Raw genomic sequence first — 138,155 nt, forward strand, 5'->3', positions numbered from 1 at the left:
AGGTTCACCTGGAGCAGGTTGCACAGAAGTGTATCTGGGCAGGTTTTGAGTATTTCCTTGGAAGGAGACTCCACAATCTCTCTGAGCAGTCTGTTCCATTGCTCTGTCACCATCAAAGTAAAGATATTTTTCCTCATATTCAGATAGAATTTACTGTGTTTCAGTTTGTGCCTCTTGCCCCTTGTTCCCATTGGGAACCACTGAACTGAATCTGGCCCCATCCTCTTGACACCTGCCCTGAAGATAGTTATGTGCATTGATCAGATCCCCTCTCATTTGTCTCTTCTTCAAGCTACCCAGGCTCAACTCTCTCAGCCTATCCTCATAAGAGGATAGCATCACTCTTGAATAATGTTCTGTTCCCCTTGTCATCTTTATAGCCCTTTGCTGGACCCTCTCTAGTAGTTCCTTATATTTCTGTTATTTGTTATTCTTGTCTTTCTTGACATCAACTATCTTCTTTCACATAGGTTTATCTGTTTGTTTGGGGATGCACGTGTGTGTGAGCATGTGTGGCTGAGGTTAATTAATTTTTTCTTGGTTCTACTTGGTCACTATCCATACCACACACTAGGTTTTTGATAGTGGCCACCATGTAGCTGAAAATGAGCTGGGCTTTTAAGGAGCCTGCCTGTACTAGACACTTTGTTGGCTGTTGTGGGATAATAGGGATTGTCTTGGCCTAGCAAAAGGTATTTGTATTTGTCAGATGGAAAAAAGACAGTAAAACCTTCTAAAAGTTATTGTGTTGGATTTATGTGACTATAGAGGATCATGAGGACACTTTGGTCATAAACAGTAAGAAACTTCTAATGAGACATTTTTGAAGTTAGGCAGTTCGGACTACAATTTTAATATCCTTAGTGAAGTCATCATGTTTTTAAAAGAATTTAATAAGTTTATTGTGATCTTAACACATTACTAAAATACAATTATGTAAAAATAAATGAATTTATGTTGGATTGATGAAATAAGATATTCTCGAAGAGCAGTGGAATACACAAGTATATAAGCAAGACAGTTTCACTTCTAGTATGCTCAAGAAATAATTTTTAGACTTTTTCCCAAGATGACACCTTTGCTTTCTGTGGATCAACTTGTCCTCTCAGTGTAAAGATGCTGTGTCTTTAAACCATTATTGCTGTTGTTGTTTAGGAATGGCATTTCCTAGCTTAGTGTTCCCACTGAAACACTCTAAACCACGTGCTGCTCGCTCATTCCCCTGTTCCCCTCTCCCTCCCCTGTGGTGGGATGGAGGGGAAAACTGGAAGCACAAGAAGTGAACATCACTGGTTGAGTTAAGAACAATTTACAGGAAACAGCAATGAAATTTAAAAAAAACACTCTGCAATGAACTGTAACAGTGACAATATCAAACATGAATGCTCACCATACTTCCCCAACAACATCCAACCACTCCCTCCACCACACTACCTGACCCCGAAGGGCCCCTGGGAATCATGTGAGGTGGTACAGAATAACCTCTGGGTCCTGCCCATGTCCCTCTTGGTTGCTGCAACAAGTAGCCCTGTCCCTTGCCAGAACCAGGACAAATGGGGATGAGAAACCTCTTGCAATGCCCTACTTCCAATCTACCTCTGGAGTTATTTTTAGTGAGCAGGGACAGGTGCAACTAGCAAATGTATCAAGTGTCCATTAAACTTCATACAATCTCAGGTGGATCTGGTGGTCAAAAGTCTTTAACATCTCTATGACTTCCACTGTTGTTCTAGATTTGGTTGATTGCTCCAGAGGTTGAAAAATTACCAGGGAATTTGGGGTAATAGCTGAGTGAATGGATAATGTGCCTGCATAACCCTCATTTCCTTAGGACATAATACAGCAAAATGAAACATCTGCTTGATGGGGACGTCTTCAATATTTAGCAGTATAGATGTTTTCTTCCAGTTGTTAATCTTACTGCTAGTTTGTGGAGAGAAGTTAAGTTGGCTTTTCAGGAAGTATAGCTAACCAGTCTTCATCATGCTTGGCTTTTTCTTTGGAAAACAAATAAGAGTTAAACTGAAAATATTCTATCTCAAGTTCTCTCAAGGTAGCATTTCTGATCAGAACATCCAGTTCTTTCTTCTCTCTTTCCTTTTAAAATTATGTTTTTATTTCAACCACTTTCTACCAGCAGGCAAAGCTGCTGTTACACTGTACCCAGCTGTGAAATCAATATGATTTTCATTACAAAGATAACAGAAACTCTCTTAGAAAGACTGTGAATTGCCAAAGGTCAAATAACAGTCAGTGGCACAGCTTAGAATTTAGATGCACTAATTAAAAAATCCTGTGTTATAAATATATTAATGAAATGCACCCTGAGAAATGTTTGCATTTAAGATGGCAACAAATTTAAGATATTACATTGTTTCTTTAATTACTGTAGTTCATGTAAGTCACATCAAAGTGTGATGGGTTCTTTCTGTGGTTTATGATAACTTATTAGCTCTTTTTCTTTATTAATACACAAATATTTGAGCTTGATTAGACTAGAAAGTGTAACAGGCACAGAAGACAGAACCTGTCTAGAAGGATTTCTGTTATATCGTACTCTAAAAATTACACATATGAATGGGTGCATCAGTTATTTTTGTGATATATGACTTCACTAGGAACAGGAGGAAGTACACCAGCAAACTGAAAGCAGTACTTGAGTCTTTCAGCTAAAGAAGTCAGTTCTATTAAATTATAATCAGCATTTAAAAATAAATGTTATTACTCTTCTCAAGATAATCCTTGATCTCTTCTTTTAAACTTTAATTTTTCCAGCAGTTAAGTTACATTTGCCCTATTACAAGTGAAAACATCAGGAAATAAATTATTTTACTACTTGTATTTGTTTGCTATTCCTCTCTCACATATCTCTATTTTTGTTTAAATTCGGCCTTTTCCATGTCATGTGCTAAAACATTAAACTCAGATTGCCAGTTATTGTGGATTTTAATAGAAAATTTCCTCTCCTTACAGCTGAGGGGTTTTTGCGTTACTGCGCTCCCTCTGCTGGATAGTGCCTGTTAATTCTCTGTTCCCTGAGCTATACTAGTATCCATGTTCTGTAAACAAGCAGTCACACTGCCTTAAAGAAAGAGGTATGAAAAGTGGGAATGCGTCATTTTGATCTCAGATAACATGAAAGGTGACATCTATAGGCTAGGAAAAATCCTATTGTCGGGCAGCTCTTAAAGCCTTCAGCAGACATTTGAGGAATAATTTACTGTCTCTTGAGCAAAACCAGATGGACATGAAATAAGCTCCTGTAATTTGTAACTTAGAGAGGGTGATGTTGCTTCTCATACTTTGGTGAGTACAACAGTATCCTCAGATGTCCCTGTAACGTTATTAGTGTCTCAGTCTTGGTGGTGTGGTTCTCATAACTTGCTTCGTCCTTTGTTGAGTCTGACAGAGGCACTGCTGGGCCAGCGTTTGCACAGTGGAGAAAGCAAACATGCTCTCAAGCTCAGTGCCAACCCCACAGCAAGGTGGTGACAATCCTTTCCTGTCCCCTCTGCAAAAAGGGGGAAGAGAAATACTCCGGTTTAGTTTCTAGATGTGATTTTGGTCTTTGTGGCCTTTGACTTCATGGGGTGCTTTGGGCTCATTCTCCTGCTCACCTTTCTCCCACTGCTGTCACACGTGAACCTAGCTTTGTCTGTTCTTCCTTCCTTTCTGCTTTCTGTCTTTCCTGCCTGCCTCCCTCCCTTCCTTCCTTTCTTCCTTCCTTCCCAGCGGGATGTGGTTTGGGTGGGCACCCCCAGCATAACTGATTCAATGTCCCAGTCCTCTCTCAATTGACCCTGGAACTTCCTGACACTCCACCTCACCTCCAGGGACCACCCAGCCTTCCCCATGGAGCACTGCCCAGACCATCACAACCTCTGAGCACTTCTCTCTGTGCTGGCTGACCCAACTGGTTCTATGGAATGGCGATGGAAACTGAACATCCACTTCAGTTGCAGGTGGATTTTCTTCCCATATCTTGAGCCACAGTTTTTCCAAGTAAGCTGGATAGCTATGCAGTTTCCTTCAAATTTAATGTAATGTTATAAATGTCACTGCATATGAGTAATAACAAACTGGGATTTTCTCTTTAGCTTGGCATTGCTGCCCTTATAAATTAGTCCACATCTCTCCCATATTTTAAAACAGATCAAGCTGGTAACCTATTCATGAAAATAAATAGAAAATTGCCAATTGCTAGAGGCAACAAATTATTTTCTTTAATTTACAATTTATTTAATTTACCATTATTATATAATGGTAACTTAAATTAAATATAGTTATTTACCACTAATATTTATTTAATTTAGCATTGTTATATAATGGTAACTATTTGACTCATGGTTCAACTAGGAGACTTGTTTTGGGAAAAGGCATTATGGGCAACTTCTAGTTAAGAATTTTTTTTCTGAGGTCAGTTTTAAATGTCAACATCTGGATATATAAATTAATATTCCGGGTCGTTAAATCTCCCAAACAGTCCTACAGCAAGGTAATCAACATAATTATTTTCTCTGATTCTCACTAATAAATAAAAGCAACTTCTATCTACATGTACACTTTCTTTTACAAAAGAAGGTGCTGTTTAAAACAATTTTTAAAAGAAAAAACTGGTTAGAGGAATAACTTTCCAATTCCTGAAACCTTCTGTTCTTCCTGTTTAGAAGAAAAGACAGTTGCTTGGTACATTCTTCTTTTGCTAAATAGCAAAAGCTGGTGAATAAACATTTTTCCTTAATTTAGCAAGGCCTAAATGAAATCAGCATTGCCATTTGCAGGACAGCTTGTCCTAGGGTCAATTGATGACAGTTTTGCTGGTGATGGGGCTGGACTGAGGAGGCTGGGAAGGACTTCTGCAAAAGGGACTTTTTATGGAAGCAGGGGCTTCCAGGATGAGGTTGGAAATCTTTTGCCTCGGATGTCTGTTGAGTTACAGCAACTAAAACACTTGACAGTGCTTGTCTCAGCAAGAGCATACACCATATGCTTTGGGGACATTCCCAGGCAGAATATTATCCTCCTAGTGCCACAGCAAGCTCATTAATACCCCAGTTACCCATTCACTGGGACTAATCCAGCAGCCCCTTAAGTCAGTGAGGAGATTCAAGTTGTCTTCAGGATGCTTGAATAAAACCTTAGATGGAGTTTGCATAATTTAAGTCACACCATAGGAAATATATTCCAAATATATTGCATTGGAATTTTACATAATACTAACTCTAATGCAAATATATGTGTTTTACTCCAAATATGTGACCAGTTCATGGAAAGAATTGTGGAAATTTCATAATTGATGTGGATAAAGAAAGTCCCAGTTTAAGCTGTTGTAGTTCTCAATCAATTCCAGTCATTCTTTATTGTTCTCTGGCCACACAATAAATTTAATAGAAAAAAATATTTTACAAAGTATCTTATTATATGTAAAAGAAGAATAATTGGTATTTGCCAAAAAGAGCCCCTCTTTTTTGGGAGAGGGGACCTCCTAAAAGGTCCCTGTATTTTTCCGGACTATGTTTCTTCATATGTTGGAAAACTTTCTTTTCACTCCTATGGATTTTAACAGCAATTTTGGATTTTTTTTTGTCGGGAAAAAAAGAGAATTAGATATGTGGGATGTGAGAAAGAATAAGCTATACAGCCAAAAGATAGTATTTCACATAAGTGTATTTATGGTAGTAGGAGGGAAACTTAGATCAAACAAGAAGAAAAGACTGGAGAGGATCTGCTCCAGATTCCACTGATGTGATAACAGCTGCTATTACAGTACCCAGCTTTTTGAATTAAATATTGATAGAAATAAATGAATAAAAGTCTGAGTAAACTGAAATGTGTATTCTGTCTTTGTAAAGTACACTTTTTTTTTTAGCATCTGGAGTACCAGAATCAACACCTTTTTATACAATTAGTAGTACTAAATAAGGACATCAGGTGACAGGAAATAAGAAAGTTCCTATGGCAACTAAAAATAAGCAAAGGAAAAATGCATCAAATGCTGTCAGCAGACAGCATAAAAGGTGACTGCATGTTGATAATACAAATCAAGCAGAATTAAACCCTACTTGTAAACATACACATTTTAATCACTTTTACTGGTACTTTTTTTCATTTGTTTAGTTTTGGTTTTTTGGTTTTTTTTTTTTCCAAATAGGACTGTGATACCTTGGTTACAGAGTCTATTTACCAATATCTCAGATTGGTTTGCTGGCATAGGATTTAGTTTGAAAGCCTGTGAAACACAGGGATAGAGCCCTGCATCTTTAGGAGCATGGCTGTATCCTCTCAGATTTGGACACTGATTTAACAAAGCCTTTGGGTGCTTTAAGTCTTATGCACCTCTGGCACTTTCTCTCCACGTTACTCTTTGGTTCCTGCATACAAAATGTTAGAGAAAAATTTTGGGTAGAAGCGGAATGTCTGGTAGAGCTATGCCTTGTGGAAGAAATAGAATTGTGCACATCATGTAGATAATGTTTACATTCATTTAAAGCTGGACTGAGCTTGAAAAGCTGTAGATGATAAAATCCCTGGTGGAGGGGAAACCTGAGTGTGCAGCTGCACTGCTGAGGCCACGTGCAAGCTGCTCCTTTCATCTCAGTGGGAGAACTAGTTTTAAGGACAGTTTAACTCTTGACATTCCTGAGTTATCTGTTTCTCCTTCCTATCTGATCTTCCTACCTTCACCTCTCTCATAAAAAACAAAACTAAACCCCCTCCCACACCCCTACCAGACGTGTGCATGGCAGAGAATTCTGCATTGCTTCCTCTTTGCTCTCTGAAGTTGTTGCTGCCCTTGCAGACACATCCAGTCTCCCCCTTCTGATGTGGTTTTCATAGTAGAACTCTTCTGCTGACCAGCACAGGACCCTGCCAGAGTGGCTCTGTTCACTCTGGCTTGTGGGGTTGACAAACCTACTATCAGTTTCTTGGCTAGCTCAGAAAACTTGTTTTCTGAGACAGAATATTCAGCCATGCAGGTAGCAATGTGATTGTATTTCTCCCCTATTATTTCTATCCTGTTAAGTGATAAAAATGTGGGAGAATGCCAAAGCAAGACCAAAAGTAAGATCTGGGAGAAATGTGGTCAGACTGCCTTAATGCCAGTAAGGTTCTTATATTTACTCAGGACTTCTTTAATTTCTGGGTTTTTATATGTCTGTTCTGACCCAAATTTTGAATTCAGTACTACAATTGTAAAAGGAATTCCATTGTTCCAAAGACAACTTCATTTTCAGTTTTAATATTATACAACTCAGAAAACCTTCTGGAGCAAGAAGCCCATTCCTCACCTATAGTGAGGAGCTATGTCATGTAATTTGGGTGTGTTGCTATATATATATTTATATATGCTTCCCAATCCTGTTGTTCCATGCTTATATGATAGTGTATGTCAGTTGTAACCCATCATTATGTGACTCAGGCTGCAAGTCTACACATGTAACCACAGGCATGTGGAGTATGAGTAGATACCAGGCACTGATACTATTATAGCTTACTCTGCAGTTTGGGTATGTACGGGCTGCTGTGAACAATACCCAGCCCTCTGTGGACTATACTTGCACTGCCTGCATGTCACTGCATGCACAACTCCAGAGAAATTTAGGAACAGATCATTAGGTAGTCCACAAACAAAACATCAGAAACTAGGTGATAGAGTCACTCAAAGGGAATCACTCTCTCAAAGTGGCTGACAAGAACAAGCATAAACACGTTGTGTTTTGCTCTGACATAATTAGCACAGCAAAGAAATTAGCTGTCTTCTGATTGAGTAAAGATGGATACTACATGTAAATACTCCACCAAACAAAATGCTTCTGAAATTATCTGAACCATAATGTCACTGTAAATGGAAATTGCACATTATGTTGTAACAGAAATTCAGGGGATGGCAGCTGAGTGTTGGCAATTACCTCTAGATTCATAACAAACTCATTGTTATTCATATTGTGGCTACTGGGGCAGAGCAGCCTGTGTCCGTGGGAGCTGCAGGCTTTGTGATAGGAAGCATTTGGTCTCTGAGCCACCTGTTCCTGGTAGCAGTGTCAGGCAGGTACAGCCTGAAGCAGGAGGCAAGGCACAACCTGTCCTGTCCTTCTCCTGTTTGCGAGTACACTGTGCTCTTCAACAGCTAGAGGAACTTATTGACCACTTCCCTGGTGCTGCTACAGAGCTGGGTAATTGCAGTGATTACAGTGATCAGGTTACAATGCAGTTTTTCCTACTATGCTTGTGAAATGCTGTAGCTCATCCCACCTTTTATTCATGCAAATGGTAGATTTGCTGAGTGTATGAATGGGTGCTGCAGGACTAATCCTCTTCCTCCTCTTCCCCCTGCCACAGCTAGGTTATATTCTTCACCTTGTGTGAACTAGCAGGGCAGTAAAACAGACATTATGTCTACTTTGTGCATCTACTTATGTTCAACAGCTCTCTGCTGAGTTGAAATAACAGCAATCAAAAAGAGCATTCATAATTTTTGTTCATTAGGTGTACAGATACTCTTGATTGGATGAATCTAAAGACAAATACTAAGAAAGAAATAGAAAAAACTAAACATGTGGTCTGAATGTTTGCATCAAATAAACTTTAAAGAGTAAATTGGGAACTGGAATTAAAAAGTTTAGGTTGAGTTTTATTTTGGTTTTTGTGTTTTAAAAATACATTTTTGAGGTAAAAAATGTCGATGTATCTCTTACAAAATTAGTTTAGTTGAAATAAAACATTTTATAATGCCTTTGTGGGCACTTGGAACAAAAACTTCTAATATGAAATTGGACAGCATACATACAAGAAGTCAGTCTGTGTTGGTATGGGAGATTGCTCAGAAATTCTGAAATTGGTGGGTCAAATATTCTCTTGGCATAGCCTCCAATTCTGTGGAATTAACTTTTGTCATTAAAAACAAATGTAAAATTTTGCATGAAACTGTTTTTCAGCTAATTTAGAGAAGGATCTTTCATGTACTTATTCCTAAGAAAGGCAAAACACTTTTGGCTACTACTGAGATGAAAGTCAAAGTTATTTAGTACTTCACAGGACTGAGATAAGAGTAATCAGGGGTGATTGCACATTCCTGGGACCTCAGGCAATGAAGTATGTCATGCTTAGTGACCTAATAAATATCGCTGTTCCACAGGAAATTCATTGCGTATGTTTAACCTGAGAATAATCAGAAATATTTTATTAGTAAATTAAAAACAGCAATTCATTGCATCTTCAAAACTGAGACTACTTTTCTTTTTGAATACATAGATTTTTTTCTGGCTCAACATGTTTCTGTTTCTTCAGCAAGTGTAATTTGGAAGAGGAAAAATATATGACTGATGTATTAAAATCAATCATGCTAGAAAATGCAATATTCAACAAGTTCTCCAGATATTCTGGAAAAAAAAATCTAAGTGATGACAAAATGTAGTGCAATGATTAGTACTCATTTGCCATTATTGAAGGCAGAAATATTTGTTAGTTTAATTTTACTCACGATTATAAATGGCTCTTGAGTTCACTGGAAAGTCCTGCTATATCACAGCTTTTGAGATAACCAGGTTATCTTGCACATGCAGCCTAAAGTGCATGTGGCAGGAGGGTGCGTGACATGCATAAGTCACTGTCCCAAGCACGGTGCAGTCCATATCATTTGCATGTCACAGAACATATTTATATCCATGCTAATATATGGTAAGGAAATTTTTCGAAGAAGTCTAACAGGAGTGTTTGAAATCTTCTTATTGTAAGTCACTGGATTAATTTATTAAGCATGGGCTTCAAATCCCTGTTCCAAGTTCAGGCCCTTCAAGGGTAGGCACACATGGCTGATCAGTGCCTGGTAATCTCGATTACAAAGGACACAGGACAGAGGGGAAGCTGCCAGAAACCTCCATTTTGTTTAAGTCTGTGATGCTAAGAAGGATGGAAGCCTTTGGGGCTTGTGTCCATAATCAGCTACTGATGGTTTGAGTGAGGAATGGAAACTGGCTGCCAGCTTCCCCAGTGAGAGGCATGAACTGGGGAAGCCCACAGCCCCTGTTAGCAGTCTGGTCCCTCAGATGGCACAGGGTCCGTGGGCTACCCCTGCACTGCTTAACAAAGTGAGACCACAGAAGGTGCTCCACCTTTTGACCACTGGGCATAGGCTGCCCATGCTCACCCTACACTTGGCTCTACATCTCTTCCAGCTGCCCAGTGGCATTCCCATGACCCCAGCTCACAGCTGCTGTCTGAAATGATGCTGTTGCCTTGCTGTAAAGCTGAAGTTGCACCTTGGGTTCCCAGGGCCATGGCATGGTGCAGAGAGGCTGTTCAAGGGTGGCCAGTCTTCTGGGACAGTGGTGGAGTCCATGTGTGGTGGAGGTATTGCTGAGGGATACTGGAACCATTAAATAGTATGGGTGATCTCCATCCTGGAGCCCTGGCCCTCTTATTTACCAGGTAAGGGTCTCTCAACCAATGTTTTAAGTTTGGCCTGACTTTTTTTTCAGCTGGTACCTTGAGTTCGTGGAAAAGCTGTTAAAGATGACTGCTTTGTGAAATTGCATCAAAGACAGATTTTTACTGTTTGTCATTGTGTTGTATTTCAGTACTAAATCACATCAACTCCATAAAGATATCAGGAAAAATGGAAAACATATTGCTGCCATCATCCCAAGTTTCATTGAAGTTCTTTAAATTAAAGAATTACATTAAAGCTCTGATTCTGCAAGAATTTTGATCTTATTCTTGGTCTGTGCTAGGTTTCAGGAATATATTGTTAGGTACTAAATCAGATCTTGGTCTTGTGATTTTTTGTATGTTTCTGTATTGTAAAATCATCTGGTCTAAATGGTGCTCCTAGGGAAGTGTATCAGCACTTCAAACCATTCTACTGTAGCCATTCTGCATTTTGTTACTATTTGCATGTGTTAACATTATGTATTTCTAAAAATGTTAAAAGGACACGAAGTTTAGAAAATCAAGCAGTACAACATAATTCTGTTTCTTTCTGGCAGTAATGTGTGCAATTTTGACTAGCTTCCTTTGCATTTATGCCCTGTGATCAGTCTTTAAGAAAAGAACACACTTTTTTTTTTTTTTGTTCTTGTCAATGAACCTCTTCTACTGGAACATTTTAAAGTCAGACACCTGGCTTGGAAGCATGTTTCATATAGTTAGTCCATTGATGAACTCAGTGCTTGATTTTACCCTTGTCTTCAAGGAGGATCCAATGCTGATTCATTTCACATTGTGCAAGGCTGATGTAATGGAGAATTATTTGTTTCCCTATGACCATTTCTTTCATGTTCATCATTAGTGTACTCAGCTGTTTCACAAGCAATAATGAACTTCTTGCCATACTTGTTTGCTGCAATAAAGAGTATTATTAGTCACATTTTTCAGATTATAAACTGAAGCAGACAAATATGAATAATAACTTTAACTAAAAATTTTGGACACTGAGTAAGAAAATAATAGACAACTATTCTTCAGACTTTATTAATTCACAGTACAACCATCCCCAATGTCAAGTGTGGGTGTAAGAACCCCACACTTCTGCCAGACCACCACAGTCTTCTGCTCAAGCTGATGCACAGCTAAAGGGGCTGAGGAAGGATGCTTTGAGGAATGGCTTTGTGAGGTTAGCTAGCTGTAAGGTCTAGAAAGGAGACCCATGCCTTTCCCTTACCAACTGCAGGGAGTGATTCCATTGATGCAACATCCACCTTAGTTTGGTTTATGCTTCTGGCACAGCACAGCTGGGAAAGGCAATTGTAGAGACAGCCTGGGCTTAGCCTCCTTTTTCCTGGGGTCAGAAAGAGAATAGGCTTAGCATGGACAGAACCCTTGGAAATTCTATTTGTCAAATGCTACTGAGCCATATGCAATCAGATATTTTCTCTATTATTTATAACTTGGCTATATTTGTACGTTATACCCATCCATACACGTTTAGATGCACAACAGGAAACTTACCCATCACACGAAGACTATTTAATGCCAAATTTCACTTCCTTGCCTCAAGACATCATACTACCAGAAATTATTTACAAAACTGTTGAAGTAATCACTTGTAAATAGCATGATTGGCAAATAATATCTTTTATGCTGATTTTATTATTGAAAACAACTGGACAATTTATGCTAACAGTCTTTTGGAAATCAGAAATGGAACATTTCAGGCCCAACAGTTAAATTTTGGAAGAGTTTTTAACGACTAAAATGAAGGGTTTCTAATGAGAAGAGTTTGGCAGCATTAACTGCAAAGAGCCTTCACCATTCAGTCTGCAATTGTTTCTCCCAAATTGTGAGTTGCAAATCACCTCCACCCCTAATTCTTGCCAGAGTTACAGTCCCTGGTAAGAAGGGAACCCAGAAGTTTTAATTTTTTTAGTTAGATCATGGGGATAGAGGTTGAGTAGCTCTAGTATATAGTATTTGTATGAACACCTCACTACTAAAAGCATATATTGGAAGTATTTGAGTACAACTTAAGAAGCAGAAGTTATTTGTATGTACAAGGTACACGATGCCTGTAATGAAGTTTTTCAGTTTATTAATCTTTCTGGAATGAGTAAGAATAGTGTTATCTGTAATTTGCATAGTTGATAAATTTCAGCTGTAGAATCAGTGTGTTTTCAGTTTTGGTTTGGTTTGATTTTAGTCATATGAATTTAATGTGAGAAAGATGCAGACTTAGCTTAACATGAATCCTGCCACAAACAAAAAAAAAACACTGTGTACTTGTCAGGGCAAATAAGTTATAAAGAACATATACAAAGGAGTATGTAGGATCATGATACAAATGCTTTTGGGTTTTTTTTTTTCTTTGCTCATAGAAATACCAAGTGCAACAATGCCGTTAATTTTTCAGCAAGTTTATCATTCTGGTAGCCTGGGCTTAAAAAGGAAGCAAAAGGGCCTTACCTTTGAAGTGTAGGAGCTATTTTAACAGCATGGGGCTAGAATGGGCTTATTTTTACATCTTTGGGAATTGTCAGTCATTTTGTACCTGCTTATTTCACAGTCATATTCCAGTTATAACCTGTCCATAAAAGCTGGAAAATACAGCATGAAAGACATTACTATGTATTGAGGTATTCATTAGAATATTTGGTGTGTGTATTTGGGAGGGGGTGAGGAAGAACATCAACAAGGAAGTGTTTTTCCTTACACTTGCAAGACATGAGCCAGTGAACTTTCTTGTGACTAGGAAGTTCATGCCAGCACATTGCAGAAATCAGATTTTCACTATGAGCACAGTCATCTGCAGATGCAGCCAGCTGCAGATGTCAGGGACAATAGAAAAGCCAGATTTTTGTGATTGACAGAGCAGAATTGATTGGACATACAGAAAGAGTCAACATTCTGAGTCATGTTTTACTGGTGCGGTGGTAAAATTATTGATATTTCAGCGTATTGATATTTGAGAGTTCTGACTAACAAGTTCATCCTGAGTAAAAGAACAGTCCTTTCACCTAGGAGCTTGCAGCCTGTTTGTTTCCCCTCCTCACTGCTAATTGAAGGCAATACAGGGTATACCTGATAATAAAGGCACCACGTCCTTGTCTTATTTACTGTGTGAGTCCTTCTTGGAGCAATGGCAGCTAGCAAGCTACTGAAGAAATCTGTTCCTGTTGGAGATGGATACCGTAATTTGTTGACACCACAATGATCTTTTTTCTCACATATTTTATTTTATTATTTTATTTTATTTTATTTTATTTTATTTTATTTTATTTTATTTTATTTTATTTTATTTTATTTTATTTTATTTTATTTTATTTTATTTTATTTTATTTTATTTTATTTTATTTTATTTTAATTCCCTGATGCAGCCTGCATTACAATGATTACAGGCTGCAGTCACTTAGCAGAGCATAGAAGAGCAGTGAGGGTGATACTGTCCACATGTTATCTCACTGTGGTCACAGTTGATAAAGCTCCTGTCTGACCTGTTCCAAGTTGTACTTGGATTGTTCAGATCTCCCACTCCAACCTGTTGCCCCAAACTTTGATGGTAACAAGGTTTTTATAATAGAAAAACAAGAAAGTCACTTGCGTATTAAAAAGAAACCTCTGCTTTGCTTTCCCCTTCTTCAGTTTTAAGTCTTTCAGATGTCTTTACATGACATTTCAGTAATCTTTATCTTCAATAATTCAAGCAGCTTTTTTAGCCCAAAGGAACAACTTTCAAAGGTACTATTTTTCTTAGCAAGACCACATCTGCTCTGAGCAGAAACATATTACTTGGAATTTATAATGTAATATTGTTTCTCTGAGTCATCATTATTATCACTTACACTCAGCCTCAACACTCTATATGAATGATATTGGGTAGCCTGTGTATCTGAATGCTAAAGTCTACCCCACTGCTTCTGTTGTCCTGTCCTGTGTTGCTTAAGATAATAATTGCTGGTGCTCCTGGACTAGTGCTGGACTAGTACCTATAAATACACAACATCACCTACTCAGACAGTATGGAACTGGGTACATCTTATATTTGTAGATATCATCCCTTATGATTAAAATATTTATAGTCTCGAGGTACAACCCATAAATAAAAGACTATGTTCATGCTTACCAACATATAAATCATCATTTTTTCTTTAAATTGAAAGGTGCCCGTTTAAAATAAACAAGATTTTCTTTTAAAATGCTATTTATAGTCATAGCAATGACAGTCTGTTCTAAAGCCTGATTTTGTTCTTACTATTCTCAGATGATAATGAGTTCAAAAGTGCATTTTGCCTAATAAATCTTCACATTGTATAAGTCTTTCAGAAAAGAGGGTTTATTTGGTGTGTCGTGGTTTGTTGGTTTTTTAAAACTTTGGAGCTTTTTCAGTTTCTGCTGTATTGGTTGAAGCTTTCCTGAATTAATTCCAGTGGAATTTTTAGTTGCGAGTTGCAAACACAATATTTTCTTCATTTGTGTTATTTCATCTAAAGCTGATAGACTGAGTTAAAAAAGCAGAAAAAGGAGTTTCTGTCTCTCAATTTACAAACAAACTCCCAAATGGACATGAAAAACATCAATTTAATCTGAAAATTAAAGAATATATAGACATATTTCTGACGATATTCTTGCATTTATGGCTGCTTTTCAGAAGTACCTCAGCATCTTGATGGCACTGATTTTGATGGGGAAAAAGCAGCTGCCTACTGCAGTAATTCTTAGTTCCCACAAGGAAATGAACTGCTTTATTAGTCTGCAAATACCTTTAGAAGTGAGGCCCATGATGACCAGAAGCAATATGTTATTTCACTAACTACAATTAATATTTCTTTTGCATAACAATGTAGTTTTAAATACAAAACATAGTCTAAAAGCTTCATTTTTATGAAACAGCAATAAGGGGTCACTTATTTTACCTGTAGAAGTGATTTTAACAGGCTCTTTTTGTGTATTCTTAAAATTTTAGTTCCATCTTTTATCTGAATACTGCTTATAAAAATTTTAAGACAAAATAATCATGAGGAAGTATGTCCATCTCTATTACCTGATATAAATATATATATATATCTATATATATCTGTACAACTAATCATCTACATAAATGTACATGGGACAGGTAAAAAAAATGTGATCAGGTTAAAAATACCAAGTTCAACACAACTATAACAAAAATAGAAAATGATCATGCCGACCAATGAGAATTAAACTTTGTGTCCTGCTCTGATGGTGCCCATAGTTAGAGCTGCTGTAGAATGCAGCCCAAGCAGGTTTGGAGCCCAGCTGTGCAGCCAGTGAGCCAGGACACTGCCAGTGACATCCCTTACATCCCCCTGGGCACAGGGAGCACAGCCTGTCATGGGGAGCAGCCTGAGTGGTCTGCAGTATTCACAGGCCTGTTGAATAATGAGCCAATTTGCACATTTTAGCTTCAAAAGGGACTTCCTTTTTAGTAAATCTCTCAGGGTTATTTTTGATATTTTATTCCTGACATCTTTTTGGGGGCATAGAAAGGTAAAAATCAAGAGACATTTGCTATTTATACAAGTACTCCATGCTTTTGCTCATAAGGAGCAATTTAAAATGATACATCATTATTCTATAAATCAGATATAGACAGACAACTTACTGGACTCCTTCCAATGTACACTGAGACATGCTCCAAAATATCAGAGTGTAATTACTTTCATTATGTATTCCAATTAATCTGAAAACAACTGAGTCTGTAAAGATTGCATCCTGCTAATTCTTAGTCATATAAGCCCCAATATTATTTATAGAATTGGTTGTCCTCTGTTTACTTAATTAAAATATGGACTAATCAGGCACTGCTTTTCCAGAAATAGTTCTTGACTATGATAATTTGCCATCTTCTGAAATTTTCTTTATTTAGCCAAAACACAAGTGCATATTTTACTTCATAGTAATACTTTAAATTTATGTCTGCTTTGGAACCAATTACTTAACTAAAAAAAAAACCTAAACAAAAAAGCCATTTTAGTATGTATCTGAAGGTATATTCTCTTGTGTGAACCCATGTTCTGATATTCCAAAGACGTTTTGTTGTTTGACCACAGTGCTTTTCCAATAAGCATAATCAATTTTTTTTTTGTTTTGAAGATTATTTTACAATGAACTCATCTTCACCTTTGACATTGCTTCAATCAGGATATGTGGCCATTGTAGGGATGTAACTGTTTCTGACACTGTACTGTCAATGATTTAGACATTCTTTTTTTTCCAAAGCAATGGCTTTTCTGTCTTTATTATTTGTTTCAAAACCTGCTTCCTTCTTCCTTTAAAATGGGGATTCATTTTTGCATATTTGGAGTTCTCCATAAAGGGGAAAGAAATCACATGAATCTTAAGGTGTTGTAAGATATTATAAATGTTAGCTAAGAATATACTATTAATGTATCATCTTTTAATAAAAAACCTTTAGCTCTTGTAAGGAATTGGATGGTTAAAGGAAAAAGCTCAATTGCACTTCCCTGGAAAATATGTTGTAAGTGATGGAAGAGAAGTGTATAGCAAAACCTGAGCTGATGATCAGATCAGGCCAAGAACCTTCTCCACCCTTGGGGAGTTGATAGGTGAGGTACAGACTTGATAAAAGTTGGTGCAGTGTGTGGGCTTGTGACAGCCCTGCTTTTGTAGGTGGGCTTTTCCTGGGCAAGTGGTACCTGCACAAACAAGATCACTGAAGACAAGGACGTCTTGCCTTGGTGGCCAATATGCAGCAGGCCACAGAGCTCTTCTGTGGAGGAAGGAAGGATAGAGCTTTTGCCTACTCCTAATCCCCCAGCTTCCAAACACTGAATTAATTAATTACACCTGTAATCCTCTCCTCCTCTGTCAGTTTAAGTCTTCTCTTCTGACCTTGTTCCTCCCTCTCAGCCCTTTCTTCACTGGCATCGTGCTTCATTCAGTGCTTAATTACTCCACTGCACTTTGTGCTCTCTAGTTTGAAGCTCCTGTTCTTTGTTTTGTCATATTCTGGTAATGCAAATAATCCTCTTCCTTTGAAGGTATTTGTATTCTGTGATCTTGTCTCCCCTGAGCCTTCTCTTTTGGCAGACTGTAGAAACTGAATTTCGTCTGTCTAACCTAAGTCACTAGATACTTTTTAATGATGTTTTCTCTGTATGTGTTTTCTGTACTTTCATGGCACTTCCAAGCAGTGGGGAGCAGAGTAGACCCAAAATAAGGGCCCAGAGCACTTACCTACATAAAGCATGCCATATACTGTGTTATTTTTACAAAATAACAGTGTGCAATCACTCATCCCTCCTGAACTTTTACTACAACTCGTCAAGTGACGGAAAGTGCCAAGGAAAAGGGGTATTTACCTATCAACAATTTATCAATTTAAAATCTGTGCCCAGTCTAAAATCTGTAAGTCTGTGGTTCACCATGCAAGGCAGTACTGAGACAATTACTGTTTAGAGACCTTCTGGCTGTGCCTTGTCTAAACAGCACTGGCTGAACACATTGATTCTAATGAAGTTATCTATGGCTTGCATTGACTGACTTGCATTGTCTCTCCTAAATTTTTTCTTACAGATGCAAATTTAATGGAGAGTAAGGATACATTGGAGAAGATAACAACCAGAAGTCATTAGGCTTGTTCATGTCCTGGATCCTTCTCAACAAGGGACCATGTAATAACTTACACAATGAGTTAATTGAAGAAGCTATGGAAGTACAGTGATCAGAAAATGTGCAGTGGTCTCTGATGTACAAAGGTACTGTCTGCAAGCACTAATGCCTCAGCTGGTTTTCCTCCACCATCTTGTCTGCTATTTATTTTTGCCCCTGATGGTTTAATCAGTGCCATGTGCACTGCAGGTACCTGGAGCTCACGGAGAGCTGCAACAGTGGGTTGCAAGAGGCTCATGGTAATGACTGCCATTCAGCTTCATGCAATCTGGTTTTATTGGAAATTATTTGTTACAGATAGATATCTCGAATCATCAATCATTTTAAATCCCTCTTTGTCTGAGGTATCTTACCTGCACTAGTTGTTACTCCAGAAGTTAAAACCTGTGCCAAAAAATACCTCACTTTTTTTCTGCACATCTCATTGTTTAGTATTTCCGGAAATATAAAAGTAAACTTAGGACAATTCTTTTTCTAGAATACTTCTATATCTTAGTACCTTCTCTTTTTGCTTTAATATAATAAGTGATATTGCACTACTTGGGTACATCTTGGATGATATTTAAACCACATCTAGACCTGTTTTCATTTTACTATGAAAAATTGTTTGAAGTGAGAGGCTACATATGCTTTAATACCAGGACCAAAAATGAGCAACCAATAAACTTCTATAATTAAAAAAAAGCTAAGTGATGCTGAGATTTATTAAATACCAAATATCATTTCACTGTTACCGAATACCGTAGCCCCATTCTGTTGCATTAAATGCAAAGGAGAAAATATAAAAATAATTAGCTTTATGCATTCAGAAATCTCATAGACCCCAGATAATAACTCTGGTCTTGACTTTGTAGTACACAAAGGATCTACCTTGTGCCACAAGATTTCCCAAAAACTTGCTGCTACTCATAATGCTTAATGGCTTCAGTGGAACTAGAATTTCTTCCTAAGAAAGTTACTTTCTCCTGCTGTTATTGCAAAGTCCAAACCAAAGAACTTCATTAAAATTACGTTGTGCTTTCTAGCACAAATGATAATATATTTTGTAGTCTTCTCCATTAGAGGTAAGCAGCATGGATGGATCTTCCCTAGCTCTCTCTGGGAATCCCACAAGATGCAGTTGGCATAGCATAATAAGTTGTGATTAATCATCTGACAAGGAATGCCAGCAGGCAAATAGGCTGGAAAACACCATTTGGCTGTAACACAAGTCCTCAGGGAGCAGGCAGGATAAAAATGAAGGGAGGGCAACAGGTAAATTCATATCTGCAAAACAATCCTCTTTCAAGCCTGGGTCTCCTGTCATAAAGCAGTCCACAATTGCCTCACAAGCTTTGTGCAGGCTCTGCACAGGAATGTGTTCAGTGTGAAGAAGAAACTCTAAAATATAAATACAAATAATTATTCTCAGTTGCTCTCTTCTAAAATTATGGCATTTCTAACTGAACAGAGTTGATAGTCTTTACAGGCTAGCCTAAATAAATTCAGATTTACTAGGGAAAAATATGGAGTAGCTTTTCCTCATGTACATGACTCCATGGTTTCCAAGACAATGGTATAAAATTCCAAATTCTGTTCCAAATTCCATTCTTTTAATTTCAACACAGTAATTTATTAGAACATGTTGCTTTTTTCTTTCCTATCCTCCTCCTGGAGGAGGGGACCAAAGAAGAAAGCCCATGCAACCAAAGTTTGTGGTTAAATGTGTTTTTTTGACATGACATTTATTAATGATTTTTCCACAGTCCTTCACTTTGAAGATATTTTTTCTTAAGATTTCTGATGAGAGGTTAATGCAAAAGGTGGCTGAGCAGAGTTACTCCTCAGGATCTGGAAGCTGTAGACTCCATTTCCTGCTAGTGCTGAGCCTGGGGCCAGCACACTGCTGGTCAACTGGGCACTTTCTGGGACCACCCTGCAGTCCCAGCTCAGGGTGTCCACAGGGAGAAAGCACCTCTGCTTTTTGTGCTTTTGGGGTTTTCTCTTTTTTTGCTCCAAGGTCCAAAGCCATTACATTGAAAAAAGATCAAAAAACACAATTAAAATTTTATATATTTTGAATATTAAACATTAGGTTTTGGTAAACTGAATTACCAGAAAATTTGTGGATTTTTTCTATTCATTTTGTATGCAAGAAGATAGATACTTGCATGTATCTGATGTCAGCCTTTAACAGGTTGCTTGGTGCAACAGGAAAACTTTGAAAGTGTCTCTAGTCACAAATCTCAAGAATGCAAAAGACAATGCCAACAATCTGCATCTGTGATTCAACAGTCCACTATTTGTTTGCTAAATAATGGTATGTTGTAGAAGCTAATCCAATGCATACAACTCTAAGAGTATGAAAAGAAAGAAGCAAAACAAATATGGTACAAAATGTGTGCTAGGCATTCTTCTGAGGAGTGGGGAAAATGTGAAAAGAAAATGCAATTTTGTATTCAGTGCATTCTGGTTCTTAAAAGCCATCTGAGAAAAAAAAAAATCTACTATTAGCTGCCCTATAAAGAAGAATGGGAAATAGGTGGCTAAAATATGAGAAAGGAACAATAGTCTAAAAGCTAATTGCTCTTATTTCCATATAATTCAAAAATATAAAATTGCCTGAGCAAAATGACAGAAGTGATTTATTCCTAGACTGTGAATAACCTAAGGCTTACTTGTTTCTCTGTTATAGAAAAGCTTGTGTAGGAAAGTTGAAACAGGAAGCTCATGCATTAATTTATTTCCAGGGTGATTCTTGCCATTCAAAGATGGTATGTAGATCTCAAACCTGAGCAGGGACAGGTCGTATCTGGAGATGCACCCTTCCCTTGCACAGGCTTCAGGTCCCCCACCACAGCTTAAAAGTCTATAAAAAGCACCCCCTTTTTATACTAGGAGGAACTACTGCTCTCCCCAAAAGCATCCTGGAGAGGGTCTTTGTGCCAGAATATGTATTGTACTGTCTCCCCACAGCAGGGGTGCTTGGGGTGACTGAGAAGCCAAAGGTTCATGATGCCACAGCTTCCCTCAGTGCTGGTCTATCAACCTGAATTGCTGGATCTTTGCTTTGTCTCACAAAAGCAGAGGACAGCATCTCCTGCCTTAGCAGGAACTTCAGTAGCAAGAAACACTGCTGTAACTGGAAGTAGCAATTAAACTCAATACTGGCAGTGCTACATAGCAGGACTTCCAGTTTAATAGCTCAAAACTTAGGGCAGTAAGCATCACTCACAAAAAAGCACACATCAAATGCATTTCCTTGAAAAACTAAAGCAATTAATCTAAAATTACCAGAACAGAAAAAAATTAAATCAATAGAACTGAGTTAAAGGCAGTATTTTCACCACCATCATAGTATGATAGGCTCATAGCATTATTCAGGATGAAAAGGATCTCAGAAGGTCACTAGGCCAGCCTCCTGCTCAAAGCAGGGTCACCTCTGAGTCCAGACCAGGTTGCTCAGGGATATACCCATTTGGGTCCTGGAAACCTCCAGAGATGGAGACTGTACAGCCTCTCCAGGCAGCCTCTTCCACAGTGTGCTTGGGAAAGTGAGTTCCCTTTCAACTAACCTGAATGTCTCTTATTTCAAATTATGAAGCCAGATGTCTCATCTTGCTAAGAAGAGAGAGTTCTTGCTAAGAAACCCCCCCATAGGTGCTGAGGGGCTGCTCCTGGGTCCTCCCATAGCTTTGTCTCTTCCAGGCTGACCAAGCTGGTTCTTTCACTCTGTCCTCAAAGGGAAAATTCTCCAGCTCCCACCCAGCCTAGGGGCTTCTGCTGAACTCAATCCAGTTTGCCCATGTTGTTCTTTGTTCAGAATCTAGATAATCCCTTCCCTCAAACTACTGGCTAATTCAGCCCAGGAGAGTTCTCCTTCATGTGTCAGAAGTGCACTCCAAGAGGACTCAGTGAATGATTTCCTGAGAAAACGCCAGCAGACTGAGCAGTCTGAAGTTCCCTGGGTTGGTTTTTGTGTCCTTTTGAAGATTAATGAAACACTTTATGTCAAAGGAAGAAAGTAGAGGGAATAAAATAGAAGAATGGACTATTTTAAGCTCTGGTTTACAGCTGTTCAGCTTACAGATTTTCAGCTAGATTAGAAAGAATCAGAAAGAACCCTGAAAGGTCCATGAATTGTCTTTGGAATGTGAGAACAAATTAGGTCAGATTAATTATTAGGTCAGATAATGCTAAATCTAATAGTGATCAGCGTAGGATGCCTAGGGTTTGGGTATTAGAAAGAATGTAAGTGAAGGGTTCTCTTGTGTGGAGCACCATCTGGTACTCCAGGACACCATCTCATCTTCAGCAGTCATTGAGTTTGGACTAGTGGTCTCAATTTCACCTAAACCACTCTGCTAAACAGCCCTGGTAATCCCATTGTTTACAAACTCATTAAATTCCTTTATAGCTCGTTATAACTTTGGTAGCAATAAATTACATAATTAAATTCTCTGTTATGTTGAAAGAATGCTTCCTTGTGTTTGACTTAAACATACAGTTGGGGCTGTCCCCTGGCTCTTGTGTAACAAGAAACAATGGGAAACAATTCCCCATTCACCTTCTTTCCACGGTGTGCAGCTCTCTTAGATCCCATCAAAGCTGCTCTTGAACATTTTCTTTCCTGATGGACTTCCTTTGGGATACATTTTATATGTCCATCTGTCTCTCATCCCCTTCCCATGTGTCTCTCCCACAAACACCAGTTTGAGAACTGTTTACAAAACAGTCCACAGATCTCCTGGCAGATTCTTAAGCAAAACACAGCCTCTAGCCAAAGTCTGTGTTTTGGAAACTGTTTTTCTTTAGTAAGTATAGTTTCATTTTTATTTGATTATCTCCATTTGCTAAATGTGGTTAGCTAGCATTTTACAACAGCTACGTTTCATCAGCTAAGAGAGACTCTTGTGCTGTAGGTGGAAATGGGAGTGAAACATGCCAGGAATGGCCTTCACCAAGGTCTTTCAAGTTTTTTTGTATTCAAAGGGCTCCCTACATCCCATGTAAAGGTGACTTTCCCGTGGAGGCCATCACTGCTGCTCAGGAATTCAGGTGGGAGGCTTTGGAAGAAGACTTGGAGATGGGAGAGAGAGGCAGGATGTTGGGGTGTGAGTGCTTGCACAAAGTGCCTGCTGGCATCTGCCCTCTGGGCTGTGGGCATCTTGTTCCCTCAGGCTGCCTTGTTCCCTCAGGAACTGGAATCATGCTTTTCACACCACCACCTTTGCCTCTGCTTGGGGCTGGGTGCAGCACCTTTGCTTTTCAGCACCAGGTGCCAGCTCTTCCTCTGTATCAGTGCTCCTGCAGAGCACAAGACAGTCTTAAAATATTACCCTTGGTGCAGTCAGTATTTTGGTTTTAGTGACCTTAGGATCAATAGTGTGCCAGAAAATTATTTCTTGCTGTGAAAGGAGAGTTTCAGCACACTGATGAAGCAGCATGTCCTGGACCAACTGCATCCACAACTCTGTGCACTGCTCTATGGGGCTTTAGTATCCATCATGTGGCAGAGAACCTCCTTTTCATTGTTTTTATCATATGGAGCTGCAATAGTGCATTTTATCCTTTTATTAGCAAGCCAGGTATGCCAATAATTTTAGTTCTGTGGGGAGGACTTACTTTGAGGGTAACTTTTCTGGTCATTCTGGTCAGAGCTGCATGTGTTGTCCCTAAAAAACAAATTCCTTTCCCTGTCTCTCATCCTGTCTCCATAAACACAAAACCCACCAACTACAAACATTATTCTAAGTAGAGCTGGGAAAGGACAATGTTTTTTCCTTACAGTGACCAGTAATGGTGATCAAGTATAGAGAAGGAAAGAATAACAAGGCAAAGTTACTGATTCTGTCCTGAGTGGCATTTGTTTTTAGTCTAGCCTTTGGAAATCTAGAGCTTTTTCCTCAAGTTTGTCATTTTATGTGTATCTAACTTACCTTGAGCAGAAGTGTGGGCTCCAAGACACATGTTTGTAGTTTGTGGATGGACAGAACCAGTGGAGAACTTCCTCAGATAAAGCCTCTGAATTTTCCATTTCAGGAGTCATACATCCTTTAACATTTTCTCAATATGTAGTCTTGTGAAGTAAAATTGGGACTGTTCATCCTGGAGAAGGTTGTGCAGAGACCTCATAGCAACCTGCCAGTATCTGAAGGGGAGGAGGCTGCAGGGACACTTCACCAGGAACTGTAGTGACAGGACAAGGAGTAGTGGGTACAAATTGAAAGGCAGTAGGTTTAGATTAGATGTTAGGAAGAAATTCTTTACAGTGAGGGTGGTGAGGCACTGGAACAGGTTGCCCAGAAAAGCTGTGGATGCCCCATCCCTGGAAGTGTTCAAGGGCACGTTGGATGGGGCTTTGAGCAATCTGGCCTAGTAGGAAATGCCCATACCCATGGTGGTGGAATTGGAACAAGATAATCGTTGAGATTCCTTCCAACTCAAACCATTCCAAGATTTTATGATTCTATATCAACACTCCAACACTTACGTTTTCTCTTTCACAAATAAAGCCTTTTGTTTTCCAGCAGCTCCATTGCTGTGACATGCCACACAGATGGATAGTGTCTGGATCTAGAAAACTGATAGTTTTCTATTTTCCCATCACAGTAAGAGGAGCAAGATGAAGATACTTAACGAAGTTGATGTGCGTTTTCTTCAGCAATAGTGTCAATACTTTGAAGATCTTTCATTTCATTCAGCCATTTAGTACATTGTATTAGTTTTCTTGCATACCATTATGTGGTAGATCTTTTCTTCTTGTCTCATCCAGACTTCTCTTCTAATGGCTGCAAGCCTTAATTGTGTAAAGATAAAAAGAGAATGCATTCATTTTGCCAGTGCAGATAGCATACAGAAGATAAGAGCATTTACCTGTGGCTTACTCCAGTGCAATCTCTTACATACTCTTACATACTGTGCTGAAATATGCAGAGGCAATCTGCATAAGGTTTCTGTGAGTGCTCTGAACAATATTTCTGACTAGATCCTCAGTTAATTTAAGTTGGTATGCACGTGTACACCACACTTTAAAATTATTTCAGTTATGCGCAGTGAACATGTTTATCTAAAGTTTAAACAAACTTTAAAGATGGCCAAACATCAGAAGCTCTATTAACCAAGAACCCATTTATTTCTACTTGAATGACAGAAATTTTAGAGCTGGTTAAAACTGTTATACAGCCAAATGCTTTTCATTGGGCAAACTTAAAAATCTGGTTCAGAAAGGTTTCCAGTCTCTTTGATACTCTGTAGAAAGAATTAATACAGTACAGAAATGTTCTACACGTTGTAAGAAAAAAAAAAATCAATATTAATTCCAGGGAACTCATGTGGGGGAAAAAGAAAAGGTAGAATTTGATTTAAAATAAATTTTCATGTGACCAATAAAACTACAAACTTACTAGTGAAAGACACTGACAAATATTTAAAATATGCTTTCTGTAGGCAGTGTTTCAGATTATTATACTTTATTTCAAAATGTATCAGTTTGGAGTTATAATTCCTGTGAATTTGTACTCTTTAAAGTAATTCTTCATACTATATTATGATGAACACTAATAGGAATACCGCTGGCATTTTGAAAAATATTCTCTATAGATGTTGGTGTTCCATTGTGTGTATTGTTACATCAGGTTAAATTCAGTTAAATCCTACATCATAACTTTACAAGTGATCTTATTTTCATTTATGATTAAAAATTATTGATGGTTTCTGTTTCCAAAATTTCTCAAGAGATAAATGCATAAACCTTAGTTCATATACATCTCCATCTCTAATACTAGGAGGATAATTCATTAAATAGAAATAATAATGTACACATTTCTTCTGTGTACTGTCTAATTACACTAACTTTTTACTATCCAAATTGAACATGCTAATTTTTTTCTCAGAGATATACATACCATTTATTTTCCACTTTGGTTAGTTTTATTTAGCAAGTATCTATTACAGATTTTATTTATTCACACCTCTGTTTTTCAATGAGGCTGTTTTCCTCTCTAAACTACACTTACACAATTTTTCATGTGTAGCAATAGATGGACCTGTACTGTTGGATAAATCAGAAAAGTTGAGGTATTCTCCTTCATCAATGCTCTTGGTGGGCATACTTTATTTTTAAAGGACTTGTAGAAAATGTGGATATAATTTAACAGGAAACAGTCAGTTTTGGATTCAGACTTTGTTAGACCTTGAAAAGAGTTTGAGGAAACTATAGTACTTAATCAAAGTGCTTGAAGATCCTATTTCCTAAAGTATGAGAAAAAAAGAAATCAATATTTTATTAAATAAGCTGTTAACCACAAAGGTTTACATCATCCAGCATAAGTTTCTGAACAAGAGAAAGGTAGTGGGGGAGGAAAAAAAAAGCAGACTCTGTGCTGTACATCTCCATGGAGGGCCTGGGCAAATTCTGCCTTGGTGCTGAATGTTTCAGTGTCCCTGTGCCATGGTGGAACTGGAGGAAGCAGAGCCCCACTGACAGTGACACTGCTGTCCCACTGCCACAGTCCCTCTGCCCCTGTCCTCCTGCCCAGCTCCTGCCCTCTCTCCTGCTCTGGGAGCAAGTACTAGAGAGTCCATAAAGAAAACTGAGCTTGTGCCTTTTCCAGCAGGGATTACCTCTGCATTTCTCCAGTCTCTGCAAAGGTTGTAGTTGTAACATTGAATATTGAACGTTGAATATACAGTTGAATATTTAGTTGGCACTAGTATTTTCTTTCAAGCAGGATAGAATATAGTCTGATGCATTTCTAAGTAATTGCAATATCTCAAAGTACATTTTTCTTTCCTCATGGAGCTGTTGTATACCCATTCTGAAGTACATGGAAGAAGATTTCTGCTTCTTTTTAATTCTTCTTCTGACATTTTTCATAGTCTTAATGTGTTTGGAAAGTCTCCAACACGGAAACTGCTAATTCACAAATTTTTGTTATGTGTTGTTAGATTTTTAGTTTTTTGGCAGTCCTGAAGAATCAATCTTCTATCAACAGCTTAGGCATTTTCCCAAATGCCTATATTCAGACTGTTAAAATATTCTATATTTATATATAAATATATATTTATATCACATATGCTATATATCAAATGTAATTTGGTTTTGCAGGGTTTTTCTGAGGTCATTTGCTGTGGAAAGATCACAGTTCTGATCAATCTGTTAGATCTACAAGTCTTTCAGTGTTTTCTACCCTTTGTCACAGTTTTCTGTTTCACAGTGAATTATTAGGACCCTTCCAAGCTTTGCCCCTTAAACAATGCCCTAAGCTCCCTGTCCTTGTGCTAAAGCTAACTCTGGATGCTCAGCTTTAGAAAGGGAACATGCTTCCCTGGGATTCACACTCAACAATCCAGCAAGTATGCTCTTTCTACTTTGACACCATGCTGTTAGTGGGTTAAGGAACTCTGTTTATTTGACTTACCTTCCATCACACACAGCGATTCTCCAAGATCCACATGTCCCTCAGCTCTCTGTATCCCTCACTGTGCCCAGCCTTCCTGGCAGTCCCCTGCTTCTCCAGTTGCATGTTGTATTGTTTTAGCTCCTTTTAGCTTTCTGTTTGTCCTCTCAGTCTCTAGTTTCCCCTAAAGATTGCTGTGGATCACCTTCCTTATGGTGTTCCCACCAACACTTCCCTCCTTGGAGCTGCCTGCAGTGCATTAGTTTTCCATGGCTTTCACTACCCTAGGTACCACATGATGCTGTTGTCCACATGCCTGTGGTGACAAGCCAGTTTTGTCATTGATAGAATTGCAAAAGTGAATAATCAGCATCTTCTCCACACCACTCCTCATTTCATTCCCCTTAAATGTCTTTTTGCACATAATGAGTTCTGCTGGTATAATATTTTCCCATTTGGAATGTAGTAATTTGTTCCCACTTTGGATGATCTCCACAGTGTTTCTCCTATACCTGTGCCATTTCTGCAGTAATTTTTTAAACAGCTGTACCTGAACTGTTACCAGTAAGGGTAATTTCACACTATCTACACAACACTAAAATTTCTGGTTTGACTTTTATTGCTTTCTTATGTACTGACACAGCCTATAGGCTAGCTCTCTGCAATCACTTGACAGAGCACAAGGGAGTAGAGACCAGTGATGTTCAAATATTTGTTCCCTGTGATCATGTTTAATAAACCTCCCTTCTGCCCTGTCCTACACTGTACTTATGTTATGAAGCACTCAGTCTCCCCAGATATGACACTTGACAAAACTATGTGTCTTTCTGACCACTGTTAACAGTGAACTGGGTGCTTCCCACAGACCTACCAGCAGTGACTCCTACTTCCCTTTTCTCTATGGTAATAGCCAATTTAAAATCCATTAGTTAAATGCCTAGTTAAAACTGTTTGACTCCATATTCATTATTTTACATTTATTGACATTGAATTTTTGTCTGTTATTTTACAGCCTGCATATCCAGAGCCTGTTCATCAGACTAAATGTAGAAAAACATCATCTGAGCCAGGTACCAAGTGATCCCATTATAGGCAGCAGAGAGACAGAGGCATCTCCAGGGCCATGACTCCTCCAAGTCTAATGCATATGTCCCAAACAGACTGGGGGAATCCAGCTTGTTTCTCTCCACTGAGTACAAAATGAGCCTCAGGTGGTTCTTTGTTTCTCTAACAGCTATGCTGTGGTTAGATAAAATAAATCCCACCTGTTGTGAGTTGTCTCTTTCACATTGCAGACAGCCTTTGTTTATATTGCCCTTAACTATTTTGTGTCATCTACAAACCCTGCCATGCTGCTATTCGTTTTTCTCAGATGATTTTTATGTGAATGGGGCAAGTACACAAATCCACAGATGCTTGTGGGACTGCCCTGGAAATCTCCCTTTAAAAAAAAACAAGAAAACCCCCAAGACCTTTTGTTCCTACCCTTTCTTTTTTACTGTAAGAGCTTTATTTATTTAAAACCTTTTGCAAAGGATGGTCTCAAAACCTCTTTGGAAATACAAACGTGAATTCATTAACAACACTCCATGCTCTCACTATTTCCAAAAAGTTCAGTGGATGTATGATGTAAGATTTTCTCCCTACAGAAGTTCTAGGCTTTATTATAAGTTTCCTGTGTCGATGCTCCTACTTCAGCATTATACATCTGTAGGTGTTTGGACCTTCTCTAATTTTCTTTTCCAAAACTGAGTTCACATCTAGCTTTTAAGGGGAGGGTTGAGCAGTTTTAGCAGTTATTTTACAACTCTGGGGAAATACCATAGGGTTCTACTGATTCATTACTACATATTTTATTGTTCTGTCCTAAATATTCCCCTACTACATTTGAGCTGCTCCTATTTGTTGTCATCAGGAAAGCCCATGCAGTGGGAATATCCCTGAGTTCTTCTTTGTGGTTACCAATCCCACCTAGCTTTCCTCTTTCTGGAAACTCCATTGGCCCTATTGATTCCCTGATTGCCCACAGCAAGTTTGAGAGAGATTTGACAACATCTTTTGGTTCTTTTAGCAAATTGTCTCCTAAATGTTTTTTAGACCTGACTCCTTATTATCTTACTTTTTGCTTACCAGAAGACAATCTACACCTCCTTCCTGGAGATATGTCTTTGATGTTGTTCTTATTGATTAAATATTTTTTGTTTTGTAAAAAACCCTAGTATTTTGGTCATAGTGGATTAGATTAAGTGAAGCTATGACCTATATTAAGCACATATCTGATTGTTATGGTGAAGGTGTAGTTTGCCTATTTCTGCTCACAGTTGGTAGTTTTGGTGACAAGAAAGAGAGTAATTTCCATCAGTCTGAGATGGCCCAAGGTAGGCAGCAGAGGTATTTGTGCTCTGGAACCCTTCCTTTTCATGGCATTTTAGCATGCTCTCTGCTTCATTAAAAAAAGAAGAAACACCTTCCATTTTTAAATTAATTGAGTTAATACTGTTTTCACGAGAGAGGAGATCCCTCAGAGGAAGGTCAATAACATAATTAGCAAAATATAATTAACACGGTGGTGCTGAAGAACAAGAACCAACTCAATGGCCAGATGCTTCCCATAGTACAGCTGGTAGGTTGGTTCTGTTCTTTGGCTAGGTTTGTAAAAAAGAATTTAACAAGGCAAAAAAAGCTCTTGGGTCTGAATATCTGGCACTTGAAAGTCAGCACATACTATGATTTGCAATTTGATTTTTTGCGACTTTGCATCATGAGCAAGAAAATAGGCTCATGTTCTTAATTTCAAAAGTTAATTTTATGTTGCATATTAATTTGTAATATTCAGTGCTTTCAAATTTGCCCAAATATTTGCCCATATTTGCAGATATGAGCCCGAATGAGGCCTGAAACAAGGCTATTAGTATGCAGGCCTACTAATGCAGCCCATGCTCTCAATTATTTTATCTTAATGAATACTCTGATCTCTGGGACATTTTATAGAAATAAAAACTAATTTTAAATAATAGTCATATTTGAAAGTTTGAATTTTTGTTTGTGACTGTTTGTAAAGAGAATAATCAAGAATTATCCAGTAAATTAATGGCAATGAGTTATTATTCCTGCTCTGTTGATAATCACGGGAACAGAAGAATTGCTATATTTTAGCAGATGTCTACTGTGATGGGTCTGTTACCATTTCTTGCACAGTGATCAATTCCTTATGTTTCAAAGGCATGTTATGTAGTAACTCACACAAAGGAACAGTTTTTAATCTCTGGAAACTACTGCCTGATTTAGAGCTTCAAACATGCAATGAAAGTCCCAAGCATTTTAACTTGTCTTTTCTTAAAATGACTCCTGTGAATTCCTGAAATGCCAAGACCTGGTTCCACCTGCACATTGTGGGTTTGGTTCTGTTTTTAGTTTTTAAAGAGCTAATGGTATTTCATATATTTATTTGACATCTCTAGAAAAAGTACATCTCTATTTATCTCTTTGACAGGTCCTGGAAAGGCAAGAGTTTCCCCACACAGTTTTACAAGGGCAAAGTAACCACAGCATTAACAAAGGGAATGAAATCTGTCTTACCTTCTCTTTTTTTAGTTTTTCAAACTCTAGGCTTTTTTCTATCAGAGCACAAGATGCTTCTCACTGCTGCTAACTGGCTTAAGATTAACAACTAATTTTACATACAGAAATGTAATTTTCCAATTGCTAAGCACTATTATCTTTCAGCATATTTGTTTTTATTAACAAATCTGTGTATTTTTTGTTGTTTGTAACCCTTTTTTTTCATATGATGCAATTCTCACCTGGGTATATAATTCCAGAAAGACTGTAAACTCCAATAATTCAGTCATGTAGAGTGCATCTTTAGGTGTTTGAATGCTCTAAATATGTTTTCCTGAAGTTCATTGATTAACACATGGCTCCAGATTTTATTTAGTGGCCTGTGACTGTTTCTATAAATATATGTTTAGCCTTGGCTTTATTCCTTTTGGAAACCCTTCTTAGGCATGGATGACTGACGGACCATTGTCATTGACAGTGGACAGTCATTGACTGTGGAGAAGATTAATCAGACAAATCTTCTCATTAACCTGAATCTGATTATCTTCTTTATTATTGAAAGACAGATAATTTACATTTTCACAGAGAATTAATTATTATATTATAAAATATGTCTATATATTAAGCATGTGTGCAGTTTATATGAGAGTTTATTGCACAAAAGCATTTTGTAATGCTATTCAATCAGAAAAAACTCATAGTACACATAAATGAATAGAAGACTGTTCATTTCCAGTGTACAAGTACATAAAAATGACCTTGATAGATCTTCTTATTTTCTTTTTTTTTTCTTCCCTGTTTTTGTGTTCCTATGTTGTCTTTTTTCATTCTGCCAGTACTTTTTCATTGTTTTATGTTGATGTTTCATTTTTGTTGGACTGCTTACTTGCTTAAACACATGACTTTCCATTCCCTTCCGTGGTGATCCACATATTACTTTGCCTAGCCTTTTCCCAGTCTTGCACACAGCCCTAGTAACTGTAGTCTCCAAGTAGTTTGTTCACATTTTCAAACAGATCTAAGCATCGTGAGCTTTATTTCTCAGACTAATATGTAAACCTCTATTTTTTTTTTCTCTTATTTGGCAAACATGCTATGCCAAAATGCCATGAGGAGTGGTATGTAGATAGCAGGCCAACTAATTCCTTATGTCATTCAAAAATGACATACTTATTTATATTATTTTGAATTATGAATGGCAGTTGGCTACATGTATGCCTCCATCTATATCTGGCAGAGGGATGAGTCCAGCATGTCCTCTTCCATTGCAGTCACTGGACTTTATCTTAAGATTCACATTGTAGCAGAATCTGGAAGCAGTAAGACTTCCTAGCACATCCTACATACTTACAGGGATGTCAAACTGTTAATAAATACTTAAAATCTTGTTTCTGTTGCTAGCTGACCCTGACAGAATCATATGTCTCTTAGGCATCTACATTTCTGCCAGAAAAGTCCTTAATTTTTTGAATGATATATTGGGAACATGACCAACCATCTTGTTGCTGAGAGTAACTAGGTGTTCTCATATATCCACTAAACATGGTAATTTCTTCTGTTAAATCAATGTTTTGATTTCTTCCCCAATCAATATTATATATCAAATAACTGAATAATCTTGAGAGCAGAAACTGTAATGACATAGTCTTCAATGCCTACTCCAAGTGACTAGACTGGAGTAATTTTCTGGTTTGATAGCTCAACAGACATGCAATCATTTAATTAAAACTGGAAAATTACCTGGAGAAACTGGAGAATGACGTACAGATATATGTTGCTGGCCATGAGAAGATTTAGGTTAAAACTGCCTTGGCAGAGGTGAATGGGCAAGGCTCCTACAGACCTGGGTGGGTGTCCTCATTGCTCCTAGAAGGCAAGGAAACCAAGAAGGTTGCATCAGCAGCTTCCTGGGGCTGAGGGAGAAAAGGTTTTTCCCTCCAGCTCAGTGCCAGCTAGATGAGAGAGTTCTCTAATCCTTCTGGTGGCTTTCCTAGATCCTATTCAGAGATGTGGATGTCCCCACATATACAACAGGGAGCCTAGGTATATAACCCAGGGCTGGATATTTCTCTGTGGGACAAGATATTGGATTCATCCCATGTAACAGCCAGCCTGAATTATTGCTCTGAGTTCTCCATTAGCTACAGAGGAGCTCTGCAAGATCTTTGTTTCTGGCTAAGGTTCCCAAAGTCGGCGGGATGAAGCCGGCTGAAGGTGTCAGAAGTTCAGAATTGCGACACTTAATATTGCAACTTCTAAAGGCTTTTGTGGACTGATCTGGTGGGGAAATTTTGGTTAGGTAAATGCAGTGGTATTTTACGATTGACTTTAATAGCCCTGGAAGTAATTTAAAGAATTCTGTAAAATAGCTAATGCTGCTACTCTAGAAGTAGGTATTAACTGCCTTTGGTCCAATAATATTGAGGGATCAAAGCCATTCCTCTTGCTGTAATGAAAGATGGGGTTTTAACTATTCTTTAAAAGCAGTGAATCGTTTCAATTCTTTCTCTCCTGAAAGCTCTTTCTATCAGATGTATTTTGATAGAGTTAGAATCATGTCCCTGTTTTCTTACTAAATGTTCCTATTTATATGTTAAAAAAGCTGGCAGGTTTGCAAGTACTGAAAAAAAAAACCTCAAGGGGACAGCATTTTTTAAATGGAATGGGATTCAAAGTGAGAATTCATGAATATGCCTTTGGCTGGCTATGACTGCAATTCTTACAGAGATCTGTGACACTCTTATTCAGCAGAGTCCAGCTGGGAACTGGCGTGTTGTGTCTGTGTAGCCCTTTGCTCTCTGCATCCGCAGAGAAGGAGGTCAGTCTCCAGCCCCGTGGAGGGGGAGGACATGGTGCAGTCTGGGGAGGGGCTGTGGTTATAGCTGGAGACTAGGCTCTCTGCAGGGGCTCATGAAACCTGGATCACTTGCATGAAGCTGGGCTACTGTCAGCCTTTTATTTCATTCTTGATGAACAAACTGTGGGTTGGGGAAACCTTCCTGAGCTCAGTACTAACATACACATCACTAGAAATCTGTTTTGGTATTTGCTGGTTTCTTCTATTTGAACACTGACTCTAGACATATTGCACTGTGCATCCTTAACACAGAAAGCAATTATAGTCACTGCCAAGTAAAAACATCTGCCTGAGGGAAGATCTTGCTGGTCTGGGCCATGAAGCTGTTACTGAGAGGTAGAGCATTGATGGTTATTCCAGCACTGTCCTGCTACGTGGCTCAGTTCACTTCTTCTGATCCTGCTTCCATCTTACTTCTTTTCTACATTCCCATAAACTGTTGGATGAAGAAAGGCCTTAGGAGCTGAGAAGGTCTGGAAGAACTACTGTGGGCTGCCATAGATTAGATAAAGTGCTGCAAGGGCTACAGGGTGATAGGGAAGATGCCACCAACAAAGATAACTGGTCTAAATTTTTTTGCCTGAGTGAAAGTCACTAAAGCCTAAGAACATACACAAAGATAACTCATTATTATACTTAATGGGCAGTTAGTTGTATTGCATCAGGTTTCCTTTATGTTACAGAGTAATTGGACAAAGCAGAGTCTTGCCATACCAACAGGCATCATCTAAAAGCCAGTAAATATTTCTGTACAGAGAGATGGAGGGACCACAGCTGCTTGATTCAGAAAGAGAATAAAAAAAAGTGAATGTATGAATAGAGTCAATATGGAGTGGAAGATGAACAAAATAATAAATGTTATAGAAAATCAAGGTCTCCTATTTATTTTTGAGCATAATGGCAAAACAAGGCAATTTGAAATGGAAGTGAAAAGCAGCATATCCTGAGTGGTATATTATTAATTTATGGTATTGATTGGTGCATCAAAATGAAGGATTTAGTTAAAATAAAAGCAAGGAAAAGTCTGTGTATGGATAATGAGAAGATCTAAAACCCATCAGACAGCACAGGATGACACAAGCCATGGGAACAAAAGGCAGGGCCTGAATTAATTGGCAGTAGATTTCTTGTCCCTTCATTTTGGCAGTAATCTGATCAGGAGTTTCAGACAGCCAGATCATTTCTCTGGTCATGTGTTGCAATGTTGTACAGACAAGCTTAGGCATGATTTGATAAAATGCTCAGAAAGGCTTTTCTGTATCCACATTTCCAGCTAAAATATGTTTAACGTGACTTCAATTGCATGTGCTGTGGTGTCAGCCACAGTTGCTTTTCACAGCCTAAGCAGTATTAAGGAACATGAATTTGACAAGAAACAGCTGAAGAGGAGTACACTCATTCCTAAGGTAACTCCAATGACCTTGCTAGAGCTGATCCAAAGTTCAGTTTAGCCTTGACCTGTTTTTCTGTAGTTCACAAGTTGTGTGTCTGGAGAGCTGCTTCTACTTCTGCTGTTCTACCCATCTGTTTTCAAGGTAATAATGAAAGAAATAAAAAAAGGTTCAGGGAACAGTGACAAACATAATTGGAACACAGGAAAACTCTCATTATTAGGAGAGATTAACAAGGTTGGAGTTATTTCTCTTAGAGATGAGACAAATAAATAGGAGGCAAAATAGAAGAAGTCTGGAAGGACTTATCCACATACCCCTTGTGACCCACTAAAGGGCCTTTAGAGGTCCACAACCATGGCATTGAACTAAGGTGCTGCTACTCACTTCTCTCTGCCAGCTGGATGTGCAATTGGGCTGTCTGCCCTGTGTCTTTTGGGCTATAAAGGCTAAAAATCATTCCTAAAGGGGAGGAGCAGCTGTTGTCCCTGTTTCCCACCCAAGAGAAGATAGGAGGGGTCACAGATATTCTGAGAATATTCCAAGTCATAGGAAAGGGAGATACCTTTCCACATACACCCATGGAATTAGGCAATAAACAGTGTTTGAAGATATTCTAGTTTATAACAAGACTTTGCTGGTAAAGCTGGGTGCAACTGTGCAGCCTAGGGCATGCTGGATGCTCCAGGGGATACACAAAGAGTAGGAAAAGGCAAGGCTGAGGTGTCTGAGGCTTCAGCCACACTTCAGTCAGCTGCCTGAGTCCAGTCATTATCCTGCATCATCTGCTGAGGGAATCAGCCCAGCTTGTGAACATTGCCTGTGGTCAGTGTGGACAGCAGTATTCACAGAGGGATGAAACTGGGTCAGAGCAAGCACAGTTTCTCACACATTTGCAGCAGAAACAAGTAATCAGTTACCATGGTTCAGTTGGTGTTTAGCAACTCGGGGGTGATGGTGCAAGACCAAGTCCTAAAAACATACCACCTTCTGCCTCTGTATTTCATAGGCAGCAACCATTTTAACAATCTCTGAGGGCTCACCAAACAAGTTCCCTAAGCAGCTGATGATAGTGCTGTACTTTCTCAGTAAATTCAATTTCATGTCAGTCTACTTTATTTGATGAGTATTTATTTTTTTGCTGCAGGGCTTCAGCAGCAGTGGGGATGGATATTGCCATGCCAGCGCTTTTTACCGTAGTTCACTCACAGCACACCTGGATTTGCCAGCAAGCCCCAGAAATGGTATAAATGCATCTTTTGTGCCTGGGCTGCCTACTCTGCTGGGTTTCTGCCCAGCAAACACCTACAGACTTGGCTGTCATTTGGAAAATGGGAGTGATCAAGACAGTTCCAGGGACACTGCAGAGATGACACCCAGAGATGACAGTGCTCCCAAACTTGGTCAGAGATCTGGATCTCTGGGGCTTTTCTTTCTAACTCCTCTTTCCTCCTTAGACAGCCTTTGAATTCCAGTTTATTCTTCACTTAATATGAAGGGTTTTACACTGATCACTCTTGGTAATAGTTGTTAATGAGAATTTTTTTCTTGAATCTCCTGTGTTTGGAAGTATCATTTTTATTTTCAGAGCCAATTTAAATTTGTAAGTGTTCATAAGAAGAAAAAGTTATCTGACTACCCTCTGCACTTCCTAAATGATGTTATACAGCCCACTCTGATTAGCTTTTAAAAACTATTTTTAGCTTAAATATGTAGCATAGAGCCCTAGACACAAAGCTTGATGGTGCTTATCAGTTCAAATACTCTATCAACAACCTCCTCCTGAAAAGAGCAGACTGTAGGTGTGTAAAGGACTCCCTTTTTTCCTCCTGCAGAGAGTCTTCTCTTCTGATATCAAAGGGTTGGCTGCAGCAAGACCCTCAGTAGCTTCAGCCTGACTCCAGAGATGGCTGAGGCTGCAGGTGAGCTCCCTGCAAAAACTGGGGCAACCCCAAGTTCAAAGTGAAGCAGCTGGAGCTGGATGGGATGCATTCCACAGCACTTCTTTTTTTTAAAAAAAAATTCCTTTTGCTATATTATATTATATTATATTATATTATATTATATTATATTATATTATATTATATTATATTATATTATATTATATTATATTATATTATATTATATTATATTATATTATATTATATTATATTATATTATATTATATTATATTATATTATATTATATTATATTATATTATATTATATTATATTATATATTATTTGTTTTCTCTTTTACTTCTGGTTTTTTCTGACCCAATTAATGTCTTTTCACTTGAAATGGTTTGTACAGTCATTAGGATTTGAGGAGAGATAGCAGCTGGAATGCTATAAAAGCTGGGAGGCTTTATCCTGTAGCCCTCTGTGAGTGTCCTTCTTTGTGCTCTCAGAGGCCTTTGTACATGGTAACCTTACTTAGGGGAGTTTATCTAAGGAATTTAGATTGTCATACAGATCTTGGTTCATAGGGACGGTTGGATGGATTTGGGATGCTTATGTGAAATTGAGTATATATATGTGGGTAAAAATAATAGTAGAATAAAAAATATGTAAAGTAGTAGGTTTATGTATCCTAAAGCACATAGGATGAGCTTCACATGAGTACATATGGAATGCTTACTTATGCCCCAAATACCACACTGCCTTCTTCTTTTTCTTTTTTTTTTTTTTCTTTTAACACATGTGAAAATAATTTCCGAAGTCAACTCTAAAAATAATAGTGTTGTGCAGCAACTGCAATATTTTTCCAGGTGAGCTTTGAAATTTAGTGTTTGTGTACATAGTTAAAAACATATAAGTTTTTCCATCCCAGCCTCTATCTCACATGTCTTGAGCTGATCTCTTGTATATTTGCTCTTTTCTAGAATGAAAGTCACTTGCTTTTAGGCTGGGCAAAAATTACTCAAGGACCTTAAGTAGGAACATGGTAGGAAATATGGTATAGTCATCTTTGTTTCTTGTGAGATTTTCCCAATTTGAAGGTTCCTAAGCCACTTTTCAGAATATGAATGCAAAGGCTAAGTTATCTGGCAAATTATTTTTATAATGGATTTAGAAAACTGCCCTGCATTGCTACAAGTGAGGAGGGATAGGTATTTACCATTTCTGCCATACCAGCCAATCTCTAAAAAGGAGTCTGGCCATTTCATACTTCTTATTCTGATAGAAGAAGGAAGACAAGTGTAACAATTTGTATTTTATTAACATTCAAAGTTGGTTGGGTTTTCATGTTAATATGCTTTTAATAATTTTGCATGGGAGAATGTCCTGTTTAAAGAAAGAGGGAACAGCTGTTAACTTTAAATACAGGAAAAATAATTTAATATAACTCATGTAGCATGGCAGCATATTGAAATTTTTATTGTTAACTTGTGCTGCCTCAATCATGAATTACCCTCATTTTTATTCCATTTGATATAGTTTAATACTCAGCTGAAAGACTGTTGTTAGTGACTGTTTATCTTTAAAATCTTCACTAACAGCATTATTTTGCAGCAGGGTACATTTTAGAAATAGACCCTTTATTAGATCACATAATATTGGTTTCCATTTCAGAGAGCAAAAATAAGGTGCTTAAATACCTTAATTTTTGCCTCTGTGGGTGCTTGTACAGGCCAGTCTGAGGCTGGTCACTGCTGGCTGTGGATGGTGTGGTGGGCAGGTGGTTGTGCCTGCTCCCTCTGAGCAGCCACCACCAAGGCTCTGCTGGGGAGGAGTGGGAAATGGATTTGTAGAGATTTGGAGGGTTTTTCATGCACCAGAAACAGCTGCCCCGCTGTCCTTGGCTCTCCTCACTTGGGAATGCACTGATGGATGACAGCACATTTTATTCTGGTCTAGACACATTTCTGAGCCTTACTAAAGATGCCTTTTGCTTCAGCTAAGGGGCAACTAAATTCACTTAAAAGGAAGCACCTAAAATCAGAAGTGCAATAGATAAATGAGTACAGAAAAAATAATTCAGGTGCTGCCTTGCTCTTGTTCACCCTGTCTTTTGAAATTGTAGTGAAACTCCACAGTGCACTTCCAGGTGAAGAGCAGAGCAGTCTGTGACTTGTGGGCTTTACACAAGGAGGGATTGCTCTCCTAATCCATCAGACAGGTGAACTGCATTGCATTTAGGCAGTAAAAGGTGGATATTGCAGGAAATAGCCCATTAAATTACCATTACCTAGTCCTAGAGAGATATTCCTGAAGAAACAGATCACAAAGATGTGAAAGAGCAGCCAAATCTCTCCTCAGCTCCTAGATTTTTGGGTTTGGAAAACAGACTGCAGCAGTGCCTGTCTCTGGGTGAGTCATGCATCTTAGAGCAAGGACTTTTAAAATCTACTTATCCATTAGAGAGAGACACGTGTGTTACACCTGCTGTGTAACAAGTGTGCTGTGTGCAAGTTGTAGATCAGACACTGTAGAGGACTTTGCCACAGTCGAACCCCAAAATGCCTCCTGGTAGAGGGGGTCAGACCCAGGGGCAGAGGAGAGGCAGCCTGTGCCCTGGGACAGCCTGCAGCAAGAGCATCTCCTTCAGCCACCCCTTCCCCAGACCTGGAAAGGAAGCTGTCCCCTTTCCACTCCTGTTTTTGGTTTTGTGGTGTTTCCAGTCCCAGGGTGGGGCTGGTGCATGGCTCAGTGAAGGCTTGGGGAGGGAGAGCAGAGCCAGGCTGGCAGCTCGGGGCTGCCTTCCCACCTCACACATTTTTGGTCCTGGGATCACCCTGGCCCTCAGACCTGCTCTGCCTCACCTGGGTCCCCTCAGGGACCTCTCAGCTCTTATTCTAGCAGAAGATGAATTGCTTTCTATTCTATCTGTGGGGGAAAAAAACCCCTAAAGCTTAATTTGGATTCTGTTTTGGAAACTGGCTTTACAATGAAGAAAATGGGTTTTAATATAAATCCAGCCTTACAAAGCAATGCAAACCAGTACTTCATTTCATGCAATATCTATACATCTCATTTTATTTGTAAGCTAAACTATTCACAAATGTAAGCTATAGATCAGAAAATATTGCATACATTTCTGAATGGTGTAATTAACCAAGTCATTTAGTTTTTACAAATTGCAAGAATCTTTGTGAATTGTGCTTTTTCCTAATTTAAAATCCTGAAAATTTGTTCAGCTAAATTTGGTACTTTCCTAACATCCAGATCCAAAAACACTCAAATGTCTCAACTGAAAATTCCTCTAACACTTAAGTTGACAATTGTGAATCTTAAAATCCAGCTAGCATCTATGTAGCTTTTTTTACTAATCTATTCAAAAGTGGTAGAACTGAACCACCCCTCTACACTACCCATAATAAGGCACTCCTCAGGTTTTTACCAAACCTCTCAGCAAGGATAAAACACACTTCTTGACAGATACTGACACTTCTGGACAGATACAAACCACTGAAAATCAGCCTAGAAGTGAAATGGAAACAATAATCAAATCGATTCTTTTGACAACTAAAATTTTTAGTCCTAGCCAGGATCAGCTTTTGGATTGCAAATGGTCTCAAAACATATGATAATGTCACTAAGTGGACAGAGTCACATAAAAACTGGATTTTTTTTTTTTATTTCCATCAAACTGCATGACAAAACCAGGAAAATGTTATGTGCTCTATGTTGTGGACTTAGATGTGTCTTAGCAGCAATTTTTCAGTCTTAGGACTCTATAGAATTATGTGAATTTTCACACTGTTAGATCTATAGATTAATACTGCTTTTTGTTTTTTCCTCATTGACACACTTTCTGAGGAGTTAATATCTTTCACCTTTTTGTGTGTGCTTTTTTTTGGCTTTTTTATTTTTTTTTTTATTTATTTATTTTTTTGTCTCTAAAATTGATTATTCTAAATTGAAGCTGTTAAGAAAATACATTCTTTTTCTTATGAACACACACAACTTCTTACAGAAAGACTTCTGGCTAAAGTGAGGTGTTTCTGATTCAAGCTAGGAGGAAGAGGGAGGAGGAGGAGGAGGGGAAAGAGGAGAGCAGGGGGGAACATTTATCTTCTTCCTTTCACCATGGGGGAGTGTCCCAGGCCCCTCCCTGGGATTATGAAATCTGACTGAAGTCAAACTTCCCTAGTTTCAAACTTGGCAGGAGTGTGCCCAGATGCTGGATGGTAGCTGGGATAAGAATTAACTGGGAAGGACTCACTGAGTTACTTCTAATGAAGTAATTTTGTACTGTCATTTTAGATAATTAGACATTGGCATAGAACTTCATTCTGCTTTCCCCAAACCCCTGGTGGAAAAGCTTTACTCCAGCCCTTTCCAGACTTTTAAATATGTTAGTGGAAAACTTCCCAAGGTCTTGGGTTTTCCTTTGGTTGCAAAATATATAAGTTTGGACTCTTAGAAGCTATCTGGGGAAGGAAAATATTTTCTATTCAATTCTTCTAACAAAACAAAACAGTATTTTTTTTCTTTTTTACTTAATTATAAAGGTTGCTAAGAGATAGATACTTCATTCCTTAGAATTGCTTTTTCTTTTCATGGAATAGTACAAATGTTAGCAGACAAAGCAAGCTGGTCTTGCTGTATTGTAAGGTGCTTCAGAGAACAGGCAAATAAATAGACTGAAAAGGAAAAGTGCTGGGAAATGCTTGCTATAAAATTAATTAGATATTTAAACAGAAGGAGCTGATTTCTGCAAAAGCAAGAGGATTTCCATAAAATCTCTTTAATCTTTCATAGTGGTTCTGAGATTCATCCTCTGAAGTCCTAGAGGACAGCTCTAATGTGTGGTAAGAAAAAACGTGGACCAGTGAATAAGAAGGCAATATCTGCTTTATAAACACAAAGAGACAGCTTCACCTCTATGTATTCATCATAAAGCACTAAAAGCACTTTGGCCCCATGTCTTGAGGAACTATGAGGTGTTACTACTACTGCAGTGCACTGCCTGTCCTGCTTAGTGTTACTGCACACTCAGTATATCTTTTGGGCTTGTAGTCATGGTATGTTGCAGGGTATTTCTTTATATTTAAATAATCATGGACCTAATTTTCAGACAGAGTCAATATGTCTGGCTGAAATGGAATCCATGGTACCAAACTCTTTTATACTAGCTAAGGACTGGTCCTGTGTGCTTAAAAAGAGCCTAATGAGGGAAGGACCAGTCAATGTATCTATGTACTGAGAGGTTTTGTGACCTACTTCTGCAGCTCTCCTGCTCTTCTGGGAAAGATCAGCTGGGCTTCTGGTTCTTCATCTCCGTGGTCTCCCCCAAATCACTCACAAAAGCAAATTCCACGAGAGAGATAGAGAGAGAGAGAGAGCGAGAGAGAGAGAGCTGCTTCTGCATATATTAATAATACACAGCTCTATAAATGATTAATAAATGATACTACTGACTTTGAATTATGGTGTAGTAATTCATGCTTAGCTGTTTAGATGGCTCTCAGCCTTCATCCTGGCAGGGCACGAGGCACCCAGGATGAATGATTATCCTGTCATGCAGACTGTTGTTTCCAGTTGCTTAAATTGAGCACTGCACATATCAGACAGGATCATGAAGCTGATAATGGCCCACCACAAGGATGGTCATAATCAGACAGATTAACTTTTAAAATTGCTCAAAGATGCATGGGAATGGTGTCAGCCACAGAGTGTGAGGGCTTCATGCTGGAACCTAGAGCTGGTCCAAAGAAGTGTCTTAACTTGTGATCATATTTAATTTAATCACATGTGCAGATATTCTGGTGAATGCTGTGGTGTGCCTAGTACAGAGCAAAGTCCTGTTGCTCCTCTGATGGTGGATCTGGCCATGTTATCATTCTCCAGCTGTTCACTCCATGGGAAGCCATTGCACTCTCTGCTGTGCCTCTCCAAGTTCTCCATGATGATTATGTTTGTGTGAGATCTAGCCCTAAAAAGGGAATATTAATTGTTAAAAAGCCTTGCAAAAATGAGATTGTATTCAAAATGAACAAACAAAAAAAAAACCCCACCAAACTGAGAAACTGGGCATTAACTGAGTAGCTAGGAGCTGAATAAAAGAAGTTGTCCATGGGAGACAGAGAAAAGGAGCAGAAATGCAACCCTGTCTAGTCACCTGCAGACATCTCAGCCAGTTCTCCTTTACTTGCAGGTGATTCACCACATCCTAGTGTCAGTTAAAATGGATCAGAAGGATGACACCTGAAAAGTGCCAGTTTTTCTCTGCTAATTACAAAGGATCCTGAGATGACTTGCTCAAGTTAGATATCTACCCTCCAGAGCCCTAAAACTTGGGGAGGTGAGGCTTACCTTTTAAATCCCTGTATTCCCCATTCTCTGTAGCATTCTGTTAGCTGCCAGTACCCAGAAGAGTGAAAGGCCAGAGCATCACTAACAACCTGTTCATCCAACAAATGTTTTAAAATGCTCTAGTGGAGAAGGGACTGCTGATGTGGAGCTTGCAGGGGTGTAAAATCCCCACAGAAGCCTTGTCTCTGACTGTGGCCTGCAAAGGAGAGGTAGAAAACTTGGTTGGGTTATCCTAGATGGAAGGAAAAACACCAAAGTGTGTAGATTCACGAGTGAAGCCTCCCTCCTCTTCAGGGGAAAAAATGGGGCCCCAGAAGGAGTTTGGTGCCTTTGTGTTGGTTTCTGAGTGAAGCAAACCTTTGAGGGGAAACAATGCTAATAGAGTCATCACCTTGGCACATGAGCCCTGCTAGAGAGAAAGCCTGTTAATCTCCTCTGTAGTCTCTCCATTTATACCCTTAGGCTGCACATAAACTGGCCAAGTACAAGAACAAAAGCTGACTAGAAAAATCACTCCTGTGATTGTTGTTCTCATGAGCTATTATCCCCTTTATTAAGGAGCAGGCTCAGAACAACCTCTCTTAAGGACAGTGTTCAGTGAAGAAATGTGATTATCATGTTGATTTAGGTGAAACTTGGCCCTCTGGCTCCCCTCTCCTTCTGCCTTCCCTGCCCATTTTCCTTACTGTGCTTTTAAGTGGTGGTGCCATCAGCCAAGCTGGGGAGGAATGCTCCCACCCCAGCCCTGCCCCTTGCTTCTTCAGGAGATCAGTATCAACCTACAAGTTAAGTTTGTCTTCACAGACAATACTTTAAGGCATTTGTTTATAAAAGTTTTAAAATAAAAAGAAAAAAATATTGGATCATGCATTTGTGTGTCATTTTAGAGACAGGATCTAGAGAAGGGCAAGGGACTGTTCACTAAATTACTGGTGTTCTTTCTGGTGTTTCTTTACTTATGATCATTTAGAAATTCATGCATGTGGTATTTCATTTGTTTCTTTAGTATATCTGAAGCTCGTTAATAATTGGGATTATCTTCTCTGCAATTTTTATTTGAGAATAAAAATCCTCACCAATGTCCTGTTTCCCTGAGACTGAATGGAGATGACCTGGAAGGCAATATAGCCCAGGTTCTTTTGTGTCAGTCCAGTTAAGGGAGGAAAAAGATGGCTCTTCTGATCTTTCTGCAACGTACAAAGGCTTTTGGAGAAGCTCATCCTTCATTGAAATGTACTTGACTGAGAAGATACTTTGAAAATAAAGAGGGCAAACAACTCCTCCAGTGGTTTTGTTGGAGAAAAAGGAGCAGGAGGGATTCGTCATACTTGGCTATACCAAGCATGGAATATCTTCTTTGGAAAACTGTCTGCACCAAGAGTAGCTGTGTTGCAGCTTACATTCCTGCAATGAAAATTTTTAAAAAGATCAGGTTAGACTTATTTGTAAGAATTTTACAGATTTTGACTAAATGTAATATTTCCATTAATATATTGTCATTATGATTGAAGATAATTCATTAGATAACATGGACTTAAGTGGCCTATGAACTGATTAATGGGGATTCTTGAAGTAAAGTAGTAAATATCTTTTTTCAGATTATGTGTTTACAGTTTTCTAACCTTTCCACTGTTGGGCAACCAAAAATTTTATCTACAGTGATAAAGTCACAATCCTATTTCAGGCCAGACAACAGAAATAAATTAAATCAATGCAAATAGCCACACATTAATTTGTGGGATATTTTGTACTCTGCAAGGTATTTGTGAAATGAAATTGAGTTATTCTAATAATGGTTTAACTATAGGTAAGCCAGATGAGACTGTTGGTATTTAAAGGCAGGGAATGTGTATATTTAGAGATTAAACTCCTGCCACACTGGAAAGATAAAGCAAAAAAGGGATGATAAGACAGAGTGGTGTTTAGGCTTATGTCTGAGGCTGACTGGAGCCAGATGTTGGATTTAGATGTGGTGGTTGCTGGATTCTTATGAGCTTTTTCCTGCTGAGAGTGCACCAGAGTGGGGCAGAAAACTGCCCTGAGGCTGTTGTGACCATGAGCTACAAAGTACAAGTATAGTCAGCCCTCCTTCTTTTGAAGACCAAGTAAAAACCAGAAGCAACAAGAGAAAGCAAAGGTTTGAGAATTTTTGCACAAATGAGACTCATTGTGGGTTATCTGAGTGGGCAAATTGGGTGTTTCTAATTTTTGCAAAAGCCAGACAAATAAGAGGATGTTTATTAGGTAATATGTGCAAATCAGGCTCTTCTGAAGCTGGATGGAAGGAAAACCTCTGCAGTTCAGAACTGAGGTTTGGGCATGCTTATATCTTAATCCAGGGTGAAGAAGAGGAAATCAAGAGACCTTCTTGGCCACCATGCTGAATATAGTCTCTTTGAGCTTGGCTGTCTGAATCTACAGATCATCTCTTGCACAGTTAATCAGGAATAATCTGGGAAGCTGTTGCACAAAGCTGCTAGCCCCCATGTAGGACCTATGGTAGAAAATATGAGAGAAGAACCACTGGGAATGTCCTGACTCATTATTCTAAGCATTTCTTTGTCTATTAAAATATCTGCTTTAATATTTCTTATGTTTTTATTTTCCTGAGAATTCATCCTTAATTGAAGAGGGATATCTGAAAAATGGAAGTGGTGTTTTTGAGCCAGATGTTTGCCAGCATTATTAGTGGCTTTTTGAGAAGCCAGTTGTGAGAATAGTCCTTGCTCAGTCACAGGCCTTCAACATTCTCCTGGCCAAGCTTTGGTAGATGTTCAGCTTCCTCAGGGGGCTTGGATTTTTTCCCCTTCCACTTTCCTTCTGGCCTCACTGATGCATTTTGAAGATACATATTCAAAAGTTAAGAAGATATCACATATTGCTTTCTCCTGCTCTAGCACAAACAAGATTTAATATTAATCTTTGTTTACTTAACAGTGTTAAGTTGTATTTATTCTAAGATCTGTTAAATTTAATAATGATAAATTGAGCACTTTCTTAATGTATGTTCACTTTATGTCTTAGTCTATTACATATGTGCTATATAGATGTGATGCATTGACTTTATAAACACAAAAATAAAGATAACAATAAAAAAAGCATTTCCAAACCAAGTAACTACTCTGTGAAGTAATGGAACTTTGAGGGCTTCAGTTCATTCCATGGGCTCAGATGATCTAATGCATCATAAACACTGACAGGGCAGGTTTGATCCCCCAGCTTTTGACTGTGCATTCCTTCAACTCTTGCTCTGGTTCTGGTGGTGTTTGGATCTGTAATGAACCAGGCTTACTCATCCAGAATAAAATTGAATAGATAAAAATGGGGGAATTTTGTCTTGGGTTAACGATTGAATCATCTTCACAGAGGGCCTGAGGAATGCTGTGCACAGTGAAGATTGATGGTGAGGGAGAATGATGACTCCTAGGTCATAGAGAGCTGTGAGACCCACTTAGCTGCCTCTTCCATTCCCCAGCCAGGACACCAGGACATGGATCTACAAGACCTTAAAGCACTCCATATGGGTCTTTCTGCTGTGCCATGACATGGTACCCTGCTCTTTTTGTGCACATCAGCTGTGCCTGCTGGCCCTGTGATGTGCTGGTTGAAGAATATTCAGTGTTTGTATGATTCTAGTTAGGTCTTTCCCAGTTTTGCGTCTTGAGCTAATTCTTCAGGATGTCAAATAAACACAAGTGATAGTTTAAAATGTGCAGGGGCACACAGGATGTGCTTAAGCTCTGATAGGGGTGGTTTAGATTACTTGAAGCTGTAGGCTTCAGTGCTACAACAAGCAGTTTTCTGCATTTTTGTTTCTCCTTTCCTTGGGTGAATTTGAGGGGCACAGTTACATCTTCTGTAACTGACCAATTTTTCATCTGTACAAAGGCATATGTATAAATGGACCTAACACTGATATCTGGGTTGCAAAACTCTCTTTGCACCCACAAGATACTGAGAGCAAGCTACAAGAAGGTGAATCTACATAAAGAACAAAGGTACATTAATAATTTTAACAAGATCATACACAGACATAACAACCAAAATTCAGATCACCAACTCATGTTTGCTCATCAAAAATATCTGCAGCTGATCTGAAGAATTTGATGAGGTAGAGATACCAGCAAATAATTTGTCATAAACTCTGACAAGGCTAAATCAGATTGTAAGAAATGGATGGACCTGTATTTCCAGGCTAATCTATGTGTCAATTACAGTGTTGTGGAAAAGTTCCAGCACTGTTCCCATATGTACCATAGATCATACTTTTACTGCTTGCTGCTTTGGGCATACTTCTTGTAGTAAGGTCTCTGTACTTGATTGACTTTGTGGTGATACCTCAGTGAACTATGCACACCTTCTGTGTGCCCAGGACTGCTAAGGCCATTGGAGAACTAGAGCAGACATTGTCTCAAATTTAGTAGTAAAACCTGTTTTGTTTTCATTACTAGGTCTCAGGTCCTGAAGACAGCCCAAATCCTCCAGCACTGGAGCTTTCAATAAGACATTGTTTGTTCTGCTGCACTGTCAATAAGATGTCATTACTTTAACTGCAAGATAAGAAAGGATTTGTTAATGGCTTCTCTTGGGGGATGGTGACATTTTTCCCCCTTACAGATCACTGGGGAAAAATGGAGCAGGAGCAGGCTGACAAGAAAAGAAAAACAGTTTGGCATTTTTTTTTTTTTTTTTTTTTTTATTTATTTAGGCTTCTCAGTAAAAGCTTTATGTTATGGAAAACACAAATTCAGCCTTTCTTTTACTTGTAGTCGTGTGCAAAACCAGTGATACAATGTTCATGTGCATATACCTTTCTAAGAGAGAAATAGAAATACTTTAGCATCTTTTAAAAAGCAAGCTGCTGGGAGCAGTAACAGGTCTATAACCTATCATTAATCTAGAAGTACAGTACTCCAGGAGAGGCAGATCAGTTTCTGCCTTTCCCAGGTCTAAGTGGTTACTAATTAACAGCAGATATGGCTGAAGTTTTCAGTCCTTGCTTTGCATAGCTGTCAGTGCTGTAACCATAGCTGGCTGTGCATGGGGCTGCTGTTGCTCTCATCCTGTGACCTCTGCCTCTGGCCAAAACCTCCTGCAAACACCCTTGTCTGTTGTCACCTCTGTCCCAGGCTGCACAGCTGGCCCCTGCAGGTTGTTGTCATGAAACTCCCTCTTTGTCCTGGGGCTTTCAGAGTCCAGGTGACATTTTGGCAATGTCTGATAGAACAATGCCATATTTTTTTGCAAAATCATGTTTAGGACAATGATAATGGGCCTGATTCTGTGAATTTTTAGCCATCTCTATAATCTTCTATATAGTTAAAGATATGAGCACACACAGACAGCATGTTTGAACTTGGAAAATTCACTTGGCTTCAGGTGAAGCCTGAGCTCAAAGCACAATAGCTACACCTGAATAGGGATATTCAGAGGACACAGAGCAGGTGCCAAGACCAGACCTGCTTGTTTGCAGTTATGCAGGGGATTCTTAAAGGCACAGCCCTGCCCATTCATCTGTGTAACCAGCTTAGGCAGGCAGGCAAGTTCCTCTTTTTTAAACTCATTACAATAACTACGGGATGAGGAGCCCGTTTGGCTGTGTTTTGGTAGATTTTTGGGCCACAGCCTTCCCCAAAGCTGGGCTACCTCTCCCACTATCTCATCTCTACTTGCCACCCTGCATGACCCTGTGTCAGGCTGCCCATGTGGCCACAGCCACGCATTCCAGCACGGCCACCCGTGCCAGCACATCCATCCGTGCCAGCGGCTGCATTCCCCTGCCCAGCGGACAGCTGCACAAACACAGGGCTGGCAGGAGGCAGCTCCAGGGTGGCAGGGGGAAGGCTGAGCCCCTGCCTCCTTATGCGGGCATGGCTGCCAAAATATTTTCACAGGACAAATAATCTTAACCCCTGGCAGCCTGGGTGCTCTGAGCTCTATAAAACCCCCTCAATCCTCAGTGGAGGGGATGGACGGATGCCAGGCTGGGGGGGTCAGTCACAATTGGCTTGCCTGGCTCCAGCAAGCAGAGGTCCTGCAGTGCCCATCCAGAGAGGCTCACAAGTTAGTGCTCACTCTGAGCAGCCAGACCGGTTTGGAGCATGACTGCATGAGTGAGCACAGTGTGGCTGTAACAGGAGACCGAGTGGGATCCCAGAGAATGGGAGGTAAGGTGATAGCTGCAGGTGCCTGTGGCTCCCAGCACTGCTTGTTTAGGCACTTGTGGGCATCACAATTTCTCAAAAAGCTGAGAAATTGTGAGAGGCTTACATGGATACTGTACAAATACATTGCCTGCCCTGATATTGCATTAATGCTATCAGAGTTGGTTATAATTGCTATTGTGTCACACAATTTAAGATGTGAGTTTCTCCCCCCACCTTGTCCTCCCCTCAACTCTTTCTTCATATGCTGGAGGTGGCTTTTTGGTGTCCTGGCCTGTGCATGCTGCACTGTGGAATGCAGTGGGGTTTTCTCCTTGGTTGTGTGTTGTGTACTTTTTCTTCTTTTTCTTTCTCTTCAGCATTTAGGATATTACCATAGCCTACATATTTTTACAGTATAGTAAATCTTGATATAATTAACACAATTCCTGACTGATTAACTATAACTTTAATCTCAGCAATTAGCATTGCTTTTACAGGATGTATTGGAATTTGTGGCAGAAATTGTATAAAGCAATTTTAAAATACTCTTGTTTTGAGGCACTTCCAGCTAATAAATAAAAACCACTTTCTTCAACTTTCCAAAAAATAATATTTTATTATTTTCAGGCTATTAAAGCACATTATTTTCTTATGGGGAAAGTATTGCTCCAAGCTGTGTTGAGGTTATTTATGACAAACTGAATCCATATCTTTTCAGTGTTTTGCATACCTGCTACTGATCCATGCTTGAGGTCCACAAAAATGCAAATAAAATAAAAACTTGCAGCCACCATCACTTGCTCCCCTGTATTGGAAAAGCAGCCTTATGTAATAGACTGGAAATGACAGGTAGGCATACCAGAGAAAAATCTAGACTTGGTGTGAATTGCTCATACCTTTGCTGACATCTCTGGTGATGTGCAGGCAGAGCACATTAACAGGGTTGGGTGTTCCAGGTGGGGCAGAACACAGTGTGCTTTCATCTGGTATATACTGACTATTCAAAATAAGTGCACTTCATCTGCTCTGTGACAGAAAGAATTACATTCTAGCATCACCAGAAATAAAATGCTATGCTTTGATTATTTGTATATTAAGTAGAAAAATAACTAAAGCCTGTTGTTTGAACAGTTTTAAATGTATAAGCCAATTTAAAACTGCACAATCCTCATATGGATTTGGGCTGTGATGATACTATATCTTTCTACCTGTAGGACAATAATCCTTATTATGCTTTATTCTAAAGATTCTTCTGTTCTTGCTCTGACAAATCCAAATTGAAGGAAGAGTGGCAGGGCAATGTGGGTACTGGCATCGGTGAGACACACAGCCCTTGGTCAGCAGAAAACAGGTCAGCAGTGGTAGTACTTCTGCTTCTACAGCTGTCATAAAGCTGCTGAAAGCAGATCCTGAGAATCTCTATGTGAAATAAAAACAACACACCACAATGCAAAGAAGGTCTCTGTTTAAAACTACCCTCTAATCTTTCTGTTCTCTAAGTTTTAGGAGAGGATTTCCCTGCAGCAGAGAGCAGGACCCAGAGCAGAAGCAGAGGAGAACTGATGGTTGGGATGGCAGGGAGAGACAGAGTAGACTGCCTGGGGTGGGAGCATCCCTGACTCGATCCAGATGAAGAAATAAATGATGACTCTGAAACATAACACAGGGTTTATCATGACAGGAGTGAAAGGTTATAAAGACCTAAACTGTTTATTTGTATGAGAACATAATGGTCCTTGTCATCAACATGATGTTGACAGGAATGACTTCCATCTAGGATGCAGAAAAACACAGGAGATAAATTTCAGCACGAGTAACAGTTTAATGGAATAAGATTGAAAAAGAGGATGAACACGGAAATTAGACAGGGATGACACTGTAATAATTTAAGTGTAGCATTTGGCAGCAGCAGTATCATTCAAGGAAAAACAAACAACACTAATCAACATCAGATGTATTGATATTTTAAAATAGACTTTATTTAATGACAATAAATATAAAGAAATTTTAATATTCAGAAACTAACTGCAAACATTCTTAGAAAAAATACAAAAAATACACTCTTACATTCTGAATTTTGTTGACATACACAGAGTCTAAAACAGTGGTGATAGTCTGTAATTTATGGTGCTTGTTAAGGCAATGAAACGATCACTGGTCCAAATTCACCCTGACTTCAATAGATCTGTACAAAGTAGGAGTTTGGCCTACATATCAAGTGTAGAACAAAGGTAAAATGGATTCAGAGTTTAAAACAAATACTGATTTTCCCTTCAAGCAGATCTTTAAGTAAAATGACCAAGCCTAAAAAAAATAAAATACAAATACTCGTATGTTGGCAACTGGCCCACAGCACTTTGTTCATATGCCTCCACAGATCTTCCTGCATGCAAGCAGAACACAGTTCAGCAGCTGGAGGCAGAGGCCTCAGAAACTGCACAGCTTAAATCAAACTATTAAAATGCAATTATTAGGCACTGTGTTGGTTTCCACCTTCTTTCTCTGATTCAGAACTCAGCTGTGAGTAACACTGAGCACATGGCAAACCTAACTGAATTCCTGATGCAATGTCTTCTGAAATGAAATGTTACAGCTACATTAGCAAGGAGCATGGCATTTCAGAAGCAAATCACTAGAGCAGAAAGGTGATGTTGGCTGGGTGATGCCCATGCAGAGCTCACCACTCTCTTCAGCCCAGCTCTGGTTTCAGCTCTGCAGACTAAGTGCCTGTCTGTGACCCTTAAGTGCATATCTTAAAGCTGCCTTCTGGGTCAGTTTGAACCAAAAGGAACTCAATCCATGTGTGCCCAGACTAGTCTGTGATGTCTCCCAGAAAATGGAGACAAGTGGAAGACAGGTTTCAAAAGCACATTTGTCATCTGAACAAAAAAGATTACATAGAAACACACTCAGGGCTGATTAGCATTTTATTATGGGAGGAGCCCAAGCCATAGGCACATAGGCTTTGCTGATGTAGCAGGTTTTTTAATTGTTATTTTAAAGCAGGAATATAAACTCTTTATGACACTGAGGGCTAACTCCTTTAGGAAATTATGCCAACTGATGTAGGAAGAAACAACTTGGAGAATCCCCAGGTATCAAACAAGGAGCAAAAGTCTAGGCACTCCTGAAAATCAGCCTTAAGCTCTGCCACTGTTCACAGTATGACAATTAGTTTGTTTCCTAGTCTCTTTAACTCTCAAAGAGCTTCCTTAAGACGAAAAAATTACCTGAAATGGTTCATATTGTGCTGCATTTTTCCTCCTTGTCACAAGATGCCTCCTTACCTGCCCCAGCTCTCTAACACCACACCTGGAAAGGTATTTAAGGCACACTGTGCTGTGATCACTGATGAGGGAATAAAAATGGCATCTCTCATCTGAACACAACTGCAAATGAGAAAGGTCCAGTTGAAAGTTAAAATCAAAAGCTCCAAGTATGAAAGGAGCTGAATGTCCTTTCTAACCCAACTCATTCTGCACAGGGAAATCCTGAGTACTTCACTAAAATTGTTCCTTGAAACAGTTTTTTGGACAAAACTTTATTTTAACTGAAAGTTTGGTCTATTATTCACAACAGGACCAGAGGCAGTGGGCACAAAATTAAACACTTTTTCACTGTGAGGGTAGCTGAGCAGTGGCACAGGTGGCCCAGAGAGGTTGTAGAGTCTCCATCTCTGGAAATACAGAAAAGAAGAAAAGACCAGCCTTGCTGAATAGACCAGCCTTGCTAAATAGAGAGCTTTGGCTGGAACTCAGGTATAAAAGAAGAGCTGATGACCTTTGGAAGAAGGGGCAGATAGCTCAGGAAGACTAATGCTATGAGGTTATCCAGGGAAAATATTATAAGGGCCAAAGCCCAACTAGAACTTAATCTGTCTACTGCTTCAAAAGATAATAATATTATTTCTATAAACATATTAGAGACAAAAGGAGGGCTAAGGAGACTCTCAATCCTTTACTGGATGTGGTGGAGAACACACAGACAAAGGATGAGGAAGAGGCTGAGGTAATCAATGCCTTATTTGCCTCAGTCTTAAGTAGTAAGACCAGTTGTTCCCTGAGCACCCAGCCCCCTGAGGTGGGAGACAGGGGCAGGGAGCAGAATACAGCCCTTATAATCCAAGGGGAAATGGTCAGTGACCTGCTACACCACTTGGACACAGTCCCTGGGGCTGAATGGGTGCTGATCTGCTCACAGCTTGGGCAGACCTATTGTTCACTAGATAAAAAACTGGCTGGATGGCCAGGCTCAGAGTGGCATTTTAAAGACATGTAGATGTGGCACTCAGGGTCATGGTTTAGTTGTGGACTTTAGTTGTGGCAGTGTCAGGTCAATGACTTGGACTTGATGATCTTAAAGGGATTTTCCAGTCTGAAGGATCTTATGATTCTGCAGGGTTTGCTTCAAAAGGCTTGAGTTACATGGCACTCAATATTTGAGATTTTTCTGTAAAATTATTATGTTTAATTCCTTCTGATTATTGACTGGATAAAATACATCTTCTAAATGTTAGTTTCTGCAAATGGACTGCATACATAAAAAAGCTATATGAATAATCTGCCCAAAATTTCTGCATCTCTATTGCATTTAAGAAGAGTACAAAATTACAAACATAAAATATTCACCTGGTTTATAGAGTACAGGCATATTTTGCTTTTTAAAAAAGGTTTTGGCTTTCATGAGTTATATAAACTGTTCCATTAAAACTTTTAAAAGAGAAAGCAAGTGAATAATCTGCAATATCACTGCTTCAGGCACAAAATAGCCCCCCCCCCACATGCTTAATCTGTAATTCCCTAATTCCCAGTTTGCAGCTGGAGCCAAAACAAGCAAGCAGACTGGCAGTCTGATTTGAAGATGACTGATGGCTGTAGCTCATGCCTCCACACCTCTGACATCCTTCCATATTATTTAAAGCTTCATAGCATGGTTAAGGCCTATTAAATGGTTTATTCCAATCTCTGATCTCAGTAGATTCATAGTCTTGTCAGAATTCACTTTATCACGCCGTGTTGTATCAAAATGTCCAGCTGCACATTTGTCCTGTGTCAAAACCTCAGGGAAGAGCACATTCTGGTGTGAGAGAAATGCAAAGACAGCCCTCCACAAATACTGATTTTGTATGTAAGAACACTTTTAACACTTATTGCTTTTACAGGTGGGAGACCTTCAAGGCTATGAGCATTTAGCTCAGAATGGGTGAGTGAACTAAGGAAAGTACATTGACTGGGGAAAGATAAAATGCCTGAGTTTTCTACTCACTTGGAGTGCTGTAAGGTCAGTTTGCATGCATTGATTTCGAAGGCAATTCTCCTGTTTACACAGAGATTGATGAACAGGATGGGCTTACAGTCCTGTTGCTTTTTGTGATCCAAGTCCATGATTAATTGAAATATCTTGTTATCCATTTAAGTCTCAGTATGCATGGCTAATTCGGAGCAGCAAACAACCATGCTTAGTATGTCAATTCCAATGGCTTTACAGTGGGATTTTGAGTTGTATTTTCTTTCCTTTTCCTTCATGTTTGGCTTTTACTCTTCATTTTATAGCTGAGGTTTGCATCAGCAAGCAATCAAAACGCCTTCATTCGATGCGATGATATTCTTACAGCAAATCATTCTTGTTCTTAAGGTTTTATTCAAGTCAGACTAGTTATCTAATAGCTGCTGCCTAAAAAAGTAGAAAGCAGCCTAGGTGTTTGGGAATTAATCTGCATCTTCTTAAGAGGATAAATAATTTTCACCTTCATCTTTTTTTTTTTTTTAAGTATGTCTTAAATGGCTGTTAAAAAAATGATAATTCTTATCTGCATTGCAATGGTTGCATTTATCCAAGGGAAGCTGGTAAATGAGAATGTAAGGGTTGCAAGAAACCATGTTTAGTAAATCCAAAGTGCTTGATAGCTATTGGCAATATCTGAATAGGTATTAGTTGTCCAATACTATTATATCACATGAAAAAGTACTTATTCATCTTTAGGTCGGAAAGTGCTGTCTGCTCCTTCGATGATTTTGTCGGTTATTTTGCCCATGTTTTTTGTCACACCTTTGAGATTATTCTCATGTAATAATTTCTGTGTGAGGTACTTCTCTCGTTTGACCTTGCTCTTGGTCTTTTGTGATACATCCGGAATTATATATGAAATAATAAACTTCACAAAGTATATGACATGCTGGGAAAGGTGAAAATGAAAAAATGTCAGTCAGGCTGAACAGGACATTATTATCATTATAAATAAAATGTCACTTTTTGTCTTAAGATTCTGAGCTGATTCACTACCAGTATCTAACATGGTAGAAAAAGATTTTAAAAAGATATCACTAGTAAGACAGAATAATTATCTGATGAGCAAGAATTTCTGACTTTCCAATACTGGTTTGAGCAAGGACTTCTCTGCCTGCTTTGGGGAAACCCACTGGTACACAGTGCTTCCCTCCCACATGGAAACACTGGTTATAGTTTCCTATAAGATCTTTTACGTTTCTTCAAATAACTCTGAGGCAATTACTTTTCTCTGACAGAGGAAATCTGCTCTAACCAGTTTCTGATGACTTCAGTAGTCCCAGGATCAGGCCCTAAATACATTTTATAATTAAATAATACCCAATATCTCTCTCTTGTCATCTTGGACTGATTCCCATCTGTCATAAGCCTAGGCTGCAGCAGTAGAGGAAGGAGCAATTACTTTTTGATGATCATCTAGAAACTCACTTCTTAGAGTGACTGTCTTTATAGACTTCACTCTGCCATGTATTGCACCTGTATTATGTACATGTAAACATACAGGTATCACGTATATGCATTCAGGATGCTGTGTGCAAACCTCCTTATATTCCATTTCTGGAATATATTCTATATATATTTCTGGAATATATTCTATTTCTGCTATTAAAAATTATTCTACAGTTCCTGAGAAAAGAGGCTGCAGATATGTGGGGCAGTCCTCAGCTGATGTCATGATTTCAGGGAATTCTTTTTCTAATTAATTGACATCTCCCAAGTTCTTGCTCATGCTAGCACACATCACCAGCTCTGATAGCTGTGGCTGGACTGAACACCTCAGAAGGATTTTCCACAGGGAGGGAAGAGACTAAATAAGAATGCTCAGAGCCCCACAGACTGACCTCCATGACGATGATGAAAGCCAGCTTGGCTGCAATGACATGCCAGTAGTATATGTTGTGCTCGTACTGGTGCTGGTGGCCAGGGGGGTAGCGGAGATCCCGGTACCTGAAAGCAATGCAGGAAAGTCAGGAGCTGCTCCCTGGCATCTGCAGTGCGGCACTGTGGCCAGAGGATGGAGCACGGCATGGCCCTGCTCAGTGTGTCCAGGAACAGCTAGCTCGGGGAGCTGCTCTGATGGGTAAAATCATGTCTGCAAGATATGCCACATTTGGCTGTATTTTTGCCATTTCACTAATAAAAATTTTAAGGGTTTTTTTTTTTTCTTTTTTGAAAACAACTAGGAGAAAGCCAAATTAAAAAAATAAGAATTTTCTGAGTAGCTCTAACTTATGGGTGAATATTTCCACTCCATTCTGCCATTCAAAATAAGTTTTCCTGTGTTTTAATACTTCTTATGGGACATTGTTAACTGAATTAGATGCCTTAGATATAAAAACAATTATTTTTTTTAATTGGAAATGACAGATGCTTATTTGACACTTGCCTGCATGTCGTATGGTTCCCCAGCCGAGGGGAAAAAGGCTTGCTTGCATTCTTGAAGTCTGATATATTGAAGACAGAAAGTGTGCTGTTTATATAGCCCTTCATAGTGTGACTGCTGTAACTCCCATAAGGAGGAACTGAAAAGGACCAGTAATAAACCAGACGAGGAATCATGTCAGATGTAAAAGCAATGATCATAGCCTGCATGTCAGAAAGAGAAGACAGAAAAGCAGAGCAGTGTTAAAGAAATAAGCTTTCATATGCATTCCTTTGACATATACTTACCATCTCAAAAGTTAGCATATGAGCAAAAAATAGAAAATATGTTCTTTTCTTGTCAGTGGTTGTTCATTCTGTAAATGAGCATGTAGTCTCTCATGGGCACAAAACAATCCCTTTCTGGCACGTGCACTCTGTACAGTTTCTAAATTATGCTAGCTCTGCTGAATGCCTTAAAACAGTTGTACTAGAAAACATTTTTTTCACGTGCATGCAGAGGAGATCAGCAAATGTGCTTCTTACGAGTACTTATAAGATGCTTAAAGAAATTCTGCCTGATGAAACTAATGGAAACAACAGAAGAGTTCTTCAGTAATAGAAAATTAAATGTCCTCAGGTTCTCTGATGTCTGAGTAAAGGAATTAAATAAATTAGATATATAACTGATCCATCTCTGGTCCTAGAAACATCCCACTCTTTCTGAGGTGCTAGCCAGCCCAAATTCATCTTGCTGCCTCCTACTATAGTGTAGTACATGTGGAAAGTGCTCTTGATGCCAAGATAATTTTTTTAGTAGCAGCTGCATAGTGCTGTTTTATATGACGTGACCATTTGTTTTTATCTTGCTCCCAAGAGAGTCCCTGTCATACCCAGTCTGCTAGTCACAAACTGAGTAGGAAATATGATCTGTGGGTTTGTTGTGGGAAGTCTTTTCTAAACTCATGAACTTCCCAAAACATCCTATTCTGGAGGACAGGCTAACTATGTTTAATCCAATTTCCTCCCCTGCTACTGCAAGTTCAAAAGGTTTCCCTGTGAGGAAGACTTTCCACTGGCAAGATCTGCAGCTGAGTATTTAGCAAGAGGCTGCCCAGCCAACTCCTGACAACAGGCATCTCTGGTGCCCAGCACCTGGGAAGGAGTGACCAGCTCCACTCCAGGACTGAAAGAGAAGTGTTTTGTCCCATACTGGGATAAAAATACCCACTTAACAACATGGATGGAAAGAACCAGGGCAGAGACATGGAGAAGAAAGGTGTGAAGTAGGGATCTGATGAGATCAGAGGGAAGGAGGCAGAGATGTATAAAAGAGGCAGAAAAAACTACAGGAAAATTGTGGGATGGAGTTAGGGGCAAAGTCAAGCAGTAATGGGTAACAGAGGAACATAAAAACTGGTTAATAGCTGTTTTTTATTCCCCATGATGTCAGTCTGCAATTCATGATGTCTGGATTTCCTTATTTTGATGACATGGGACAAAAAATTTTTATTTTTGTGTAGCATTCCCAGCCAGCTAGTCCCAGCCTGAGGAGATATTTGTTACAGGTGGAAAAAGGGAAGGAGAGAGAGGAGAAAAGGTGAAAAAAAGAGTGGATACCTCTTCTACAGTTCCTTGAGCAATGCTTTGGTGGCAGTGCTGGCTAAAACAACCTCCTGCCTCTGCCTGTAGCAGTTGACTTGTGCTCTGTGCTGGCTTGGCCACTCCTGGCCCATGCAGCAGATCAGATGACAATGCTGATCTGACTGGGAATCACCACTGGAGCCTTTCCCTGGTCTGATTCACCATGTGTTCATACAGCAAAGGGAAGGAGCAGGGAGTTGAAAAGGGGGCAAGACCCACCCCACCTCAAGTGGCACCTCTGCCAAATGATGATGGATATCCTAGTGTCTTACCTTTTGAGTTGGCTTACTTTGAAGAACCTGAGAAGCTAAACTGTAGTTAAGATAAAAGTTGCAGAAACAATCCTTTTGAGACTAAGGTCCAAGATCTGTATTTAGCTCTCCAGAATATTGTTAGAAGTGAGTTCAGTTGAGAGAAAGTTTGACTGATGAGAAACAAAAGGGAGGCATCCTAGGTCTAAAACTCTTTGAAAATTTCCAAGGATAAGGTGTTTTTCTTGTACTGCACTTTGGCTTAAATCAAATGTAGTTGGCATGCACTTTCAAATACTGTTTTTAAGCATTATATGCCAGTGTGAAATGAAGTGAAAATTATGTGTTGTTTATATTTACATGCTGAGTAGGTGTTTTTGACTGACAAGAAGTATATATTACTGTGTCTTGCAGTTGCAGGGAGACGACCTCACAGCTAAATTACTCTGTTTTTAACTCTGAAGTAGAGTTAAAAGTAGAGTACAGAGTATTTGTAGTCTGAATTACGAGCATAAAAATTTTTTGTTAAATAAACTTTCTTTCTGTTCATTAGCTCATCTAGCCAGACGATGAATCAGTATCAACTTAACAGTAAGGCAAAAAAATTCCTTCTCCCTTTGGACCAAATGAGTTTGATGCTGCTTCTTTGTATCAGAAAGATGCCGGAATATGGTATTTACAGAGCTTAATACTTGATGTTACTGAATCTTTTTTGCAAGGTCCCAGGTCTCTCATCATCCCTAATCTGAACCCTGCCTCACTCTCCTCCCTCTCTCAGAATGATCTCCAGATGTGCTCCAGAGAGCTTCAAGGACAGAAATATGAGAGCTAATCCTACGGCATCCTCTCAAAGGAAAAACTTTTTTTCCTCTTGAATTATGGGCTGCATTTCAGAGTATTGCACTGGAGAACTACAAACAAACAGCACATTCTTCTCTTCCCAAGCTTTACTGCACACAGTTTTCCATTTATACCATAACTAATTAAAATCAGTCTTCAAATCAACAACAGATGCAATGGCAAGTCCGGTGCCTCACGGCAACTCTCAAAAGTGGTAGCTTTGTGCAAAAGTTGCTTGCAAGTGCTAGCAGCTGCTATGAAGGTAACTAGCATGAAGGAGAAGATGCATGAAAGAGATGATACACTACCCAAGTATAATCAGCTGTAACAAGTCATGTAGAAGAGAAGAAACGCTTTCTGTGTACAAAGGTAAAATCAAGGCAGGGCTGGTAAAGGAAAGACTGATGACTTGGATCAGTTCCTGAATGCCAAACAGGAAAAGAAACACACTTACAGGAGGAAAACGGCTTCTAGCATTTGCTCAAGCACGTGGCTTTACGGCCCACACTTCATTAGCAATGAACAGCAACCTCTTTGAGGTCCTCACATCACATGCAGCGGGGCTGTTTGAACGTGACAGTCTCTGGAGCTGAGCCCTGGCACCCAACAGCCCCACGGAGGTGAGTGGCTGATGCCCCATTTGCACTGACATCCCTAACAGAAGCCTACACATGGCTGAGCCAATGTGAGGTCACCAAAGCCACTTTAACTCTGCCCTGAATACCATGAGAACTGTGATAAGGTACAATATTTAAAAGCGAACTTAAGACACATGTTCAGCTTCTAGTCTCATATTGGTATTACAAGATCCAGCTGGATTGACTAGGAAATACAGGTATCTTATCCAATAGCATAACATATTTGGATCTCTCTGATAACAGAAGAAAACCTTGTTGAAGCGACCTTGTTGAGAAAGGCTATTCCCCATGGATAGTCTGTGGTATTGTCCCTGCAGAAGAAACCAGTGGTCATTCCTCCTTTGAAACAAGGCCAGCAGCAAGAATTTTCTGTAAGTTAATACATAATAGCTACTATTTAAGAATAAGCAATCAAATAATCCACAGTGATAAATAACAATGGCTTATTTTTCTTCCCACAATGCAGCCTACAAATAAAATATTGGTGAATTGATACAAAAATGTGAAAGGTCTGAATTTCATTTTTAGAAGTGTGTTACTCAGAATTTTTGTCTTATTTTCAGGAAACTCTCTTAAAATTCAGTTTCTTTGTTGTGTACTTAAAAAAATTAAGTGCAACTGGAGAACAGATTAGTGTCCAAATTCTCAGAAAATTAATTCTGATCTGCAATTTTGAGCACACATGGTATTTTTAAGTCCACAAGAAAGAAGCTGAATTTCTGTTTTAAGGTGTGCCTCAAGGATCATTTCAGTTGCACTGCCACACACATCATTCCCACACTTGGATGCAGCACCTGCAGTGAAGGCATTTTATCTTTTGCAGCTGTTGGCACTGTACTTACATTGGTGACCACGGCCAAAATGGCTATGCCCTGCAGGATGGGCTGCCAGGCACCAATATCCTGTGCCTTCTGGGGAACCATGCGCCTGAACTGGGTTGTCAGCTTCCACGCATCCAGCCGGATCTCCAACATGTTGTTAATGAGAGCCAGGAGAGGAGCCAGGGGGAACGAGGCCACAAACAGGGTCACAAAGCCAAACTGTATAACTGGGAAAGGGAGAGGTGACATGCATTGATGAGGCTTTCACTTACTGGAGATAAGCAAGTGTAGGTGTATAGCTTATATACTCCAAATTCAGGTGGGAGAAACAAGATAGAATAGCTGGGTTCCTAGTGAATCTTCTGGATGAGAAAATAGTAGCACAACATGGCAAAACCTGAAAAAACCTGCTAGGTGAAGGGGACAGGAAAATATTACAAATCACAACACAGAATGAGGAACTATTCTGAGTATTCAAATACCAAATTTTTTTCTGACGTCTTTATCATGAAGACCTGGAAATCTCATGATTAGCTGTGTCTATACTGAACTGGAAGGTCCAAACCAACAATCATCTTATTGGTGTCTAGGTACTGCCTTAAGTACACTGGCAATGTTGTCACAGAATGGGTGGTGGCAACAAACCAGCCATGGCCTGCCAGCTCCCAAGGTACCAGCAACGAGTCCTGGTGACTGCAGACCTCCACCAGAGCAGTGTGACACAGGGCTCTGCTGTGATAACTAAGGGGGGAAATGATGCCTTGTGTTTCAGCTTTTTTATTTTTCAGATTCTCTGCTGCTTGGTATGTAACTCTGAAACTTCATATTAGGTGTTAGTAAGTTCTCTTCACAGGGTAGTTAGACAAAACAATCCCTTTCTAGCTAGAGAATCAAGGACAACCATTACCCAAGAAGCATAAACAGTGAAGGGAAGGGGGCAAGCCAAGGGGCTGAGACTTCATAGCCTGGGGCTGTGGTTGGACAATTGACCCCAATACGTAGATGAACCAAAACCTATAAAAGTGTAAAACTTGTGACCAGGATCCATCTGGGATTTGGCTTGGGTGTAGCCCTGGCCAGGCTCTTGTACTGCCCAAGGTGTATCCTTTCAATAAATACCTATTTTATTCATTTTGCTCTGTCTAGTCTCTGTCCCAGGTCAGCCTTTCCAGGCATCAGCTATGCAACACCAGAACATGGCAGGGGTCTGCCTTCTGGATGCATTTCTCACAGGATTAGGCAAGGAAGCAGTAGTACTCCTCCTTGTACAATCACATGCTGTTTCCTAGTTATAAAATGGATTAGGGCTTAGCTGCTTAATAAAAGCTTATAAAACCATCTGTAATGGCTCAATCAAAACTTGTCTCATAAAACATTAATGTCTCCTCTCTCCACCATATTAAGCATTGCTTGTATGAAGATTTTCTTTAGATACGTCTGTATCCAGCAGTGGTAGTGAATCGAGACTAAACTGTTCCTTACCCATTTCAAGATACTCATAAAATAGCCCAAGTTTTCCAATGGGTTGGAGGTGGTAGTCATGTTCCCAACGTGGAACAACTTTTTCTGATCTAGCAGCTGCAGAGTATCTTCCAATTAGATTCTTGACCAAACTAACAGACAGGGAATAAAAGAATGCTAACATTAGTAAAAGAACCTTAAAAGTTCAGTAAATGAAAAAAAGAAAAAGGCATTTCTGCTGTTACAGGTTTAAACAATTGATTTATTTCTGAATTATTCAAAACTTCCTTCTTTCCTTTTGTTGCCTCATCCAAAAAAGGGTTTTTACATGTGTAAAATAAATAAATGTGTAAAGGGGCAATATACCAGAATCATAGTGATTTATATTTACTAAATGTGTTAAAGTAGTAACTTATACATGCCTTTAAAAAGCCCAATGTATAACAACAAATCATTCCAATCAGTATTAAGCAAGTCTTCAGTGTAATATTCTCATAACTTCTACTACCTCAGTTTTGAATAGCCTGAAACACATTGACTTTGACTTGTAGAGGAAGGAAGAATTTCTGATTAGAATTAAAATCAGTTAAAACAAAAGAGATAGGAGCCCAGACAACCAGACCAAAAAAGACTCTGAGGAGAAGTCTTATTCTTTCAGAAATCAATATGCACTAACCAAACTCAGTGACCAAGTACCTGGTGGCGTCAAGCAATCAATTTTCAAATATAGAAGAGCAGATTACTTAATAGTTTGAACTTACGGAAGAAGCACTTCTTGGATGTTGTTCCAGATAGCTTTCCCTCCTACTATGATGGCAAGCTGGGTTGTGAGCTCGAGGAGACATCCACCTGGATCACACTGAAGGTCGGGAGAGACAGGAAAATTTTTTGAAGTTGGGTAACTTTTCAGGAATGAATGAAGCATTTAAAATTATGCATTCCTGATTTATTATAATAACATGACTGAAAGCAATTGAAGAAGACTGTCTAGGCAAACCTTTCCAGTAAGGTGTGCAAAAGCCAATTCCAGGCCACAATTCTGTAGGTTGACAGGATACCAGTGAAAGAGTGAAATACCAGGTGAAGTCATGATAGCTCTGTGCTATCACCAGGGGAGGGTCACCCAGCAAAATAGGAACGCTTCTACTGATATTCTCTCCTTTCTGTGTGCCCAGTCACAGATTGTAGGATCATGGTAAAAAACACTTTTCTGGGTATGTGTAATACATTTCTAAGCCAAACTGGTCTTGTGCCCTATTCTCTTATGCTAGGGGTTAATGAGGAGGCAATTAGCTTGGGAGGTCACTTTTTAAACGCTAATGTTAAATATGTACTACTGTATTTTACTTTACACACTCCTAACTTCAGCACAATACCTGGACTAATTCCACATTCTACATTCTTACCTCTTCATTGCGATACTTTCCTAGCCAATAAACTGGACTTCCAGGGTGACCCACAAATTTACCCTTAAAGAAGGCTATGTAGAAGCATGAAGAATAGTAGTTGACAAACTGGAACAAGAACATCTTTGTGGTCAGACTGTTTTCATAATCAGTCTGTGTCCTTGGAAGTTCTGAAATGAAAGAAAAGTAAATAATTTTAAAAACAACCAACCAAACCTACAAATAACCTACAAGCTGTTCTAGAGCCTCAGCTGCAAAGTATCTTTATGCCTCTTATTCCTTTATAAACTGAGAGCATTATCATTTAGATTGTATGTAATCCCCATGTACTGTAACCATCATGCAATTCTAAAGCTGTATGGGTTGTAAAAATAAAAGAACTTGTTCCCTGACAATAAAGAACGAGAAGAAGCAAAAATTCTAATAACTCAGGGAAAGAAAAAGCACCCAAATCCAGCAGACTCAGGAAAGATGCAAATGTAACACTTTGAACTGATGAAACAGTATGAAATGAAAACACCACATTACTTCATGCATCTAAAGTAAAAGAGCTACTTTAATGTTGATGGCCTGGATATAGAGAATAATATTATTTGTGACTGTTTATCTGTTTAACAACATCAGAGTGGTATGTAGCTTTGGAATAGTGACCTTAGTTCACTTATTTACAAGAAAATAGCTATTTTCCCCATAAACAAAAGCTAATATAATTGAATGTGTTACGCCTTACTGATCTGTTTTCATAAAGCTTGGTTGTTGTAGTAATTTTCTTTGCTTTGTATGTTTCACAAGCACAAAACTGTAAACAATTGATCTTTCATGCTGCCTATGTAAGGACTTTTCAGGCAAAGAGCTGAATATCATATTTCTCTGATATTGAGAAAATCTATATTGGAAAATTTCTAGGTGGTATTGTGTGATTTTGTGAGAAAATTCTGAAAGATGTGCTCATTTACTGTAATACCTACTATACATATAAATGCTAATTTTTCTAGCAATTCCATGCCACATTTCCAAGGCAGAGCAGCAGCATACCGAAGTCAGTGATCAGGATTGCCACTTTTTCATAGATGATGTTGAGGACCATAATGACAACAAAGCTGATGAGTGAAGCAGTTACTGACGTGGCTGTCTGCGGAGTCAGGTACTTGCGGATCGCCTCCGTTCCACTGACGTGCTGTGACAACTTTGCAGAGAACACCAGGAAAACTGAGAGCCTGTAGACAATGATTCCAACAACTGAAGCAATAATCAAAAGGATCTGCCAAGGAAATGCAAGAAAGATGTTCATGTTCAACCACTGACATTAGGAAAAAATGAGTTCAAAGCACTTTTTACGATAGGCAAAAGGAAAGCAATTTTGTGCCTGTCATTCCATTGCAAGAGGATGATCAAATAAGATGCAAAGCAATAAATAGCGAATCCATAAAAGAAGCCTTTTTTCATGTAGCATAGTAAATCTGCAGGAAAAAAAAGAGATGGTCTGTTTTATGAGTAATAACAAGGTTTGTACTGATGTAAACCAAAATAATGAGAAGTGTAACCAAATCTTGCACCTCGAGACATGTGATGGGAGAAAACTTCATATCGGACAGTTGGCAGGATGGAAAATGTAGTGGAGAGTCAACACTGATTATGGAGGGGGTTGCACCTTCTCTTCCACATGATACTATTACAGACTAGAGACCCCTCAAAGGAATAGAAAAAATTTAAGCCAAGTCATGTAGTCTGCAGTTGCAATAATGATCCAGGTACCCCATCTTGCTTGCCATCTCCTCTTTCTGCTTCTCTTCCTGCTTTTGTTTCTTGCTAGTTCTCTACCTATTATTCAGCTTAAGGTCCACAGGCTGTGTATCTTATTTTCACTATCTCAGCAAACTGCCATGAACTGCATTCCCTGAACCCACACACAGTAACTGTGCAGCAACACAAGTGACACCCCCAGAACCCAGCAATCTCTTCTCTCCAACATGAAGTCTGACTTATTTAAATCCAACTGCGAATCAGTATTCTTTCCTTTGTGTTTCAAATGTGTCAATGCTGAAGCTCTCCTGGGCTGCCAGACACCACTCTATCTCCTATCTGCATCCTATCACTAAGAACAAGGTCTTTTCCAGCTGCTTTTTTTGTGCTACAGATGAGCAGAACTTGCAGCATGCTAAAACACAGAGCTTTTCAAGGCAATCTCTGAGCCTGCTCATTGTGTTATATATTGTGTCATGGTTGACTGGACTGCTTTCAATGTTTAGTTTTAATTAAAGTAGCAGCTCTGGAAGATTAAAGAGCACCCAGCTTTGCTCTGTTAAGTGAAACACAAAACCTGAAAGAGGTCAGGGACTGTGAGACACAATATGGAGGAACACAGCTGGAACAAATCAGACAGAAACTAGCAAGGAGGAAAGGATATAAACCAAAGTCTTCCCCTTCTTGCCCCTCTAAAAGCAAAGACATTTGTCTTAAAATAAATGGGGGAAAACCAATGGACCATCTTCACAAGCATAACTCACAAGCTACAGCTGCAGGATATTTTGATAGTGTATGCTAATGAGTCTTGGGTGACTATAGCTGCCTTCTCCATGTGGGTCCATACCTTATGGGCTTGATTTATGCATGAGATGGAAATCCAGCTGAACCTGTTCCATTCTCATTTTCTGTTCAGTTCAGGAGGATCGTTTTTAGACACTTACTAGAAAACTAAATTCATGACAGGAAAGAATAAGAGAAGAACTTTACCCAGAAGAAGATGGCGCTTGTACAGAAAGTCATCCGTACGCATTTCCCACATGCAGTGTATGGCACGTATTCTTCTTGCTGTAAAACATTAAGAAACAGATCAAGGATGCACACAATCTTCTTTCATATTTTTTTGCATGGTCCAATTAAACTCTTTATTATACTGAGGTCAGAAAAATAAGGAAAAAAGTACCTTGCTTTGTTTCCTGGAAACTCAACATTTATTCATGATTTCAGAAGTCTTGCCTGATTACAGGTGTCTTTTTTTGCTGCCCTTTCTAAGATAAAAATGACTTCCATAGAGGTAGAGGGTCCTCAGCTCTTATTGACTTCAGCCATGACAGGATGCATAGTCCTTTTGAATGGACCCATCCTCCTTGGCTGATCATGGTATCCAAGGTCATTATCTTTCAAACTTCAATGGCTAAATTTAGCAGGCAATAAAATTTTGGTCCTTGATGTGTGTATTTCTCAATGTATTCCATGTGAAAAATGGGATGGCTTCCCCAAGGTAAATTACTACCTCGATGTGGTACTATGAAAATTCACTGAGTCTTTAAAGAATATCTGAGAATCAAAATAAAATATTTTAGCATATTCTTCATTCTTTGAACAGTCTGAAAGAAACTTTCTAACTATGACTTTATATATGCAAGGTGGCATAGGTTTATAAGCTTTTAAACAGGAGTTTTTTGATAGTACAAGATATAAAAAGAAGATCTATATAGAATAGTTTCAACTGTGGCAGTTAATTTTGAAACTTTTCAAGTGCCCTCTAATAAACATTAGTATAATGTGGATGCAATGGGAAAGCAATGCAACTGATTAGATAAAAGTCAGAGTAATCTGTTGACAGAGAATAATAAAAAGTGAAACTGAACTTGAGTAAGCCACCAAAGCTAAAGATACTCAAATGTATAATAAATAGAAATCGAAACTAAGATCCTCATAAATATGAATCCCTTGTCATTGAAATGAGGTTTATCCTTGTCTCTGCAAGTTTGTTGTTATTAATCATAATTTCATCCATACACACTTAGTAACAATAGCTATTTATACATGTTTCAAACAGAAACACATTCTGTTTAAAAAAACCCATATATAATAATGCAATGTTTCCCTTTATCCACCTTTTTTCCTGATGCATTCCTAGGCATAGATAGCAAATGCTCTGTGATCTTGGTCTCTGGCAGCAACAATTAATAATTTTTTGGGCGATTTAATAAAGTAGACTTAGTCTTCTAAGCTGGGGGACAATGCCTACTTCTGTTTATTTAAAACAGAGGAACCTCAGCAGTGCAAGGTCCTCAAACAGGCAACTACTTTAAAGTGCTTTAGGTTGGATATCAGTTCTCTCTCCCTGCATCTGTACTTTATCAAATCACTGTTTCCAGGCCAGCTTATCAATTTGAGGCACTGCTGATTTATAAGGTCCAGTTCCAATTCACCATTTCCATAGTGTCTGCTCACAGCAGTAACCATCACCAGTTATGAAAATATTTCTTACCTGTGTGATTTCATTCATCACTACGTGAGTGCAGCGAGCTTCGTATTCTGGGCGAACTTGCTCTTCTTGCTCTAAGTACTCAACTGTGTCCCACTCATACTCCAGTTCAGCCTGCCGTCGCTTCCAGAACTCCAAGAAAAAAGTAACTATCCAAATAGACAAAATCAGCAATACCATGTGAGTACTGGATACTGCTTGACCCCTCTGGGCTGTAACACATGGCTCAGTGCTCCTTACAGCTTTTCACAGACATAGAATAAAACCTTTATTGGCTAATGCAATGGATCTACTGCTTTATGCAATTATGCTTTTGGATGTATATGTATTTTAATATGAGAAACTTGAGGTAAATGGTGGTGTAACCACATGCTAAATAATGTATATACTTCATCTATGTATCTTCTTTCTGCCTAAGGCCAAAATATGAACACTTTGGATTTCATATTACAGACTGCTTTGAAAAAGTTTAACATGGGATGCTTAAGAAACTAGCTTGTTTGGATAGGTGAAGGCAAAATGCTGGAAAGTGCAGGACTTCTAGAAAAATTAAACTCAGTATGCTAAAAACTGTTGCAGGGAAGAGCTCATGCTCATTCACACTGCAATTTTTGTGTAGACTAATTATCAATTTGCAGACAACAAAAACAATGTTTGTTCAGGTAAAACTGCTAAAATACAGCTGTCTTTCCTCCTCTGCTAGCATAAACCTGAAGGGACTGCAGCTCTTTTGTATGGCATGAAGTTCAGAAACTCCCTGGGCTGGGCCAGCTGTTTCCCTGCAGCTGGAAACATTGAGGGATCAGGTACACAGATGCTAAGTGGTAATGGTTAAACATGAATCCAGCCAAACTCATTACCTTGTCCCAAGACATTACACAGGCAGATCTGGCAGCAGGGGCAATGACAAAGCCAGATGGGAGGGCTGGGAGGAGCTCAGGATGCTGGATGTCAGTCCCTGGCACACCTGGATACTTCATTCTTGAAGAGGGTGCAGTCTCAGATTAAATGAGTGGTGTGGCTCTGCAGCACTGTTTCCAGGAGGAGTAGTATCCAATGACTGCACTCCCATTTCTCTCATTGTCTGGGAGCAATTAACCCTAAATTTTTTTTTTTTTTTTTTTTTACTAGTTTGGCCCCTCATTCTGAATGATGAAACCTCAGCAGCATGCAGTTACAAGTCCAAACCTTAAAGGTTATGTCTAAAATCAGGTGTGGTTGAAAAATCCCAAACTGAAACATTTTAAACCCTGGAAACTCCATGGGCTGGGCTGCAAGATGACCTTGGCATCTGCAAAGAGGCAAAACTTCAGAAAACCCTTCTCCCCTGACTGTTCAGGGGCCTCTTTCACCAGGACTTCTCCACTCCTTCATGGTTAGAACCAGCGAGGACATTGCAAACAGCAGACCAGAGGGTCTCATCTGCTTTCTCCTGCAGAGCAAGGACATTACTCTTCCATAAATCTCTAATTGCTGCCCAGCCCAAATCACAGGAACCTACATGCCATGCTGATTTGTTCCAGCTGCAAATTCAGCTGCTGCTTGAGAGGCCAGAAGTGCAGGGACTCCTGTGATGACAGCCTCACGTGCAAAGTGTGAGAGAAGGGCACATAACACAGGGACAGCCCTCCCAGCCCCTATCAGCCAAGCTGTGTCTTTCAGAGCAGGAAAGGAGCCTGCTGGATTTGCCATTTTCCTTTCATTTTGAAGTGAGATTGTTTCAACAGTGGAAACAAATGATATTTCAGGATCAGGAGATCAAAGCAGTCATTTCAAGTCATATGGAGTGGTGTCCCCTTTCATGTGTCTCCCAACACTGCCCTTCAGGCTGGCCCAGGAATTCTGCCTCTGAAATTGTGTCACCAAGGTCTCAGAAGAAGTGACCCCACTGGAGAACATTTCTTGGTTTAACTGATCTTGCTCAGGGAGCGGATCCAGGAATGGCAGCAAGTGAAGTGGAAGCTGCCTCTTGTTCATGACCTTTGCCAATCTAGTCTTACCATCAAAGGAAGAATTGGCAGAGCATTGATGTATAAAAAGGGCTAACTCCTGAGGCCAAATTCCCTGGTGTTTTATGGTGGTTTAAGATTTTTGAAGGGAACACACACAGGAAAATATGCACTTATTAGAAGTGTATTGATGATAATGACACAGTAATATATCTAAGAGTCTAATAATAATTGTTTTGGACAAGCAGGTCTAAAAAAGTAATAGAGCAAGGTGAAAATTACAGCTGGAATTACACCAGGACCATGGGTCATTTGGATTCAGTACAATTTTGGTTGAATTTCTGTGATATAACTCACCTCTTTATATAATGGACTTACAACAAGAATACTAATAGACCTTTAAGCTACCTCTATAGCCCTCAAGCCTAACTTTGTAATTATTGGTCCTAGAACCATTCTTCAAAATAGGAAGCACAATTTTAATTAAAAACCAAATTATCAATAAATTAACTCTTGACATGATGACAGAAGATTACATTAGTATCAAATTTCTAATAACTTTTAATTTAGTGCATTCCCTGCTGGTATTTTGACCTTAGCATATGTTTTGGAAGAAAGCTTCTTTTTGAAATGATACATTTCATCTTACATTTCTTTAAAGCAAGAGTAATTTTGAAGCACTTTTGGTCACCATAGGGAAATAAAAATACAATATATTTCACAAAGAAAGCAAATTTTGCATTCTTGTCAGCCTATATATGAATTCAAAACATTACATGAGATACATTCTCTATGGCACCCTGTATACAGACCTAACATGGAACTTACTTCTGTAATAACTGGGTAAGACACTGCAATAAAAGCCAGCTATCAAAGATGTTAACGTGAATAAAATAAATTATTTCTAGAAAAATAAATCTTGTCTAGTCCCTTGAATATAACACCAAGTGTTTTCACCTATGGGAAACATCTTGGTTTCATATACATTTTCCCTGCTAAAAGGTAAATCTAGTGCTTGTAACCTACACCACTTTTTACAATCAGCTTCTTAAATAAAGACAGCAGGAAAAAATTCCTGGGAAATAAAACAAATTACTATTTTTCAATTGCACTGTGCAGTTACACAGCTGTTAATAGCACAAGCATCTCCACAAGTCTTTGGGAAAGAACCCCAGCTCCTCTGACAGATACACTTAAGCATGTGGCTGGCTCCTGCTGGATGAGCATGTGGCAGCCTTAACCACTTCCCTCAGACTTTCCTTCAAGTCATCAAAACAGAACAGATACTGAAGACTAATTTTTATGAATACAATTTTTTGTTTGCTTGTGATGAGTTCCTGTGAATGTGCTTGTTTTCTATGGAACTACTTTCCAGTGAATTCCTAAGTGCTAGCAAATGAAGTCAGTGCAAATTTATCCATGTTTTCTTGGCTAATGCTGTAGGCTTGGCCAAAATTAGATAACAAACCACAGTTGTTGAAATCGACTTACCCCATATTCCCATAAATACTGCAAACACCAGTGTTCCAAAGCTATCAAATATACAGAGTTTCTGGAAAAGTGGAAAAGAAAAAAAGTCTTAAAATACAACTGACCACTTTTATTCTTCCACACCAACCCAGAAGAGAAACCAGAAGCTGCTTACTGACAGTGCTGATTTTCAGTTTTTCTGTACTTTTATAAACAACCCTTGTGGATATTGTGTTTCCTCAATTTCTGTCCATGCACACCACTCTCCAGTAAATCAAGGAAATTTAATGCAAAGTTTAGAATTAAAAATACAAGCCATATATGCATTATGAGGGATAGTAAAATGGTGTGCTATCAAACTTCTATCTGTGGCATACTAAGAGGAAAAACAGTGCTTCTGGTCTGGGAACTCAGTATAGAATTATGGATTTTTAGTACAGGCCATGGACACATCTGGTTCTCATAAGCAGGATAACAAATGAGTTAGTTAGTAAAACCACACTGATGAAATACCTCTGTGGTCACTATCTCCCTTTTTTTCCACCATAGCCTTTTCCCTGCATTCTTATTTCTTTTACCATGGAAGTGTGCTGATGCAACATATTAAAGTTGGGCAAAATATTTTTTGATAATTAGCTGAAAAATCAGTTTTGGGACTAAATCTATGGAGAGGAACGATGAAAGGATAACATTAGCTTAATGAGACAAGGTAATGGGGAAGGGAAGTGAGGTCCCTTTTGACAGGAATAAAGAGACAACAGGACACGGCTGTGTCACAGCTTCTGTCATAGCCAATGCCAGCCTCTCCTTCTCCTTGGCAACATGGATCAATTTCAAGGCATAGATCCAGATAACTTCTTCACACAGAGAGGAGGCAGAAATTAGAAATGCCAAAACAAGCTTTAAATGTTTCAGTAGAAAAATTGATTCAAAGCTACTGAATCAAAGCTTTAACTGAATCTTCCCTCAAAAAGAAATAAAACCAATTTTCAATTAAAATAACATTTTATTCTCATACCAAATATCAGCAGCTATATGGAAAAAAATTTAAATTTTTCATCTTAGATCAAATTGGAGCAATTAATGTTGCTTTTACTTTTTGAAGTGGTGTCTCTGTATCAAAAGGAACAACTATTTGAACATTTTTAGCAGTTGTTCAGGACATTAATTCAGGACCAACATTGTTTCATACGTAGTACTAGAGAAAGTGCAACTAAAGTTCAAAAGTGTGTCTACAAGCTGAAAATGCAGTTACCTTGGATGATTCACAAGTGATGGTGAGGTTCCAGTAGGTACATACTTTATCACACTGGGGGCACATTATGATATTACCTCCTATGTTGGGGTCACACACTTCTTGGCTAAAAACAAAACTAGTCAGTCACTCACCAACACTAAATTGTTTAGTCCTTTTTCACACATGAAGACAGTGTAATAATCTCAGGAAATTAAGGAATAGGTTACCAGTGATCTGCACTCAAGGATTCCATCCCCACCGCATGCTGTGGCAACATATCCCCATTTCCATTCATAGTCCTCACCTCAAAAATGGATGACACATGATACAATAATAAATAATTTCCATCCCTTGTACTCGGTAATTCTCAAAACTGCCCACACTAAAAATAAAACAGCTCTTGAAAGCTCTCACATTTTTCAGCAGGAAACCCACAGCTGCATGCTCACACATGCTACTGCAGCAGGTCCCAAGGGAGAAGGAAGAGCAGCACTGCCCAGCAGAACAGGGAATAGCTGCAGAGCCCAAAGGACTGCCTGGTCCCTGTGCTCTTCTAAACAGGATCAGACTGGAAATTGTGCAGAGAGGAGCTGCTGCTCAGGATTCATGGGTTTGCAGGCCTGTCTCCTAAGAGATGGCAAAGGAGCTGCCATCTCACAGGTGAATCTCCACCCAGCCTGGTGGAGGATGAAAGTGACAGAATTACTTTGTACGTGTACATTGGGTGGGGGGAAACACCAGGGAGGGAGCAGGGCTGTTTAACTACATCATAATACTGGCAAAAAGCTAAATGGGTATACATTGGGCACAGGGGTGGAGCTGTGGAATGAATTCAGCAAGGATTGTGAACACCCTTCCAGGAGGGAGTATACGACTGCATGGCCTGAATGACACAATGCCATCATTTTTTTTCCCCCTGGGCCATTTGGCCATGATTGGATTTTGTTGTGTTCTGATGAGAGAATCTGTGTCATGGCTATGCCCTACCTTGGAAGCAGCTGAAGGCCCCTGTGCTGTTGCTTTTCCTATTTCTCAAATTTGAGGAAAGAATTTTTTAACATCTTTGGGTATCTAGTTTAAGAATACCACAGTGAAAATTATGTCATATGGCAATTTGCATTGACTTCTGATTGCCACTCTTTTCTTTCTGTTTCTTCAGCAAGTATGGTGAACCTCAAGCAAAATATAAATAAAATTATGAAATAGCAAGCTCCCATGGATATCCATAGTCCATGGATATCCATTATTTTTCTAATATTTTATGCCTTTGCCTTCAAATCCACCATGTTGTTCTCTTAACCTTTGATTTTGCCTCCTTCATTAAGCAGTGTCCTGCAAACCCTGTACTGTCCCCCTGTGCACAGGACTGACCAAAATTGCACATGATATTAAACCAGGGCTGGTCAGGTACCTCCACGTGCAGTTGTCCTTTGTCAGGCATCCATACAGGAAACAGCCAACTCCTACAACTGCAGCCACAGTCAGCATATTGGTGTAAAAGCCCAGCCATGCAAAGTAGATGCCAATTTTCTCTCCATAGTATTTCCTGTGGAGGAAAAAGGTGGTGGTTTTTTTGGTTGTCTGTTTGTTTCTTTGGGTTTTTTTTTTTATTTTTATTTTTATTTTTTTTTTTTTTTTTTTGTTTTGTTTTTTGTTTTTTTTTTTCCTGAAATGCATTTGCATTTCTGTTTCAAATGTCTTTTCACATTTTATGCCAACCCATATTGTAGTATTCCTCTGGTTTCAACTTTGGGATTGCAGTAGTATTGCATGCTTTCATAAAAGGAGGAAAATGGGGAAAAAAAAGGAAAAAGAGAAAAGACCATGCCTCTCAAAGAAAAACTTTCAGTGATTGGCTTTTCATAAATCAGCTCATCATTAAACCAATCTCAAATTATGCTCCTGTGCATGAGCTAATCTGGGTGTATGTATCTTCCCTCAGAACTGACCTATGTCTCTGTGACTTCCCCAAAACCAGACCTATTATGTAGATTTCTCATTTTCCCTGCCTCAATGCAGTGCCAGTTACACCAACCTGATGAAATCCAGGGGTTGCAGTTTGAAAATGTTTTTAGGATGAGCCCATTCTCTGTAGAGGAGATACCGTTCACTTGGGCAGTTGGGATCCATTGACAGGTGCCTAAAACTCGACTGCAAAACAGCATCAGCATGAGAAGACACCACTAAAATCTAACCAGTGCAGCTCATCTCTCATGTCTACAGACAATCTCTGCATCATGAAGCTCAAGTCTGGAGCAGCCTTTTAGACAGTCCTACTGGAAGCCAAGAAAAGGAGCAGCAGCTCTGAGAGCACACCAGGATTCAGGAGAGAAGATTGTCAGAAAGGCACTGAATGCTAAAGTAAATGCTGTACATATGTGAGCTGAAAATAACAGAGATTCATCAGGAACTTAATCTAAGCACATGTCAGTAACTTGGCACTTAGGAATAGAAAATAAAAAAAGGATCCATTCTAGTTAGAGAACAGGACTGAACTAAAACGGATTTTAAGTAGCTTTAACATGCTGCACATGCTTTCCTTCAAAACAATACTGTACTAGAATACAGGCTGGAAAGACTGAAGGAAAAGTCCAAAGCCTCTAGTCCCTGTTTTAAATTTAAAAGAGGGTTCACGTGGAGATAATATTTGTATTTCTTAGTAGGCTATTAAAAAAGCTCTTTCAATAAAACCTTTTTCCATTCTATATCTGTGATGCAACAAGATAAGTGATGTTTGTAGAAATCTATCTGCTACTTTTCATTTCCAGTGTAGCTGTGATGTATAATTTCAACTGTATCAAAAGACAGTAATTCACTACTAGTCATACTGAGTCCAAATTCTCCATGCCATGATAGAAATAGCCTACAAGGTAGGTTTTAAATCTTTAAATGGAAACCTTAAAATAGCTAGTCACAAATTATATGAATTCTATTCTGTAAAGCTTTGATTACTTACAAGAAACATGGTTTGTCTTGATTCTGCCTTAAAAATTTCTTTGAAAACCTTGGAAGCCTCCTAAATATTTTAAGCCAAGTCCATGCAGCTGAAGCAGTTATCATTCCTGACCTCCCATGTTCTCAATGTTTCCTCGACAGAACACACCTTGGGCACAGAATGGTGGCTCTGAGGGGGACAAGTTGGGATGCTGTGGTTATGCAATAGATAGAATACAGAAAACCAGCCCTCAGTCTTAGCTCACTTTGCATTCACAGCCTCATGTGAAGTTTTTTCTTTATCAAATGTTCTGAAATCTGATTTTTTTTCTCCTTGATTTTTTTCTGTACAATTGCTAGCTGTGGTCTATTTCAGTATAACTTCTTTATTCAAATGATATAATTTAAAAAGCTTCAGAAGTGTAGCTGCAAAAGCTGGATTTGTATTTATTGGGAGGGGAAATTGAAACCAGTGAAGCTTTTCTCTGCAAGATTCTGACAACACCTGTGAGGCATTGGACTGGCTGGGAAGAGTCTTCTTGTAGAAACCTGAGTCTCATGAATGTATGCTGCAATGTTTGGGAACCAAAGGACTGTTTTTCACTGTGCAAGATTTTCACATGCCCTAAAATGAAATTTATAGTCTACATCTTTATCAACAATGTTGATAGGAATTTAATCTTGGAAAATTGCATACTAATGGAACATTGATTTAGGACTGATAATGCAGTGTGTCATTGTCATGGGAACTATCCCTCAGTCCAGGTACATTACTGAAATACATCTCCCAGAGGATGCAAGCTTAAGAACTCTCAAGTGAAATATATTGTTTTTCATTTATAGAAATACATTTTTAACCAACAGTGCTTTGGAAGAATATCTCTCTAGCAAAACCATGTCCTATTCTTCTATGTGGATATAATACCAGTCCAGAAATAAGGCAATGAATAGTGCTTGTATCCTTTGGTATATCTACAAGATATATATACCTAGATGTAGTTCAGACCTCTACATATAGTATAGTTATCTCTATTTCAAAGTGTAGTTTAGTTACAAGCACCCAACTTACATCATGAAGGGGAAATGCTGCTTTGTAGATTCCAGTGTCCAGTAATTTGTTAATGCCAAACTTTTTCACATTATTTTTTGTTGCATATTCCACACGGGACAGGATAAAATGAACCTGAAATTTAAAAAAAATATTTTTGTGTGCTTGCTACCTGAAAGAAATCATCTACAGCTATACCTATCTCAGCATACAATCAAGTTAGGAAAGAGTAAGCAGTGTAGACAAAATTAATTGCATAGGGTATACAAACCATTCAAATCCCTCCTTTAAATTCAGGTGGGAAAGAAATAGGACAAATATAAGTAAAGTTTTCCTTTTGGATTGCCCAGGCTGTTTCATAAATTACACAGGACTGTTGCATCCCAAACATTTTTAATTTTGAGGATGTTTTAGTGAAGGTAATTGCACTGATTTGATAAAAGGAATAGTTTCTTTTTAAGAGTAAATGCTAGAAATACTCCATGGACTTACAATTCGGCTTCTAGTTGCAGGATTGAAAAATGTGTCTTTGTCTTGGATATAGAAGTTGGACAAATGCTCCTTTTGAAAAGGGGCAGTGAAAAACTCTTGCTCAGGTTTGATGATATTTTCATCCACCCTGAAGAGTCTACTGAACCAGTTGAAAGCTGAGTCTCTGGTTTTCAGGTCATTGTGCTGCAGAGGCAATTTGATGTGCATAACCTCGGCGTACGTGCACAGCACTTCCCAAGGGGCATGCACTTTCACAAAAATCAGCTTCTCATCCAAAACCTGAGATGAAAGAATATTGAAAATAAGTGTGTAAGCAGAGAACTTCTCATTTATTTTAACAATTCTTGAACTATCTAGAATTTTCTTTCTCTTTACAGCTCATAGATGACCTACTCAAAGTTGCATTCATTGTCCATCTCAGCAAATATATCACTGGCTTCTGTAAAAGCACTGACATGAGGGAGCACTCAGGCAGATGAAGGCATATAAAGGCATATTAAAAAAACTCTTAAATGTTCCCTTAATGCTTAATGTTTACATTTCTGCAAAGTATTTTACAAAGCAATTTAAGTGTAACACTTTCCCTATGCAGGGTCATTAGGACTCTTTTCACTTGTAGTTTGACAGGGCAAGCATGGCTCTGGAGCTGCCAGCAGCTCAGTTACAACCCCAGGGTGATGGGAGCAGGCTAGGCACTCATGGGTGCTCCTGGGTAACGAGAATTCCAAGCATCCTAGAGAGAATGGGAAGAGGGAAAGGGAAATTAGATGAAACTGCAGAAAAAGACAGCATGGGGCACATTTGCTCCCACTGGAATGCCCAAGCCAGCAGCAGTGAGCAGTGGGAACCCTGACAGCCACTCCTGCCTACACATGGGTTGTAGACCTACTGCTGCCCTGCATTAGTGAGTGCCAGCCACATGAAATCTCCTCATGTAGCTCACTGGCTCAGGAACACTGGGCAGATATCTGATCTGGCCTGGGGAAATGTGCACTTCCAAATGTCTTTCAGTCATAATCACAGCAGAACTAGTGAAGACTGAAATATGTAAGTATTGCACCAGCTCTGCAGCAGCCTTCCAGACAGCAAGCATTCACTTTCTTATGAATGTGAAGAAACCAGGCTGCATTCTTGGACATGCAGCAGGAGCCCACACTGCAGACAAATAAATACTCTGATGCCATAGAGTCTAATTCGGGAGGAAGGAGCAAAGCAACCATTCCTGGAGCTCATTATAGACTATAGACTACCAAGCAACAACAAATTTAGACTGGAAGTGATTGTCCTGGAGAGGGAGACACAGATGGAGCCCTGCAGCCCTGCTGGGCAGGAGGAAAGAGAAGGGATTTGGAGGGGCTCTAACCCTCCCTGCAGAGACAGCAGCTCAGGCAGCTGGTGTACATTACCACAGTGCTCTCGAGCTGCCTGCAGGCCACATGGCAGCCCAAAATACACCAAGTGTGATAGAACCACTTGCACAGTGCCAGGCCCTGTGAAGCAGGGCCATGGGCAGGAGCCCTGCACTGCTCTGCTGGCAGGGGCATTCTGCATGCCCCAGACACACACTGGCTTCCCACCTGTACTATACAGCCAGAGTATGGGAAGTACCTCTCTGCAGGGGACAGACAGCAATTTTTATCTTCCAAACTCTGAGAAAACATGAACTATGTAATCTCCTAACATCATGATGTAATCTTCCAGCTTCCCATCTTTTATTTTGCAGAGGAAGGAGCAGACATAAAGCTTAAAAAGATTTTGCATCAGATCACAAAGATATTGCTAACAGAAGAAAGGTGTGCCTTTTTTCTTGAGGGGAGAGAAATCTTACAGTGAGTTCATATATCCAGTTTCCTTAATCCCAGAGGGGCAGCTCTGCTCTCAGAACAGCCATTCACACAGAGAACAGCACTCACCGACCTCGTCGCTTCTAGTTGCAAGCCATTGTTTATCAGGTTTGATTCATACACTTGTCTCTTCCTCTGTTAAAATATATTGAACACTGTAAATATCTCTTCCAAATTTCACAAATATGTATGCATAGAAAAATGGAACTGCCTCCCCAAACCATCATTATGTTATCTCTATAGACCATTTGATAGCTACTGTGGTGATACATACAGTCCTACCCACTAATTAATCCTGATCAGTTTTCTTGTCTGATATGCAATATTGCCCTCAAATGCAATTGTGGAGAACTTATTCTCTCACCTTCTGGTACATTACAGAGGTGTAAGTGTGACTCAGATTTTGAAAATTTTGAAATCTACCCCTGAAATTCGGATCTCTTTCACTTTTAGTCACTAAGTGAACTACATGAATCTTCCTTTAGAAAGTCTTCATCTCAAGTGCTTTCCATCCTACTGTCTTTCCAGAAACCTGTACCTTTATGCTTCTTTCACAGTAATCATATGAGTTCACACAGTGGTTCAAACTGTAATATCCCAACAAATTTTATTCCATGGATTACACCCCCAAAGGAGGAAGCTGAGAGCTGTAGCATTTGTAGTGTCAGTGATGCTATTCCAGGAGCATTTAATGTCCCCAGAAGGACACAAGTTTTCCTCAGTAAAGATCAAATTTTTGGATCATTTTAATTTTATTTCATAGTTACCAGCATTTGGCAGATACTGAGTTACAAAAAACCTGTAATGTCTTTCCAATCTTGAATCTGCTTCTCCATACAGATGACCTCTTCCCAAGAAACACAGAGACTTCCCCTTTCCCCTCACATACAAAACATATAACTCCATAAGGGATTTATAAGAAATTTTGAAACTTCATGTGAAGCAATCAAATTTAAAAGCCATCTGCACCAACTCAATGTTCCTCAATGATTTATTTGTTTATGTGAGTCAAGGGTAGCCTGAACTACAGACTGCATGTCAGAATACCAGCAAGGGTAATGGGGGCACCTGCAGGCAGCTGGGGCTGGGGGCTCTTAAGTGAGCAGTTTGCTGGAAGATGACTTCAATGCACTGGGAACTGAGAGCTTTATTCCTGTACCAGGTCAGGCTAGGACTGCAGCAGGGTTCTTGGAGTCACTTGGAGATACCTCTTTCTTACTCCCAGGTTCCTTTCATGCCACTGGCCAATCTCTTTGTTGATTAATATGTTCTTAAAGGATTTGGCATCTTCCACTACAGGAACTTAAAGAAGGACCCAGTATTTTTGGTCACGTGTTTCTCTATAGAGATTCCAGCTGCCTTAAGATCTGTGCACAGGATCCTGTCCTGTTGCTACCATGAAGGACCAGAGTCAATGAATTACCTCTGGATAAAGTCAATTTAAAGTACATTTAAGTACACAGAAAGTGATCCTCAGGGCTAGATTCAGGGCTCACCCACTCTAGGGGCAAAAAGATGCTTCAGCAAAAGTGAAGGCAAAATGCTGTTTATATTTTTCCTTGTATATATATGTGTGTGTGTAACACAGACATTTATGATGTGTATATCTAATTATCTTTGTAAAAATCACAAAATCACAAATGTGAATGAGAGTTTTTCTTGCAGTAATATATTTTCTTGCATTTTCAGTATTTCATAGATAATAGTGCTCTCCAGTCTCCGTTAAAGCTAAAGGTTTTCAGCCACCTTGGCTTCTAAGTAAACTATATAATGATTTCCACTGCAATTTTTGTTTTATCAAAACTCAACTCTCTTACCAGTTCATTAATATAAGTAGAACACCACACACAGGAGTTTGTCACTCTAGCAGTAACTCTTCTGCCATTTCATCCCACCTCTTTGCTTCTCCCATTTTCACATGGTTGTTTCTAAAGTGAATACTACTCAATCATGAAAATATTTCAACACAAATTCTGCTTTGTTCCAGCAAATAAAACAGGCAAGGGGCTAAATACCTGTTTCATTTTCTTTCTAAATAGCATAAAAATAGATGCAGAGCAATTCTGTTTTGTAGAAGTCTAATACTGCTTTTTAAAATATTTTAATCAGATTTCTTTAATAATTTATTATAGCAAGGAGATCCCCAAATTAATTTTGCTCTCAAAATCTTAAACGAATTTATTGACAATATTAAGGTTTCTAATATTGCATGAATTCAAGTAGTGAGAAACAAAGCCTCTGGGAGACTTTGCTAATTAGAGGCTTTGCTATTTTATATAAATGATTGAATTATGCATATAATGATTTATGGAGGAGCTAGACTTTTACCCAGAGGAGTCCATAGTGGTTTTGCATTGACTGGGGAATACAGTATATAGATATAATAGTTTATTAGGCTGGAAGGTGGAGATCATCCAAAGTTTATTTTAGTATCTGGCATTTTGCTCAGCTACCTGAGTTGCAATAATAAAGCAATCATGGTAATGCTGCTGATCTAAATCTGACATAGGTTTTGATGATTGAATGGCTAGGCAATAGACTAAGACACCACAAGATGCATAATCATACACAGTCTTAGGAAAATGAAAGCAGAATGTAAGTAAATGGCACATATTACAGGCATGTGGAAGGATCAACTTTTGGAAGCTGCTTTTTCACCTTGGTGCTTTCAATTCCTGGTGATTGTCTTGCCAAGTTGAGGAGATAAGCAAAACTGTGGGTCTAGAAATTGGTAGCAGATCAGTAGCACTTTTCCCCATGAGTGTTGCAAATGGCAGGGAAGACTTGCTTTGATTACAGTGACAGAAGAAACCAACTCATATCTTTGCTAAGTTTCTTTTGTGCAAAGAGAAATGTTTCCTACCACAGTATCCATGTGGGTTCAGGGGAAAAATCCTAACAACAAAAGAAAGCTTGAATGGCCTCCTCTGTCTTACCTGACAGGCAACAGAGAGATCACAGTCAATAAGAGAAAGAACATGGGGCCAAAGGCTCTCCTATGGAAACCAGCTGAAGGGAGTGAAGAGGATCATTGCATCAATATTAGCTGCCTCACAGTGTCTTTGATGGTATTTGGAAGCTTTCCTCAAAGCCCCAGCTGTCAGAATCAGAAAATTAATTGATTGAGAAGCTCTGCTCTGTAAGCTTCCTTCCCTTATGTTTGAAGACAATCATAAAAATGTGAAGCAGGACATGCTATAGAGGATAAGCCCCCAAAAATGCAAACCCAAAGAACTCCAAACACATATTTTCTGATATAACGTTTGATTTTAAGACAGCTTCATTATTTTCTGAAACCTGATCTGTGACCACACAGAATTGGTAACACTGCAGTCTAGCCCTGCCCTCAACAAGGGCAGTCACCCTGTTTGGAAAGACCCATTTCTGTCCTACAAATGTCTGTAGTAACTGCAGAGTAACTCCCTCCTTTTATCTGTCTTCATATTCTTCTGTCATCCTTCCTTCCAATGTACTAAAATTTGGGTTTGTGGTTGCCTCAGGAGCAGAGGTTTGATTTCAGTGAGGTTCTGCTTCAAAACCAAACTATCCAGCAGAGATGAAGGCAGGTGTGGCTGCCCTCCTCCCAGTCCAAAGGTCCCTTCTGTACTTGCTATCAGACTTCCTGAGTAGGTTGGCTGACCACACCACAGGCAAGCAGAGCCTGTCATTCCCTGCTGTCTCAAATCATGCATGAAATGGCACAGAGACACCCTTTTTTTTACCTGTAAACCCAAGTGCTGCTCTCTCATTGTAGGCAGGACACATGCTAAGCAGTGGGATAAGTATAATTCTTGTTTGAAATGTTACCCAAGCTTATTTTTGGTCCTATTTTTTAAATTTTTGTGGGTTTATTGTTGTTGGTTATGTGAACTAGGTAAGTATAGAGGCAGAAACTGTTCATTGTTTGCTTATGAAAACAAATTTCTACAACTCTGCTAAAGTTCTCAGTAATGCTGTACTTAAAAAACCCCAAAGAGATGTGTGTAATATTCTCCATGAGTGATAGTTTCATTCAATTTGGAAAAAAAAAATCATCTATTTCTGAGAAGAACATATTCCTTCATGGCTGGAAAGGAAGGTTTTGCCCATATTCCAATTTAAATTAGTGACAGTCTTTCTGTTTATTTCTGTTGGAGGGAAACAGATGGACTGAAATAACAATCTGCATTGATTCATTTTGAATTTACCTTTCTGGCCCTGATCCTTTAACTTTCAATGGTGAACTCCTTGAGGACCCCAACAGATGAAACTGGTATTTGGGAACATTCCTGAAAAGACTGGTGATATTTAAATTCTATTCTGATGGTAAGCTACCCTGACAAATAGGGTATATAAATTACAGGTTTAAAAGATATGCTTTGAGCAAGAATTTCAATTGCTTGCAAGGTGCAGTTTCTGCAATCTTCTCCTGTCAGTCTCATTTTTGCTAGAGCTTGCAAAATTAATTGTGTACCAACTTTAAAAAAGATTGGAGTTTGAATTAAGTTGCATATTTGAAACTTACCTACTAGCTTTTGGATCTATAAATTATGTTTGAAACTTCCCTGAGGTTGTCATTTCATTAGTTTGACTTTGCCTTCCCTAGACCAGATTTCAGAAACAGACGAAAATAAGAGAAGCCATGTGGATCTCCAAGAGCTTCAGAATCCCATATTTTCATTCCTTCTATCAGATCACACCCATATTTTATTTCCTGCTGTCCTCTGAGATATTTTCCCAAGAATATTGCTTATAACTATAAACTTATGCTGGATCATTCCATTACATTTAACTGATTCTTTGGGAAAAGAACAGAAATCCATTCAAATCCAACACAGTGATAATCCCAGGATCTGAGTCTTCTCTTGCTGCAGAAGAGCACATGGATCTGTGCCCTGTTTCTCTGAATTCAGGAAATTGGATACTTAGGTTGTGGCCTGATTTTCAAATCCTTCTGTCTAAATTCAGTAAGAATTTGAGGACTCCTCCACACTCAGTATCATTAAAAAAACACCCACTGCACACAAAACATTTCACTTCAGAAATCTACAGATGTCCACTAATAATTTGAATTCTGAAGCAACTTCCACATCATGCAATTGGTGGGGAATTTTTCCCAGTGACAAATCTCTAGATTTCACAGACCTGTAACATTGCATACAACCAGTGGAAAACTTCCTCCTGACTCCAGTGAGATGAGGATGTCACCCTATCAGAACAGACTTCACTGAACCTCCTATATTTCAGCAAGCTGGAGTTTCCAAATTCTGTGCACAATGTGTGGATAATAGCTCTATGAAAGTGTCAGAGAAGTCAAAGAAAGAGTAGCATGGGCAAAGAACCTGTCTATCCTTAAAGCACCCTGAATTACACAAGATACTACTTATAAAATCTGGCATTTTCAGTTCATCACTGATCAGACAGTGATGCAGGCAGTATTTAAAACTTATTGTATGTGGCAATGCTCCTTATTTTGGTTGCACTTCATCACTAGGATAGAAGTAATTTGTCTCAGAAAAAATTAAAACCAAGTAAACAACAGTGTCAGTAAAGACAAGCTATCAAGTAGGTTTTATGCCAAGACTGATGGAATCTGAGTGTATCTTGGGCAGCACTAACCCCACACCATCCAGGGAACTGTGGTAGGCAAAATGTTAATTTCCTTCCTGGAATTCAAAGGATGCAAAGCTTCACCATAAATGTCACCTTAATTTCAATCTCAGATATAAGGCATATGTGTACAGTCCCCCTGTTGCTTCAGCTTCTGCTTTTCTGTGGAAATCTGGTTTGGGCGTCTTTCTGACATACCCATGTCACCCTACCCTCATGTGTCACTCTCCTGGCTGTATTCTGTCCATACAGCCTTTGTTGGCCACTTTGCTGCCAGGCTGCACAGCTCTTGTTCAGCTTGCTCTCCACAAAAACCACTAGGGCCTCTTCCACAGAGCTGCTCCCCAACCCCTCAGTCTCCCCCTTATCTGGTCATTTGTCTGATACGGTCTTGTCTTCACATTTGCTTCCTCCTCCTCAGCACACCACAGAGTCAATGTGGCTGCAGACTTTTGAAAGTAAAGTTTTTATGCAAGCACCTACTCACAATCTCCTGGTCTAATTATTAATAGTTTCATTCTGGCTAATGTCTTAACATTAATGCTGCACTGAAAATACTACTCCACTGCTCACATTTAATTTCCATCTCTACTTAGAAAAGATGCTCATTATATTTTTAATATATTTGGGCAATGGCCAAGTATTACAAACATAAATGTAAAGTACTAATTGATAAAAACAACTCTTTCCAAAGGGGCAGCTTTTTTGTCTAATTACCTCTTTCAATTAATTTATATTGCTGATCCTGTGATCATGTGTAATACAACATCCACCCACAGCAGGACTCCCTCAAACCCTACTAATGACATTCCTTATGGCTGTCCTGTTAATGCCAACAACAACACTGTGTAATGAGTATCAACCAACTTAGCTACAGGCTTTTTTACTCCTACTCCTCTATTTCCCAACTGCAAATTACTATTTGTATATGAGCTTCTTTCAATGCTATCTTTGTCCCTGCCTGTCTCTACCAGAGGCTGCTGCTGCAATATGGATTATTACTAAATCAGAGGAGGATGTGGGTGGGTAGGGGAGTGCAGATGCCAAGGGAACTACAATCTCATGGATGCCTATTTCTCAGACAGTTCAGTGGCATGGCTGAGCTCATTTTTGTGACCCTGCATGTCATAATGAATGTAGTCCTCTGATGGAACTGATGAAATGATTAAAGACTAATAGTTAGTCTATTATTGTGCTTCATTGCTAAGGAGCTATGGAGCTGTGAATGCTAAGGAGCATCAAAAAGTCACTGGCTTGACTCAGAAACTTTGCAAGGTCTCTAGCAAGAGCAAAGCTGCTCCAGTGCCAAGGGAAAAAATTGTACAGGGAGAAATTCTGGTGGCATACGTACAATTATTTTCCTTAAACAACTTAGCTGTCTTATCAGAGGTCAGCAGAATGTCAGCTGTGCTCATAACTGTGATCTGAGCAACTGGTCAGCTGCCTCCTTTGGGTTCCTCTGAATACTCTGATTTTGTCACCAAAGCCCATTAGGGGCAGAATTGAATCACTGTAGGTACAGAAAATTGTCCCAGTGTGAAGATCTTGGTGTCTAACTCTAACCTGACACTGGCATTTTCCTGCTCACATCTGAAGGGCGGCCTCCCAGGAGGATGCTCTGAGGTCACCAAGCACACACTGACAGACATGATGTGCAGAGCTCTGCCCATTTACAGAACAATCTACTGGCTCAAGCCCTGTCCCTGCTCAGCTTGATGGGCTTCAGTCTCCCAGCTCCCAAGAGCACTCTGAGGACAAGGCAAAGCAATTGCTGCTCTGGGTGAGGACACTGTCCTTTCTGCCCACAGCTCTAACACCCAATACATGGAAAATAACTTACCTTTTGCTTTTTACGATCACTCCTCTTATGAGTCATTTTTTTACCTTCATCTTCATACACCAAAACAAAGTCAATTCTTCGCTGCCCATCTTTGAAGAACAAGGAGTCAGGCTTATCCTCAAAATCCACCTGAAAGGAGGTGGCATAGGTTAATATGAATATCTTTACTCCCTAGTTCCTTACTTCCTCTCCTTTACATAGTATTTCAGTGAACTTAGAAATTCAACATATATCAGCCTTGTGCAAACAGGAAGCCCAAAATGATAAGGTTGCCCAGAGTAGAATGAAGAAAAAGAAATTATCCAGAGGAATCTGTCAGGCCTCTGCATGACATCAAATCAACAGAACTTTGACCTAACTTTCTTCTTTAAAAATGGTGCATTATCTTTTCATAATGAGAGCAGCACTGGGATGCAGCACCAGTACCAAATAATGCATCTGTCTAGTAATCCATCCATGTACACCATCATGGACATATCATTAGATGGTTTGTCTACAAGATTGTTGTTGCCTGATGGGAGTCTCAGAATTAGAGCATTCCCATCTGTTCCCTTACCTGAAGAACTTTAAGCATCTCTGCAATTACAAAAACAAAAACAAACAAAAAAACCCAGTAATTTTGTGCATGCTTATACTTAAACCCACACACCATTGCCAAGAGAGAAAAGAACAGAGTCAGAGCAGAGATGAGATCTCCAAACAGACACATTTTATGTGGATTTATTTCTCATTTTATCTGCAACAACTCAGCAAGCTAAAACACATTGTTGTGTGCCACACATCCATCATGTTATAACAGATGCCAAAATCAAAAATTTTAATATATCCATAAGCCATTATCTAGTCCCTGGAGGAAAGTAGGATGGATTATCATATCCACTAATAACATCTTAATGTGTTATTTCATGCTTGAAATGATACAGACACATTGGTGACAGGGAACCCTGAATATTGAATAATGATTTTGTAGTTTTTTAGAGTGCTCTGAGGGCAGTATCACACATTGCCAAGTAATGTACAGCTGTAATGCTATCTGAATCATTCTATGTAATGTGCACCAGCTTCTTGGGTTCTTGGCCAAATCCATCCATGCTGTTAGAGGAGGTGGTGCCACTGAAGTTGATAGATACCAAAAGCCTGAAGTGGGGCTCAGCATGGCATTGGACACAGGAACATCTGCAGAGCTGGCAAGGCTCCCACACACAGCTGCAGAGCAGCCTTGGCTCCTGCCAGCTGGGCACAGAGGGTGGGCCAAGCCAGGATCAGGTCAGGCAAAGTGCCACAGGATAATCTCTTGCATTTGCTGTGGACATGGCAATGATCCCCAGATGTTCCATCCCTGGAATTTCCCTGTCAGCTCAGACCAAATTTTATGAGACATGCCAAGTCACGTTTGGAGCTCTAGGCTGTCTGGTCCACAGAAAGGCCATGGAAATGTGGTTATGGTGTCAGAAACCCCAGAAGTGCAGCCTGAAATGGTTGTTCTACAACTGTGAAGAACTGGGAAGAATATCAGTCTTGAGTCCCCAAGTTCCAGGGAGCATACAGCGTTTTAAGAATCACGTGTCAGTTTTTCCAAAACAAATTTTCTCATGTTTTTTTTTCCTTTCAAAACCTCTCCCTGTAGATTATTTTGTAATTGTTTATTGGCTGAACCAAAACAGGCCACCAAGACGTGTCCCCCCGTAATTATGACAAAATTTCCATATTTTAAATAAACTCGGCGGAGTTTAAACTCACAATTTTTTTATGTTGTATGTGCAAAGGCTAGGACCTGCAGCAGAGAGGTTTTGTTGACTTAGCTGCCTCAAAAGTCTGAGCAGATTCTTGAATGGAACAGTTTTCTTTGAATGCCACCTGTGTGTTGGGATTTGTGACAAAGCTGACAGCAAGCAGCTGCTGACACACATACACATATGGGCAGTATACACACATTCTGCATGTTAGTTTCACAGCCTGGGATAGGATTTAGAGACTACCTATGCAGCACCAAATCAACATAGAATTGCATACTGTGAATAAAGTTTTAGGAAAAAAAAAAGGCATTAAATTTCCAGATGACATCACCAGACCACGATGACACTGAGTATCTCTATCAGCCAAAGAAAGTCACAGGTGTGAATTTCCAAATTCCTGAGAGATGAAGTTGGCATAGTCATATTAAGAAATCAGAATTGGCTGTGACAAGCTGTCCTCCTGCTGAGGACTAGTCACAGGTGTGAAACACAGCCTTGCTGCTATCATTCCCCATCTCATTTGAAACGTACCCATGATGGTTTAATGTTGGCAAGATTCACTATTGGGGGAAAGCACCAACAACAGTCCCTGTTGGGAGGCAGCCTGGGAGCTGCCTGAGCAGCACACAGAGCCCAGCCTGGGAGCTGCTGCTCTCCCCTGGGACCCCAGCAGGCTCTGGCATGTCATGGGCTACCATGGCTCCGTGTTGCACTGCTGGAAACACAGCCCAGATCCTGGAGCAATGAATAACAGGGGGAAGGGCTGCACTACATAAAGCACCAGGTCTTTTAATTAGGCTTTTTCCTCTTTGGAATCTTAGAAACATCACTATAATAACTTCTGTTTAAAGACACACAGTTTAGTTGTGAAAGTCAAGCACTTGAAAGCATAAAAGTAGTAATAGCTTTAACTTTTTTTTCTCTGCAGCTTTTAGCACTTTTTCTGATAAGACCTGTCCTCAGGACAGAGAAGAAAGACATGGAAAAGAGCAAAGAGTAAATCAAGTTTTGATAGAAGAAGACTAGATCATAATTTGTGTTTGTATAATTTCATTGAATAATTTTCCTTTAAGAGTAGTCATTTTTAAGCTAAAAACAGTGATAACTAGATTACCAATAATAATTAATTATAATTACCAATAATAATTTATTATATTAAAACATATACAATAGTTATAAAAAACTATTTATAAGGTAAAAACTGCCTGTTAACCAGCATTCTGACTGATAAATTTACTTACATAAGTGTTGTCATTCACATGTGTGTATAACTGTTATTGTATACATACACATTTATCTCTTTCACACATTATGCACATATAAATTGAATATAGCTAAAAGATTAATAAATATTGGACTGCATGAACACAGATATACAGAACTTCATGCTTATGCAGCTAACTTCTTATATGTAATCTCCATTGCTTTAAATCACAAGGGCATTGTTCAGCTGACCTTTCCATAGACACCTTATATATACATAAAATAATAAAGAATTGACTCCTTAAGCCTGAATGCTTGAGAGATCAAGATTAAGACCCATACAAATAAATTGTTATGTATCTCATATTAAATAAATTAAATATTGCTCAATTAAAATTAAGATGTAAAATGTAAAAGATAAGGTGATAGCCGAGTTTCCAACAGCTACATTAATTTACATGTGTGGTGTATTTTGTAATCCCTACTGGATAGCTGGTAATGAAAAACCAAATATTATTCAATGTAACTACCCAGGGAAAAACAGCACTGGAAGCCAAAAAGATGTGGTGTACTTTGAAGTTAGCATTTTCTTTGAGACAATGTTTGTTTTGGGATTTTTTTAATATGTAATATTATTTGACAGTTTTACAAATGATACTATCACACTAATGCACACAAGCTTGCATGCATAGACAAATTAATGGGGCTGAAATTTCAATACAGAGTTTTTTAAAGTATCAGTAGCAAATTATAGCCGCAAATAATGAACAGGCCCATTGGCACCCTTTTGTTTTGGAAGAAACAAACACATTTACTGCACTATTTAATTTTTTTAGCCTTGGCATAAACACATCTTTAAGTACTGGTGGAGGCAATCAGTTGTGCACACTAATATTTTAATAAAACCCTAATGGACAGCAGGTTAATATTGATTAACACACTAATAAAAACAAATATATACATATATATAGAGCTGTGAGATACTAATTATACTTAGCACACAATCTGCAGCCTTTAATAACTGTCCAAGTGCTGTACAACCAACTGCTTGCCTACCGGGGAACTATCAGCTTCATTAACAGAGGGAATCTGAAGGGGAGAAGGACCTGGCCATGAATGAAGTTTTTTGTAACACTGAGGTTACAGTTATATGGGCTAGCCTAGAGGCAGCATGGCCACGTCCATGTGGGTGTACCTCTGTGTTTCATTTGGAACAGGTCAGACCAGCTGAGCATCAGAGGCTCTTCACTCCAGGGAACGAGACCATAATGGTCTTTTTTGCAGTAACAAAGAGCCCAGAAATGTGTGTAATGCAGACATCCCTCCTCAGCACCAAATTCCTTTTCCACAGACCCACTGCTCAGGCTCTCACTGCCAGCAGATGCTCACACAGGTTGTGGGATCCTGCCAGAGCTGGGAAGTGCTGCACTGATGCAGTCACACTGAAGGTGCCGGTCACAAGCAGAACTCTGCCGTGCACTCCCTTCCCTTACACACCTTCCTGCTCCCTCAGTGGGTTCCCAGCTCTGCAGAGGAACAAGGATCACAGAGTGATCCAGCACAGTCCATCACCAGCCAACAGCACCGGCTCTCCCAGATCCTGGGACACAGCAGCACTTGGAAAAAGGGCAAGTGGGACATGAAAATAAGCTTGCCCCAGCACATCAGGCTTCAAATGCTCACAATGGAAGGTCCTCTCAGCCCCTTGACTCAGAGTTTGTCAGGAGGGAGACTCCTGTGTGCCCCTGCACAGTGTGACCAGGCTTGCTGTGTGCCACTCCTGAGAGCTGCTCCTGTAGCCATGGCCTCGTGTGATGAGAGGAGAACATGCAGGTGGAAAGCTCCCTTCACACAGCCATGTTCCAGGGAGGAAAAATGTGTGCACTTCCAAGAAACCTGCCTCACTTTTCCAGGCTTCTCTAGGCATGGTATAGTTAAATATTCAGTGGGGATGATGGTGGGATGGGCAGCACTGAGACAAGCATGAAGAAAAATATGCACACAGGAATTGCAGCTATTTATTGTTCACTGTACCCTGAACAAGCACAGTATTGTAAGCTGGATTTTTTAAATAACAAGAGGTTCTGCAGGAATGAGTTATCTAACTGGAAAGATGAAAGAAGTGCTTTATTTTGCCTGCAAGAGCCTTTGGTGTGACTGTCAATAGCACCAAATGTAATCATTACTGGAGGGATAAACTACTTGTCTGCAACCTCACATAATTTTCAGATATGCATCAAAATAGCTTCCTGAAGCATGCCAGTGAATAAATCAGTACTGGGAAAGAAAAGAGCAGAGCAGAGCCTGTGAAACATTGCCTCTGCTGATAGGCACTTGCAAAAACTCCTCCCACTGGGGCACAGAGACAGGCACAGGGGGATCTGCAGGTTGCACTTCAGTTGTGGGTTTTATGAAGGGGAAGATTTCAGAGTGCCTAATTAGGAGCACAGTTATTTCTCTCTGCCTGCTTCAGGAAACTTTAAAACAAGTAAATAAAAAGAAAACAAACTATATTACCAGGGTATCAGGAAACAAAATTATTTATAAAGGACTTTGAGATCATCTGAAGAAAATGTTACAGAAATACAAAGTTCTTACTATCACAGCCATATAAAAAGATCTTTTATTGCTTTAGGTTCTGAGCAACCAATAGAGACAACTTTCTGACATTAAGACCACACAAGCATTTATTTCTGGATTATATTGATATATATAATATATAAGATAGTAGTGAAAGGTGCAAGTTTATTTTCATATTGCATAATGATGTTGGTGTGTCTCTAGAGTGCCATAAAACTATTGTTCCTTTAACATTTTTCTTTATTATTCATATTTTTTAATAACAACAGAGGACTGTTTTAGTTCTCTTTTTAGCAATAATGCAAATATTAGCAAGCACTTCATCAGAAGAAGATTGGTTTTTTTTATTTCCTCAACACACAGAGGAATTCCAGCTATGTAGCAAACTGAAATAAGCTGAGACTAAAGACAAGTAGGAAAAATAAGGGGTGTCACTACAGCCATGCATTTCTGTCAGCAGGAAGCAGCTGGGAACTGGCCAGGCATTGGGATGCCTTGTCCCCTGAGCTAAGTTTGGACCAGACACCCACTTGACTTCCTGTCTGAGCGCCAGGTTGCTGCTGGCTGCAGGAGGAATTCCAGTCACTCCTGATCAGAGAGGCCTTACTTTTAAAGAAAATGAAGAACATGCTAACTGAAAACCTGCTTTTCAGCAACTCCCATCTTTCCTGGGATGCAAGAGCTGGGAAATTCACTCTTTTGAACTTCCCAGAAGCCTTCTTGCTTCAAGAATACAAGAATTTGTATATGAGGGGCAGCAGTAATAGAAAGCTTGCTGAAGTTAACCTTCCTTCTGCAGATATTCACTTGCAAAAAAAAATCCTTATTGTTGTATGCCAATTCAGATTATCTACCTCCAGAGCAGATAAGCTGCAAAATGAAACATGAGCTGGAAGAGGCTTAATTAATGCTGCCTCTGCAATTTTGTATTCCTTGTACTTGCTGTTTATGATGCATGATTAAATTGCAGCATCACATGCCATATTTCCATGCTCCATATAGTAGATATGGAATATTCCTTATTATCTTCTTTATTTAATGTCTGGTGGGGTTTTCTGTGTTTTCTTTATTTTTTTGTTGGCTTCTTTGTTTTGTTTGTTTTTTGTTTGTTGTTTGCTTTTTTTTTTCTTGTTACACATCATTTAAATAGCTCAAATGCTTAAAATAGGGATTTCCTTCTGACTATGGCTTTGCTACTCTCCTCATAGAATCTCAGTGTTCTGTGAATGTTGAGAAACTTAGTTTTAAGACATCCCCTAGGATGACAGGTGACTGTCTTACAGAAACTAACAGTAGAATTCTCATTTTAATGGTCATCATATAAGGCACCTAAACATCTATGCCAAAACCTGTTCACTGTCTCCTAAATTTGGAATTACGCCTTTCCAGTGAGCTCAGTAATTCTCTCTCTTCAAAGAGCAATAAACTCAATTCCAGGTCCATATGTCACTCTCTTGCAAATGCAAACAGGGCCATGGATGTTCTGTTTTGGCACTCAGGAAAAAGAAAAGCTGGCTGCAGCTTTACAAGTCTTGCACAAAAATCCTATAGCAGGAGTTATCCAATTATCTAGGACTGAACTCAGTTTTTCTAGTGGTAAGAGCCTTTCATTCCTTCACTGCCATTTCCTGCCACATTTAAAGCTTTCTGAAGTATCACAAACAATATCCTCACAGATTGTTGGCTTTTTGGAGATAATTGTATTATTGATGTGCCCAAATGAGGCAGGGATCTTGTGGCAAACTCAGCATATGATCCTGTAATTAGAGAAAGCACCAAAAGGAGAACAGGACTCTTTCTATTAGCCAATAATTTACTTAGTTTTAGCTCCTCAGAAGAACTTGCAAGATCAAATCAAATTTCCAGAATACTTCTGGCTGCAATGCATGATCTAAGTTTAGACAAAAAGCACTTCCTTTCTATTCAACCATTTCAGGTTAGGCTTCCTCTTCAGTTTCTCTTTCTAACTACAATTAGCCCTAATTAATTTAGCAGAGATTCAGTAGATCTCAATTTTATCTTTCCGTCTCCTCCAACCCACTGAAACTATCTATTGATCAACAAGGAGGACTTGACACAGAAGGAGCAGTGCAGAGATGCTGCTAAAACTGAGAAGAAACTACAATTGCTGGTGAACATGAGCAACCAAAAATAAAATTGATTTTGACTGTTAGTTTTCAGTAGAAATAAAAATAAATTCTACCAAGACTGTTGAGAAGAGACTGTTCCAACAACAAAGTATATGACATTCCAGCTGTTTTGATACTATTTCACTTCATACAAAAAAAAAATAAAATAAATAAATCAGTGAACCACAAGGAGACTCTAAGAAGGAGTTTTAGCAACATTCACATCTAGGTACTCAATTGGGAAATGGAAGCTCTTAGCTGCACCTCATGCTTCAAAAATGTTTAAATAACTTCAAATTAACACCTTGCTGCAAAATACAGGGTCAGGGTAGGAGAGGGTGTCCACCTCCTAGAAGGAAATTCATTTCCAGTCACTTTGGATATTGGTTTCCTATGAGATCTGAGGCAGGGGTTCTTGCCCCAGCAGCCTGTTAGCTGGAGAAAATCTTAGGTGAGCTGGGAACCTTGAACTTTGGACAAAGGGAATGGACATCTCTAGGTCTTTCTCCTTCTTGTCAGTTCAGACTCTGGAGTAAGGAATTTACTGATGTCTCCAAGCTTTTTTTGAGCTTTATTGGTTATGTGTGTTTATTTGTAGGGTGTGTTCAGAACTATTTATTCCTGTATACACAAACAGAAATCCTATACACTTGTGAACAAAACTGGAGTGAGGAGGTGTATGTGTATATATCAGTTTATAGTGAGTTTATATTGGTCATTTATAATTGAGTCCAGTGCCTGTGACAACCTGTACATTCAGAGCTGAGTCAATCACTTCAGGTACCTTTGGGGAAATGGGGATAACAGCAACTCAGATTTAATCACAGATGAACTGTATGTGATGCAAATGCAAAGGAATGCTAATCTTCTGGAACAGCTACTGGACTGTTACACACCTACAAGAGAACATTTTACAGGTACTAACAGTTAAATCAAACAGGTACCCACCCATTCAGGAGTATGAAGGTTTTGCTGGTCCGGCACAGATCCATAAGTGGGAATAATCACCTGGTTCAGTTCCAAGACTAAAATGAAACAAAAAAAAAAAAAAAAAAAAAAAAATTTAGCATTTTTTGTGGTATGGGTTTTTCAATGAGTTTTTATGAGTTTTTAATTTTTTTTAAATTAATGCTTTGTGGAGAAGCTGGTTTATGGCACTTATTTAGTGTTTCAGAAATGGAACGATTGTGTGTCACACTTCAGTTACAGTCAGCAGGTGGCTGAAGAGAGTGAAACACCAGGATGACAAGGTAATGCTAGGAGAACATTTTTGACAGTGATGCATCCCTACAGTGATGCAAACAGCATCCCTTTACTAGTATTTTACTACTCATTTAATGTTTCAGAAACTCTTTGGACAGTTTATTTTTCAAGGAATAAGGCTACTAGAAGTGACTCCAGCTGTGCAAATAGACCTAGCTCCTGCTGTCTGTACTGGTCAGGCAAGAACAAATAACAATAGCAAAGAATTCTTCATAAGGCTTGGAATGGCTGTCATACAGGCTGTGATGCTGTGATACGTGACATTCACTCAATAACACATAGCCTAAAAACACACCTACAACTTCAGTGGGTATTAATGCCTCAGCTACTCCTCACCAGTTTCATCAATACCTGTTAAAAACAAACAACCTGGAAACTGAAATGGTTTCCTGAAAATACAACATAAACTTAGAATGACTTTATCAAATATGCTATTGCATGAAGCCATTACCAAGCACACTGGGAATACTGGCTACCAAATCAAGCAAAGATAACACACAAATTCATCCTAATAAAGGTACTGGAAATAAGTTCCAGAAGCTCTAGGTATTTGCAAGGTTTTGTTTCTCCACAACTATTTTTGTGTCTGAAGGAGAAGCCAGATAACATCCTGAGGCTGAAGATAACATCAAGTAGCTGAAGGGAGCAGGCTGCTTCCTGCCTGTGCATGGCAGGCAGATGGATCCCATCTGTTATTTTTAGCTCCTTGAAGCTCAGAGGTATCTCAGTTAAGTCTGTCCTGCACTGAGAAAGGGTTATGGATAACATAGGTACCTAAATTCCTGTGTTGTCTGGAAAGGATAGCCTCAACCTACCAAAAAATACTAAAAGAAGATCTCCAAACTCTAAAATAATTAACTTAACCTTTTAGAATAGCTCAACACCCATTAGATACAAAGCCAGGAAGAACACAACTGATATGCCTGGTTATGTTTTGGCTTAGTTCAGCTTTTTTTTTTTTGTTTGGTTTGGGGTTTTTTTTTTGCTTAAAACCCTCATTGCTACATGGCCAAATGTTCAAGACTTTTAAAGAAGCTTTTATTTTTCACTGATGATGCTCATTTACATCAGCTGAAGGTATGTCAAAACACTTAGGAGAAGAGCACAACAAGATTACAGACCAACAGAACTCTCTCATGGCCTCCAAGCAGAAAATTCTTGTTTAAATACTCTTTCATAGAGTTTGGTAGGAATTTAGTTCCAGGTGGCATTGTCAGTTTTCAGATCTCTGCTCTAGTGATAGTATACACTCCAGGGAGAAAACTAAGGCAAGTCCATGAATCTTTTCTGAAATGTTAGAGCCATAACCCAAAGGTCTGCCCAGCTGAATAATCAAGGTTTGTGAGCTCTGAACAACATTAAGATCTTCAGAAACATTTCCCAGAATTTTAAAAAAAGAGCACTCAAATATCACATGGTGAGACAGTAACATGAAGACTCAGAAAACACAAGCAGCTCTCAGCAGCTACCAAAAAATGGATGAACATGTGCATCATTATGGTTTAATGGATTCAGCTTAGTCTAGGGTGAGAAGGGGAAATACATATTCTCAATGTCAGTGTAATGGACATCTGCCTGCATTTCCTTCATTCTTTATTCTCTGTGTGAACACAAAGATATCCAGATACAAAGTATTTCTGAAAACCCACAGAAGAAGGAAGGTTTCTGCCTACATGTAATGGCAGAGGGAAGTAGAAATACAAGCATCTTGCTTTGACATATAAACAGTTGCTCTGAAACTGTGTGCCATTACACAAAACATGCAGGTGTGACACAGACATGAAGACTCAGGCACTGATCTGCAGAATCAGGAGTTAAAGTGTCCTTTTTGCTGAGTAACACCATCCTGTCTAAAAAACCCTTCAGTCAGTACTGACAGTGGAAACATGGCATTCACAGGAAGAAGAATTCTGATTCTCCCAAATCCTGATGGATCTGGGGCTGGTCAGAAATATCCTTGTGAAATTTGTATGTGAGTACAATTTGCTTCTGCATCAGGGTCTCTGTCCAGAATACCTTCCTCCTGATATGGTGAATGCCATGGAAACTTTATAATTGTGTCTATATTTAACATCTTAACACATTTGTATTTGAAATAATGCTCAAGAGAGCCCCTGGGTCACTGTCCATATGGAATAACTCACATAAAAGGGACCTGCCACTCTCATCTCTCATAAGACAATAGCCAAGTTAATTACAGATTAATGTTCATGTGAATCCAAAATTACAAAGCCTTGACACCACCTGAATGGGTACTTAGAAAAGATTTGTTCTGACAGTGGTTTGCAAGGGCAGCTGTGTCAATTTGTGCAGTTTTTATCTGGAAGAGACTATTCTAGTCTCTTAGATATACAAAAACAGTACTGCAACAACTCAGCTTTGCCAGAAAAAGCTGCACCCACACAAAGTGCTTTTTATACCCCCAAAACCTCTTAATTTATTTCTCCTACCTCCCCCCCAGCATTATGGTAAAATCAGTTTTAAGTATGGAGGAAAAAAAATTGCAGCATAAAAGTTTGGTGCTAGACACTAAGAAAAACCTACCAACAGCAAGAACAGTAGAAGAGAGTTCCTGAGAAGGCAAGCAAGGTCATGTGAGATCTATAACATCAGATATTATTTAGTACAGATTAATTAAATATCCTGGAGCAATTTAGGCCATGTTGAATCTGGCATTAACTTTACGAGGTTGGCCCAGCAGAGCTTTTGAGCTCTGGGTCCCCAGACCCATTTTCCTCTGAGTGTCAGTCTGGTCATAGTGTTCTCATAGTTATGTCTAAAGCCTACTGTATTGAGATTTTATATCAAAATAATAGTTCTGTTTACTCATATCTTCTTCAGAAATTTTATTATTCCTGTTAATATTTGAGTCAAGGCTAGATGTTTGTGTTCCATCACCCAACCAAGTAAAGCAAAGGAGGTGCAAAGGAACAAAGAAATCTACCCTTTGTGCCAGCATACTCTGATTTTAATTGACAGATACAACAAATACTGTCTTCAAGCAATACAGGCAACATATGCTTTTGTCTTAATAAAAGACAAACACTTAACCTAATTTATTTCTATTGTAGTCATAGTTCTGAGTGTCTGTTCAAGGACACCAGTTGGTCTATGATCTTAGTTCTCTCAAAAGATGCTGTTGTAAAAATTTTAAGTACTGAAAATGTGCAAACTATTTTACAAAAACATCTTTGTGGTATTTGAGCTGCCAATCTATTGGTGGTGTTTCCAGCTGCCTGGAGATTGCTCTTCAATGCAGGACACTGAACTGAGCTGTCAACACCTCACACCTTCCCTCAAATATGCCTATACACAAATACTAAGAAGTCCATGTTAATCCCACACTACTTCTTCATAACCTATGTATATCCCATTCCTTTGGCCAGGTCATTGGAGATGAATCCTGCTGTTTATTCTACCAGTGATGTTTAAAATGAGTTTTCTCTACAGCTTTGCTTTCTCACAGGTGAGCCAGAATTTCTGACTGGATTGAATAAAGATCCCAAAAATTTCTTGATACCCAACACAAAATATCTGGTCTTTTCATTAGTTAATTGATATTGACAGTGGATGGTTTTGTAAGTTCAGTGATTTCTTATTGCATAATTCAAATATAAAGGCTTTAATGAACATTACTCTTAGCAATCTCTACCTATTGCTATAGGTGAGAGGCTATGGCCTACTGATAGACATGGAAGGTGCTCTTCCTTTGTAAGAAATATACAGAATTAAATATAAAGAATTAAACCTTTCCTTGGAGTCTGAATAGTGAAATAATGGAAGCTGTACAAAGCACATGCAGTAGGGATGAAACAGATTTTTTTTTTTAATCTGTAAATTAAAGAGGACTGAGAACAAAATAAAAGCAGAAAGCGAAAAAAGATACTGTCCAGAAAAACAATAATGACAAGAAAACCAGAAAAATGTTGGATAAGCTGATGTTTGAAAAGACCACTGGGCTTGGTTTTGTAACAAGGACATTGTCAAACATGCCTGAAGATACAAATCTTTTTGTGACAAAGAAATTCTATGTATTTGCTATCACTGATTTCCTCTCAAATGAAAATAGTCAGAGGTAAAGAAGAGCCACAGCACTCCTTCGGCTTGTAAATCACCTGCATTAACCCAAATTAATAGGCACCAAATTATTTTACGAAGTCAAGAAGAGTTGACAACATTGAACTCATAGTCCCTGATATTTAACAAGCCTGTGAGGCATTGTTAAGGACAAGATCTCAGCCCTGGCACTAAACATGGTGCCTCAGGAGCAACCAAGAATGCAAAGCCAGGAGGTGACATCTGGAATACCCTGGGCTTTGCTGCTTTACTGTGGAGATCACATCACCTCTCACTTCCTCAGAGCTTTGTGAGAGTGCTGACTGTCTCTCACAGAATTTTTAAACAGTGTAAGCCCCAAGTCCTCTTCTTACAGGGAGAAAAACAAGTTAATAGAACAACATGCTCTCCTAAGTACAAAACCAACGTGCTGAAGAACATCAGCTCAGCACTCAATGGGACATGCCTGCAGCATGCAGTTCCTGCTCCCCAGAGAGGGAAGTTTACAGTGTGGGGACAGAAGCTGAGATGTTGCAAAGCCAGACTGCAGTGCAGGGGCACAGCCACAGTGCCTGGCTGCACTCATAGCGAGCAGGTGGGAAGCAGGAATGGGCAGCTGGCAATTGCTGAAGGAGAACACTGATGATGTTTCAGACCCCCACTCAAACTTCCTCACACAGCCCTGCCTGAGGCAACAACATTCACTGCACGCAGAAATGTGCAAACATTATGTACACAATTAGACACGCTCAGGTTGTTTAGACCTCAAATAGATTGCACAGAAAATTAGTGCAGTAACAAAATACGTCACTGACTGGAAAATATCAGGAAATGTTTACGTGCAATTTTTATCTGAATTGACACATTTCCTGATACATTTGACAGCACTGTCACCACATTAGAAAAAGAAAAAAAAGTGATTAGTAAAGTCTATGTGTTCTAACGAAAATCAGATTAAAAGATCACATCATGTTTGCCACAGTGGCTCAAAGAAGTGGATGGAGTCAGATTGTTCCCATCTGCTGGGATAAACTAGAAGATCCAAAGACTGTGGTCTTTGTCCAGATGCTGATTTTTCCTGACTAGTGGTTCCCTGGGCTATGGTATTTTCTCCATGCACACATGAGAGCAGACATTATAAAATTTTCAATGGCTTCACCTCATTCTACCAGATTATATTGGCTTGCATTTAGTAGTATTAATTCTGCTAAGTTCTGTAATTAGAATGAGTTTAAATTAGTTTTATTTCATACCTGTAGACCTCATTGAAGAATGATTTGATGATTTCTTAGGAAGAAATTATTCAACAACAAATTGAAAATCATGCTGTGAACCCCACATTCTTTGCTTTCAGAAAAACTATGTATTTGAAGAGAAATTGAATAATTTTAATATCAAACTATGCTTTATAACTTATCATTTCCAGTTAATAAGAGATCTATACAGCTACTTCCATGTGAAAGTCTTGTTCTCTTTTTAGGGTCACCTGCAGTCGTACAGCACGTGAGAAACATGGTGACAACTAGCAGTGTTAAAATGTAGTAATGCCAAAATGGCTTTCCAGCTGTCAATAAATTACATACTTTGTGTGCTCACATAGTGCAGATCTGCAGGTATCATCAACCCAAAAACCTAATCTATGGCACATAATAAGGAAAACATTGATTTTCATTTCAGAAGCCCAAGGAAACCTAATAATGAAGCTATAGATGCTGCTGGAGGACAAAGGAAGTGAAATAGCTGTCTTGGAAAATGATTCCTTCGTATTTGAAAGACTCTTTTTTCCATTGAGTTATCTTCTTTTACAGCTGTGCAAACAAAGGATAGGAACATGTGGAATGACTTTAGAAAATAAATGCTCTTTCATGGCTAACCCTAACTAAAAAACATTCAGTTGGATATATAATAAAGGGCATTGCAAGTCTGAGTCAGGGTAGTTCACCAAAAATAATAAAATAAATAGCAGGCAGTTATAAAAACAAGAAATTGACTTTGTGGAAATGATTCTGCTGATAGCAGTGCCTAAATATTTAAGAGACAATGAACTGGAATGTTTAGGGGGCTCAATAATTGTAGAACAATTCTTACGTGTTCTGAATTCAAAGAGGGCAAATTGCCCAAAACCTGTGGCAAAAATCCTAAAACATTTCAATGAGACTTGGACTAGCCCCAACCTCAGTTTCAAAAACAAAGCACTGGGCTAATGAAGTTTTAGTTACAATTCTGTGATTTCAGAGTAATCTGCTGAAAAGCCAGTGTTGGCTCCTGTTTCTCACTGCTGCAGTGCAGCCAGAACCAACCTGGCTTCATCCAGTACCCACATCGTGTCCAGCTGACTGTAAATCACTGCAGAAATTCAGCTGCTAATTAGAATATTCCAAATACTTTTTCCTCAAGCTAAACAGGTTACCCACATTCAGCTGAAATGGCTGTCAGAAAGAATTATTTTGGCTCTCATCTGTCAATAGGCAATTTAATTGTAAACAAACTTTGGTTTTAGAATGTATTCATGTGTCTACCTGCTATAATTTTAAACAATATTTGGTATGCTTTTCAGTTGTAAACTGATTGTATGCATGGTAAACACATGGCTCACTTTGTCAAAGTATAAAGTAATGAAATGAAGTCATTAAGTTAGCAGGCTTCAGACTGATATACTTCTCAGGCATTAATCTCAGGTTGCAATATGGGCTTGAATAATTTTCTCCACATTTCTTTTTATAATCTATTCACTTAAATATATTAAGATGATGCAACAAAAAAGCCTTCTTAAATTGTTCAATTAAGGGCTGCTTTGGTTTAATTATACATGGAATCAGGTAGGAAACTACTGTAATTTTGACTGCCAAATGAGCCTGCTTCATGATTGATTCTGTCACACTCCTACAAACTGAGGCATACATACATGCATATATATTTTATTTCTTTCACTTCTAGCTGTAATGAAAACACTGTCATTCCTGCTGTCAAAAATGCAAGTTCTTCATTTCTAGAGTTGAGAAAAAGAATGACCTCAGTTACCTTAAGATCATAAGATTTAAGGGATCAGATGGGTCACTGAACCCAGCACCAGCTTACAGACAACTTTGACTTTTAGCTTTGTTAGAAAGTTCTGTAAGAAAATTTTTCTTTACTAGGAATAATCTGTTTTAGTCTGAAAAAGGCATCAAGAACAGGCTGCATCTTTTTCCTGTTGCAGTAAATAAAATCCAGGTTGCAAAGGATGAGACCGACTATGTTTAAGAACCCAAAGGGCATTAGGATAGATTTTCAGACTGTAGTAAGCATATCAAGTTACAGACAAATTCTTGTTGATGCATTCAAAAGTGTCCAAGCAGACTGAGTTTTTATGCCAAATTATATCAACCATAGCATACGGGCTTTAGTGGCCAGAATGAATCAATTAATTTCATTAATTGATACATCAATTTTATTACCATAGTTAATGTTTCCCTTGCTTAATCAATTATTTAAAATGAAAAACGTTTCATAAATGCATTTATTAAAAAGTATACAGCACGTTTCAGTCAGCTAATAAACATGATTTCTCTATAGTAACTATATGGTAACTCTATATTAACTCTGCTTACAAACAAGATGCATCTATAGAGAAGTTCAGAGTAAATATGAATTATTTAGTAGATAAGAAAGAAATTATTCAATAACAAATTGAAAATCAAACAAAGTGTGAATTTAGCTATATACTTGCTGAAATAAATGTGTGTCTAAATTAAAGAAGATATGTAGGCCCCTAAAACAGGGTTTGGGAGTAAACAAAATATTCAGTTCAAGAAGTGCAAACTGAAATAGTGACTTTGCAACTGCTGGCTAACAGGAATTTCCTGCCTTGCTCTCAGCATTGTGGGTCTATTTCCCTGGGGGTTGTCATGGTCCAGACTGGGTATAGCCCCTGTAGTGCCCTCAGAAATGTCATTATGCAGTAGAACACAAGGGTTTCACTGCCTTAGCTTTATCAATCAACAAAAAAAACTTCTTTCTTTAAAATAAAATTCAGCCTTTAAAATAAAATTCAGGCTACTACATATTACAACCTGTAAATTAAATCAGTATCTGCAATCATTCCTCTTTAGCTAATACTGCTCTGATGGCTTTTAGGGTTCTTCTGAAAAAGAAATTTACAGAAAGATGTGGAAATTGAGCAGATCAGTAAGACTTCAAACAAAAACTCATGAACATTGAAATAGCTCTCATTCAAGATTGTCATTGCAGATCTTCTGTTTCAGGATTTTTTCAGACTACAAAAAAGGTAAAAGGTACACAGTAATACCACTTGGTCTAGCACAAGAGATGCTGGCAGATTTTAAAGCAAAGGAAATAATTTTTCAGTATAAACCCCAAACTGTTATTCCTTTTTCTTCAGGACCCTACCTTCTTTTGTGTGCAAGAAGAGGCTGCAATGATATCAACTCTAGGTTTGGCTAAGTAAAACTTGTCTGTTGAGAGCTTTAGCTTATTTCTGCAAAAGACAGATAGTATAAAGGGCTGTGGGAAGAATGAAAGGAAGAAAGATTATCTGTTGGTCAAAGAATTTGCATACAGCCTTAGAGAAGTGGCCTGTGTCCCAGCTTCAGGATCTAATCCATGGTGCTGAGCAGGCTGCTCACACAAGGTTTGGCCAGATTTTCCCAGCAGTTTCCAAGCTAACTGCCCAGGGAGCTCTGCCCTTCCACAGCACAGCTGGGCATTCATCACTGAGAGAGGCCATTTACAGGAGCATGTAGTGACAGGACAAGGGGGAACAGCTTCAAACTGATAAAGAGTATGTTTAGATCATACTAGAAAAAATCCTCTGCTGTGGATGTGGTAAGACACTGGAACAGGCTCCCCAGGTGGATGTCCCATCCCTGGCTGTGTCCAAGACCAAGCTGGATGGAGCTCTGAGTGACCTGGTCCAGTGGAATATGTCCCTGCCCATGACAGAGGAGTTGGAACAAGATGATCTTAAAGGTTCCTTCCAACCCAAACTGTTTTATGATGATTCTATGATGAAGCATGGTATGGTATTTGTAATAGCAAAATTGGAAAATGCTCTTGTTATTGTCTGAGCTTTTGTTATTGGTGAGCATTTTAAAGTCAACCTTGTAAAAAAAGCAGGGAGTTTATCAATTATGAACCCAGAATGGGATTAATATCTGACTATACAAAAGTGGTTGAAAATGAATCATTTTCTTGTGGCCCTTCCTGAGCAGAAGATGCATTCCTGCCATTGCAATTGCACTGGATTCCTGCCAGTGCAATCTGGACCTCCCTGTTCAGCATCTTGTGTTTACACATCCCACTCAGAAGTGTTTTACCTTCCCCACATCTTAGTAATCACTTCAGCAGCCTGCATTTCTATGAAAAGGACCTGGGTTCCTAAAACTCCATGTCTCCCTAAAAACAGGAGTCAGGCAACGTGTCACTCACATCCCTGCTAGATATAGTGTTCAGAAGTGGTAAAAGCACCATAGAAACACAGAGGACAAAAGGAATGAAAATGTTCTGTGGTTCTAAACAAGACCTGGAGCCATGTTTATGAGGAAGATTAAAAAGAATTCTGCAATTACTACCAATTTACTGAATGAGGTAGTGGATTTAAGAGGAAAAAAAGAACAATGATTGTGTACCTAAACACTGTAATTTGTATTTAAACAAATGGCAGGGAAATAGAAGATGCCTGGGCAATACTAATGCTGACACTGCTTAACATCTACCTGCTTGATTTCATAACCTTAATGTTGACATTTTTTAATCATAATATATTATTAGCTGCAACCAATTAGGGATGCTATGGCTCCTGCTGGTAACTGGTAAAATTTGCATTTAAATACAGAGAAAGATTACTGCTGGCTATACTGTATTATTTAATTATACAGTCAGTCTAGAAATGAAATTATATCTGAAGCATTTGAGTGATTCCCTTGAGCAGAAATGATGTAACAATTATTATTGCAATTGGCATGAGGAAACTTTGCTGAAGTCTAGACTTTCACCTAATCAGGCAATTTGATTAGTGGGCCATGTGTAGCAGCACTCTGTGCTGCTGCAGAGTAATCTCAAAATGCACTACAAGAAAAGTAATAATAGTAATTGTAGACACTTTTTCTCATGGATCTAATTTATTAAGTTTTAAAAATCAGTTCAGATAATGTAATTTGTGTAAATTCAGTACCATGACAGAAAAAACCACAACCAACCAGTGTGGTTGTTTTAGCTTATTGCAATCACTATGAATAAAAATTCTGGTTTCTGCTGAAAATTCAACTCATGGTGCCCAGTAACTACAGCTGGGTAAGGCCTGACTGCTTCATGTCACAGATGTGGCTTTGAAGATACAAAGGTTTCTAAATTCCTTTCTGGGAAAAGAGGCATTAACAAGAAGGATGCATGTGTGCATGCAGCTTTCTAATAAGAGTACTGTGGGCTGGCTGATGGAAAATAAGAATATGCTTCCTCTGCCTGGCATTGAAAAGTCCACTCTACAACTGAAGTTAAAAAATAAATGCATATGAAAATAATGAAACTCAACAAATGTATACACAAATACATTTGGAAAACATGAAGGCAAAAAAAGCAAGCTCCAGAGAAATCACAAAAATTTTTCCCTGGACCTTGAGAACACAGAAGTTGAAGGATGTAAGATCCCAACAGCCACTACAGTCATCTAACAAGACAAGGATGGAAAAAATTAAGTAGATTCCTCTGGAGAGAAAATGACATGTTGAAGGTCCTGGTCATTTCAGTCAGTACTTAAGAGCCCCCAGGTTTAGGTGACTGAATGGACAGATCAAGCACTGCACATTTACCAATCTTCATAGAAGATTAGCCATCCCAGGCTGAGTAAATTCTCTCTAAGGTCTTATCAGTAAAGAATACCCATGGATTTAAAAGTGCAAGTCTCCTTGTGCTTAGCACAAATAATAAAAGTACATTTTACTAGTGTATCTCAGGAGGGAGCTAACATAACTCAGGACTATACTCTAATGATCCTGATGAAAAATGACTAGCATTGAATCTTAGACACTGTTCAGCTGTAACAAAACCAAGCAGCAAGAATAATGAGGAGGAAAAAGCCTAACCCTGGCTTTCCTCCTCTCACCTACACCACAATGCCATTCCACAAAATCTTAAAAATAGCCCACAGAAGAGGAAATGCAAGATTTGTTTTGAAAAGTGCAGAAAGACATTTTACTTTGGTGTCTGTAAAGAATCCTGCTAAACTGTTTTGTGATGCTATGAACATACCAGATGGCAGTAACACAGGAACAACCACAAGGTTTGCTCATTTTGTACAACATTATAGATCTCCATGAGAGCACAGCCAGTGCTGAGAGACCAGTGAGAGCCCTCTTCACAAACTCATTTGCACTGAGATTCTAATCCATTTCTTCAAAACTGTGGAAGTGAGAAAATGTAAAAAAATCAGTTTTCCAATGAAATAAAACCAAAACCCAACCAGCAGCCTCTAGAGAGCTGTTTTCCATTTCAGCTGACATAAGAATACTTGCACATCTCATTATAACAGTAGGGAAAATGCAAGTGTGATGGGCTGTTAGGAGTTAGTCATTATCCCTTGATATCAGTATGCTGAGAATTGTTCTGTTTTTGAAGAGGAGACCAGAGTGGCTTTACTGCAGATTCTATTTTTTGTGTCAAAGGTAAGAAAAATGACCTTTTGAAATGTGTGAATTCAGCTCCCAGACTGTAAGACTAGAAGGTACCAGCAAGGTCATCCAGTCTGATCCCTGAACACAAACCAGAGGATTTTACCTCCAGATTTTCCTTTAGTTTAGTATCTGCAAACTGGAGAAATACAGAAACATGAAATAATGGAATAATGAATCCCATATCCCTGCTTGCTCCAGCTTGGCACTTCAACTGTGCAGTTTGGACCTGAAGAGCATCTTGTGACCTTGTGAGTGACATTTCTCTTCTGCATGAGCCAGATCTGTGCATACAGACTCAAACTCAGCATTCTGAATGCCAAAAGAATCACTGGCCCTAAAGGTGACACAAGAAAACAGCAAAGAAAATAGTGATAGATATGGGAAAAAACAAAAAGGAACATTCTGATGAGATGAATGGTCAATGGGTTTGTTTGGTGAACTTACACAGTGAGAGATGCAGAAGCTCTTCTGATGGACACATTTGATCTTAGAGCACAGCATAAACACCTATCCCCAATGCATTTAATTAAACTCTCCTCCATTCTGAGGAAACAAATTAAAATTAAACAAGGATACACCAAACCCCAACTGATAAATGGAGTGTTATTATTTATCCTTTCATCATCATGAAAAACTTTGGAAAATAAACAACTGAAAAAAAAAACCCACACTGAAAAACACCTACTGAACAGCCTCCCCCAAACTCTGGGGACTAAGATTGCAATATTGACACACTTAGATAACTTCAGGTTTGGTTTGTAATCCTTCCCTACAAGGACTGGACAGAGAAAGGAGCAGCAGCCTGCTACCTCAGAAGTTTACACTGTTGTGTGAGAACTATAGGAGCAGGCTGCAGGTAATCCTGCAAAAATCATTATTCCTACCACAGCCTGAGACAAGCACATGAAATGGTGTCAATTTAACAGCTAATAGAAGGCTGAGTCCAAACTTGAGCCCAAACTCCAGAAAATATCACTGGTTTAATGTTTTCTTTCCCCGAGTAATTTCAGATAAGTTAGTGAGATCTGATCTGAATCAGCTGTTAAAACACAGTATTGCTGATATGTTCAGAAGAAGAAAGGATGAAACCAAGAAGCAGCACAAGCTATTTATTATTTCTGGGTGAACACTCTCCTTCCCCTGCCTAGATCTCATGCATGGCCAGAACCTGGCTTGGTAAACATGGATATACTCTGAAGGATGACTTCCTCTAAGACTGTGACAACATGTTTGGTAGAGTTAGGCCTCTGGTCAAAAGTCTGAGAAGTTGCTTTTATACCTCCTCCATTGTTGAAGGTCCCTGAGGGCAGTCTTGAATCAGAAGGTGTTTTCTTCATTGTTTAAAATAATGTGACTTAGTTTTGTTTGGTTTGGTTTTTTTTTTATTATCCCAGATCAACTAAAACAAATCAGCTGTCCTGAAGCAGGAAATATAAAGAAGACAAGCTACTTCTGCTTTTGTCATGAGACAAGTTTGCCAAGAACTATCTCAACCATACTGTCAAAATTAGTACCCTGTTACAGAGGGAACTGGCATACCCTGCCTTCTGTGTGTTTTACAGGAGGGCAGCCCATGCACAGCATTGCCCCCAGCTCCAAACACAGATTTTTTAGCAGCCAAGCTGATCCCTTGGTCCTCACCATTGCCTAATCTCCAGGCAGCAGCTACAGAGCTTTTCATTGAGAGCTGACATGATTACCCCAATTGAAATTGCAGATGGCTGTTTGGTCAGCCTTCAATGCCTATGGATCAATCAGCTATCTAATTAGAAATCTTGAGATATATTTATAAAATTATACCCACTGCTATTAAGTTTACATGTCTCAAAGGAGATATATTTGAATTTCTGTAATGAGATTCTCAGCATGTTTCCTTTAAAGTATTTCTCACACTCAGATCTCAGAGAGCATGTTTACAGAAAGGTCCTAAAAAGATACTTTTAATTACTTTAAAAACAGTGAAAAAGTTAAGTTTAAAGCCCAAACCTAGAGGCACTTTATAATTTGTGTGTAGGTGCAAAGACTGCCTGCAAGCATTCTTGGTGCTGGACCCAGAGCTTAGAAACAAACTGTAAATTTGTTTCCTAATCAGGAAATACTTTGTAGTTTCAGCAGTTAAAGGACTTTTCAGATTTTACTGAGGTGGCCAGTGACAGGACCCAAGGGAATGGCCTGAATGCCAGGGGATGCTTAGATTGGATATCAGAAAAAGGTTCTTCACTTAGAGGGTGCTTGGGCCCTGGAACAGGCTCTGCAGAGAAGAGTCAAAGCACCAAGGCTGGCAGAGTCCATTTCAACAATGCTCTCAGGCACATGGTGTGATTTTTGGGGCTTTCCTGTGCAGGGCTAAGAGCTGGACTCAATAACCCTGGTGGATCCCTTCCAAATCAGCTTATTCTGGGATTCTGTGATAAACAAACTTTGCTTTTCTTGTAGACTCCAATAAACTTACAAAAACATCTGGAGCTCTACTTGGCTGGACTGCATTGCCCTTGGAGCTTTCTCTCTCCTCACATGGTTATCAGCAAGGAATGAGTCAAAAAATACAGTTCAGCATTTACCCTTCTATTCTTCAGGTAATTTTTTTTCAATTTATTACATGTTTAAGTCTTACCAAATATTGCAGGAGCTGTTGCTGGGTTGTGTCTTAAGCACTGTCATCAGTTTATAGATTAAATTGTGCTTTAGTGCAAAATTCCTTCTTGTATTTTATAGACAGCAGAATAATTAAATTATTTTAATTATTTTTCCTAGAATAAATCAGCATATATGGAGATGATGAAAGATTTAATAGAGATATTCCCTCCATTAGGGAATAATTCTGCATTTTCTACATTGTTCACAAAAATTATGCTATTCCCACTCTAGTCAAAGGGACTGCTCACAAGGGTAAAGTGTGCCTTACTTGACCTCATCCTTGTTCATTAATGCCTATAAAATCTCCATTAGACTACTTACAGAAAAAACACACAGAAAAAGAATGCCAATAACTTTACTAATATTTCACACAAGCTAATAAAACTCTCTAGCACTGCTAGAGCTATTTGGATTATCCTCTCAGCCTCAGTGCCAAATCTACAGCAGTGGAATTTTTTTTTGCAAATAACTAATAGTATAAAAATAGCATTTTCTTTCCTGCTGGATAAATTACCAATGAACACATTGCAATTTTTACTATATATTAAAAATATGCATGAAAATGCCACAGATTAATTATTTCACTTCACTGCATCCACAGCTATATTATCTTAGTCCCTTCTGTAGTTTATTTTCCTGATGAACTCCACTGGAAGAATCTTTAAGCCACTGCTTAATGAGTGCCTGATCAGATAAGTAGGTGAACAGAATTACAGAATCATAGAATCACAGAATGGCTTGGGTTGGAGGGAACCTTAAAGATTACCTAGTTCCCAGCCCCCTGCCATGGACAGGGACACATTCCATGAGACAGGTGGCTCAGAGTTCCATCCAGCCTGGCCTTGTACACTCCCAGACATGTGGCATTCACAGCTCCTCTGGGGAACTTGCTCCAGTGCCTCACAACCCACAGTAAACAATTGTTTCTTAATAGCTGCACTGGCCAGCCCTCCCCTTGTGAATACTGGCAAGAGTTCCTCTTTCACTTTTAATCACTTCCTTAGTCTGTACCCAGAAGTTGACATGTTTTGCCTTCACTTCCATTTCCTTTCTCTTTTCAGTCCTTCAATGCTTCTTATTTTCTGAGAACCTTCAGTGAAGACCCTGGTTTGTGCTACATGAGTCTCTCCACTGATCTAAGCTCAAGTCTGATGCTTATCTCAGGCTTTCCTGAATGTCAGCAACAGACCACAGCTTCTCCACAGGCTGTTTGGTCATGCCCTTAACTCCTCCACTGTGTTAGCACACCCTTAGATTACTTGTATCAGTTGCCAGCATCTTTAGCAGGGTTGCTACACCACCAATATTTTGTAATCACTTCTCATACTTTCCAACCTGATTTGCAACCCAGATGACATTTTTTGTTACTATTCCTCCCATAAAGGAAGGAAAGAATCCACAATATTTCACCCACTAAAAAGTCACTAATCTCATCCCCATCTCCTGACACAAGTCCATAAACATCACCATACCCTGGGAGGTGCAGGGTATCTCAGCACAAGCACTTCTTGCTCCCACTCTTCCTAGGCAGTGAAGATTCTTTATCTGACTGTAATTTCCCAAAATAGGGATGGTTGAGGGACAGGTCATGGGTCTCTGCTGCAGCTGTGGGAAAAGAGAATTGAGATTTCAGTCTGAAGAGAAGGCTCTGGGGAAACCAGAGAAATTGTGTCATTCTAAGACTAACTGGGGGCCTATAAGAAAGATGGGGACAGGTTTTTTAGTAGGGTCTTTAGAGACTGCACAAGGGGTGATGGTTTTAGGCTAAAAGAGGGTAGACTCAGTCTACTTACAAGGAACAAGTTTTTAACCATGAGGTTGGTGACACACTAGAACAGATTGCCCAGAGAGGTGGTCAATGCCCCATCCCTGGAAACATTAAAGGCCAGACTGGATGGGGTCCTGAGCAACCTGATCCAGCAGAAGATGGGGCTCATGGCAGTGGGGTTGGGCTAGATGAGCTTTAGAGGTCCTTCCAACCCAAACCATTCTGTGATCCATCTCCAGCCATGCTGGAAGCCTGCAGGACAGACACACCATGGGCACTCAAGTTTTCCAGCACTGAGCCTGCTGCCCCAGCTGGTCTCAAACAGCACCAAACACAAAAGAGGTGGTGGCTGTTTCCCACAGCAGAACACTGCTGCACAGCTCCTTCTGATGACTGTAATGTAGGCAGTTTCCTATGCAAATATTTAACGTCCCATGACAAATCATATCTAAAAAATGCTGGAGAACCTGACTAACCAGATTAATGGGGCCAGATGAAATTCATCTACACAAAAATGAAAGGAAGGGAAACAGTAAAAGCAAAGCAAAATCTGTTGTTGGTGGCAGTTCTTACAAAACTTTAATATTCAGTTGTGTCTAAATAATGTTGATGAATTAGTGGCTTAGTTGGAAATTATTTAACGTAAAAGCTAAATGGAGCAACATTTTGAAACTAAGCTGCTGTTTCTACCACATGAATCACAGAAACAATTAAAAGAATGTTTATGGTCCAGCAGACTTCTAAGTACACTTCTTAAAGTTCATTTTGCAGCTAAATATATTTTATTAATTTTCCAATTTGAATCTGGCACTCATTAAGGATGCTTTAGGAACTCACTTCTCAAGTCCATGCAGGGAAGAACCATGCCTATATGTCTACTGCTGTTATCAAATACTTGAGAATGGGGTAGGTAAGAAGAGAGTAATTCCACTGAACTAAGCAAAAACATATTTCAGATGTCTGTATATTCCTTTGGGATACAATCAAGACACTTCTGTCACAAAGCCTCCAAATAATGGGATGCCTGAGTAAATTGTGAGGGTGGAAAAGACAGAAGATCTGTGCTCAGACACTTGCATTCTTAGACTGACTACCAAACACAATCTATTGTTTGGTGACATGCACATGACTGCCAGTTTTCATTTACCACAGACAGCAGCAATAAGAGGATAAAGTGTGCAGTGTCCTTCTCTGCAGCTTTGCATTCCTACCACACTGACACTGAGATTCCCCAATGAAAGACAAGGCCAGAATGCCAAGGAGACTTTGGCTGCTGCTGTGGGGTGGTTGTGGGTGGGAATACTTCTTTTGGTAGCCAAACCAGTTTGTGCTGCTTCACACATTTGTGGCATTACAGCCTCCAGTTTTCATTTCAACTTCCAGATCCATCAGCCTGGAAATAGAACACCAGATGGTAGCAATGTCCAAGGGGTCTCTCCTTACAGCCAGTTCAGCAGATGAATACACTCTCTTCAGATGTTCCACCTACACTTACACTAAGCCTGAGTTTCAAAAACCCCTAAAAATTCCAAGTAATATTAGGCCCATGCTGTAGTGAATATTTCTAAAATTTCATCTTAAAAAAAAAATATATTTATCAAATATCAGTTTCATAATACATATTTTGTACAGTAATATTTCAGAGTTTTAGAAAGCACCATGCCAAAGACATGCACTGTAGCACTAGTGACAGTCCACAAAAAACAATCTGATTGTTTCTATTCATCAGGATACAGAGATCAGCACTTGCATAATATTTCTCCCCTCACCTTTGTTTCCTCAATATAAGAACAGCACACAGACCAACCTACTTCACCTACTTCAGAGCTTCCTCCTCGACATTCACAGTCTGTTAAATCAATTATCTTGTTAAACACACAACTGCAGCAGTTCCATATGCTAAGGCCTGAAGCACCTTTTCTAAGGTTTTCTCATGTCAAGCACACAATATTTAGTTTTATTATTTGTGCATTATGCAAAAAGCACAGCAATCAGTAACCTCTTTTCCTGGCTACACCAGTTAATCCCAAACTTAGGCAAATGCTACTTTATTTGACTTTTTAGGGGGAACAGGACTGTTTAATTTATGCCATGTAAAACAAAAGCACCTTTGTGGTTTTTTTTCTTTTTTTTAATCACATCAGAAAACACCCATTTTAGTATCAGATTGCCCTTAGGGTTTTCTACATGTCTAGTGGCAAACTAGACCTTTAGTGCACAGCACACCACTCATCATTCCCAGGGAATTGACAGGTATGAGGAAATAGTAGGATGAGGTGATTTAAAGGATAACTTTATTGAATGACATAAATGACAACTTGATGGAAACAGAAAACTGGGAGAGGTGGCTGACACCCCACAGGTCTGTGCAGCTCTGCAGAAGGACTTCAACAGGCTCAAAAGATGGGCAGAGAGGAACAGTCTGAAATTCAGCAAAGGCAAATACAGGGTCCTGCACCTGGGGGAAAATAACCTCACCTGCTGGGAAGCAGCTCTGTGAGAAGGACCTGGGGATCCTGGTGGACAGCAAGCTGTCCATGAGCCAGCAGAGCCTTGTGGCCAGGAAGGCAGTGGAATCCTGGGCTGCATTGGGAGGAGCATTGCCAGCAGGTCCAGGGAGGTGATCCTGCCCCTCCACTCAGCCCTGGTGAGGCCACATCTGAGCACTGTGTCCAGTTCTGGGCTCCTCAGCACCACAGAGACATGGAGCTCCTGGAGTGGGTCCCACAGAGGGTAACAAGGATGATCAGGGGAAGGGAGCTGTTCAGCCTTGAGATGGCTGAGGGGTGACCTCACCAATGTCAGTGTCTGAAGGGAAGGTGTGGAAAGGATGTTTCCAGGCTCTGCTGGGTGGTGCCAAGCAGTAGGACAAGAGGTGAAGGGCAGAAACTGATGCATGGGAAGTTCCACCTGAATATGAGGAACAACTTCATTACTGTGCAGGTCATCAAGCACTGGAACAGATTGCCCAGAGAGCTTGTGGGGTCTCCCTCACTGGAGATATTCAAGAAGTATCTGGATATAATCCTGTGCAATGTGTTCTAGGATGACCCTGCTTGAGCAGGGAGTTTGGATCAATGACCCATCATGGTCCTTTCCAATCTTACCCATTCTATGATTTTGAGAATTTCCCAGGCATATGGGAACAGATCTCATTACTAATTCTTCTCTAATTATTCTTGAAAGGTCCTTTTGGGCAGAAACACAACATCTGTTACAGCATGTGCACATCTTCCCTTCCATGTCTCTGGTCTCTTCAAGTTCTCTATCTGCATTTTCATATACTGCATGAAGTGCAAATAAAGTGATATTAGGACAGTTTTTTGTGAGCTTTTGATTGCATTATTTTTAGTAACTGTAACATTATAGAACTGCTGGAGTTCTGTACCTTGCAACAAAACTCTGGCTTTTTCCTACACATTGACTTTAATGAGTTTTCTTTTTTACAAATGAGAACACTTGAAAAGTCATTTTAAAAAAGCTTAAGTTGTTGAGCTTAAAAATGTAGAGTATTTTTCCTCTTAAAAGAACTTGTGACTTGTGTAAATAGAGGAAAAATTTCAGGGAATGACTTGTGATAAATATCCACCATAAAATTTATTACTTAATAACCAGGAAAATAAACAGAACTATTACTACTAAAGTTGTGCAATTTGCACAAGTTAATACAGTGGCATATAAGGCCTCCTACAGTTTGCAGACTTATCTGTAAAATGCACTCATATGTTCAGTACAGCTAAATTCAAAATACAGGAACAAAGAATACTTTCAAAGTACAGGAAGTTTTTCATGGACAACTGTGAATTCAGGTATGGTAAAAATCCTTTTAAAATATATTAAAATTGGGTATATGTATGAAGGTTGCATAAGTTTCCAAAATTCCTGCCTGATTCTCTGATCTCCTCCAGAATTTATGAATTATAAATATCTGCAAACTGGTAATTATATCGCAATTAAATATTTATATTCTTACTATTTGGTTTTTAGGAGTTTTGCAGAAAAATCATTACATCAGCATTAAAAAGTGAGTGGTACCAGCAGAACACTTTCAAATGGAATCACACTTAGTGACAGGGCTGATGTCATTGTGTAGCTTGGATTGTATACTCATCTGTGGCCTGGATTCTGCAAAAGTGAAGTGGCAGAAATTCAAGAGATAAAAATACTGAAGTATGAAGAAATAAAAAAGTGTAGGTAAACCATCAGTGTAACAGATACAAGAGAAAGGACACAAAGGCATGAAAAGGAGTTTGGATGTTGACTAGTGTAACAGGCTCATGTTTCCTGGACCAGTGAAAGTCCCAGCTCACTAGGAAGAGTCTCTCACTGCCCCAACATTTGCAGAATAAATGAGACCCTGGGTCTACATTCCTGCTTGTTTCTGCAGAGATGTACACACTCAAGATGTGCACACGCAAGAACAGTGTCACAAACAGAGTGCAGGGAGCAGAAATTCTTGATCAGCTCATCAGACAGCTTATTGCCATCTTCAGGAGAATGGAGAACTGCAATGTGCCCAAATCATTTTAGAGCTGATTGCAAGTATGAGAAGCAAAAACCAGGTGTGAAAAGACACCCCCGGAGCAGTTTTACTCACTATTGTAAATAGACTGAAAATGAAGAAAGTATCTTTTCAGAAACTACTTTTTTAAAGGAATTTGCTTATAAAGTCTTGCATGTTAAAAAATTGTTAGATCTAGCCCCTTTGAAATTTTCCAAATGTGGTGATTATACTTTATAAATTGCAAGACAAAGCCATACTTCTCAAAAAAAGAATTTAAATGGTCAGGCTTTCCATTGCCTTAAGAAGACTTCTGTAGAGAACTGCCCATTTCACAGCATCATGAAGGGCAAACTGGAGTAATCTGGAGGACATTATTGGTATGGTGTGTGTTCATATTGGAGTAAAGTATATGATATCAATAATATTTATAGGGTCATACAAGAAACATCGAGTTTTTGAAGCTATTGAATAGGAAAAAATAAAAGCTCTGGGTAGGCAGCATGACTAAATGCAGTATATGCCATGAGGAAACAAGCACAGAACATAACAGTGAGCAAAAGAAAGGAGGTGAAGAATAGCTATGCCTACTCTAAACCATTTGAATTACAACACTTCCCCTCAGGGCAGGCTTCCAGTTGTACAGTAGGCTGAACAAAACTGGTTGTCTTAGGCTGTGACTCCACAATTAATATTGCTTGAATAAACCAGTACTTTTGTATATGTTTATTGTACTTGCTGTGTCCTGAACAACAGCATAAAAGCCTTTTTAGAAAGAAGAGCTGGAATTCTCCCTGAATCCTTATCAGCACATTGTGTGAGAAGAAAATGGCTGACATAAACATCCTTCTCTTGGTCATCTACAAATCATGGTCTGGTCATTATTGCTGCAGTGTCTAAAGATGACAAGATGTAGACTCAAGGCTCAAGGAGAAGCTAGGATATATATTTGAGTAAAAGACCACAAAGAGTAAGCAAGTTGCTAACATATCCCTGTGAAGACAAAAGTATTTCTTGTTGGATGGGTAGTCAAGATGGATGCCTGTGGATATTGTCTGCATAAATTAATTTTTCTGGAAACCATACTCAAATATTCTGTAAACCCTCAAACACAAGCAAATCAATTGGGATATGGTGTGAAGTTTGCACCAGGGAATGAATAAATTAATGATTTATGGAAAAAAAATTAAGCCACTGGTGTAACAATCCTCTTGAAAACAGCCTGAGTCCAAATGAAAAAGTTGTTTATCTTGTTTAAGCACTGGACAGAAAAAGTTTCAACTTGCCAAAAAGTCTAACCTTAGGACAAGACTTTCTTCCCTAAGCACAACTCTGACCCAAATAATTCTTTTCAAATCTCTGTACAACAGGCAGAGCAGCTCTGGTACCTCCCTGTGGACTTGGACTTAGGTACAGCTCTTTCTCTGGACGTCTGCCTAATATTGCTTCTGACATGTGTGGTTTGCTAGTCATCAGCATGGATAACCAAAACCAACTGAATGCCAAAATGAGACAGATCACTCCCATTATGTGCCACGACTGCAAACTTGGATATTCCATAATAATGCTTCCCTGATGAGCTTTAAACACTTTGAATCAATCTTGAATAGAACTGGAAAGAGTTCAGAAATCCTGCTTACTTCCTCAACCATGGGTGGTGTCCTCAGGAAAAATGCAGATGCAAGTAGTGCAATAAAACTGGAGGTAAAAAGGATGATTTACATTTTTCAGACTAATAAAATAGTTCTCCTCTAATTATACCTAACTTAAAATCCTTAAGACAGTTATGCATGCATTTTGCAAGGCAGGGTAGCAAATGTGACAAAGCCAGGTGATGTGTAAGAGGCTTTCCACAACAACTCGTGAAATCATCACTGCCCAATTTTTAGGCAATTTTGCCACATAGCGTGAGTTGTTACAAACTGTTGGATACTGTATATGAAGCTCATGATTTGCTGGCTCTGAGAGCTGAACCATCCTCAAGTTGGATAAAGAGTTATGAGTAGGAAAAAATTCAGTTTTTCTCTGGGGTGAAGAATGGAAAAGACAGCTGTTGATTAATACAATGCAGTGCTGGTCCACCCTTTAAATTCAGGGAGTGGAGTCAAACAATACCTTTGCCTCACTTCATATGGAAAATTGAACTTGTCTTTGGACTGTTACTGTAAGTCAAGGGATACTCCCATCTGAAACAAAGGCTAATAATGTTGGAGGAAAGATATTCCCTTATTTCCACAGACATTGGGTGAGGCTCAAACTTTATACACTTTTGGAGTGACCTAACTGAATGAATGTGGCAGGCTGTATTTGCCATTACTAAGGATTAATATTTGGAGGCAATAAGAATATCAGAGAGAGTTAATGTCACTACATCTTTTTACAAATGCAGAGATTCAGACCAAATACTAAAAATCATGAAAAATATGTGCTTTTCAGCAAAAAAATCTTCACAACCCTTTGAACAATAATGAGGAGAAATCCCTTATATTTGTTAAAATTTATATATACAGATCCAGCTTCTACTTGCTTGTCTAACTGACTTTTCCCTGCATTCCTCATTGTTAGATTTATTTTAACAAGTTAACTAGAAATAAAAGGCTTTGGAATATTTTGGCTACTGCATCTGAAAAACAGCTTCTGAACTGAAGCAAATCTGTGTCTCTAGTGAAATGAACAGGCCCCTTCAGTCTGAACCAGCTGAGAAACAACCCCTTTTGGGCTGTTTTCTGGAAATACTTTAATAGAATTCATTCCCACAGTAAATACAATGTCATTGTCCTGGGCTACTGGCATTGGAACAAGACTAACATACACTTCGAATTTAAAACTATCTGACCATTTTATTGTCTGCTTTTCTGGCAGACACAATATGCCTTTTTTTTTCCCCCAGCAAAATCACTTTCTTTGCTTTGCCAATTTTCCCCTTACATTTTACTTAGTTTTGTTGTTCTGGGGGAAGGGAGTGGTGCCACTGAAGGAGGGTAGGTTTAGATTAGATATTAGGAAAAAATTCTTTACTGTGAGGATAATGAGGCACTGGAAGAGGCTGCCTAGAGAAGTTGTGGATGCCTTATCCCTGATGGTGTTTAAGGCCAGCTAGACGGAGCTATGATCCACCTGGTCTGCTGGAAGGTGTCCCTGCCCATGGCAGATGTGCTGGAACCGGATGATTTTCAAGGTCTCTCCATCCCGAGCCGTTCTGTGATCACCTTCTCGGTGCCCACTAAGGCACGCCAGCCAGGCGGCGCGGGGAGAGCAGGGATGCTGCGAGCGCCGGGGGCGATCGCACTTTGTATTTTCCTACGGACCAAGGCACCGGGGCTGTGCCTGTGCTGGGACATCACTGCGACACCAAAGGTCTCCGGCATCGCGCTCACTGCAAAGTGCTGCTTCCGACCCCTCTCACGCGCTTCCCTCCCGGCAGAAGGAAAGGAAGAGGCAAAGTTTTGGGTGCTTCTCGCCCGCTGAGCCTTGCCGATGCTACCGAGGCAGGACCATCGCGACGGCGCTCCATAAGGCAACCACACCTGGCACACGCCCGCCAGCACGGACAAAGACATCCCGTATTCTCCGCGGAGAATCCTCAGTAGTAGAGAAGGAGGTGAAGGCGGTGCTCGCTCCCTGTCTGCCTGCCGATCTCTCCCGGCTCGGGCGCGGCGCCGCCAGGTGCGCTCCCCCAGGTGCGCTCCCCCAGGTGCGCTCCCCCAGGCGCGTTCCCCCCAGGCGCGTTCCCGCCAGGTGCACTCTCTCTGGCGCGCTCCCGCCAGGTGCGCTCCCCCAGGTGCGCTCTCCCTGGCGCGCTCCCGCCAGGCGCGCTCCCCCAGGCGCGTTCCCACCAGGTGCGCTCCCCCAGGCGCGCTCCCGCCAGATGCGCTCCCCCAGGTGCGCTCCCCCAGGCGCGTTCCCGCCAGGCGCGCCCCCCCAGGTGCGCTCTCCCTGGAGCGCTCCCGCCAGGTGCGCTCCCCTAACCTAAGCGCGCTCCCGCCAGGTGCGCTCCCCTAAGCGCGCTCCCGCCAGGCGCGCTCCCCCCAGCCCGGTCCGCGGTCCAGGAGGACCCTCCCGCGCCAGCCCCTACTCACCGATCTCCCCATCATCGTTGTCATCCTCCTCCTCCTCCTCGCCCTCCAGGTCCAGCAGCACATCCTGGTTGTCCGCGCTCATCCTGCCCAAGTCGCGGCGCCCCGCTCCCCTGCCGCCGGGGAGCGAGCCCGCCCCGAGCGCTGCCAGCCCGGGGGCGGAGCGGCGCCGGGGGGCGGGCGGGGGGCGGCCCCCGACACCTTCCCGGCAGGAGGGGCCGCCCCCGCCCCAGCCGCTGCGCCGCGGACAGCGGGAGCGCCAGCTGCCTTTGAAGTCTCTTAAAAATGTGTCAAAATATGCACCCAAGCACTGAAGGACTCACTACTGCTAAATACTGCTGGAAGTGAAGCCTACGTATGCAAAAAGCTCCAAAGCAACAAGTAATGGTAGAGCTGTTCGGAAAAGGTAACGGAAATTGAAGGGGGAATGCTCAATGACTGAATAAAAAGCCAGTCTCTAGAGCTCTAGTAATGTATTCAACTCGTTGTTGACTATTTCACAGGGAAGAGTTTGTCCTCATCTCCATCTTCGCCTCCAGACACAACCTAGGAGAATTTTGCAACACAGAGAATGCAGAATTGTCACTATGCAGGAATGCTGCGGGGGCAGAAGAACTTATAAAATGGGATTGAAGTGCTCAGCAATATTCTCATCTATTCACATATGTTGGTTCCAGCGGCAAGTAAAGGGCTCCTAAAACTGCAGAACATCTGGAGGAGAGCTCAGACAAGAACTGGGCTGAGGTGGTATAAGTGGGAAGGAATGGAAATAAGACTGTCAAAATGGATTGAAGAAATGGAGGAGCAGTATTTGGGGAAAGGAGAAGATAAGAAGCACAAGAAACCATTTGAGTTTTTTTTTTCCTGCAGAAAGCAGAAAAAACCCTATAAGTAATCTATTTTCACTCTGCAGTCTGTTGTTGATACTAAAATGACTCACAGCACCCAGGATGTTTAAACAAGAAACTGGATGAAAAGCCAGATGAAAAGTCAGATAAACTTGTTGCTTGTTAATATGGTTATCTGTTGTCAGTCATCTGTGGGTTAGAGTCATAGCAGGGCCTTGTTTTACAGCAAGCCTAAGTGCAAGCACATTCAACAAAAAAATGAGTTCAGAAATTTAATTGCAGAGTTTTGAAACAGCTCTGCTTGGCAAAGACCTTCTCTCATAAGCTGCTTAAAGACACAAGTGGTCTGCAAAGGCATGAGTGAAACCATCGGAACAAAAGCTACTGCTCTTGCCCTATCAATAATGCCTCACTGTGCAGTATTATCATTGTCTGCACCATCTGACACTGTGCAGATTTTCCTCACTCAGATTAGGAAAGACTCACAGAACTGAACCGGAGAAGGAGGGCAATATGATGGGAGCATACCCAGTGGGGTGTAATGATGCATAGCAAGATTTGTTCTTTTGTGTCCTAAGCTAGAAACCTAGTGTGCTGCTCTGTGACACATCCAGTCTGCCTCTGACCATCTAAGGACGTGCCTACTCACTGCTGTGACTGCTTGTCAGGTTTCACACTCCATGGGGTTGTGGGGAGAGAGTGAGTTATGTTGCTCCTAGCAGGAGTGCTCACTCCAAGATGACTCATTTGCAGACACATCATGGTTTTGATGTGCCTGGCACAGAGCTGCAGTAACATCTTTACATACCTGTATTGTGTAACATTCAGCTGCCCCCTTTTCTTGTAGGTCCTCCCCAAAATGTGGTTCTGGCTGGTGAGATCTTGTTTCATAAATGATGGGAAGAGGGCAGGGATTGTTACAGACAAGGTACAGCTTGGATTAAGATGGTGACATGAGATTTGTGTGCTTGGATACTCTCCAGGGACATCATTGTTACCTTGATTACATACTTCCCATTTTCACATTTAATGAATGAAAATATAATCCAATAATAGCAAAGTTTAAAAAAAGAGCACTTCAAAACCAGGCTTTAACAAAATGTGGTGTTTCTTTAACTTGGTCCTACTAAAAATACAGGTAGAGAATCTACCTCCTGCTCCCAGCATAAAGACTTCTCCCAGAATTTACAGAACATAAAGATTTTGTAGGCTTCATTCAGCCTTCAATACCTGAATGTTCAATTTCATAGATTACAGAGCTGAGTTTTGCAGATACCTTAAAAACCAAAGGGAATATTGTGTATAAAATTCACATGAAATGCATGTATGTTGGAAAATGCATAGCTGTTTGTTTTTAACTTTGTTCCAGATGGAAATATTTCTATGTGTAGCTTTGGTAAAACAGCAAAGCTTCAGAAGCTCAGTTTTGTTACTCCTCAAAAACAGATTAAAAAAAAAAAAAAAAAATTAAGACAAAAATGCAACAGCACCACCCTGCTGCCATCTCTTTGTCAGATGGATAATAGCAAAAGATCCACTCAAAGAATTGCAATTGGGTTAACTCTAGCCAAGTTTTTCAAAAGTCATCTGAAATGAAAAAGGCTAACTAATCCCCACCCCTACTCAAGCATGACTGTATTCAATTTTATTGACGAAATAAAACTGTTTTAACATTCCTGGTAGTGAGAAACAGAGACAGTCCATGGAGCCAGTGGAAAAATTGCTTCCATGGGTAAAGGTTTCATAGCAACTGTAACAATATAGGTCAGGAAGAGAGTAAAAGAGATTGTTTAGCTCAGCAGAGACACAATTCTGGCATAGGTTCCAAGTCTTTAACTGGCTTGGATCTGGGCTGGCACCAGGAGCTCTAAGTCACAGGGCCTTTGACAAAGAACCTGGCACTGAGAATCAGAAGCTTGCTGTCAGTCACTGGTCTGGTCCAGCCCCCAGCAGTAAGGCAGGTTTGAACATATCCAGACTCTGCTGAGAAATACTTGTCATCAAGTGCTTCACGTTCTCTGGTGGATGGACACTCCACGAGACCCCCAGTTTCACTCCTGTCCATACACATCCAAAATAATTTTGCAGCATTTGAAGTTTTCTTCTTGTCCTTCTCCCAGCATCTGTGAGCTGTTTGTTGTTCTGTTGATAATAACATATTACACATGAAAAACTATCACCTCAATGCTTTCAAAGCTTTTCTCATCCAGATTACACAAACCCAGTTCTTGCATTCTTCCAGCACGTATCACTGTCTGTGCTTTCCTCTCTGTTACAACTTAGTGTAAAAAATGCAGTGTGACAATCTATGGTAGGGGAAGGTGATATCATTTTACAAAATCTCTTCAGTACATTGGTTTTACCCACTCACAGTCCTTTTCTCAATGACTGCATTCCCTTACACTCTCACATCCACAAAATACAAGAACCAGCAAGTAAGTGTTCAGGTAGTCTGGGCAGGGGCACTTGTGTACAACACAGAGGACCAGGGAGCCATAGTGCTCCATCCTTGGAGACACTCAAAAGTCACCTGGACACAGTACAGGTGCTCTTCTTTTAGCAAGGGACATGGAAAAGAGAACCTGCAAAGGTGCAACCTCAGCCATTCTGTAATTCTGTGATTCTATAAAGGGATGCCATCATCTCCCTTGAGCAATGACAAATTAATTTTTGGACAGGTGTTTTGTACACCAAAATCAAAAATCACTATGATATGATTCTTTTGCATTGAACTTCTGCTTATTTCCACCTCCATAAATTTTAGGCAAGTCCAGTCTGAGTTCCTTAAGGCCACACTCTGTGTTCTAAATGGACTAGAAATAAAAGGAATGGTGGATGTGATGTGATATTTTGTTAGAGGTAGAGTCTTCTGCTGGCAGACAATCTGTGGTCTGGTTTGACTGGAATGGTAAATTCAGGAAAGAGTCCTAGATTTTTCTGTTGGGGACTATGCCCTTCCTTTTGTATGAACATGGTCCATTTTTTAATTGAATATATTCCATTGTTATCATGCTTATGCAGTTATGTCCACTCATCCTTCATTTCTGCCCTCTTAATATCTACTCCAAGTCAATACCTCTGTACATTTTGTTTCATTGACTAATCCTTTATTTTAATGTACCATGCTCAACAACAAATACTGTATTCCAAGTAAGAACTCACCCACAGTGAATACTACTGCTGTACCATTTTGGATGTGATTTTCCTTCTAACATGTCCACAGCAACAATTTTTATTTTTATCTTTCCACAGTTGTCAACTCATATTTCTCTTTCCCTCTGCAATAAGTCTTAGATTAATTTTTGCAGCTGAGCTCTTTGTCAGGCAGTTTCCTATTTTGTATTTCTGTACTTGATTTTCTCTTCCTAAGTGGACATTTTTATATTTCCTCGTTTGATCAGTTCCTGCCCATTTTTCAAGATAATTTTGAATATGAGTGTTTTTCTTGGTGTTAACAAACTGCTGAGGGACAAAATTCATATGGCCTAAACCATAGCAGAATAAAGTCCATGAGCATGATGTAGAAAGCAGTCATGAGATATAGAGGACTCACAGCTCAAGTGTGCTCCAAAACAAACAAACAAAAAAAACAAAAAAACAAAAAAACAAAAAAAAAACCACCTTGGAGGGAGTTTTGTGGGAAAGACATCAATTATTGAAAGATATTAAGGCCACTATGGCAAATTATATCAGTGCACATGAAATTTGGGAAAAACAGCAGGAGACAAGTACCAGTGTGTGAGGATTTCTTAAAGGATACAGGAGCTGGAGTGGTTCATCACTGTGGGATTCATTGCAGAGCAGAGAACACAGCTGTCTTTCTATTCTGCAGTCTCAGTTGGAATAAAAGAAATAATTATCCCAGGAACCAAACAAAGTATATTATTTCACATTTCATAAAGCATTAAACTTTTTAATAACTGCTGGGATATTGTGCCTTTGTGTCTGAAAGCAGGTGACTTTTACACCAGTACTAAAACTTTGAAACTCAGGAACAGAAAAGACATCTTTTGAAATGCAAAGCCCCTGCTATAATAGAAAGACAAAATCAGAGGGAAGACAAAAACTAACTAAAGAAATAATAAATAATACATATATAAATATCATATCTGTTTTAAAAAATGGTCATTCCCCACAAGAAATTCCCTTAAGTGCATGAAATTATTCAAAGATTTGCTGCATTAAAAGAAAGTAAAAGAGAATGTACAAGAAACTTCTTCCAGTTCACCACACCATATATTTTTCTTGGTGTTGTAAGTTGGTGCTTGCAATCTATTCAAGCCTAGAGAAAAATGACTGTGAAGAGTTTTGAGATAATTTTGTTTCATCAAGCTCTTGTATTTGTTTCAGTCTGATTCACAGATAGGGAGAGCAGTGAAGCTTTAAGGGAAATTAAATTACCCAAATTCTGTACAGCTAAGGTATTTTTCTTTTACCTTGGTTATGTTTCCAGTTGTATGTAATCCTTACAGATTTCTTAATTCTCACTCTTGCATGCAGCCTCTAGTCTGAGATGACAACTTCAGTCTCTTTTGCCCTCTATTGAAGTGAATTGGTAATAACAAGGAAATGTGGGCTACAATGTATAAAACAGGATATAAATAATGGATCTCAGACCAGCTGCATGTGTAATTACTTGATGCAGAAATTTCATAAAGACTGCCAAGTCTTCTGCTGACTCCTACCTATAAGTTCCTTTTGCCTTCTTTCTCCAGCTGCCCTTAGTATGGGAAGTAGATGTGATAAACATCTGGCAAACTGTCTGATATTTCTAACCTGTTTAATGCCAAGCTTTTAATCCTTAGGAAAGGTATATACATGGCCAATGTGTATCTTAGAATAATAGACTCAGATTTCAAGTACTGTTATTTTTCTAACACAAATATCTGAACTCAGTTCAGAATATTTAAATTTCAGGGAGATAATGAGGTTATTTCAAAAGGTGAATCATGAACAATAACATTCAGTAATTTTCTTGGCAATGTGCTGTTCGAATTTTATGATATTTTAATTCTACTTGTAAAAGAAAAAATAGTCCCAAGTCTGTCTGGGTAACTCTAAGTCACAGAAAATGACTGTAGCATTAGTACTGACCTAATCCCTGCTGAAGTGGTTAAACTAATTTAAATAATGCTGTGCATCATTACTATGTGCAAGTGCAGGTACACTCTGGTTGGGAAAGTAAAAGAGAAATAATTTGCCACACATGTTGCTAGGTGTTTTTTACAGTGTCACTTTCTCTGTTACTTGGGAAAAATTGTCTGATGTCAGCCAGTATGGAAATAACGCAACCATAGCTGAATGTTCAGACTGCAAAAAATATAAAATGAAGTCTTTAACAGCTTTTGAATTTCAAATAAGAGCTGTATGCCCCATAAAGATAAAATTGTTTGTGAATTTTGGAACATAAGGAGATAAAACTTACTGGAGAAGTTGAAGAGTGACCATAACATTGTGGTAACACTACAGTTTTTCTCTGCACCTGCCACAAAAACACACATAAAAAAAGAAAATTTTTCCAGAAATTTGCTCATAGAAGCCATGACATTTTTTTTTTAATAAAATAATATTTTAACCTTTCTATTTCCATGTTGGCTTACTCAGACAATCTTCCCTGAGTAACTGAGAAAGCTCCACTCTGTAGAACCCACTTAGCAATGTGCATAGCAAACTTAACATTCCATTATCAGTGGAATAATTATTTTTTCAGGAAAAACCTGTTTTTGTCTGGTGAAAAATATGCATATGGGAGTTTATCAGTGATAAGGTCAGAAGGGGTTGTCTTGGCAGTTACTTGTTCAGGGTACATCCTCTGCCCTCATTGTCATCCTCTCCCCTTGCTGTGGTGGCTGATGCAGGCAGCACTTCAGCCAATGTTCATTTTAACTGCAATCCCAGTGGGATAAGCAAGTGCTGCTTCTGCAGGCTTTCAGTAAAGCTCTGTATTTGTGGTAAGCAAAGTGCTTTGGTGACTGCTGTTGTACATCTCCCCCACCACTTGCAAGCACAGATTTTCCATTAAAAGTTGAAAAGAGAGGAAGAAAGAGGAATTCTGAAATAAATCCCTCAATTAGGTTACTTCGTGTCAAAATACTTCCCAGCACTTTTAAAGATAACTTGGTTCTATCCTGTGGCCATGAAACATTCTTAAAATAACTTGTCAATAACTGTATCCTGCAGGGATAGAACAGGACCTTCTGGCATTAATGAAAAACTGGTAATCAAACTTCATAAGGCTTTATTTATAGCTGAAAGCATGAGTGTAATTGACACTTGAATGGCTTTCTTTTATTTCCCAATCAGACTTCTCCTATCAGGATGGGCTGCTCTTCTGCTAGAGTTGGTCTTAATTTTAATCTAATCTTCAGTAACACTGCTGTTTCTGGGTTGTTCCACTGTTAAATGTTGTGCTTCTACTGGCTTGTGGTCATGTACATGGTATAAATCAGTGGACTCCACAACTGATGATGTGAGAGCACTCTGTGGCAGGCTTTAATGCTTGCACATATATCTCCTGTGTCAACTCCTCTTCCCCTCTGCTGCAAAAGGAACTGATCTTGTCACCAGTCCTTCCTCCTCCTCCACTCTTATGTCATGTTACACATCACTGTATTTCCTATTTACTCCAGGAAGGAATTACACTGACAGGCAAACAAGGAGAGTTTTGGTCCTTCTGAACCATGTGGAGGAGGGGTTTTGCTGTATGCTGCTTTGGAGAATTACCCACATGGCCTGCAAAGTATCTTTATTGCACTTGAAAGAGAAATGGATCTCCCTTCACATGTCCTCTATGTCTTGCAAATGGCAAGAAAGAAAACCACTTTTATTTACTATGAAGCATTAAATATGTATATGTATAAATATATATACATACACACACACATATATATAGATGATTTATATATATATAGATATATATAGATATACACAGAGTGTGAAAATTTCCTTACCTCAAGGTATGAGTCAGTTTTAAGCAGCTTCCTTTTTTCCTCTCCTTGTGTTACTTTGTTTTTCTTGTTTTCTATTGAAAGTGAGATTATATGAGCTTTAAGATGTTAGTTGGGTAAGACTGATCTCATTCACCAGATAGAAGCAGAAAATGAAACAGTGTTAGGAAGCTGGGACCACAGACCAAGTTACCCATCCTTTGCCAGGTGTTTGACACCTACAGTGAGTTTAAAATGAGGAGTTTTCTGTTTGTCCCTGTGGCTTTGTCCTCCCCAGTGCAGGCTGCTGCATTGCCAGGAATGTGGATGCTTTCTGCTGCCCAGGATCCTGTTTTGTTAATGCTTCCTCCTTCGGCCACTTGCCAGAAAATCACCTTGGAAACCAAGGCACCAGTTTCCATGGTCACTTGGAGGAGCATATGCTTCCTTCCATTGCAGGGGGTATTAGGAGGAGGAAGCCCACAAGCTTTTTTTGCCAGAGCAAATTTGGTGGGGCTGGACTCAAGGAGCTGCATCCCAACTTTATTTCCTCCATCGAATCCCCAGTGAAACCCCCAGAACTGCAGAGGATAAACAAAATGTGCACAAAATGTGGCTTTACATGAATGTCCTCATAACTGAGATGTGAAATGACATCTTACAGACAACTTGCCTCTGTCTTATTACCCAGAGAAGCTCAAGAGTGAGATAAACAGGAATAAAACAGAACTTTGTTCTCCCCCAAAATGCAGGCACATAAAATTGCATGAACAAGAATAAAAAGTCTTTATAAGCACTCACCTGATGGTTGAGGTGAAAACTAGCAGCAGCAGGTCAATCTAAAGGTGTGACTGACACTATCCCATAATCAGAAAGGACCCGTGGCTGATTTGGAAAAAAGTACAAAAAACAGCACAAGGAATTTTGTTCCCTCTCATGCTAGTTGGATTCAAGCACTGTAGAATCAAAGGCTAAAAATGTAGAGGAGGAACTTTTTGATTTCCTCCAGGGAAAAGTAGAAATATTCCTCACGCTGCTGTGTTAAGGCTTCTCTCCATTTTGACCCCCATAGGCTGCAGCAAGAGCATCTTCACATCAGGCATTGTACTCAGGTCAGAGAAAACACAGCAAATTTTAATGCTCATCTGTGGCTTCAATTTTCCAGGTAAAGTTTGTCACAATTCCCTTTCCATCTAAAAGTTAGTTTCCTTCTGAAAGGTGCTATACCCATCAAGTTCCTTAGAGAAACACCATGCCTAATAACAGGATCCAGAATGATGGTTATCATGAAGTGACCAAGTCCATACTGTGAGCCTGCAAAGTACCAGAAAAATCTCTTTAACATTTTGCAACCTTCTTCAAGATCTGCAGTTTGGAACCATGGTGGTTGCTTCGTGAACTCTGCTTGTTGCTGTTGGAAATTAAAGTTTCAAAGCAAAGAATCTTCCTTCCCACTTACAGATGTGACCATTCTCAAACTTGTGTCTGAGACACCAAGTCACTACAGCTCCTGTTTCTTGATTCTTACTTTTCTAACCTTCCATTCTGAGCAAAAATGATTAGATAAACAGGAAATTAGGAGAATCCAAAGTCAAATACCATAAGAACATTTTCTGTAATATCTGATGTTTCAGTATGGGGATGTGACAGATCACTGCCAGTGCACAGAAGGGTGTGAACAGCTTTGACCTTATTTTGCTGAAGATATGAGCTGACTAAATGCCAATCAGCCAGTCCAGGAATTACAAAAAATGGTAGCATTCCTGATTAGTTCTCTCTCTGAGCCAACATGCCCTTGCAACCCAAAATGGCCTTGCATATCATTTTCCACATGATACTGAATTATGTAGAAACTAAATTATATGATTGCTGTGGCCCTTTCAAAGTGAATTTAAAGTGAGTGAGTTCAGTAAATTCAGGCTGTTTGGGGCACACTGTCAAACCTGGCTTGCCCATTTAATCACATTAACTCACAGAAATACATTTGTGGGAGCTACTGTTCAATGATGAGTTGGTTCCCTGCTACATGATATCCCCTCAGAACACCTAGGATGCTTTTACTGTGTTTGTATTGCCATCAGCAACTTTGATTCCCCTGAAAGCAGCTGATGGTTTTCAGTAACCTCAGCTCAAGTGTAGAGCTCACCTCTGCATTGATCAATTTTGTGGGTGCCCTGCAGAGCCATGGATAGAGTTACAGCCTTTAACTGCTAACAGGTGAGAAGAAAATCAACTCTCCTTAAATTAGTTGAAAGTTCACATCAGAAACATGTATCTGCACCTTCAATACCTATTTGTTTGCAATTTCACCACTGTTTTTGTATTCCATCAATTATGATCAGTTTCCAAACAGATACAGTAAATACTGCAGCACAGATTTAATCTCTTTTTGGGCAGGGTGCAATGTGAATTGGAGCCCTCAATGGACCTCAGGACCCCCAGAGAGGCTGTGCTCACTTAAGTGTTTTCTGTTGTTGGCCATACACTCTAATTGCCCTGTACATGAACTATTAAAGCAAAGTCTAATATTAGGCCTGGCTCACTAACCTTTATTTACTTTTTGCTAGGAGATTGCTTTCCTTCTAAATTATGCATGCCTAAGCTGTAAACATCAGTTTCTCTTAAAATTTCTCTCTTAACTGGATGTGGCTAAATTAATTATGTTAATGCTGTTAAAATTGTTTTCAATAATTCATTATTTTCTGCTGCAGACATTTAAGCAGAAGCAACTTGGCTTGGCCATAGGAATGTAGCATGTCAAACTACTCTTTGTAAAATGACATTAAAATAATTAAACAACATGAAATGGCTGTGATTTTAATTGAGAAAAATTAGGAAATGCCAAATGTTGTCTGTTCTGCATTTCCTTAGTGGGTTTACACAGTGTATGTACTTCAGTTTACACTCCATAAAACAGCATCTTGTTCCTTTTTTCCCACCAGTCTTATGAAAAAATAACAACAACAACAGCAGCAGCAACAACAATAATGTAATTACATATAATTGTTGTATGGACAAAAAGGTCTACATAACCTAGTGTTCTCAGGAATGGAGCCTTAGCTAGATAAAAGTAAAATATATTAGAGCCCTGCCTTGGGAAGCCTTAATGATAAGTGCTTGTGACAGATTCAGTTCAGAGGAGAAGTGTCAGAGCAGAGCCCCAGGAAGGTAAGTTGAACACAGCCCTGCACATGGACCACAGCAGATGCTGGATAGTGTGGCCAAAGCAAAACACTGAACAGTTTCTTCTCTCACCAGGTTCTAAGCAAGGGCCCTATGGTGAAATAATACTTTTTAATGTGACTGCAGTTAGTGTCAAAATGCAGAAGTTCTTTCAACAGCAGCCTTTGTGCATAATACAAACAAATCTATACTATTTTGCAATATTTCCATTCCTTACAATAGAGAATGAAACTTCTATATAATAATTGCCCTGATCATTTCTGTCAGGATGCATCTCTGCCACTGAATATATTGTATCTGGTTTTGCTCTCAGACACAACCATGCTGGATTTGGTGGCCTCTGCAGAGTGACTTTTCTCCTTCCAAATGTGACTGGCAGCTCTTAAGAACAATATATACATGCTGCAGCTACCTGGGGATGCAACACTACTAACTTCTCAATGCATGTTTATGTTTTGATTGTTGGCAAGATCTTTGTAAGACAAAATCTTATATGAGAGAAGGAGGACAAGAAGAACATGGCCCTTTACTCGGTACATGGACCAGCAGTGTGCTGCCTTGGCAGGGACCTGCCCTTTGCATTTGCAGCAAGGAGCTCCTGCTGGCACAACCACACCCCCTGCCCTCCAATTTCCAGTCCATCTCACTCTCTGGGCTTGGTTTATGCCATAGGAGGTTGTACAAGTCATGAAGAGAAGACTACCTAGGCTAAGGAATTCTCAGGATCACAGGACAAATCATTGATAGACCAAGGAAAAGCAATTGAAAGAATCCAGGCTCACAGTCTGGCAAAAGTGAGTATGTTTAATTTAAAGGCTGCTTGTCATAATTGCTTGTTTCTGCCTGTAGAAATGGATCTTTATGGGTAAGGTTATCTGAATAGTCCAGGACCGGGTAGTTAGTTTCTCTAGGGGAGAAAAAACAAAAAAACAAAAAAGACAAGAAAAAAAGAAAGAAAACTTCTAATAGCTTTGGATAAAATATTGTCTTTATACTTAAATTTTCCCACAAATAACATCAAATAAATATCAGAGGGCAAGGGCAGCTGTAATACTAGCATTTTCTACAGAGGCATTCACAGAGAAAGCTCTTCAATGATTCATACTGAGGTAGCTCCAACGACTCCAATTGCATTAGGTGACTTACACCTACCCAATACATATGTGTGCATCTGTAATTTAGAGATTACATATACTTAAATGGCTATTGAAAGTGACTGAAAAAAATTCCTAAACCTAATATACTGTTTTGGTGGTAAGATAAAGGATATCAAATTGTTATGATCTTATATGAGAGAGTACAGAGATATTTCATTTGGGCACTCTGTTTCCTGATTGTTTTGAAAGAGTCACCACCAGCACGGAGTGATTTCCACTGCTGCATTTCTCAGTGTGGCAGTCATGCAAGTGCAATTAAACACACATTTATTTACTCATGCATACCCAGCGCAGGCACTAACAGCCCACTTAACTAAAGTCACTTTTAGTCACAATTTATATGCAGCCCTGGGGTCGCTCATTAGCTCTCTCTCGCTGTTTATATACCCACGAGCTTTGTCAAGAGCTGGGGATGGTTTCAGCTTGAAGCAGAAGGAGCAGCGCTGGAGAGGAGCCCGGAGGAGTCCGGGCAGCCTCCTGGTGGCAGCAGGTTCCCACGGACCACCCTGCTCTGCAGAGAGATAGAAAAAAGGAAGAGAAAAGAGAAGAGAAGAGAAGAGAAGAGAAGAGAAGAGAAGAGAAGAGAAGAGAAGAGAAGAGAAGAGAAGAGAAGAGAAGAGAAGAGAAGAGAAGAGAAGAGAAGAGAAGAGAAGAGAAGAGAAGAGAAGAGAAGAGAAGAGAAGAGAAGAGAAGAGAAGAGAAGAGAAGAGAAGAGAAGAGAAGAGAAGAGAAGAGAAGAGAAGAGAAGAGAAGAGAAGAGAAGAGAAGAGAAGAGAAGAGAAGAGAAGAGAAGAGAAGAGAAGAGAAGAGAAGAGAAGAGAAGAGAAGAGAAGAGAAGAGAAGAGAAGAGAAGAGAAGAGAAGAGAAGAGAAGAGGAGAGGAGAGGAGAGGAGAGGAGAGGAGAGGAGAGGAGAGGAGAGGAGAGGAGAGGAGAGGAGAGGAGAGGAGAGGAGAGGAGAGGAGAGGAGAGGAGAGGAGAGGAGAGGAGAGGAGAGGAGAGGAGAGGAGAGGAGAGGAGAGGAGAGGAGAGGAGAGGAGAGGAGAGGAGAGGAGAGGAGAGGAGAGGAGAGGAGAGGAGAGGAGAGGAGAGGAGAGGAGAGGAGAGGAGAGGAGAGGAGAGGAGAGGAGAGGAGAGGAGAGGAGAGGAGAGGAGAGGAGAGGAGAGGAGAGGAGAGGAGAGGAGAGGAGAGGAGAGGAGAAAACAAAAAAACAAAAACAAAAAACCAAAAACAACAAACCCAAAACCCAAACAAACAAACAAACAAACCAAAACAAAAAAGAAAAGAAACAAAAAACCAAACAAAAAAAAAAACCCCAAGCTAAAAAACGACAACAAAAACCGAAGCTACAAAATAAATAAAAAAAAAACACCCCCACCTCCCCCACAAAAAAAAACCCCAAAAAGTGGAAAATAGAGAAAAAAGAAAAGAAAGGAGGAAAGGAAAAAGAGAAAAGAGAGGGGAAAGAAAAAGAGAAAAGCAAAATAAGAAAGAAAAATAGCATAAAAAAAGGAAATAAGAATTAGGGAAAATAGGAGAAAAGAAGGGAAAATAAAAGAGAAAGGAGAAAACAAAGCAAAGCGGAAAAAAAAAAAAAGGAAAAAGAAGGGAAAGGAAAAAATGCAAATAAAATTTTTTAAAAAGAAAAGAAAAAGAAGATGAAGAGATAAAAAAATATAGACTTGTTAGTATGACAGGTTGGGGTTTGGAAATGTACTTAACCAGACAATATTTGGTGACATGTCTCTAGGAAAGTAAAAATGCATTTAATTATTCCTTTAAACCCCTGGAAACCTTTAAACAATTCAAAAGTATTAGACATTTTTGACATTTTGATGTAAATTTTACCACACACAATGCAAAGATGAAAACATTTTGTATGGTTTATGCACTCTGTATATGAATATACTAATTTATTTTCCTTGTACATAAATTCCTTTAGTGAATAGTATTTAACTCATAACTTACACCGAATAAGAATGATTTGATATTTTTAATGCAAAGGAATAATACAAAAGAAAATAACAAGTGCTGCTCAGATTTTACCTCTCAGTTACTTGTTTTAGTCCCTAGTAGATTATTTCTCAAAAGAAAAAAGTCTTCACTTGCAGAAATGACCCTGTTGCACTAAAAGTTTAGATTTGCCAACCCAGCACAGAGGGTGCAACATGGAAAAGTAGTTCTGTGCACCACACAAGAATCTGAGAAACAAACTTATGGAAAATTGATCCCCAAAATAGATGATGTTGGTCCTCTCCTAACTTCTGCATACTGGAAGTAAAATTGCAACAAGGAGTGTACTAATGGAGCTTCCATCCATTTCTCCTGCAGATCCTCATACAAAGAATTTTAAGAGGCTGGATTCAACCAAGAGAAAAGAGTGAAATCATGAACATTTCAGTCAACTGCAACCATTTTTTTTTCTTTTTTAAATTTACCTTCTTCCCTTTCCAAACCTTATCCACTGAATCCACCCCACCAAAGAGCAAAGTCCCATATTGTCCTGTTGAGGTAAGGTCTGTCTGGAGCTCTCACAGGCAGAACCCCAAAGCTGTGAAGTTCCAGTAGCTCTCAGTGCCTGGAAAACTCCCCCTTTGACCCCATCTCCTGTTGCTCACCAAGGAAATACCGGGCACAGACACACAAGAAGTGGCTTTCACCAGTTGTATCTCAATGCAGATTTTACAGAGAAGGAAGAACCTCCAGCAATTTAAAATAAGGCAGAGGAACTCTTGTGCAACTTCCCTTTGGCAGCAGATCAGGAAGCAAGACTATACAATAACTTTTAATGGGTCTGCTCACTGTTTTCCCTTCAAATGAAAAACCTGGTTCTGCCCAAGTTCTGTTTCCTGGATAATAACATACTTTTGTGTTGACTGGCACTTACAGGTTGTGTGTTCATTACATTTCCAGTTTAACATATCTTCCTCTGTCTCTGTCTACAAGGGGCACTATTTTCCCCCTAGAAAATAACAATCCAAATGCAGATTACTTTTGCCAAGCACTTGAGTAGAAGCAGCTCCTTTAATTAACAGAAGAAATGGTTTTATAGGTCTCTGTAGGACCTCATTTGGCTCATTGGCTGTGAAAATTATCTCCTCATGTTCAGGGTGCTGAAATAAAGGAACTTTATTCAGAATGTTTGTATTTTGCAGCTTTTTTTTCTCTAGTCTCAGGCACTCAAAATGTGTTATCTCTGTTTTCAGTGTGACAGACTGGTACTTAATCTACCTCACAAGATTGCAAATCCTTTTGTAAATAAAAGAAATTCAGACTGGATGCAACCATTATGCAGGAATGATTCATATATTTGATTTTGCCTACAAGAGAAATGATGTCTCATGGGCTGTAAAAAACAGAGGGAAGTTAGTGATGCTCTCTCTCTCCAGAGTCCTGGCAAGACTTCCCTCTAACACAACACAATCCAGAGAAGATATTGAAGTGATTCTGCTTCAAGTGGAGAAGTAAGAGACCTTTTTGTAATTTAAGTATGAGACCTTTTAATTTACTGAACAGGAAAATATTTACTGTTACACATTTTGCACCTTCATGCTAGGAAGAGAAGATCCATTATTTTGATCATTTCAGTGTAAAGTTTTGAGGGTATGATTAGGTTTGAAATGGAAGTATTTATTTTTCACTTTGTCACTGCTTTTTATTCTGTCTAAGCAAATAATTGTCAGTTTACAAATACTGAAGAGACAATCTAAGCCCAGGACCCTGATTATTCAAGAGGCAGGCTTTTCTTATAGGTTACCCACAGTCTTGGAATCCTTTTGTGGGCAGAGCTCTTGCTACCATTGATACACAGAAAAATGGTGTGACTTTTTTCAGGATGAAAAACACAGACTCTGGATTTCCAGGGAAGGAATGGTACTGCTGCTTTCAGTTTTTACACTATAACTTTCAGTAGATGCAAGCCTTTTAGTCTGGGGTCACACCTGCTTGACCATTATAAGCGGAGTTCAAAGCAAGTCAAATTAGCCTTACCACACCCATTCTTCTCCACCTGGAAGCTGCAGCCCAGGATTTTGGTGGCAGCTCTGTGACAAACCTGCCCACAGCCCTGAATGATTGTTTGCTAGCTGTCTTGTCTGCTGACACTGGTGTGCAGCCTTATGCAAAAGCTGTTCCTGGAAATGCATGGACTGAGTTCCATTGTTGCAAAGGAATGCAACAGGATAGCAGGTAATATTTTTCTTCAGTCTTCTTTGTCAGGCAGGAGATTGGGCTCTGTTTGCTGTCAGACTATTACAAACTGGTACATGTTACTAATCTAAGTGTATTGATATGAAAACACATATTAGACACTACATCATGCCAAAGGAAAGCTTCCTACAATGTTAGAATTCTGTGTGCTTTTGGCTTTTGCATCCTGTTTCTGTTCTCTCCATCACCAGAAATGAGATACACCACCCCTGATAAAGTCTGTTCTGGGCTCTGAGAGCAGTTTGTGCTCCCTTGACTGCTGACAGTTAGAAATATTTCAGCTAAAATTTGAATACATTATTGGAATTAAAATTTACAATGTAAGTAAAAGAGACTTCGAGATCCAAGATATGCAGCAAGGCTTAACCTGGAGAGTTTGCAGAGTTCAATGCTGGAGAGTTATTCAAAATCTTTAAGCTCTCTCTTATTTATTTGTGACAGTGCAAACTGAGGAAAACAATAGCTTGGGTTTTTTTCAAATTTATTTACAGGAAAGCAAAGTAGAGCAGCAACTGTCTAAGTGACTATTTTATTGATAATAGTAGTTATATAAATATTAGAATATAACTCAGAAGTTACACATTCCTTGTTTACAAATGAGATGGTCTTCTTCCATTCTATAAGAAACTTTGTATGTGTTTACACTCCTGTTCTCCACACCTCTGCATTAAGTAGAAGATTTTCAAAACTTGCATAGACACATAGGTCAAGCCCTCATGTCTAGCTGAAGAGATATATACTGGAATAAAACTTACATGTATAAACTTCCAATTCCTGTACTTTTCAAGGTTTACTATTTTTTCTAAATATGTTGTATAGGTTTTATATATTTTATATATATATGTGCAGATTTGTCTTATTCCTTAGAAGAGATTTTTATTACTCACAGAAAAGCTGGGAGACAGACAAAAAAATCTGCATTCACTTGTTCTGGAGTGGATTTTTATATTCTGAATATCAGTTTGCTGCATGCTAGACTGATGTCCAGTCAAATATTTGCCACTGAATATGGACTGTTTTTTCTCATTGAGGTAGGAAACTTGGCACATATGGTTTCCTCTGGAAAACACCAATGTCTTCAGGCCAAATGAGAACAGCAAGAAGTCACATAACATGCTACCCTGAGGAGCCTTGTGTGAATTGAAGGGAATTGCATGGTATGAATTGGCAAAGAGGAATCAAATTGGCTGATCACAGCTCTAACCCTCAT

The 138,155-nt window shown here is 39.4% G+C and overlaps 1 protein-coding gene and 1 long non-coding RNA gene across 2 annotated transcripts; both read right to left on the reverse strand.

The window, feature by feature from the left end:
• Positions 1–42,885: 42,885 nt before the first annotated feature.
• On the reverse strand, positions 42,886–45,006 carry LOC130262929 (uncharacterized). The gene is made up of 3 exons (XR_008842167.1): positions 44,590–45,006; positions 43,514–43,709; positions 42,886–43,133 (listed from the first exon to the last, which is right to left on the reverse strand). It is a non-coding gene; the product is annotated as an uncharacterized LOC130262929 (long non-coding RNA).
• A 6,608-nt stretch (positions 45,007–51,614) lies between these two features.
• ANO6 (anoctamin 6) lies at positions 51,615–120,917 on the reverse strand. The gene is made up of 20 exons (XM_056510444.1): positions 120,627–120,917; positions 95,604–95,680; positions 87,008–87,136; positions 79,648–79,713; positions 77,735–78,013; positions 77,264–77,377; positions 75,296–75,411; positions 74,672–74,806; positions 73,279–73,384; positions 72,045–72,105; positions 68,608–68,753; positions 67,101–67,178; positions 65,403–65,628; positions 64,368–64,537; positions 63,723–63,820; positions 62,983–63,113; positions 61,522–61,727; positions 57,332–57,531; positions 56,787–56,892; positions 51,615–55,834 (listed from the first exon to the last, which is right to left on the reverse strand). The coding sequence occupies exons 1-20, from the start codon at positions 120,706–120,708 to the stop codon at positions 55,628–55,630; spliced, it is 2,733 nt and encodes a 910-aa protein (XP_056366419.1). The 5' UTR covers positions 120,709–120,917; the 3' UTR covers positions 51,615–55,627.
• Between the last annotated feature and the right edge of the window lie 17,238 nt (positions 120,918–138,155).

This window comes from Oenanthe melanoleuca, chromosome 1A (genome assembly GCF_029582105.1).
Source record: "Oenanthe melanoleuca isolate GR-GAL-2019-014 chromosome 1A, OMel1.0, whole genome shotgun sequence".
Classification (NCBI taxonomy): Eukaryota; Metazoa; Chordata; class Aves; order Passeriformes; family Muscicapidae; genus Oenanthe; species Oenanthe melanoleuca.

Excerpts from the sequence above, each read along its gene's own strand:
- ANO6 (XM_056510444.1), bottom strand. The coding sequence starts at position 120,708 with ATGAGCGCGGACAACCAGGATGTGCTGCTGGACCTGGAGGGCGAGGAG. Across the intron at positions 68,754-72,044 it reads AGTATTTATGGGAATATGGG|TTACTTTTTTCTTGGAGTTC; the intron begins GTAAGTCGATTT and ends CTATTTGGATAG. Across the intron at positions 64,538-65,402 it reads AATCCTGATCACTGACTTCG|AACTTCCAAGGACACAGACT; the intron begins GTATGCTGCTGC and ends CTTTCATTTCAG.